Source organism: Phasianus colchicus, chromosome 3 (genome assembly GCF_987193195.1).
Source record: "Phasianus colchicus chromosome 3, bPhaCol1.hap1.1, whole genome shotgun sequence".
In the NCBI taxonomy this organism is placed as follows: domain Eukaryota; kingdom Metazoa; phylum Chordata; class Aves; order Galliformes; family Phasianidae; genus Phasianus; species Phasianus colchicus.
This window is the reverse complement of record NC_143438.1, coordinates 55,468,139-55,612,317: the sequence shown is the minus strand read 5'-3', so window position 1 is coordinate 55,612,317 and position 144,179 is coordinate 55,468,139. Positions and strand designations below refer to the sequence as shown.

The window sequence follows — 144,179 nt, the reverse complement described above, 5'->3', positions numbered from 1 at the left end:
CATGTTAAGGAAGGAAAGAAGGTTTTAAAAAGCTCATGAAAATCTACTGGGAAAATGTGTGTAAATCAAATTCCTTCAGAGAAAAGCACAGCACTATCTCCTCAGGCTGAAAAGCCCAGCTCTTTGCACAGAAGTGCTGCATGTGGGACTTCTGTGCTGACTGCTGTGAGTGAAAGTCCTGTACATTCAGCAGTCAGACAAGGAAATGGCAGCTTGGGAAGCTATCCCTAGGGCTCAGCCTTTTGAGTAATATGGGCTCTGTTTGATGAAAGATATCTGCAACACCACACTGTATCTCAAATGTCTTGATTGCAGTCATTATAAATAACAAATCCAGTGGTTTTTCAGGACACTGAATGGTACCAGTGAAGTCATTCAAATCTGCTGCATCCAGGTAAGTTCCTGTGCTCATCAGAAGTGGCTCAGCATTGCACTCTGCAGGCTCAGAACAAATCCCCACATTTGATTTAAAGCTCCACTTTATCACTACTTACACACAGCCCATCATCTATGTTTTTCTCGTTTTATTTTTTCTCCTAAGGCATTAACAGGGTCTACATTTTATTCCTATCATTGGTATACTTGAATATATCTTCCAGCCAGCACTGCTGCTCAGGCTGCAACTACATTTTCAAAATAGAGAAATCAAGTTTCAAACCAACTGAAGTAAGGACTATAAAAGCATAAGCACTTTTATTTGAGATAATGCATCTCATATGGATTTCGTGTAAAATCAGCTGATTGCTACAAGAGTAAAATGATTCACTGTAAGAGGGAGCAGAGGGAAGCTCGGCTGCTCCGTGCTCTGATTGGCAAGGACATGAATCACAGCCTAGCCTGTCAGCAGCAGTCTATGCAAGCTCAGACAGAAAGGTGCACTTCTTATGCCTGGTGTGGTGTCAAAGGATGTGAGCACTACAAGTCTTACACATGAATGTAAATATTTGAGCTAGGCAGGCAATCAGGGATTCTTGCTTTTGTGATCATTGTGACAGCAACACAGACAGGACACAGAACAGACATCATAGAATCATAGAACCCTTTGAGTTAGAAGGGACTCTTAAAAGTCATCTAGTCCAACTCTGCTGCAATGAGCAGGGGCATTTACACCTAGATCAGGTTGCTCCGAGTTCTGTTAACCCTGACCTTGAATGCATCCAGGGGTGGAGCCTCCACTCTGGGCAACTTGTGCCAGAGCCTCACCAACCTTAATGTGAAAAATTTCTTCCTTATATCCAGACTAAATCTTTTTAGGCTGAACCAATGTCTCCTTGTTCTATCACAAGAGTCTGTCCCCTTCTTTCTTATAACCCGCCTTTAGAAACTGAAAGGCCACCCTCAGGTCTCCCTGGAGCCTTCTCTTCTCCAGACTGAACAGCCTCAGCTCTCTCAGGCTGTCCATGTAGGAGAGGTGTTCCATCCTTTGGATAATTTGTTTGGCTCTCCTCTGGACGCACTCCAACAACTCCCTAAAAGAATGACACCTAAGGGTGCCAGGCTGCAACACTTGTGCTCTGTACACAACCACTTTGGTTTCCAAACATGAGTCTTTTCCTGTTTTCTAAAATATATATATATATATATGTATACATATACACACATACTTTTGGTCTTGCTGTCGTGTCACAGCATAGAGAGAGAGCAGAAGTGTGACACTAGCTCTGTCAACATGATCTCCCTCCAGGGTTGGGTTACTGGTAGGACTGGTGGTGGGGAAGAATTAAGGCACTTGCTGTGAGCCTCCTCCCCACCCTGTGAGCACCCACACACAGCAGGCTGCAGTCACACTTTTCAGCATGTTCCTCAACCTGGCCCCAGTCTTGGCCTTGGCCAGGCAGCCCTTCCTCTGCAAGAGGCTTAAATCTCCATTCCCCATCTTGGGAGCACTTGTGATGCCCTTTCTATACCCAGATTAGAGGACATTGTCGCAGCGCGTATGAGGCCTCACAGATAAGGCTCTGTATGAGCTCCAGCAGCATCCAAACACAACAGCGTGGCTTTCGCGTCAAGCCTGTGGGATCAGAGTTTATTTCCCCAATGCAGGCAGCTTTGCACTGCCTTCCTGTTAATTAAAGTATTGATTACAATACCTCACTGTTTACATGCAAGATTTTGCATGGTCTTGGCCATTCACATGCAAATGAACTTGTAAGCCTTTCTGTGCCCTAAAATCTGCTGATGTCAGTCTTCCAATTCTAACTCCACATTGTAGGACATGTGGCTTTCTATAGCTTAGCTTTGATGCCCCCAAGTCATATTATCTCAGTTCCAAGGTTCATTATGATAAATCTTTTGCTGGTTTTAAATCAAAAACTTTAATTGTACTGTACTTATTCAGCTTGGGTTTTGGCTCCTGAAGGCAGCAGTTTTAATTGCATCATTTGTATAGTGGCCCAATATGTTTTGGTGTGAAAAGTGCATTATCACGTTTAATTTTGTATTATTTTTCCCATATGTTTTAGTTACACTAAAACTTCAGACGAGGAGTGATGAGGCTTTGCCACTGCTCTCTCACTCTCTCTTCAGTGTTTTTTAATGAGCTACAGCCACATTATTTTCTTTTGTTCTCACCGATTGGGGTTTCAGAGAGCTGTTTATTTGTAGGGTAATTCTTGTATTTATGTAGAGCAAGGCATTAGACATTTTTATCCTCTACTTATTAACAAGCCAGATGGTACCGGCTGCTACCCACACAATTCCAATTATCAGATGGCAAACTGAAATATACGTGGGGCAAATTAGAAGATGTATATTAAAGAAGCATCGTGGAGAATTGGCTTCTTGGAGATGTTGATTCACAAAGGAGTCCTAGCAATTAGGATGTGAAAGCCTACTGCTGAATATACAGCACTGGCCTGGGGCAAATGTAGCCTCCAAAATTTAAATACTATCTTTCTCTTTCCCCTCTGGACTAAATACTTTTATTTGAAGTGCAGTTCCATTCTTTCATCCTTTGCATTTTGTGTCCTCTTCAGAGTAAGTTGTAGTTGGTACTACATGCATACTACAAAGGTATTTCAGGAAGATGTAGAAAATCTGAAAATTAACAAGACATCTGTACATAACCTCTCCTAATACACTCTCATGTACGTCAGTGATAGAAATAGTCCTAATTCTGAAATACAGGATCCTGCAAAGTATTGCTATTCCAGGTCTCAAATTGACAGAGAAATTACAGTTTACACATGGAATTTTTTCATACGGAGAACCTCCAGCTTCAGATTTAAATGGAGGTCTGGTCACACTTATTATGTTTGTTTTCATGATCTTCCAAAAACACCTTTATTAAATTCAGAGCCTAGACCTAGTCTTTACAAAACGTGAATCCCTATATCAGTGATATACACATGATAATAACGAAGAATGAATGGCTTAATGAAAGGTTTATGATGTCCAGGAGGCACAACCTCTATAGGAAATATCTATTCCTTTTACCTACTGATTCAAGCTGAAAGCACTAACCCAGACTGAACTGTGGACAAATCAGTGTCTGCAGGTCAGACCAACTAAAGGAATAAGTTACTTAAGCCGATGTAATGACTTTCTTTAAGTCCTTCCTTGCTCATTTGGGATCCTTTGTGGCAAATCATTGATGACCTATCTAAGTGGATTTTACAAAAGTTATAGTTTGAAGCCTTTTGGATTTTGTCTGCTTCTTGTTTATAGTATCCAACCAAGTGAAAACCTTCTCTTTCAACAGATAGTGTCAGGACAACTGGGAAAACACATTCTTCTTGCAGCTCTAGCATCTGCAAACAACAGATTTGAGAAAAGTCTGAAAGCAAACCTGCACGGCTTAAACACAATTTACATTTCAAACAGTTTATTATGTGCAAATAGTGGAAATTCTCACTCCTATTCATGCAGAAGTGAAAGATATATGCAGACATCTGCCTACCATTTGGTCACATAAGTGCATGAATCCACAACCACAAAGGTGCTGGTGCTTCATCCCTCTCACCTTCTACTTTTGAAATTAGAGGACTAATGGTGTTCCTTTCATCTTTCTGTCAGCATTAAGCTTGACCAAAATGTGCACTGGCCATTGGGATGCCCTAAGTGAGATACTAAGTGTAAATTGGTGACAAAACCATTAACAAGGTGTTAGGGCATTTAGACAGGGCTTTTATGCCTCGCCTGTCAGCAACAAAGCAAAAACAAAATTTATTGTCCGGGGCTTGTTCTGTCAACCCTCATTCTAGTGAAAGTGCCTTGTGGCCTTCTTAGTGTTAATGACTCCTCCAAAAGGTTAGGCAAAGCAGAGAGATACACACAATTTTCATAGAGATCCACACAATTTTCATAGAGATTCAGTCTTTTAAATCAACAAGGCCAAAGTTTGATTTGATTTCTTAGAATAGGAAAGCCAACACTGGATGAGATGCTTGAAGATCCCTGACATCCAAATTATTGTCAGGCCTGGATTGCAAAGAAGTGTTTCAATAGCTGAACATCTGTGTACCCACTCACTTATAGTTGCTGTTTCACCCACAAGCAGCTGTGGAGTAGACAGGCAAAATTCTCGACATGGTGATAATTACAGTGTGCATTACAAAAGAGGCATAGTCACAAGAGCATGCAATCAGCTTCCCTCCCCCCACCCCCCCCTTTTTTTTTAAACTCTGGAACAGGGCGACCCTACTAGATCCAAGACTAGTACACATAAAATGGGTTTCTCAGCCAAGATAGAGGAACATTTAGTCAGATCTGAACAAGACTGGAAAAATGACTTCCTGAGAAGGAAACTTTTCCTAAGTCATTTTTTCCAGTCTCATTTTTGTTTCTGCTGTGATGAAGAACTACTCCAGACGTCCAAACTCTTCCAGAGACTGAAATATGATTATCTATACGGATCTGCAATTTGCTTTAATATGTTTTTGTTGCTTACTGCATGTGCCTGTGCTGTCTAAGGAAGCACTAACCATTACATTATCTTTCCTTACAGTTGGGTTAGTGGTGAGTTGAGCTCCTTCGTCACAGCTTGTGATCTTTCCATCTCTTATATTATTCTTTTTTAGCCTCCTGATCATATATTTTATATAAATTATACACTTTATATAAGTATCAGAAGGGAAAAATGTTATTTTACAATAACATTTTTCTCTCACCTGAGGCAAGCAGCCATGCACCACAGAAAGACTATGAAGTGGAGCTTAAATGAGATAATAACATATTTAATTAATGCATAAGCCTTGCATGTTTGTACAGGACTGTTTTTTCCCTACACTCTGTACCTATGAACTCAACTTCTTAATTGTTAGGAGCTGAAAGGCACTTGAGTGTGAAAATAGCGTCTTCCTTGTGTTAATTCTGACACATTAAATTTGTGGTTTAAAGGTCTAGTTTTGGAATTGGAGTGGGCTGGAGTGACATTTTAGGGGCCACACTCTGTCCACACAGCCAGGGAACACAGCCCCACCATAGGGAAACCCAGCAGCCTGGACTGTGGTGGGCCCTTACTGTAAGAGGGCTATACTCTGTTATCACATGGGTTTCTGGTACATAAGTTACAACACAATAAAAACATCAAACAATATATTTTTTTTCTTAGCAGTAGTTCTGTTTGTGCACTTACATGGCACTAGTGGCAGAGAGAACAGAGATCATGTTTACCCACTGCAGGTCTTGTTTTTGCAACTGAATTATTCAGTAACTGCATCTTGTTCATTATGTACACAGGTTCCAAAATTTTACAAATTTTTCTCTTAGGGAAGATACGAGGCACAGCAAGATTTGTCAGGAAAGAAAAAAATGATAGGTCACTCTATGAAAGCAAACCAGCTGTCAAGGTTTTGCTTGTTCCCTTAATAGGTAGCTGTAGAAAAGCTAGTTTGGATAGAATGATTGCAAATCTGGGGTTGTGGCATGGCACTATGTGCACCAGAGGAAAATTAGGGAAAGGCTGATTTAATTTAAAGGAAGAAGTACTTTAAAGGAAAACTCATTGGAAGAAAGGGGAATTGGAGTACAACTGCAGAGTGGTAATGGACAGATAAGAGGAACGGGCTGGGTGTGGACTCAGGAGAACTGGTTCTTACTGAACTTAAATTCAAATTTCTGACATAACCAGTACAGGGGCACACAAGCAACAGGCACCACTGACAATACTTGTCCCCTCTCCCTCCAGTGGGAGACAGACAGAGCTGCACTGCCCAGGTTTGACACAGCTGGTAACACCGAGCTTGTAGGCTGTATAAGCACTTGGCAAAACACCAGCAAAGGTGGTGAAGGGTCTGGAGGGCAAGGTGTACGACAAGCAGTTGAAGTTTGTCCAGCCCAGAGCAGAGGAGCTGAGGGGAGACCTCATGATGACTGCAGCTCCTTGTGGGGAGTGGAGGGCAGTGCTGAGCTCTGCTCCCTGTGATGGCAACAGGGCCCGAGGCGATGGCTGGGAGCTGTGTCAGGGAAGGAGCAGCTGGGGGTTAGGAAAAGGGTCTGCACCAGAGAGAGGTCAGGCCCTGGAAGAGGTTCCTCGGGGTAGTGGTCCTAGCCCCAAGCTGCCACAGAGTTCAAGAAGTGTGCTTGGAAAACACCTTCAGACATAGAGTTTGATTTTGGGTGGTCCTGTGTCAAGCCAAGAGTTGGACTTGATGATCTTTGTGGGTTCCTTCCAATTTGGGATATTCTGTAATTTTCTGTGCTGGTGGGAGCCAAGCATGGTCATGCTGATGACCTTATGGGAGCTGCTCTTGAGACCGTTGCCAAATCAGCTCCTGTTCTTGTACCAAAATGCAACTGCGACCTCTGCGAGCAAGGCCACTGCTGAGTTCTGGTGTGGTGCTTCCTGAAGTTGTGATACAAGAGCACTGCTGCTGTGTGCAGTAGCTGGCATCAAAGCTCCTCTTCCCAGGCCCAATGAAGATGAGCAGGAAGCATCCACACAAATTGGTTCATGCCACTTCTTTAATAATTCATGTATTTTTGCTCTCTTCTATAGTTAATGAACCTCCCCCACTCTTACCCTCATTCTCTCTCCCTCTCCCATTCAGTCAGTTTGTTGTCGTTTCATGTATCTAATCCATCTGTCACTCGATTATAGCTATCGAGCACCTGTTATGGATTTCTAGAGTTTCATTCAAGCTGTTGACAAGTTATTCACAAATTGGCCCTTGTCATACTGTCATCGTGTGGAGTGCACTTTAGTGAATTCTTTTGGGTACACAAAATAATGAACAGAAGACAGCAAGGCCTGTGAATTAAGCAGTTTCACATTCCCAATGTTCAAAGAATCACTAACAGATTGGAAGTTTCTTGTTGGTGATATATTTTTCAAGCCCTTTTCTTAAAATATTTTGTCTTATCCATCCAGCCCCTTTCGCATCAACAATCACAACACAACTTGCTTGAGCTGTCGGGGCAAGCTATGCTGACAATGTGTCTCATTTTCCAAAGCCCATGTTACAGCTGTGACATGCTGATCCCTGCTTCCTCTGCGCAATCCTCGCTGCTGACTGCATTGCACAGCAGGGAGAGCAGAAGGCTGGGTGGCCCTCCTAGGAAGGGAAACAGCTCCTTTCCTCAGAGAGCTGTTTGTTGTATTATGCCCTGGGGTATGTTGAGCAGGATCTGGGTGACAAAGGTGGTTATCTGAGAGTGAAACACCTCTCGAAGGAAGAAGGCTTTTAAGAAAAGTTAAAAGCAGGTTAGACTATGTCTGGAAAATCCTTGTTGTTCCTTCAAAAATCTCAGTACCAGAAGTCATAGAAATTAACAATTTTTCATACAGTTTCCAATTCTGCTTCCACACTGTTGCTATTACTGCTTAGGCTTTTCTTTCTGCACCACACACACCTCTGGGCTTCTGCCTGTGCTCTGCTGCCATTCTCCAAATGCTCTTGACAGTACAGATGGGTTTTGAGTGTGCAGTTAGGCCCCTGAAAGTCATACATTATCAGGATAACATGAGTTAAAAGAGAATTCTACAATATCTTCACAGAGCAATGTGTTGGTGGTAAAGAATAATGCATTTGCAAATAAAGACAAAGTGACTGATCTGTTTTCAGCTACAGAATGAGCTATTTATGTGCAACTTGGCTGGAAATAAGTAAATGTAGTGTATGCTTACTGTATATTTAACTCTATTTTGCATCAATAAACATACGAACATCTTTTCTAGGGAAGTCTGTGAATCCTTTGAGTAGGATTAGAGCTTCAGTGTTTTGATTTTGAAAGGCAGAAACTGAAGTTTAGCTACTGTCTACTCCTGATGGGGTGTTAATAAACCATCAGAAAATTATCTGGCAATTGCAAAGAGGCTAAGCAACTTCTGGTGACACTGTTAGCTTTCTTGCTGTTTAGGATTTCGGCGTTATAGGATATATTTTCCCTTGTGGTTTCCCATGGGTTACAGCCGTGCGGTCATTGCTTCCATAAACCAATAGGTGGCAGGACTCCAAAACAAACGGACAGCGATACGATGGTGCGTCGCATCGGAGCCTGACATGCAATGCGTATATGCCTCAAAAGTATAAGCCACGCTGAAGAGTTAACTCAGGAGGAAGACAAGTTCATTTTCAGCGTTTTTGAACATGTTTATAATTATTCGATATTCAATCTATGAACTGCAGTTCAGATGCTCACAGAAAATAAATACCAACCAAATAAAATGAAGTTTCAGGGGAGTTAGAGGCCGTTTGTAAAGATATTTTGGATTCTGAGGCTGCAGGTAGGCACCCATGTCTTTTAAAGCTTGCAAGAGCCACATTCCTGGAACTACTTAGAAACCTATTTTTTTTACCTACTTATGCTGACATGATGCTAATCACAGTTAGGATTTTCAGTGTGAGTAGGTTATGATAATAAATCCCATTTTTCAAAAACAATTTGTTTCCTTCAAGCAAGATTGTAAGACCACGTTAAGCACCTGAAGAGGCTTCACTGAGAGTTCTAAAACCACATCACAGTGAAAACATCAGTACAATTCAGCAACAACACTTTCCTACATACTGATATTTGAGGTTTTCAAACTATTTTTAATCACTGCTTCAACATTGCAGTAAAGAGCAGCTCTAAATCCTGCCTTAAATGAAGGTCCTGTAAGCCCTGATGCTGGGGTACTGAACTGAGTACCAAAAGATCCCTTTCATCTGTGGCTTACCCATCCAGCAGTGCCCTCAGGATGCTTGAAGCATGCTGATTCCCAGAAAAATAAATTAGAAAAGAAATTCCATTGCTGCTGGATGGAAGGAAAGCCCAATGCCAAGCTATATGATGGCTGAGGGAGCTGGAGAATGAGCTCAGCAGAGGTGGCCCAGAGATGTCAGGCAGAGGTTTTGACAACTGGGGCATGGGCTGCCTAAAGAGCTGCCTTGGCTGCAGTGTCCGCATCCAGCAGAGCTTGCAGCCAAGGAGCTGGAGTGAGGGAAGCCACCTCGACTGGCATAACATCAGTTGCTTGGACACATAAGCCCCATTCTTCAGTCTCATACAGTTGGCTAATTGAGGCAGGTCCCTGCTCAGCTGTTTGCTTTAAAAAGCTGAAAATCTCTTTCTTACGAGCTTAAAACTCCTGTCCAGGGATCCCAAGCTGCGCTCAGGCAAGTTGGTGCTGGAATTCCAGGTTGTACTGCAATCCTCTGCCAAGCAGAGCTGAAAACCATCCCTGTAAATCCCTTCAAATCCTAAATCTTGTTGGATGCAATGAGACTAGGCTTGGGGGGCTTAAATCACTTTTGAAAATGATGTGGGATCCTAAGACACTGATGTATCCTTGAAATAATTTCACCTTGCTCTTAAAATGCTGAAAAGAAATTTCCTTCCAAAGTAGTACTGCTAACTTTGGGAAATTATTTCTGAAGTGTGCATGAATAGAAATTATTCACAGAAAGAAGGGTATCACCATCTGTCTAAATAAATAGGAAGCAAAAAACAGGACCAAAACCATATTTCTGTTTGGGCTTTTCCAGTGAATCATGTTCAAATGAATTGGTCTTCATTGAATTTATTAAGGGGAAAAAAAAAACACAAAAAACCAGAAACACACAAGTAGTATATTCTTTTTGATATTTTTGAACATATAAAAACTACAGATTTTCTAAATGTATAATGAGGATATCTTGGCCCTTATATTTTTGTTATGGGTGTTCCTTCCTACTCTGAGATGATTCATGGAGTGAATAGCTTTCTGAAAAAGAAGAGAATATCCTTTCCAGAAGTAGTTGTTGAAGATCATTGACAGAATTGGATATGTTTGGGTTAGATTCAGGCATTGGTTACATCACTGAAAGGTCAATTATCATACAGTTGAAGTTACTGCATTTCTATAAGATGCAGCTGCTGCAGGGTTGGAGGCTGAGCAAAACACTTTGCTTTACTATTGCTTATTTGCTTGCTTTCTTGAGCAAAAGCAACCTTTCCATGTCTCTACATCTCCTTTGATTTCCTTTCTTCTAAGCAGCTCTCAAATGTTTTAAAACCAGGTGCTTTCCTAAAAATAATTTTTGTTCTTCTTACGTCTGTGTGAGTATCCTATGTGCATTGTCATCTCTAGTATGCCCCAAACTCTCCATCCAAACTTATACCTCTCTTCCCAGTTTTATAGTGCCTATACACCTTGACAATATCACTTTTTCATGCTTTAGAAAAGCTGTCACAGCCAAAGCCATGCTCTCTCTAGCCCACATGCTCCTTTAGCCCACATGTCTCATTAATGCCAACCAGAGCTGCTTCTGGTCAGGAGAATCTGTGAGATGGTTGGTAGTACAAAGCAGGAGGAAGCACTAGAAAGAAAACAATACAAAAAAAAAAAAAAAAAAAAATTGTAGGTATTCTCCTGGTCTGAAAATTTACTCCGTCTTCCCTGTGCATCACCTCTGAGAATATTGGTCTAAGTTGTCTCTTCAGTACAGGCAATTGCGGGGCAGGGGTGGTTTTATTACTGGCAGTTGTGCTCTTTCCTTCTTGACAAGTATAATCTCCTGCCATGTTTTGTTCCATTTGCTTCTCTTATTGCTAAAGAGATGCTCTGTCTCATAAAAGCTGACATGCCCTGAGAAACTATGTGTACCCACTGTTTTACAAAGCCTGAGCATGAGAATCTCTGAAGGCATGAAGTAGATGTTTGATTTTGCACAGAACAAAGGCTTCTAGATTTCTTGTTAGGGAATACCTGTGGGAGAAAAAAAAAAAAAAAAATCCTACTTGCCTTTTGACACGCACTGCAAAATTGCCTGAGTTACTGAGAAATATCTTATGCGTACAAAGAAACGTGCTGTGTCAGGTTGTTTTTTTTTTTTTTCTTTTTCTTTAGGGATTAGCAAAGAGAAAACTTTATTTTTGATACTGTTTCCTCCCTTGAGCCCAGAGAAAAAAACAAAACTCCAGATTCTATCCATGTACAGGTTCTAAAACACGAGTAAATATGTGCATGTGTGGTGTTTATTTTCTAGTTAATGGGCTAACTTTAAAGCTTGCATTAAGTAATTGCTATTGTCTGTGGACTACTTGCTAATAAGTGAAAATAATAAAAATCTTCTTAGTTCTGGTGAACACTGAAATAACAGTTTGCTGTGGTACTTATTTTATTCTCTTTCATTCCACTGCCAACTGCAGACTTAGATGGAGAGGTTCATAATAATGAAAAACATAGCAGCTGAGGAATAGTACTATTTTTTGTGCAGATAGCAGAATGGATCTCTGCTTACAAATATATATGTATGCATATATACAAATGCATGTGCATATACTATTTGAGCAACAATTGTATATATATTATACACATATATACATGTATATATGTATAGATATATATTAATTTCTTTCCTTGATTTATAAATATGCATATATATACATCACTACAGAGATAAATAAAATTATCAGTTGTATCAATTGTAGCATAGTAACTGTAAACAGCTGCACAAGTAGGACCTGAACAGCATGAAAAAATCTTAGCCCTTTTGACTTTGAATGTATGAGCAATACCAAAAACCCACAGGAGAATGATGAATCAGGCTTGTCAGATGAATTTTTGACTCATTAGTAGGCCATGTAAATAAAAATTTGGTGTCATTTATAGCTACCGCATGAAGTTTTTATTCTAACTCAGCTGCATGAGAACACAAGATTAAAATTACTCAGGTAATGGTAAGATTTACTTTCAGCGACTTCTCATATGAAAAATTTGCATTTCTGAATACAACCCTTTGCAAAAGGCTTTTGCTATATGTGTGTGTGTGACCTTTCGGCACAAATAGGGTGAACTGCCATTAAAGGTTTTTTAGGACCTTATTGGTGAGTGCAATTTTTCTTACTTTAATTTTCATGCTACTTTGCTTTTGACTATGCACCAGGGATATTTTCAGATTATTGATGACTGCACCATCTGGTTCTACTCTATTAATACATTATAACAGAGTTTTCAAAACTCTTCCTCCTTCAGTTCAAACCTTTAGGCAACATTTCCATTCCATAGTTATGGCAGGTACTCCAGAGTGAATGACCTTGGTTGTATTACATACGAACAGTATTTGCATGTGTCTTAAGCAGTATTTCTGCCTATACTTTCTTACACTTGGGAATACGGGACTTTGAGGTAAGAGAATGGAGATAGATTTCAAGGTTAATTATCTCATGTTGACAACACATGAATCCATGTGGATTTTGCTGAGTGCAGAAATGTGATGGTTGGAGTTTAGCGGCAATGACATTGTTGTGGTTTCACCCAGCAGGCAGCTCAGTGCCGCACTGTTGTTCACTCAAGAACTGGAAAAAAAAACACAACTAAGTAGAACTTGTGGTTTGAGAGAAAAACTATTTGCTAAGACAGAAAAGCAAGAGAAAATGGAAACAATAACAGTAATAATAATAGCATATACTTACAAAACAAGTGAGGCACAATGCAATTGCTCACCACCCACTGACCGGTTCCCAGCCAGAGCCACAAGCATCAGATCTGGACCCCCTACTCCAGACAACTCCTCACAGTTTTTAAAGTTTTTTCACATGGTGTTATATGGTATGGAATATCCTTTCAGCCATTTTAGATCAGGTGTCCTGGTTCTGTCCCCTCCCACCTCCTTGTGCCCACCTCCAGTCTCTCTCACTGGCAAGGCAGTACAAGAAGCTGAAACATCCTCAGCTCTGTACAGCACCTCTCAGCAACATCTAAAACATCAGTGTGTTATCAACATCATTTTTCTCCCAAAGCCAAAACAAAGCATCATACCAACAACTACAAAGAAAATCAACTCCATCCCAGCTGAAACCAGGACAGACATGATCCAAGGGCATGTCAATTATCTTGCCCAATATAAAAAGCCACAAGTGGAAGTTCACCATTTGATTCATTGGTGGAGCTGGACATGGAGAAATTCTCTTCTGTGTGTGTATGTGGAAGACTTTCTTTTTAGCCTCTAATAGGTTGATCAGAAAGCAGTGTGTAGAGTTTGGCTGCTTGGGTTTTCTTCAAACTCTTTTCCCTGTGGTTTCCAAATGCCATCCTGAGAAAAGGATTCAAATATCACAGTGCTCACTGCTTTTCTTTTAATACTAGCTTTGGCTGACCAACCTGCTTAGTTTTTAAGGTTTTGCTATGTTACATGCTGTTTCCAGTGCTACTATCATTAAAAAAAAAAAAAAAAGTAATTCACAGAATTCATAAGAAACTTGGATAAAACTTTTGGTTATGTAAGTAGACTGCTTCCTTTACTTTTCTTTCAGTGGTAATAATGCAACAGGTGCATTTAACCATAGTTAAATACCACAGTACCATATACTCCTTGGTACTGTGATGTTTTATTGACTTATTTTTCCTGACAATTAGTTCTTGAAAGTAAAAATTTGTTGACATAAAATGTTTTTACAATGTGGTGCTGAGTATTGTGAATGTAAAACCAAAAGCTGTTTAGAGTTAGAGAAAGTGAGTTGCAAATAGTGAATGTTCTGGTTCTGTTGCTATACATATGCTAAAGAGTATTTGAAAAAAAAAAAAAAATACAAGAAAAAATAACCTATTTTGTTTCTGTGAAATTCACGAAGAGAGAAAATGATTAATTAAAATAGTAAATGTGCCATGAACACTTTGCCAGACTGAACTCTGAACAAACAAAAATTGTGCAGCAATATTATGTCACCTGGATATATATGTGTGTAAAGTTATCCAGAGATATAGCTAGCAACCTCTGTAAGAGAGGTGTCAGCAGGACTCGAAACAAGGACATTTCTACTGTGCGAGCTGTAGAATGAAGTCCTTTATCTGGGAACAGGAGAAAGCTTTGCAAACTTTTATGCAGCCACAGTGGAGAAACAGTTGGCTAGAAACCTAGTATGCTGTCTTTGTGTGGGTTACAAACCCCTGACTATAATTCTTATGGAAATTATTTTTATCTCCTTCAGAGGGAAAATGTTTTGGAAACTCCCTGTGGTTTTCTCACACAGTTGGTTCATTGCATGGATTACTCCTGCAGTGTTTTGGGCTCTGACACTCTAAACTGAGCTGTGATTCTATATCTATCTGCATTTCTTTCTTTCACTGCTTTTTTATTTCTCCAACCCACATTTTTCCCCACTGGGAACTAAATTGTTTCATATTTTTCATTTGAAGCTAAGGCTCCTTAAATGACTTCTATTGAGTTTTTCCAAATCAGGTTCCATTAACAGAACAAAAATGAAAACAATTCCTGCTGTGACAAACCTTAAGAAATGGGTTGTGTAATGAAACAAGAGAATGGATGATTGACAGTCAAGAATTCAGTTGGCTTTAGCCCATTTAACACAGCCAGGATGCATATGAAAAAAAAAAAAAAATCAGCAACAAATTGACTTCCCCATCTTTCTCAGCATTATCAAAGTATCAGTTTTATGTACCAAGGTAAATTATAAAATCATGGTTAGGGCCTTTGATATTATATGCTCCTGACAATGAAACAAAAATGGCTAATGTTCTTTCTTGGAGTTTAAATACCAAAATGAACTTCAAAGCTACTATTGCTAGTTTGGTGGTTTCAGACTAGGGCACAATCAATAACAGGGAAGGGAGAAGAATTATAATGGATATTGGGAAAAGCACTAGGAATAGTAGACTACTATTAGTCTAGACTAGTAGACTAGAGTAGACTAGTAGACTAGAGTAGTACCTTTCATAGCAGAATAAGAGAAATGGTAGAGGTGCCCAAGAATTTCTGAAAAAAAAAAAAAAAAAAAAAAAAAGAAAAGAAAAAGCGGCATGGTGCCAGCTGGGCTCTTTAGCTCTGGCTTGCTTCCAGGGTTCAGAACACCAGAGGGGCCCTGCAGAGCCACTTTGGCACATGGCTCCTGTAGCAGCCAGTGCTTTATGTACAGAAGGCTGACAGGTGTTGCTGAAGCACAGCACCTGCACAAGGAGCAATCACTTCCCTGTGCTTCCCTGAACTTGACCTCACAGAACACGTATCATGATGGACTGTGGTGCTAAGGTGAATGAAAGGCTGTTCAGGCTTGTGGAAGTTAGGCAGTTTGGATCACCTCACACAATTCGCTCTGTGACCTCTGGTATCTACGCGAGGCTTTCTATAGCTCCAACAAGTTCTGCATGTCTTCCTTGGATGTTCACCTCCCCAGATCATCTAGGCTGTAAAGCACATGGAGAAACATTAGTTCTGTGAGTTATCAATATAGGTCTACTGCAGACACAGATAGTAAACCTTGATGGACCATGCCTTTAAATGTGAAATGTCGTGTGAAATGGTAAAAACACCTTGTCAGTGTGCTGCTTTTTATATGAATGTGTCAGGAACCTCACTGCAAAATGTTCTGGGGTTCAAAAAATTATCCATTCTAAACAGATCTGAATTCTTAGATTAAAACTTGTGATTTTATGAAAGTCTGCCTTAAATAGACATTTTAAACAAGTGGGTGGCAGTGACTACTAGGTAACTGAAAAGTGTTGTCTGGACTTTATGAAAGTCCATAGCCCTTTAAACTAATATACATAATCTGTTAAAATGACCCACAAAATAGTGTGTAGGATTTTTCAAGGAAGTAGTTGATAATTTTTTTCTAGATAAGAATATAGTACTGCTAGTGGAGATTAGCAGTTGAATAGGAAAGAAATTATATCTGGAAGGGGTGCACAGATTTGTCAGTCCTGAAGGATTCTAGAAAGGGTTCACCATCAGTACTAAAGGTCTGTCCTGAAGCATGTTCTTACGGGATCTCTGGGTATGTAATCATAGGTCCACTTAGCTTTCCTAGGCAGTGAACACTTACTTAAAACGGACACAGAGGTAGGAGGAGAAGAAAGCCTGCAGGATTTCATAGAACAAGGCCTTTTGTTTCGATCTTAGTGTAAGCTATGATCTGCCATGTTTGAAGTGCTGGATCCTAGCATTCAGAGTCAGCCCTTCATTACCTCATAAGTAAGGAAGAGAGAAGTTGTCTGACCTGCACTGAAAATTCCATTTTCTGATTTTTGGTTATTTTATTTTGGAATAAGAAGTGATTTTTTTAAGCCTCATCCTGCATGCTTTTGAATCAAAACATTTTGATCTGGGGAAAGAGGAATGGTGTTGCTATTTGGTGACCTGGTGTAGATTGAACTTGTGTGGTTTTGTTAGAACTCAACATGTTTTGTGTTGATAGCACTTTTGGATAGCTCTGGTCTCAGATAATTGGCCCATAAGGTTTCGATCTTGAAAACAAAAACGTTCATGTCTCTCCTCATACCCCTGGAAATATTACTGCTTTGATGAAAAAATAAGAAAATAGAAGGCCACAGAAGCCTGAACTGCCAGTAGCAGCACATGTTCTTCACAGTCTGGAGGATGCAACCTTAAAGAAAACTGCAGCACTTCTTTCTCAACCACCTATGCTAGCCTGACAGGAGACAGGACCAGTAGTCAAAGGTAGGACTGCAAATTGAAAATATGTGGGAACCACCAACCTAGATTATTAAAATACTTCTCTTTTTCCCTTATATTTGTATATATATACTTTAAATTCAGCCTCAGAACCTTCTAGTTTGATAGCCAAATTCTGTAAGGGAGAAGATTTAAGAGTTTAAGTTAAAGTTTTGTATTAATCTGCGTGTGTAGCCATAAACAATGTATATTTCCATTTACCACTTCTAGTGTTTCTTGGGTCATGCTAGAGAGTGTTACTTCTCTTCAAGCCCTAATATTTCATACATCTCTTTTCCAAGGTTAATTTATATTGCAAGATGGACACATGCAGCCCTTGATTACAACAACAGTGGATTATTCATACAATTGGACTACTACTGTTCTTCTCAGGGAAGTACTCCACAATCCAAATGCGCCATTAAAAACTATTCCATAAATCCCTCTACTGATTGCTCCATTTCACTGCAACAGGTTCCATAAAGAATTCTTTTGTCTTTAATTGCCGTTTAAATTTTTATAACAATACTAATTTTTGTCTGGCAACTGTCCCCACTAGAGTCTTCAACATAAATTATAAGAAAATTAGGAAGTAATTTAAAAGAAAGTCTAACCAAAAGGGAGGAAATCATTGTTCTTATTAGCCCAGTGTCATTCAGCTGGTACTTTGATATACAATACCTGCAGCAAGAATGGAAGCAAAAAGCTTTGTCCCGAGCATATAGTGCCAGGGGAGAAGGTGGTTCTTTTATAAAGGAGGTATGTGGAATCACCTGCATGTTCTGACCTCTGAGCTTTGGCACTGCTTTTGCTGCTTCCTCCTATATTCCCACATATGTATGTTTTACTGTTTGTTTGGGTTTTTGTAGGTTGTGGGGGAACATCCTGTATGCAAGACTTTTCTCTCAAAAACCCAAATTAGTTAGGGTGAAGTGGACTCAAGCTTATTGTTTGGGTCTTAATAATAATCTGGACAGGAGACAGCCACTGAACTGCATGTGTAGAAGTGTTGCTTGGCACTAGAAGCAGAGCAGGACTTGCCTTGAAAACTTCCAAGTCAAACAGGTTTGCAGCTATCTGTCATAAATATCTCCAGGATTAGAGAAGACTGTTTTAGGTATCAGTTTGGGATTCGGGAACCTTGAATTCTAACCAAGTCTTTCTGGAGGATTTCCTAAACCTCACAGCAGATATTTATTTCAACTAATTACAGACAATCTGTTTTGGAAAAAATGAGTATTAGTGCAGGACTGAAATGTAGTAGAAGTCACATCTGAGTGTCTGTGAAATAAGCCCCTTTCTATATCATAAATTTGGTCTCATTATTTTAAAAGGAACCTGAAGTCAAAATCCACAGAAATATAGATTCTGGCAGTCAGCATCTTGTCTTTTTTTTGAGAATTTTCTACAGGTTTTTTTGTGGGTTTTTTTTTTTTTTTCGGCTAATAAATATTAACTTGCTGAATGAAAACAAGGCAAACATAAGAATGCCTCTACTTCAAGTGATTAGAGCAATCAGGCATGTCCTGAAACCATCAGATTGCAGCATAGGATCTACAAAAAGCCCATCCAAAGGAAATGAAGACGTTAGCCTAATCTGCGGTATTACCCACATCACAGTAGCTCTTTAGTAAGGTATCTGGACTGGTATCGAATGCCCTTGCCACAAGTCATTGGGTGTGCCTGCAAAGAAGATCCAAACTGGTACTGTTTTTAAAGTCTCCACTCCACCAAGTGAAATATCATGAAAAAAAAACAGAAAGCCTAAAATACTATTTGTTCTTGAAAAAAGAAAAAAAAAAGGCTATTAGAAATTAACTTTCACACTGCTAATATAAATAAGGAAAGAGATCTAGAATTCCAGAGTAGTGTTTTATTACTCTTGTATTTTTGTGTGCATTTTTCATGGAACGTCTAACAATTATTAAGGATGACAGTTGAATACAACTGCCTAATAATAAATCAGGACTGAATTTTACAGAATCTTTACAAATTTCATCTGATTGTGTATTGTAATACTTAACATGAAATCCTCTCCAGCTGAGATGATTTATAAGCACAAATAACTACTCTGAAGGAAGTGAAGCAATGAAGTTTAATGCAGCACATCTAAGAATACAATTATTTTCTCAGGCAAAAAATTTGAGTGCTTCCTGCTAAAGGAACTAGGAGCTTCTAATCATCATTAGGATAACAGCATACCATATACTACAAGTACAGATAAAATATGCAATCTTGTGACGATTAACTATAATGTTGTGCTTGGGGAATAAATGCTAACATGTCACTGGGGAAAGTCACAAAGAGAAATTTAAAAAAATTAAAGCTTTAAGTTTTGTCCAAAGAAGTCAGCTCCTTTGTTCTTTTTAGTGTTCTCTGTAGCCAGAAATGAACTTTTTAAGTACAGTGTAAGGATTACTCAATTAGAATAAAACATTAGAATCTCCTTTTACTCTCCAAATTTCATCGTGATTCTCCTGTCTTTAATAAACTAAATAGGCACAGAACTATTCTGTGATAAAGGGATTCAAATGTTAATAAAAAGAAATTATGAAATATCTATAAGCTATAGTTCTATGCCATGGTGTATTTAGTTTATTTTGATCAATGGAAGGTGTCTTCACTTTACAAGTACAGTGCTAATAAGCTAAAAGCATTCATTTTTGAGTAGCCAAGGATGGATAAAGACACATTATACCACCAGACAGCAGAATTTCTTCAACGCTCCTTGGCTGATCTGCAAAGTCCATCAACAGAAGTTGCATAGAGGTTGCCTTCTTACCTTTAATACAGATCCTCAATCTCCCTCTTTTAAAAATATCCTGAAAATAACCTTCAACTTCTTTAAAACATAAAGCTTTGGCATTTTGGAGAAACCGTAATGAGCCAATAAACCCAATTTGGAGACTGGTTAGTATCACATAAATTAATTTCCCTGTTAAATGATCAGAGTCACATCCACCTTTTTCACTACCATCTGCCTCACAACAAAGTTGGCACTGTACTCCTTTGAGAGGTGGACTGTAAAAGTGTCGTTTAGAAAAGGCTTATTAACAAAATCCTTCCTAAGTTCCAATTTTCCTGTTCCAGAGTAATGATCACAGACAGCAGATATATACCGTTAGCAGGAAGCACTCAAATGTCCATATGGCGTGAAGAGGAAAAAAAGAAAGCTTAGTAAATAGAATGCGTGTATGGCTCTGTACAAATATTCACCTCCATTTTTTTTTTATTTTTTTTATTTGCCTAGGTATTTGGTCACAATGACTCTGCTAGTTTTCAGTTGTGTCTATGAAATACAGCACCTGACAGCTGGAGTATTCTTGCCTCTGGACCACACAGACCGCATAATCAAGCGTTTTGCTACACCTATAAAATGGCACTGGAACAAGCCACTTCTTCTCAGCTTGCTCTTATTTTTTTCCCCTCTGTCACCATTCTGATATGTGACAGACATCTAAGGTAGCACCCTTGCCTGTCTCATTTCATTCCCCAGCACAGCCAGGTGCTTGCCAACACTTTGAGAGAGTCTGATGGTGGGGAACATGCAGGGAAACAAATGCATGCTCTGACTCTATGCACAAAGTCTTTGCCACTTCCAAAATTCTCATTTCTAAGTTCTTTATTTCCAGGAGCATTCCTAATCATAACAACCCAAAGCTCCAAGAGGGCCTTCCCTAACTGACTGACGGACACTGTTCAGTTTCACTATGGGTAGATGTGGCACATATATCCTCCGGCCCTGAGGAGGAGGTGATGTTCAAGTGTGGATGAGGACTGCAGTTCCTCAGAAGGTGCTATTGGAAAGTGACAGGGGACAGTCACAATGTAACTGCTCTGTGGCAGCAGCAAGATGCTGCTGGATACTCAGGCTCTGGCTGGAAATGCTCCTCTCCTGCTGGGACCTCAGAACACCACCTGCATCAGCAGAGTGAGCTGCACCACTGTTCTCAGGAAGATTCTTTCAGATGATACATGTAGGACAAAGAGCTCCCTGAAACCTGTTTGACTCACAGAATCATATAACTGTCTGAGCTGATGAGAGGTCATCTATTTTTATTTTTCACTCAGAGGGTGGTGATGCACTGGAACAGGTTGCCCAGACAGGTTGTGGATGCCCCATCTCTGGAGGCGTTGAAGGCCAGGCTGGATCTGACTCTGAGCAGAGCCTGGTCTAGTGGTTGGTGGCTCTGTCCATGGCAGGGTTGAAACTAGATGATCTTTGAGGTCCTTCTGCCATTCTGTGATTCTGTGATTCTATGATTCCATGATTGTATGATTCTATTGTTCTATGATTCTACTATTTAGTCCAACCACCCTGCAATGAACAAGGGACACCTGCAGCTACATCAGGTTGCTCAGAACCCCATCCAGCCTGACATCGGGTGTCTCCAGGGAAGAGGCATCCACCACCTCTCTGGGCAACCTGTTCCAGTGCTTCACCACCCTTATTATAAAAAACTTCTTTCTTATATCCAGTCTAAATCTCCCTTATTTTAGTTTGAAACCATTTCCACTTTTTCTATCACAGCAGACCCTTTGTCTGAGTCTGCCCCCTTCTTTCTTATAGACCCCTTTTAGATACTGAAAGGCTGCTCTCAACTCTCCCCAGAGCCTTCTCTTCTCCAGGCTGAACAGCCCCAGCTCTTTCAGATTGTCCTCGTAGGAGAAGTATTCCATCCTTTGGATCATTTTTGTGGCCCTCCTCTGGACACCCTCCAACAGTTCTAAGTCTCTCCTGTACTGAGGACTCCACATCTGGATGCAGTACACTTGGTGAGGTCTCACCAGTGCAGAGCAGTGGGCAGGAACACGTCTCTCAACCTCCTGGCTACGCTTCTTTTTCTGCAGCTCAGAACATGGTTTGCTTTCTAGGCTGCGAGAGCTCACGTCCAGCTTTCCATCCACTGCTCATGTCCAGTTTGCCATCCCCCAAGTCCTTTTCAGCAGGGCTGTGCTTTGTCCTTACGTCTCCCATCTTGCACTGGTAGTGAGGGTTGTCATGACCCCAGTGCAAGACCTTGCACTTGACTTTACTGAACCTCTTGAGGTTCTCCAGAGCCCACTGTTTGAGCCTGTCTAGATCTCTCTGGTTGGCTTGCTTATGCCCTATTTCTCTTGTTTGGGTTTGTCTGCTATTTCCTGTCTGTTCTCTTTCCCTCATCAGTTCAGCAGTTTTAACTTACTCTGTGAGCAATGTGAAGCAAGCTGTCTTTGTGGTTTGTTATGAAAACTAGCTTAGCTTAGGCCTTTTGTTTACCGATTGTTTCAAAGAACAAAAACCTCCGAATGTGGTTTCTAGATTCAGACTTAGAAACATCGTTCTTAATTTTTTTTTTTTTTTTTTTTTACATGTTGTGGGTGAAGAGACATAGATACTAAGATGTTCTTTTTATTTAGAAGCCTGTAGTGAAGATAGCAAACTTCTAATTCAGTTAGGGTCCATGACACTGTGCTCCCCTCCTGCCTCAACATCTTCCTTCAGACTGGGAGTTATTCCCAAGGCCTTGCTCATGTGGACAGTGAGGTGCCAAAGACTACTCAGGACTGATGACAATCAAGGTTTCTCTGAGACAGATAATGACCACAACACCATTTCAAACTGAGCATTTAAAGAAATGATAGCAGATACCTGTTTCAACAGTGCCAGTTGATCATGTGCTAAATATTATGATTGTGAGTCAATCATATTACCCCAAAAATAGTGAGTAGCTCAAGAGTCCCTCGAGCTCTTTTGCATGGCAGCATGTTGCACAACAGGATTTCCCCTTGAGTAGGGATGCCTCCCACAGTTACACCTATGCAGAGAGCTCTTGCACCTTGATGTCAGGTTGCCTTGCCTATACTGATCCTCAGTAAATAACTATTCATTTTAAGCTTTGCTAAGGTAATATCTTAGATTGATTGTGCACAACTAATCCTTTAGACATAAACTGTTGATCAAGTCTGGGACTAGAAGTGAATTCAGCCACACTGAGGCTCCTTACTTCCGTGGTTCAAGGAGTTTAGGTAGCAAGGGTGTCAATGCTGAGCCTCATTACTCAATAGAAGGGCCTCCCTTTTGTATCTGTTTAATCCTATTCTCTATGCTGTAAATAATCAAGTGTATTCAGCCATTGTGAATCTTGTTAAATTGCTGTCTTCTTTGTTAAATCACTATATTAAATTATATAAATAAATATAATCCCTGCTTCTCTGTAATGAGTGAAGGATATGCTATAGTGTAATTTCCATCCAAGACAGGGCCTTTGATTTCCTTTTGCCAGTAATGGGGAAAAAAAGAAAAAGAAAAAAAGAAAACAACAACAAAAAACAATAAAATGCAGTGACTAGAGAAATATGTTATATGTTTTTCCATGTAAAGAACGTGAGTAAGAAGTTGAATATTCAAGTTTAAGCACATAAATGAGTTTTTCAATTTTGTATAGAAGAACAAGAACAGAATGTTGCCAGTGTCATTTATTTTGCAGTGAATGACACTGTCTCTTCCTGGGCTGAGATGCCTCTGGGCCACAAGCACTCAGACAAGGAAACAGTACTAACATAATGTACAATTATCATGCTACATTGCTCTTGTTCACTAAATCTCCTTCAGTTCTACCTTATACAACATAGCCAGCAGCTTTTGTTTATTTTCAAGAATAAGCCTTATCTTCTCCAAATTCTTACATCATCCATATTTTTTTTCTCCTTATCATTAACCATAAATTCTGATGTAGAAACAGAATTTTTTTCTTGGACTATGATGACCCCTCCATTTAAAAAAAACGGGGTGGGGGGAAGGAGAGGGAAGTTAAGGTAGAAATAATGGAATCTATCTCTTTTTTACTAGAAACGTCAAGTTCTGTAGTTTTTTTTTAATTTTTTTTTCTTCCCTCGTTATATGTGCTTCCACTCATTTGTTTCTTATAGCTGCTATAAGGATTGGGTTTTAAGAAATTGTTTTCTGTGAATCTAGCTAGCAACTTCAGACATTTTGGGCAATAGAACAAGCATCAATAGTTGCAAGAGTCAAACTTCTCTTTGAAGACATTTTTAAAACCATGCCATATATTCTGTTTTTCATCCACAAAATGGAATCCAAGTTACCTGAATGTGAATTAAAATTAGTAAACTACATGATTATGAAGATCAAAAGCTAGATTGCAGAATTATGAATACTTTCAGATTTCTTCCCAAAAGTAGAAAGAATTGAAGACTTTCTCTCCTTTGAAATTATTCCTGCCAGTAGAACATCTAGAACAATTAAGATATTACAGTTTTTATTATCTTTTCTCAATGTGTTCATAATCCCCAAAGTACATGTAGTTGCAGTATGGTAATACTAATATTAGGTAATAATAACAATAACAAAAATGCATTTTCCAGGGTTTTGTGGCTCATTTTGGGTATATGAAACATTCTGGCAATGCTTTATAAGTACTGCTTGCCTTGTCCTTCTTTCTTTTTTTTTTTTTTTAACATTCTACAGAAATACTGCCTATATTTCATCCCTTTTGCAGGCTTAGATCCACTTCACTGTTAATTAAAGCAAAAGCAGTATTTACACTGTACGTTAAAACACCTATCAGTGTATCTGAGGTCTCAGCTTATCAGGTGAGTATTAATCTGGTCAATTTTCCAACATGTATATGATCACAGAAAAAAACAGAAGCCTGCTAGTCTTTTGTACAAATAAGATTATGTACACAAGACACGTTTTCATTATCACTGAAGAGCTGGAAAAGTGCTCAGGCAGCAGAGCTGGCATGCACTGTGGGTGTGAAGTGCAGAGATCATCAGCATGGGCCTCACACAAGCATCGCTTTTCAGGTATTCATGAAGCAAGCAGGGAAGAAATAAATGTTACCATTATTTTCTGTTAACTGCATGTTGAATGGCATTAAGTGTTTCAGCACTTGTGATCTCTTATCTCTGCGTGAAGCCTCATCCCAGGCCTCATCCCCTGTATGAAAGTGATAGGTTGTTTTGGTGTGATGCATCTGGACTTTGGGCATGGTTAGTGGGGATGGTGGGGATGGGTTGACAGTAGGACTAGATGATTTTCGTGGTCTTTTCCAATCTTTATGTTTCTGCAATTCATATAAGGCTATTTTAACATGATACTGGTGTACCACACTGGAAAAGATTGCTGATTTTAACATAAAAAGTTTTTTGTTGACTTCCTTAAAAAACAAATCTAAACCTTTGAAATATCATCACTGTTTCTGTATACACTTTTGGCGCAAATACAGAGCTGATTTTAGGGTAAATTATTTGGTATTCCACAGACAGAAATGAGTGTTGTCACTCCATATTTTCAGCTGAATGGACAGAAATCTTCAAAGCTGCAGAAGCTACATAATTATATTTAAGATGACATTATGCTTGGGGTGCAGTCTTGCTCTAGAACAACGAGAGATCTTGCAAGGTTTATTAGCCTGACCAGAGCACCATGTAAAATGTGGCTCTGCTACCTCTTATTTTGCTCTAAGCACATCCAGACATGATACACCCTGGATAAGTACATTTTGAAATGCAATTGTGAACAAAAAATACTTATCTGAAAGAAAAACAAAAACAAAAACAATTTAAGTAATTTTAACACAGTCAAGTGCTGCAGCACCAGCCATCAAGGTCTAAGGGTACATTTTGGAGCCCTTTGGATGCTCTCTCTGAATAAACTGTAATATCGAAGTAGGTCTGCGTAAGTCTCTTCTTTGGAGGTAATAATCTCAAAGAATCTAAGAGCTCTAAGAGCTTTTTCTTTTTTTTTTTTTTTTTTTTCAGGTGTGAAAGCTAGTATTTTTTTCAGAACAGAAACGAGAAGAACATACTTTTATATCAGACCTCTCTCAGACCGTTGGACTGGGTGATTTTTTTCTCCTTGTCTTCAGTTTCAGCTGTGTTTCTGACCTGCTCTGCTCAGACACCAATCTATCTCCTCACCCATATTTCCTATGCTGGCTCCAGATACTCTGTCTTCCTTTTTGTCTGCCCTTTCTTTCACTTAGGTATCCTCCCTCAGAGGAGGGTGTGCCCTGGGGTTTCTGACAAAGATGTTATCTCCAGGAAGAAGAGGAAGAAGAGAAATGTGTTGTAGGCAGGCCAAAACACTTCCTTTCTCTTCTGACATGTAGAAATATACTAATGCAAAATGTAGCTGACCAGCTGTACCATCACAGTACACACCAGCACACCTCAGAGCCTCCTTCTCAGCTGTAGTGGAGGACAAATGGACTTAAAAGAACTGTGAGGCAGGCTTTAAAAGCAAAAGATAACTCCAATCCAAGCATCAAACATATGTGCTCTAAAGTGCTGATTCCTGGGCTATGTGTATGCCAGGCCCTGCAGGACTTTAAGCTGTCCACTCAATATGCATGTGGGTCTTAAAAGGCCCTATGCAAGACACCCTGGTGCAGAAGACAAGAAGGTGTGTGCCACATTCAGCATTTTGGTGGTGCCTGCTCAGTATTTTGATTCGCCATTTAAGAAGTCTGTGAGCAGGGCCTGGATTACACCAGAGACGCAAAACACCAAAATGGAGTGCTCATAACTTCAACCCAAAGCAAGCAATTTTCAAACCTGATCAGAAACCACCTCAGTTTTTCTGAAAATTAGGACATGGTCTTAAGAACTAACAGCAGTCTTCCATGGAAAGAGATCTCATCTGTATAAAAGTTATGTTTGATCTGGTCAATTTAACGTGGAACAAGTCCATGAAAATCTTCAGAGTAAATTGTGGGACTGGACATTTTTTCTATGCCTTGACTACAACAAAGCTATCCAGGATAGAAGGCTATGTACCTGCCCCAGTATAGAAGTGGGCTTGGACTTATCATTCCTTTTAGGACAAGAGGTAATGGCTTCAAGTTGTTCCAGTGGAGATTCAGGTTGGATATTAGGAAAAATTTCTTCTCAGAAAGAGCGGTGAGACATTGGAACAGGCTACCCAAGGAGAGTGATAGTCACCATCACTGGAGGTGTTCAAGAGCCATGGAAATGTAGCACTGTAGTGGGCATGGTGGTGATGTGCTGGCGGCTGGACTAGATGACCTCAGTGGTCTTTTACAGTGTTAATGATTCTACTCCTGGTACAGGTAGGCCCTAAGAGGCAGCACTAAATGCCATAGGACAGTCCTAAGCAGGAAAAGCATAAAGAAAGCAAAAAAAGTTAAAGTTGACAGAAGAGCAACGTGTAAACTGTTAGCAATCTGCATGCTCTTATCAATATATATTTTTTTAATAGAACTAAAGTTAGAGAGACACAAAATGTATCAACAATATTAGTCTGTAGATGAACGTAAAGTGTCAATGACTTCAGGAAAGGAGTTGCTCAGATACTGTCACCTCAGAAAAAAAATAAAGCTTATTTAGTTAAGAGGTGAAGACAGTGGGGTTTTTTGTGTGCATAGGGTGATACAAACTATTTCAGTATTCTAAAATCCTGTTTCCCTTAGTTTATTCAAGGTTTTATTGCCTTGAGAAGTTTCAGTGGTTTGTTTATAAATACCTGATTTTCTGTTTTTATTTTTTTTTGAGGTGAAAGCTTGCATTTTGGGAAAAGGGAAAGAAATCAGACCAAGGGCAACAGGACAGCCACCCTAACAGTTCTGACAAGCTGGGTCTGCTGTACAGCTTTGTGAAGCATTCAGAAGGTTACCATCTCTGAAGACAGATGAAGTACACAGGGAAAGAAATACAGTGGGGATAAAAGTAGGGAAGGGAGTTAGTTATGTTTCTGATCCTTTAGGGATTTTCTTGTCTGGGGCCTATTTTTGATGGTGGTGATGAGTTTTTTTTTCTTCTTATTTTGTTTGACTTCTTGATGTAGCTCCAGCTAGAAAGAGGCAGCCTTCACCATTGCTCATTTCAAGCCATCTGCTCTTTCCAAAGATGTTTTTCGAAGCAAAGTCAGAAGTACAGACTGAGAAAAACTGACAGACACTGCAATCTATCATTGTGCTGCTTTTCAGGGAAATGCTATACTGAGTGACAGCTAGTCCATCTTTGTTTTGGCAGTTGTGTGAAAGTTTGTAAGTGGGATCTTTTTATGTCAGTATTTTTTAAAGTAGCCTTAAGAAGATTATCTATACCAGCAGACCAGCATGGTTATCATCCTGACATGAATTTGAGAAAAGAATGATAGGTGTTTTCTATTTTTGACTGAAAAAAATGACCCATGAGAATGCAGGAGTGATCTGCTCTAAAAAAATGAAGAGGAGAAACTGGAAAGATGATATAAATATGCCAATAAACTTGTATATTTTTTTTTTAATTTGTCCAGATGGTTCGACAGTCTGTAGTGTTTGTGATTCTAGGAGCTAGTATCCTTCTTGGATTGCATATTCTTGTTTTTTTTTAGGTGATGAAGAATTTTATTTATTTAATTAGCTATGGAACTTGGAAATTCATGAAGTATTTTTATTTGACCCTGATCAGAATTTATTCTACTTGGATAGGAGAAGCTGTACAAGATCATGTGCTTTGCAGTTGCTTCAGCTAGGACATATGGACATACTAATACATAAACCCTTTGCATTAATGAAGTGGTGGGAAAGGTATTGCTGACCTCTTACTTGTCTCTCTGAAAAAGCATGACACCCTTGTAGCTGCTCAAGGCATCTGCTGCATCCCAGCAATCCACCTTCAGCAAGGGCCGAGATTCTTAGTAAAATACACTGTATTTGGCTTTTTTGCACTGAGAAGAGAAACATTCTGTCAGTTCTGCAAGCTTCTATAGTTAATTCAGTGACAGTATCTTTTCCAGAATATATTGCCATTACATATGCATGTGATAAGAAATATTATTGTTTATCGGTTAAGTGTTCCTTTCTGATACTGATAGAGATATCCTGGATTGAACTGCTAGGTAGCATAAATGTGCTGCTTAGATGTTACAGTGGTAGGGAACTTAAATATCTAGAAAGATCCCTGCTAAATGATATGCTCTGCAGATAAACCCCTGCCAAATTCTATTCAAACAGCAAAGAGATAATGTGAATATGACTCTAATGAAGGAAGGCTAGAGTTGCCATAATGCATGCAGGTGCAATTGCTCCAAATATCTCTTAAAATCCATTTTCCTGCCAGTGCTCGTTCTTCCTTTAAACAGAAGTTAATACTCTGCTGACATTACTAAACTCCATCATGCTCATTATCTCAGACTAGCATTTAGATCAGGTTTTTGGAGGTGAAAGACCAATTCATTAACTCTATTGTGCCACTCAATGACTTCCCGCAGAGAGATCATAAGTCAGATGGTGGGTGCCACTGCTGGAAGATAAAAGACAGCTATAAAGTAGGAAGACAACTGGTATAATTTTGGGGGAAAAAAAAGATAAAAATATCAGTTACTCTATAGCCTTTAATTTCTTTTCATAGTTCAGGTCTTAAGTACATTATTAGATTTTTGTGCAATTGAGAGATTTTTGTTGAGAGTTTCAGATAGGGAATGGAAGAGATTATTGGTTGGGTAACTCTTTCTGACTTAAAGAAAAGAAATAATACAGCATCAAATAATAGAACAAATAATAAAGAACAAGTAACACAGCAATTTCTCTAAAGATTAGTTAAAAATAAGAATTGCAAAGCCATATATGTTGAAATACCCATATGTAATAATCTGACTTGGCTTAAGGGGACAAAAAACTATTTGGAAAATGATCACTTTGTAAAAATTGAAATGTTATGAAACTGTTCAAACTTCTGTTAAAGAAAACATCTGATGTGATTTGTTTTGTTTTTTTTAAAAAAAAAAATTGATTAAAAAGAAAGCCAACAATCAGATAAAATACTGTTTCCTGAAAGTAAAGTAATTGTTCATTTTGCAAAGACCTCTAGGATAAAGGCTTTTCTTTTCTTTAAAACTTTTTTTTGTGAAAAAGCAGATTCCTACTTCTACTGGTTACTAGCTGAACATGAAGAATTCACAACTTGCAAGTGGAAAATAAACAATTAAAAGTACTTTTTATGTCAGTATGAGCAGTTTGCAACTGCTTAACTTGAAGAAGCAGAGTCTCCCAAGGAAGCTCTTTCTTTGTTAGAGAGCTTCAGTGCTTCATTTCAGGTACCCTGTACCTACTGTGCAACAAAACCTTGGATGGTAATTTTTGTGATTCATTTCTCCTTAGCTGTAAAAAGCACAGGGTCAGGGAAGGACTTTTAACAATACCAAATCATAGGGAATCTATAGGCTTCAAAGCACAAAGAACAAAAGCTAGAATATAGAATCCTTAGAGTTGGAAGAGACCATTAAAGGTCGTCTAGTCCAACTCCCCTGCAATGAACAGGGACATCCACAGCTAGATCAATTTGCTCAGGGCCCCATCCACCCTCACCTTGACTGTCTCTAGAGAGAGGGCTTCCACTGCATCCCTGAGCAACCTGTTCCAGTGCCTCACCAGCCTTAATGTGAAAAATTTCTTCTTTATATCCAGCCTAAATCTCCTGTTTCAGTTTAAACCATTGTCCGCTTGTCTTATCACAGCAGACCCGGCTAAAGAGTCTGTTCCCTTCCTTCTTATAGCTCCCCTTTAGAGACTGAAAGGCCATTATCAGGTCATTTTGGAGCCTTCTACTCTCCAGGTTGAACAGCTCCAGCTCTCTCAGCTTGTCCTCATAGGATAGGTGTTCCCTCCCTTGGATCATTTGTGTAGTCCTCCTCTGGACACACTCCAACAGCTCTATTTCTCTCCTGTAGTGGTAGTGGGGGTTGTCATGACCCTGGTGCAAGATATTGCACTTTGCTTATTTGAACCTCATGATGTTCTCCTGGGCCTACTGCTTGAGCCTGTCTAGGTCTCTCTGGATGGCATCTGGTCCCTCAGGCATGTGGACCGCACCCCACAGCTTGGTGTCATCAGAAAACTTGCTAAGTATGCACTCAACCCCAGTGTTGGTGTCATTGATGAAGATATTAAAGAATATTGGTCCCAGCACTGATGCCTGGGGGATACCACTTGTCACTGATCTCCATCCAGACATGGAGCCATTGACCACCACTCTGGATTTGTTCCTGCAACCAGTTCTTCATCCATCACCCATCAAATCCATATCTATCCAATTTAGAGAGAAGGGTTTTGTGGGTATCATGTCAATAGCCTAACTGAAGTTCAGATAGATGACATCAGTGGCTCTTCCCTTGTCCCTTGATGTATTTACACCATCACAGAAGGCTACTAAGTTGGTCAAGCAGGATCTGCCCTTGGTGAAGCCATGCTGGTTCTCTTGTATCACCTCCTTATCTTCCATGTGCCTTAGCATAATTTCCAGGAGGATCTACTCCATCATCTTCCCCAGCACAGAGATGAGACTGATCGGTCGGTAGTTCCCAGGGACATCCTTTTTTATCCTTCTTAAAAATGGGTGTGATGTTGCCTCTTTTCCAGTCACCAAGGATTTTGCCTGACTGCCAAGACTTTTCAAATATCATTGATAGTGGCTTGGCAACTAAATCAGCCAATTCCCTCAGGGCTCTGGGATGTTTCTCTTCAGGACCTGTAGACTTGCGGATGTTCAGGTTCCTCAGGTGGTCATGAACCTGATCTTCATTTACAGTGGGAGAATCTTGAGATATTAAAAACTGGGACTTGGGAATCTTAATTTCTCACAGTTTCACATCTATTCTAATCCTCTTAATACTAATAATACTAATATAATACTTAATACTTAATACTAATAAATCTTATTTTTCCCCACTGATTCCTTTATATTCATATTCATTAGGATGAACAAAAAGAAGTGCAGTTCTCAAACTACAGATGAAAGAACAAATAAATTTTCCTTTATTACAGGCTGGTTTGGAAACAGCTACCTTTCCCTCTTTGCCCTGTATCCACTTTATTCTTATCTTAAGTGAGAATCCCCATCGGGTTTTCTTTAAAAATGAAAGACACACATGAAAGAGGACACAGAATAAGAAAATGCTATATATATATCCATCTCTCTATTATTCATACTGCTAGTTATTGATAAATTTGGTTTCTCTTACTCTGTTATCCTGCTCTGTTTTTCTTCTGGATTGAGGCAGTCTCCACAAAAGCCTTCATTACTTACCTCACATTTTATTTCTTATTCTTCCCCTCCTCACTCTCTGCAATTGTAGGCTGTGGGTGTTTGCAGTATTTGCTTTCTATTTGCAGACTGGTTGAACTTTTTTCATCAAGTAGCAGCTATGTAACTGGAGACCAAAGAGTCACTTTATATAAAGATCACTGAGAATCATAAACCATTTTCTTCCTGACCTTTTCTACCAAAACATTAGCTTCTGAGTCAGCCTGCTTTGAAGCTACAGAAGCACTACATATTGTGTTGTTGATTTCTGACTTCAAGCAATTCTTTTCTTCCTTTTTCTCTTATTTTTCTTATTTTTAGCATCTGAAGGCTGAAATTTTACAAGATGCTACTTCTCTCCTTTTTTTTTTTTTTTTTTTTTTAAATGGGAACAAATGTTAGCACATCAAAAGCTCATTGCTTTTAGTGTGTGTCACTTGCGATCACTAAAAAGAATATTTTTTTATTGAATCATAAACCATGGGCACTACTAAAAATACTTTTCACAGAAGTTCTGGGATCAGTCATTTAAAAAATCTTATATACTGAAGTGAGGAACTGAAGATGAACATTAACCCAAAGGTGAAGCGTTATGCAACTAAAACATAATTCTTCTATGCAGTCTGTCTATGCTTTTTTATATAGACTGAGCATTTTTAGCATAATTTATATACCATTTTTAATGTAGAAACTGTACAAGTGCATACACATTTACTTGAATGGCTCAATTCCTCTGTCTTTCTCTTTTTACATGTCAGTCATAAATCTTCCAGATGTAAAGGTCTTTCTGCAGCAATATGATTCTCTCAGACAAATGTAAAATTGTTGTTCGTTTGCAAGGTGCATTGTTTCGAATTTCTAGGCAAATGATTCATACTGTATTTCTGGTATTCAGTTAGTAGAAGATGGGAGGTGTGTGTTATCACAATAGACTCATCTAGTAAATATAGATAAAGGCCACAGCAGCTCCCCTGCCATCTTAGCTGTGCTGCTATATGAATTCACATTCAGTGTAACTAGATAGCTATCTCACAACCACATAGCTATGGCTGCAGACAGAGTCAGTCTCTTGTCAGGATAGAGAATTGCAAGTCATATATAGCCTACACCACAAAATATCCATTACGAGTTAGTAGGACTCCTATTTTCTGTGACAATGAAGAATTCCTTGTCCTGCCACCAGGCCAGAGATGTTCACTAAGGTGTTCAGTGGTGCTCTCTGAATTTAATGAACATCCAGGAGCAGTAGAGTAAGCAGAGACTTCAATAAATTTGGCAGGAACAGAGAGTATAGATCTTCCAGAATTTTGTTCTATTTGCCAGTCATCAGGTTAGAGTGTAACACAATAAATAAAGATGGAATATATTAAACATTTAAAACAGGGCAGCTAAATTGCCACCTAGTGGTCTTCTAATGTATTATCTATGGCATGCTGCTCTGGGTGAGAAAACATTCATATACGTTTTCTTCTGTCAGAACCTCGGTATTGTTGCTCACTGTCCCCTTCTCCATAGCATTAACAATATGAAGGGATGGCTGTACATAATTCCTGAGCCAACTCAAGACATCAGTGCTGGAACTTCGGGGATGTTGGGGAAGACAATTTAACAAAAAGGAAATCTCCAGGGCAATCAGCCAGTCAGAATTTATGATAAAAAATGCTGTTGGGTAAAAGCCAATTACATATTATCTCTATTTCAAGTTATTTTTTGCTTTTTAACTAAAATAAAAAAATAAAAATAAAAATAAAAATAAAAGTGTTTTGATATAAAAGGAAATAGGTTTTCTTGGAATCAGTAAATGAGTAAATACTTAGAATTTTTGTCTTCTTAAGGCTCAGCCTCCTCTAGTGTAGGAAGCCCTTTGCCCTCTTGGGTATTCTCCCACCTTCCAGTCTCACCCTGCCTGAACCATATGTTCATCTGCATGTGCTGTTTACACAGAGCCGTGCAGATAGGAAACAACCAAGGAACACAAGTTGAGCAATAAGTTTTGCAGTTCTACTTTTCTGATTTGTCTTGTAAGTCTGCTCAGAAGCTACTACAAGAGACTAAAAAAGTATTTCAACATTATGAACTGCAACAAGCAAAATTTTTAGTGATTAATGCATTTTCAATCATTTCACCAGTAATCTGCTTGGGATTCAGTGGGCTGTGTGCTGACAAAGATGATGCTCACAGGAGGTGGAGGCCTGCAGCGGGGGCTGCAGGCTGTATCTCTTGGTGAACTCACCAGTTGTTTCAGAAATAAGTCAGAGATAAGTCAGTCCGCAGCAGTAGAATCCAAATGATTCATCTTCCTCCTCCACTGTCACCTGTTGGGATTCAGTGTAATTAGTGGCTAAAGAGGAAACATTAGCCCAGGGAGACAAGCTGTGGACCAAGGACTGCACATTCACTATGGTAGTTTAAGGTGTCACGTGACTGAGGAATTGTGTTAGGGATGCTGCAAAATCCTAAAGCTTGACCCTAACCAAAATATGTTCCCTTGAAGATCACTGGCTCCTCTGTTAAGGTATTGGTATTTTCCATATCTGTCAAAATGAGCTGAAAACCCATTAACCATAGGCCATCACTTCCCTTATCAGTCAGTTGCAGAAGAGAAAACAGGGGTTGGGCAAGGGATAGGACTTGAGTAGTGTAGGGAAACTCTTCAGCTATAGCCTGAACTGATGATTGAGCACCCAGTGAAAGGGTTTGGATGGCTCAGGAAGGACAGGTGCAAAAAATTTACTTATGCTTCTCACCTGAGCAGAAGGGGTAGATCCTGGATCCACACTCCCCCTAGCCTCATTTAAGGGCTATCTTGGGGAAACAGAATGTCTTTTGGATGAAGACTCCTTCCTAAGAAGGAGTGTTCCACAACTTGAGATCCTTATCGCCAGCTGGGTGAGTCAGCCTTTTCTCTGTATATGGCTATTGGTATTCTCAAAAATGCTTTGCCTGGTATTATAAAGACCTTGTCAGAAGCTGTTTTGCTGATTCATAGGAAGGACAGGTAGTAATAAATGTATTAAATTGATTAAAGGATCAATGCTTTCCTAAGCTTCAGATTTTATGACTGAAAAACAATTCACTGTGTGTAATACAGTATATGGTTCTGTTTTGTCCCGTTATCCTTTGATATCATCCTGGTTGACTTTAGCCTGTTCTAAGATACAGTCTGATCTCTGAAAGCCAGTTCACTCCCAAATGCACTTTCAGTGATTTGGGTTGTAGGAAGCATACAATAAAAAGTGAAATGTCAACACCGAGCAACTGCAGGTTTAACCATGATACCTGTTGTCAGTAAAATTACTGAGGGACAAGATGCCAGATAATGCAAGGAGCACCTCTGAAAAATAAACTTCCTGTTCCCCAGAAGTTGGTAAGCCACAAAATGTCATGTAGAAAGCAATTGCTCTCCAGAATTGTAATGTGTGACATGAATTTGTTTTCCCCAATCTGTTCCTCAACTCATCAGTGTTAATTAGCAATGATATTGACTATTGGATTTACTATAAAGTTAACCTAATGTTGTTCTGCTCTTCCACAACAGTAGCCTATTTGTTTTTCAGGTCCTGTTCAGATTGCCATGCCAAATGGCAGCTGTGTCACTCTGGAGGACATGCCTTCAATTTCTGGGGCCTCACGTGTGTAGTAGATAGCACAGAATGCTTTCAAATATATCTCTCAGAAGCTTCTGCTGATGTGTGCAGATAGGAAGTTCTGGATCCTTTTGTCTTGTTCCCATAAATAGTGTTCCGGATTTTTTAGACCATGCTGAATGGATCATTCATTATATCTGTACTTTATATATACACTTACATAAACACCAAATGTTTCTAGAAGGAAGAAAGTGTAGTCCAATGTTACTGTGCTAGCCTTCAATAAGAGAAATAACTATCCAATTGCCATGTGTAGGGTCTGCGTGGCACTTTGAGGGTGTAGAGGGCTTGCTGGTACTGGTTCTGAAATGTTTCATTGTCTCAGCCTTCTCTTCATGGCAGTGTGACTACATTCAGAGCAGTCAGAATGAACTTGTCTCCCCACAGAAAATAACCAAACAGACAAAGATAATGCAAGTGATACTCATAACTGAACAAGTGTTTTGTGGGGAAAGTTATCTGCATGGACCATTCTGGAAAAGAGCTGCCTTAGGACTTAAGTACAGGCAGGCACATAGAAATGGAGTTAGCTTTCTTATCTAATTAGCACATCTTATGTTAATTGCCAAAACTGAGCTTCTACAGAAATTTCTTTGAAAGATCTTAAAGGCATGCAAACATTTCGAAATAATAAAGCAGCCATGACCTGAAATAAGATCTTTGTTTAAACATAGAATGCTTTTCAGACAAAGGGATGTAAAAGCTGATACAACTGGAGTGTTGTTTTGTTTTGTCTTCAGTAACTTTCAGTACAAGTTGTTTGTGGGAAGAAGCACATTTGACCTTTAACAAGCAGGAATTGTTATTTGTTTTTATTAATTTTTACTATTTTATTCCTCCAGGAATAAAAGTAACTGAAATCAGTTCCCCCTATGTTTATTTAAATGGAGCTGGTATTTATGATGAGCCTCCAGTCAGCTCTGTCATGTTCAAACGAATGTTCTGAATTATTGTTTTTCACCCGATTTCACAATCAGCCCTTTGCAACCCACAAAACTGTCACTAGCAATCTGACTAAAGGCAAAAAAACTCTTTAATGTCTAAATCGGTTTATACTGGATAATCTTAACACCTTTCAGCAGCAGTAGTATTTAAATACAGCTGAAGAAGAACAAAATAGTGTGTCTGAATTTTAAAGAAGCTTTGTGTATCTGTTATTCTTTCTTTCTTCCTGGAATCTTATAAGTAATAAGTGTGACACTTGCACTCTTTTTTTTTTTCCCCCATGTCTTGCTTAAAATTTTGCCTTCTCTTGAGTGTAAAGGTTAGTATGTTTTAAGACTGATAGTTTTTACATAGGAAAGTGGCCATGTTAAGAAGTTGTAAAACTATACATAAATATTGAGTTTAAAAAAAAAACTTGGGTCAAGGAAACTTAGTAATGTATCTATCAAGTATACCTCTATTGTCCTGTTGCTGGAGAGTACAAATCCTTGTCTTTTGGAACATCATAGGAATAAAATGGCCACAGACAGCATCCTTACTTGCAGCTTGAGGTTCATTTCCAGTCACCAATTCGTATACTTGTTCTTTCCTTTTCTATGACCCCCTCCTCCTTCCCAGTTCTCAAAGAAAGTAATCAGAGGTTGTGGATGCCCCATCTTTAGAGGTATTCAAGGCCAGGCTGGATGTGGCTCTGGGCAGCCTGGTCTAGTGGTTGGTGACCCTGCCCATGGCATAGGGGTTGAAACTAGATGATCATTGCAGTCCTTCTCAACCCAGCCCATTCTATGATCAGGGAGATGGGATTAGGGAAGACAAGTTATCTATTTCCATTCTTCATTCAATTATTTTCAATTTTTTTTTCATCTGTTTTCTATGAAAGTGGAAACCTTTACCAGAGCACCATCTAGGCAAAATCTTCCCACGTGTTTATACGTTGGGATGTTTTTTTTTTCTCTGCGAACATGCTAAATAAAGATGAAGAAAGATTCATAGCATCTCTGCTTATGTAAACGTACCAGGTATTCAAAGCACTAATAACGTTAAATAAATAAAATTTAAGTCCCTATATTTTCCAGCTGTTAGTTGTGTCTTGCGATCCGACCTGGTATGCGAGCTGTTCACCAGCAGAGGGCATTGTGCGCATCGGGGAAAAGCAGATCGCAAAAGCAGTCTCGAGAGAAGGGAAAATTCTTCAGACCTTCTTAGGGCATTGCAAATTTTAAGAAATTAAGCAGAAGCTTAATACAAACTGAAATTTTCCAAGCAAAGGAGCTGACATATTTCCCAAGCACTTCCTCATATCTGTAGCTCCTGCACTGGGAAAAACAGTAATTTTTCTGTTGTAAATAATGAGTGAAACTCTGCTATTAGAACTGAAATTGTTTTCACTTCTGAGCATATGAATCTGAACAAAAGCTATGTTTTTTAACCCATTCATTGGACAGTTTTTGTTTTCATTTCTCCTACTCTTAGCTGACACTTCCCTTAGTGAGCCATATTCTCCCTGTGTCTATATGGATTTTGTTTTGTTAGCACCAAACAGCACTGATTTCCAGCAGCTAAGGTGGTAGCTTTGAATTACATTAGTCAAAAAGATCAGGCAGAGCAGGGAGTACATCTGCCACTGGGAAAAAAAATAAAATAAAAAAGTGCCACAGAGAAATAAATATTTCTTGCTTTCATTTTACAGGCATGCTGTCTCCTACAAGAATCTTCAATATTATTGTTATTAATATTACTCATTACTAAGACCTTAACAGGTAGACTGTGATTGGATCAATCTTGGAATTTTTTTTTTTTTAAACTAAGACTGAGGTTTTTAATAACACTTCTAATAATCCCTTGACTTCAAACATGAAAGCAACATTCTCATGGGCGGAGAAAATCATGTCATCTTGCCTTTTCATCTTTACACTTGGAAAGAAGTTCTCTTACAAATGCTTTTCTGCCAAATAATATCTTGCATTTCTTAGTATGTTGACATTTCTCTTCTGGAGGGTTTTCAGGTCCTCAGAGAAAGCAGTACAAGAGGAGAGTCCAAGCACTAATATATTAATGCATAATTCTGTATTACCAAATCTAATATACATTTAACTGCAACATTAATTTAAGTGGAACATTCTTTTTAAAAACGTACATGAAGTAAAACAATATTTTCAGTTCAACCTTGCAGGAAAAAATAGAATACCTATATTTCTGAAATGTGTTAAAGCTTGCCAAATGAACTGCATAATATAATACATTTCTTCCTAAGAAAATACTCAACTATCATTTAAAAACTGTTTCATCAACTTGAGTAAGGCAAGAAAGAAGCTAACGTGCACATGAGTCATTGAACAGTGAGAACTAAAAATACTTATTCAGTGGACTGCATTATTTACATAAGAATGTAAAGAATACTGCAGTCATTTATCAGTTTATTACATAAAGGATTCCAGCTCTTTAAGCTTGTTGATGTGTACCTAACATTAAATCTCAAAATGAACATAGCACAATACTTATTTGCCTGGTTGTAAGATCAGCATGTGCAGTGATTAAATCTATTGCTTGGATATTGCAATTCATATGGGTGATTTTTCAAGGTGATTCCCAGAATGCCATTATCGAGAAAGGTGTTTTCACTTGCCTGTTCATCCATGTGGCCTTGCTTCCTAATGTGAATACTTCTGTAGCAAGTCAATAGTTTACTGTAAGGTGTATATTGGGAATCTATCTCACATTTGGAAGTTTACATTTAATTCCAGTCCTAAAATTATTTTGTTACTACTTTCTTACTTTTGCTTCAAAGGACCATATGAAAAATGTCTTTCCAATAAGAAGTGCCCAGATATGTGCATATAGGTGGCGATCATAATTTACCTTTTTATTCCTTCTGCTTGCTTCAGAACTCAGTAAAATACTTAAATGAGAAAAGTCCTTGTCCAGCTAAACCTAAAATGATATTAACTTTCAGCACTGAGACAAATGAAAATGTACTTTGAGTTTAAGCTGACTAATGTCTAGTGACTTCTATGCACCAAGTCAGTAACTGAGAGCTCTTCTCAAAGCCTACCTACAGATATGAGCCCTCTGCAGTCGCACTCTTGATGTAAAAGCATCTGTGAATATTTAAACTGAGGTCTGAAAACAAGCAAAGCTTGTGCTTCATCTTGCAAGGAAGAGATGATGGGAGGCCTTAAAAATACTTTATATCTCCTATTACCTTTATGACACCTCTTTCATTTTTTCTGGAAGTCAACTACATATCACAAATACCTTGTAGCCCAGTTGGCATTCAAAAAAGTTAATTAGCCTCATGCTTCTTAAGTAAAAACTTCTGCATCAATTATACATGTGAACAAATATGTATGAAATAAATTTGCATCTATATACTAACTAGCAAGAAACATAGCGGAAAAACCATGCCCTGTAGCCAAAGGTTGGCCTTCCACAAAAGCTTTGAGTAGTTATTGTTACTACATCATTCACAAGTCTGTGATTTATGAGTGTTTTTCTTGGTGGGAAGTGCTTTTTTTCCACACCTCTGTTTCTTTGTGATAAGCAATAGATACAGGAGAGTTGCTAGAAGCCAACCCAGCCTATAGTAAAGCCTGGACAAAAGAAATGTTGAGGGTAATCCACGTGGAGAGAACTACACTAACACCAGAGCTACTGACAATAGAAGGAACTGCTGAGTCCATGGCAGCAGCTGGAGGGAGTCTAGGAGATGAAGAGAAATGAGTCTTTAAGTTTGATCTGCAGAGATCTGCCTCTGCATCACTTGGAATGAACTCCTTTAATGAAGCTTGCCACTTTATTAACATTTGAACTATTCTTAAGGCACTCTATCAAGATATGAAAGTTGGCTTTAGCTCCTTTATGTGGGTACTAGAAATCTTGTAGCGAAAAACTTCTCCCATGAGTAATGAGGATAAGGATAATAGCATTTCTTTACCTCAGTGCGCTGATTGTGAGAATAAATTAGATGTTCAGATACTACAGCAATGCATCCTAGTTTAATCCTAGATCAAAAAGAATTTTGAAAACAAACAGTATTCCATTTTTTTTAGACAATAATGATACAAAAATTTCTTTTCAATAAAGCCCCAGAAATGCTAAGAGCAATTAAAGGGAAAGACTTGAGTTGAGAGCAGAATGGCTAAAGAGGATGCTATTAAATTAATAAGTGATTTACACTGCACAGTTCTGCAGCCAGAGAAGTGACTACCAGCATGCTCAGATTGGTCTCTTCAAAATGCCTGGAGCAAGGCTCTAAGTTGAAATGTGATTATGTAAAAATAGCACTTCCTACTCAGCAGATCTGTTCTCATGTGCTTTAGTGGGGAGAAAAAAAATATCACTATGTTTTCACTGCTGAGACACCCTGTCTCTAGGGGAAGAAAGTAGATTATAGTCTAGTTTATGCAACTTCATCAAAATCACAATTTTAAAGCTATAATGTACCTAGGCAAAAGCCATCATTTCAAAATTGTGTCCTTTGAAATCAGACCTGCATAACCTCATTACCTCAAGCTGAATGGAAATAAATGAAATGAAAGGAAATAAATCCTTCAGACTGAAAAATCATGATTGGACTACTTCCAGCTTCCTGTCATCGCCCAAACTAATCAAGCTATTTTCACCCCCAGGTGGAAAATGAAAAGAAAGTGAGAGATAATGATTATTCTTTTTTAAATATTTGGCAGGTAGACTCAGAGCATGGAGCCCATATAAGTTTCAAGAGGTTACATGAGGACTACAGAAGGCTAATAGCATGATAACAGCTGCTAGCACAGGGATGTAAGCAATGCAAACATCAGATTCATGCAGTTTGGCCAGCTTGTTGCCAAGGATGTCAGACTCCTGAGTGATGGAGAGAGCTTCGCCACAATCAACACTGTCTCCAGCTTCCAAAGAGTTGGTATTCCACAACAAAATGTTCCTCTATCTGTCTTTCAAAATAAGTTTTATTTAGCAGCATAATTGTTTTGTTTTTCCAGAGGAGGAGGAGGCTGTTTTTTTTTTTAAAAAAAAAGGGGAGGGGGGGGAGGAGTGGGAAGTGCTATTCTTAACACTATAGAGTGTATACCTAGAATCTATCCAGTGATTCAAAAGGATACTTTAATCACTTTTGTCCATTACATACTCATTAGAGGTGAGTGTATTTACATGTTTAATATTCAACTAATCTGCAAAAACTTCTTTGATCATAGACATGACATTTGTCCTCAAAGCTGTACCAAAAATCTCATCTCTAGATAACCTAATGTGTGAAGGGACAAATTTGTTTTCAAGTCCCTTATGGAATGCCTTCCACTTTTTTCACTTCAAAATAAAACCTACCTAACAAGTGATCCTCCTCTCCTGAACATTATCTTTAAATATAAAAAAAAAAAAAAAAATCATACCAAAATCCTTCCCTTAGGGTTTTGCCTGACATTTCTCTTAGAACATATCTGAGGAGGAAAACTAATGGCATTATGTTATAAACATAATCCTTTTCTAAAGGAGCAGAAACGTCTATGCATTTCTCCTTCCCATCTGTAATACAAATCATTCCAGTGGACCTAATAACTCTGAATCACATCAGCTAAAAGCCTGGAGCTTTAGACTCAGAAGCTTGGTCTACTCTATCGTACTTATTGCAAATGGTCAAACACTAGGGAACTACATAAATTTGGAGAAAAAAAAAACCAAACACACTTTTAGGGTTGGATAGAAGCCATTTCAGCAATGGACATTTTGCAATATGCTCTGGACTGAGGTCTGTTACATTAGATTTAGATATGACAAATTAGTATTAAAAACAAACAAACAAACAATAGGCTTTTTTTTGGTCTTATTGTATTATAACAGAATGAATGTTTTCCAAGCAACAAACAAGCTGGCAATTATTATCTTCTTCTACCAAAAAAAAATTTCTCATGTCTCTACAAAAAAAAGCTTTTTTCCAAAATAAAAATCCACCTGAGGTTTAAAAAAAAAAAGGGGGGGGGGGGGGGCAGGGGGGAAGTGAGAGAAACCCTGTATTGCAATTCCTTTATGTATTTAGAGAGTAGCATTTGCTTTGAACCCCCTGACTGCATCTTGGAGACCTTTCAAGCATGGTCTGTGTGTTTACTGAGGAAGCACTGAGTAGTCCTTACAGTACCAGACATACTATCATTAGAGGGTTAAGACCTCTGGCAAATGAGGTATGTTGTCAGTAATGTATCTGGAGTCAGTACTGTCAGCAAAGCATTTCTTTACAGCCCTAAAATTGAAGTACTCTGATAGAGCAAACCTTAAGCAAACCTTAGAGCTGCAGTAAGATTCTCAGGTCCTGTCAGAATTGCTCTAGTTTTTTTTTTTGCAAGTTGCTCCTTAGAGTTCCCACTGCAGGCAGCTCTCACATATACCTGAGTAGACTGGGGTCTGCATGTCAGCAGTATGCCTCATCAGGGTCTTGAAGGAATAACTCATTTTGCACAGTCATTGTTGTGGTGGGAGAAGAAAATGTACTGACTTTTGGGGTTTTTTTTGCCTTTAGTCAGAAGACTCATATTCTTTGCAAAACGTGTTTTTTTTTTTTTTTCTACCTGGGACAAATTTGTAGAAACAGATTTACTGAGAAGAATTCTGACACTTTCCTGGCAGTGATGCTTAGTGAAAGCAGCTAAATTTTGCTGTAGATGAAATTTGTAAAAACTCATGAAAACAGCTTTGGACTCATCCCCTAAAGACAAGTCTAAACAGAAATGTAAGGATTATAATTTTTTTTTATTTAGTTCAGGCAATGTGTTCAGTATACACTCCTTACAGTTTAATAGTAAAATAAACTTATAAATATAATAAATTAAATAGTAAATTAAATCTTCTTTTCACAGAAAAAGAATGACTTTAACTGTTGACTCTAATTTTTACCTTTCATAGAATCATAAAATAGTTTGGGTTAGAAGGGATCTTAAAGAACGTCTGTGTGTTGTGGACAGGGACACCTCCCATTCTATAGGGTTGTTTATGGCTCCGTCCAAACTGGCTTTGAACACCTTCAGTAATGAGACATCCAAAGCTTCTCTCAGCAACCTGTGTCAGTTCCTCACCAATCTCTGAGTAAAAAATTTATTCCTAAAGTATAATCTAAATCTACTGTGCTTTAGCTTGAAACCATTCCCCCTTGTCCTATCACAACACTTCTCTGTTCAACTTCTCTGAAAGCTCCTTTTAGGTATCGGAAAGCCACAATGAGGTCTCCTCAGAGCTTTCTCTTCTCCAAGCAAAACAACCCAGATCCATCAGCCTGTCTCTGTTGAAGAGATGCTCCACCCCTTTGATTATCTTTGTGGCCCTACTCTGGACCCATTCCAACAGCTCCATGCCCTTTCTGTGCTGGAGGGCCCTGATCTGGATGCATTGTTTGAGATGGACCTCACAAGTGCAGAGTGAGGATGGACAATTACCATTCCTAGCCCTGTTGGCCACCCCTTTTCTGATGCAGCTCAGGATATATTTGGCCTTCTGGACTGCACAAACACACTGCTGGTTTGCATCCAGCTTTTTGTCCACCTTTGCCTCTGCAGGGCAGCTCTCAATCCTTCCATCACTCAGTTTGAATTGATGTATGAGGTTTTAAAATTGCCTGAACAGGATAGCTGTCATGTGATTTTGTCAGGAGACAGTTTTGCTTTTAGTGTTTTCATGTTGAAGTATTCTCCAAAATCTGGTAAGAATGGACAAAAATGGCAGATATGCCTGTTTTCCTCAATTCCCCTGAAACAGGTAAAAAGAGGGTCAAGAGTAAAGCTAAGGGCTCTCACGCTGTGTGTCATGAGCTACAGATCATTCTCTACCACCATTGGTAAAAATGAAGGCTCATGGTACAAAAACTATTAGAAGAAATCAACAATATTTGGGTCTCTCTAGAGTAGCAGAAAACTCTATGCTAAGAGGAGATCTAGGCATGGTACAAGCTGGTCATTTTTGCTATATAGTCAAACTTTTGTTTTTGTTTCAGTGAGTGCTCCAGTTTCAGAGAAAGTTCACAGGCAATTTTCATCGAATGAAGCAGCACATCAGGGAGTTCAGGCTGTCATATCTGACAAAACTCACTTTCAGTGCAATGATTTTCATGTACTCTGTCTCCTAAATGAACTTTGGATGCCTGTCATTTAATTTCTTCATGGTATAATCAGTTAAAAGCTGCTTCAGATGACAACTTAATGAAGGCTGATCTTGTGAAAACAGAACTGAACAAGGTGACAAGAAATTAGAATACTATTCTTGGTTTCCTGTATTTTTTCTAATTCTGAGAAATTTGTTTAACCTTGCCGATCCTCACTGTACTTTCTATAAAGTATGGATAATGATACATGCCTATTCTACAGAGACCTGGGAAGATAATTATTTTTACATTGAAAAGCTGTGGGAATGAGAAGTATCATTACTTCTCTCCTATTTAATTGTATTAAAATTATCCTTCAACTTCTATTAGAATTTTTGGCATTAAACATAACAGAAGTGGATAGAAGTAATGAATGCCATGGTCCTTTATTTTCTCTATGGATGAAGGTGTTTGCATATGAGAGATGACTGGCAGATCTAGGACCTTTTAGAAATGCAGACCGTAACTTCTGTTGAATAGAGGAAGAATCTCTACCAAATTCATATAACCTTTTAAGTTTATGTTCTTCCCAGACAGTTTTGGGAGCTTTTGGTCTTTGCTAGCATTATGGCGCTGCTCTGGTATTTACACTGTGAAGAAAAGTCATCTAAAAATAGGCTAAAGGAATCAGTCCCCCTAGCGTTAATGTCCCAGTTGGAAGAATAACAGCAGTAGGATGCCAACTAAACACAAATCTCTCTGCAGCGTTTTAATAAACTTTCCTTACTATTGTGCTGACATAAAATAAGATATTTCAAAGGTGGTTTTTTTTTTTTGTTTGTTTATTATGATTCAATTTTAAGATCTATCCAAGGTTTCACTGAAAATTAGTAACAATTGTGACTAATGTGACACATCTTCCTCGTTCCTTTGTGCTAAAGACCATGTTTCTCAAAGCAATTCTCATAAAATTAGAAGACATGTCCGCATAAAGATTACCACACTGACATCAGAAGGTCAGAAGCCATTTGATCTGTTAAAAGACAGCACTGATAGCTGAGATACATGGGTGAGATGCAATAATAAAAATATATAATGATGTCCCTGACTTCAAGAATTGAAGTGTTACTGACCTTTGCAATATCACCACCTTTGGGTGTTACTGGCTTCTACTTTAACAAAAATAAATTGTGTGTAAGAAGAACCCTTTAAATGTCATTACACATTAGCCATAAAGAAAAGTGTTTACCAGAGTTCATTTTCATGTATATTTATGAGTTTTGATGTCTTCAAATGCAGTGCTGTTGAGCAAGCTGGTTTAAAATTTTGGAATTTCAAACTGGTAATAAGTCAAATTTTATCATAGCATCCTTGGAAAGTAAATAGTATGCCTTCCTAAGAAGGCAATTAGCATTACTTGATTGCTAGGTCTTCACCTTTCCATGTTGAATGAGAAGTGTGCTTCATCTATAAATGTCTGTAAACATTACAATCCCTGCAGCTCAGAGTCACAAATCCACGTGCTTATTAAAGCCTGGGTTCTCAATATGATTCTGTTTTGAAATCTAGATTCAGACTGAGATATATGGTTTTGCTCCTCTGAAACAGCTGAACTGGTTAAGCAAATACACACAAACACTACAATCATGTACTTGGTTTCTGTTGCAGAAATTCTAATGCTTGAAGGGAATCAGTAAATGATTTAAACAGAGGTTCTGTTAGATTGTTCTTACATCTTAATCACCAGGAGAAAGAAGAGCTACTGTTATTTTCTCTAATGTTTCTTCCTAGCTACAGGCTAGAAAGTCAGAATAAAGGAAGGTAATGCATTGACTTTATTAATGTCAATGGTAATAAAGATAGTAGCAAAGGAAAAGCCACAAAAAGCCTTGGGGTCACTTAGCTAGGTGATCATGTAACAGCAGCACACTGGTACAACACAAAGAATTGAAGCCACCCTGAAAGTCAAGGTCTAGAGGGCCCAGAAGTTTTATACAATAAATTTCACGGAAATTATTAAGGATCTGGGATAAAGCTGAATTGAGCAATGTCTAAAGCTGCTTCTGTGCAGTAACAGAAAAGAAGAAAATGTAAGCTGGAATTCAAAAGAAAGCATAAAAATTGTTTAGAATTGCTTTTAGATCTTCATGATACATCTTTCATTGTGAATTACTAAAATCTGTTTCTACAAAATAAGATACTTCTACCATTTCCTCTTCACAGCTGAGGTTCAGGAAATAACTGCAATTCCTCAATCACTTTTATTTATTTATTTGTAATAAAAAATATTCCTAAATCATCCTTCAAAGAAACTGGTGACATTTTGGAAGGTAGAAGACTATCATAAAATATATGAATGCAGTAGCCTTCAAATAAATATATTTTGATGTTAGAAGATGTGTTTGAATAAAGCAGAGTGTAATTAAATAGCCTCAGTTGTGTAGGTTTTGGGGGGGATGGTTGACTTTGTTCTTTCATTAATTTTGTTTAGCTATTTTTCATACATGTGTATAGTTTCACTTTTAATCATAGAGTCATAGAATGGTTTGGGTTTAAAGGGACCTCAAGGATCATCAATCTCCAACCCACTTCCTACAGGCAGGGCCACCAATCTCCCCGTTTAATACTAGACCAGGCTGCGCAGGGCCCCATCCAGCCTGGCCTTGAACGCTTCAGGGATGGGGCATCCACAGCCTCTCTGGGCAGCCTGTTCCAGCACCTCACCACTCTCATAGTAAAGAACTTCCCCCAGTATCCAACCTAAATCTTCCCTCCCTCAACTTAAAACCATTTCCGCTTGTCCTCCCATTATCTACCCTTGTAAAGAGTTGAGTCCCCTCCTGTTTGTAGGCTCCCTTTAGGTACTGGAAGGCTGCAGTGAGATCACCTTGCAGAATTAATACAGATGTATATGAAAGAACTACATGAACAAAATTAGATCCCAAATCATTTTGCTTGCCATTATATTTTTAGCTACATGCTTATTTATACACTGGTTAGTTTCTAGCGTTTTCTAGTACTTTAGAGACCTGAAACCATCTGGCTGCTTTTCTTCTAGGCCTTTATTATTAACTCTGTATTCATTACAGGTTCAGTTTGCTATTATATTCCAAAAATAAAAGTGGTTTTATTCAGGTGAATTAAAACATATGGAGGAAAAGTATGTTACTTTTTATAGAAAGGAAAGTTCTTGAGCTTCATTCCCAGTTCTGCAGCATAAGCCTTCTAGAGAACAAGAGTGATAAGTCAGGAGGCCTCTGCAGTTACCAACTTCTTAGAAGGCAATATGAAACCAAGAACAAACATCATTCATTGATTATAGTTAAGTTAATGATGATTCAATTTAAGTTTTTGTGTTTACTGCCACAGGTAGATTTCTTTGTAATCTACAGTATGCTTTTAGTTCTGTTTTTTCAATATGTGATATGTGAAGGACTAAAGCACCTAAAAAAAAATAGCTATATACAGACCTTAAAAAGGAAGAGACAACAGAAATAATTAGCGGGCTTTCTCTAATATCAACATGTTGTTGCCTATACCTTGTAAAATATTTTTACACAAATGTAGATTCTGACTGAATATATCTTAGAAAAAGCAAAACAAACAAACAAACAAGCAAAAAACAAAAAGACCAGCAAGGGAGTTTTTAAAAGCACATTTCTTGGGGAAGGAAAAAGAGGCCTGAACTATGCTTGCCTTTTTTCTTGCTTCAATAGCAGAGAAGTAAGTGATAGAGAAGCAAACTTAGCACATAAAATAAATAATTATATCTTTAGTATATTGAAATTTCAATTGTTTAAGGATCAGATTCTGCAATTGCTACTATGTGTAGCATAATACTAATGGAATACTTTTATACTGTTCTCAAGCCATACGGAAGACTCTCTTGCAACTGAAAAGCTCAATGCACAGAATTAGAAGTATTATGTAGGCATAACCTTAGCCTAAGATTAGTCCCTTTCATTCCAGGCTGCTCTTTTATTCGATGAGAAGTTCCAGACTTTAGCAGATGGATTCTCACACTATCCAAAAAGCCAATCAAGCAAATCTTCCTCTCTCAAACCTGTGGTTTTTCCAATGAAGTTTTTCTTTTCATGTAACTGTATGAAAAGTTAAAGAGGGATTTAAGGACCTTCAATCCTTATGAAGACTTATAATTGTTTTATTGCCAAATATTTGATTATTTAGTTTTTAACTCCTTTGGTAGAAAATTGAGAACTGTCAGGAATCAGGATGGAACATGATTTAAAGGGTGGAGACTTAACATGCTCATTCAGACCTTCTGGAGTACAAAATGTTCATTCCTGTTACTACATGTAAGAATGAATTGGCTTCAACAGGATCTTTCACTAGCTAGCATCTTTCCCTTATTGCATACAGCTTAACTCAAGACTCAGCACAAACACAGGTTTGCTTTGTCCTTGTCTTGCACATTAAGATCCATGTGTTAGGCCAAATGAAACAAATGAAAAAAAAAAAAATAAATCACAAATTTACTTGTTATCACAGAAGATCATATGAAACAATCAGATTTTTGTTTGATGGACCTTTAACATGACTAAGCAGTACAATGTTAATCTGGTTAATATACGTTGCACTAACATATTTAATGAAAAGTGTTGCCTGCCAAATTAAAATGTGGAAGAGTTCTATTTGGCTGTGAAAGCTTTGAAAAGCATAGTATCAGGGCTGAGTGCACCAACTGGCCTTGGCAGGCCTGATGAGCCCCACCAGGGACCTCCACTCACAGTTCTGTCCATGGCGCCAGGGGATCTATTTAAACTCAGGTTGCTCTATCCTACCACCTCCATTTCTGTATTGTTATTTGGATTCCCTGGCTTCACCTTGGCTCTGACTTGTTGCTTTGCTTTTATCTTGTGATTGCTGGGTTGCTTATAGTAGTGTTAGAGATGAAACTAGAGATGTGGATTTTTTGACGTATTAACAGTATGCAGACAGCTTTTCTCATTTTTCCTACTTTAAAATATAAGAAACAGATACCTAATGGATACTCATAAGTGAATGGTAGGACTTGAAAGACTCTTAAATTATTGCATGTAGGTCGGTTGATTATCCATGGAATTATATATGTTCCATATTTAATAAAATCAGGCAAAAATACAGGAAAACTCCCAGCATCTGTTAATTTCAGAATAAAATTCAGCTATTAGTTAAGATGCAAAATATAGTAACTTCCTTCTAACTGACTCATTTAAGTGAAGCTCATAGACTATTTGGCTTCAAAGTATTAGTCATGATGGCATATAATTTTCTCAGTTTGAAGTGTTGTATGGCTTGTAAAAAAATAGCATCATAAATTTAGCAAAACACCCTCTTGATTTAAGCAAAGAATCACAAAAAAAGTCTGTTGTTGACTCACTGACACAGCTAGATTAAAATCAACATATTTTCTTGGGCTTGCAGTTTGCAATCCATGAATAGGACAGAGGTGACACTTTCTGCTGAAACATTCATATTGTGTTGTACTAATATACTTCTGAGACAAGTTACAAAATGCTAAAGGAATGCTGAAGGAAGATGCATCTTTTCCCATTAGGGTCATGGGAAAAAAAAATAGTAACTAAAGTAGGTGTTCATAATTTTTTTCTTAAATGGCTAAAAGATCCCCATTTGTAAAATATCTACTGATGAGACATAGGACAAACACTAGTCTTAGTAACAATTTCTTTTACTTTTATTTTTTAACATTCGATTGTGTAACTGGATGTTATAGCGTGTCAACCGTTGTCTGTATCACTGTGCTATGTTTATGAACAAAATTATCAGCGATTCCAAGCCACTGGAACCCTTCCATTATTATGATCTCAAATTTGTTCCTAACAGAAGAAGATGAAGGCATGGGCAGTAAATTAGAAAAGTAATTTGAAAGAAGTTCATATAGTAAGTAGATCATAAGAGACATATCTTGAGGCCAATGGCAACAGATTCCAATTCATTTCAGACATTTTCATTTTTCAGTTAAAAAATATGCATATTTCCAGCTTGTGCTTTCAATGTTTAAAAATATGAACTGAGCATAACTTATGTTCTGGCAGCTGAAATAATACCCCTGGCTATGAGCCATCCTTTGCCAACACCCAGTAGCACTCCCAACATGACTGCTCCAGAACCTGAGAATACTAACACCAGCCTAGTAGAGGACTCCATGACAAGTGAAGAAAAAACATCTTGCACTCTCCCATCCAGATGTATCATTTTGGGTAAATATCACTGCTATTCCTGCTTACTCACGGCTGTTTAAAAAAAAAAAAAAAAAAAAGTTGTGATGGCTTACATAAAGCATGAGATTTGGGATGCATGGTAGATTTCAGACATCCCAAATAAATGTATGTGACTCAAGACCCAGTACATTTTTTTTTTTTTGGAACTGATTCTGTTTGCCTTAGAGGAGCACAATCACAATCCACAGAATGTGTAAGTGTTCAAAAACTTAATGCAATTTATGTCTGAGAAGAGTGTACTTCAGAATCTGCATCCATGATAGTCTGTTTTTTAGAAAAAGTATATACCTTTGGGACACATTTTTCTGATCTTAAATATGATCAACATACAACTACTTGTATCTAAGACTTACCCTGGGTTTGTGTATCCAAACTGCAGCAGGCGAAAGATGAAGAGACACTACAACTTGCAAAATTATATCTCACCAGTCTTACAAGTAAAATCTATCAAGTTTCATCTGCAAATGTGGCACCCTACAAATGTGACTAAACCACTTCCAGAGCCAGGTCAACCAAGAAAGCAGTATAGCTGCATTCCTGCTTCAGAGGACATCAACAGCCTACAGAGCCAACCTGATGTTTTCCTAGGTGTGTAACTGGAGGTTACAATGTGACATGCAGCTAGGCAGTCAGACAATTCCATTATAGCCTTACTGTCAGCAGGTTGGTGCTGCTTATGCAGATGAACAGACTCAACTTGGCTTTGGCACTTCATGGGAGCTTCCTGGGAACTGGAGCACAACTTACTATAAATCATCGGAAACGGCATGGTAGCTGTTGTGATATATATATGAGAGCAACAAAAAAAAAAAAACAACAAAAGGGACACTGCAATATCTAGGAGAAAAGAAATAATACCTGATACATTTTAAAAGTACAATGAGCAGGCCAAACGTTTGAGGTAAAATGAACTGTTTTTCAGAAGTGATTTAATTACTTTTCCTTCTGTGCTATTTGTAATTTTCTCAAGAGTGCAGTATTTTTATCTCTGAGACAGTATATTAATGTGGGAATATTGTCAGTGTAGCTAAGATTTTTCTTTTAGGAGCATCTTAAAAATTAACATATCTATCCAAACTGCTAAAAGAGAGATTACCCCATCGTTAACTAACCACACCTGAATGAGTGAGGTGGATCTAGACCTTGTGACAACTGCCGACCTCTCTTCAAGCACTTAGGCATAGTGTACCCATAACGTATATAAGGGATGTACCTTTGTTCTGTTGGGGGTGCACATTAAAAAAGGAAATATTCCCTGGGCATCTGGGGCCATATTAAAGAATGCCTGCTTCTTAATAGCCACATTTGTCTTAAGGAGTTTTACTTGGGTCGAGGTTTGTCTGGCAACAGGAAGACCAAATGTTTGAGACAGGAGAAAGGCACTACAGGTCTTCTGCATTTCAGAGCACTCTTCCTGAAGCAGGCTATGTGACAACACATGATACTTTCTGAGGTATGTGCTCACTGTATCTTCTCAGAAATAATATGTACTATAGAGAACAGAGGACAATATCTGAAAAGTGTAACTGCTACTTATACAACTGTGTGCTCCACAACTGTAAAATGATCAATCAAGGCTTGTCAAGAATGAAAATCCACAAAAATAAAAGTAGTAAGGCAATGAAATAAAATAATAGAGGAAAAAAAATAAGAGCTCAATGCACATACTCTTTTAAAGCTTGAATATCAGGATAAGGCACATGAAAAGAGACATAGGAGAGCAACTGTAGTTTTAAAATGCTTGATAATTAAAGCTGAAACAAAAAGCAGAGTAAGATCAGATTGAAGGAAGGAAGGAAGTCTAGCAAGGTTGGGGAAACTTGAGAAAAAATAGTTACATGTAAAACAAATAAGAAACAGGATGTTGCACTTCATAAATTACACAAAGTTAAAAGATTTAAACATAAAAAATATAACAGCTTTCAGTGTAGTTCATGGTATAAAGACACTGTTTATTTTGTGGAGTAGAAGCAAAACAGCAACTTCTGATCTGCAGATCAATCTAAATGTTCCATTAAGCATGAAGTCAGAAATAAATGAACCCTTCTTATCCTACTGGCTGCTGTTGGTGAAGCTATTTGTTCAGAGTTCCTCAGCTGCAACATTTTCAGTTTCTAATGGCTGTGCTACATCAGCGTAATAAAAGAAATAGAGACTGCAACTACCATTAGGTAAAAACGGTGGTCCTGCAATCATTTTAAAGACACTTTTTTTTTCAGCTTCACTGGTGTAATAGCACATGATAGATGTTTTCAATCAGCTAAAAGACGAAAGAAACAAAAACATTCAATTTTCAAGAGTTGGTAATGCTGTAACTTTCATAATTATTTCATTCAATTGACCACTAACAATTGAAGTTATTTGACAGAATAGAAAATCTTAACATTTCTCTTGTTTAAAAATAACTTTCATTTTTTGTCTCTTTTTTGTTTAAATTATGTTGTGAAACAATATAAAATCATGTCACTCAAGTCAGTTTCAGCCAAATACATAGAGGGTATCCAGGGATAAAGCTTTAAACAGAAATACAGCTTTATAGAACAGGTTATCTGGCTACGTTCCCGTAGTATCTTAAATGAAACTCATATTTCATGTTCATTCTTTTATTACCCTTTTGGGGATACTTTTATGTGTGTTTTTCAGAACACATGATGACCCAACAGTAACTACATCCTGTTTTATTTTTCTTATTTAAGCCTATGCCCTTCATAAAGTATTAGTTGAAATCTCAGGCACAAGTAACTTTTCATTAGAAAGATATTTTAATTGTTTAGTTTTCAAGGCCACAATCAATTACTTCTTCCAACAGTAAATATCCATAGTTAAAAATGTTCTGGGATTTGTTTCTATCTTTGTATTCTATGTCTTTTTCACTCATCTAGAAGAAAAGAAGGTAGATTTAGGATAGATATAAGGAATAAATTTTTTAGAGTGGGGGTGGTGAGGCAATGGAATAGGTTACGTAGTGTTGTGGTTGATGCCCCCATCCTGGAGACTTTCAAGGTGAGGCTGGATCAGGCCCTGGGGTCAACCTGATCTAGCTGTGGTGTCCCTGTTCATTGCAGGGGAGTTGGACAAGACGGTCCTCAGAGGTCCCTTCCAATTCTGAGGATTCTATGATTCTAAAAGCAAATGTAAATGTAAAAGCTAGAATGAAAAATCACTCTTTCAAAACGATAATGATGTGTAAGCTTTCAACATTGTCTAAAAATCTGTGTCAAGTACATGCATCATAATGTGAAATAACTGAATGGAAACATAGCTTAGATGTAGGTTTGGTTTTTTTTAAATATCCTTCTCCTTATATAGCCTTTCCATAGCTAAGCAAGGGAAGAAAGAAATCCTTAATTGGTATGGATAATACTTAAGAAATGCAACAGAACATTATAATGTTATAACTTTATTGAAATTTGAATGTATTGCAGAACATCAAAAATATTTTGAATATTTTTACAAACTTCAGCTTGACAGGCCATTTTTGTTATTGAATATCTCTGAAAATAACATTTCAAGAAAAAATAAACACTTTTATATACTTCTTCAGGCACATGAAAGTATTTAAAAACAATTATGCAGAACCATGGAACATACAACTGAAACTGACTCAAGGCAAGCCACATTACATGTAATGATATATAAATGATTCTTATGACTTGAAATGTGCACAAAAATAAAAGCATTGTGAACTACACATTATTTGTTACTTTCATGCCAACAGGATTACATTCAAGGGATGCTATTTGCATCATTCTATTTTTAAGCTGTTGTCATTTTTACGAAGGCCAGCATGTAAAAGAGAAACTTTTTTTTCTGTGGAAATGCAGAATTCAGTATACCTAACTACTCAATACATATGGCAATCCTTATTTGGAATAGTTTCCATTCTCAGTTGCTATGTATATCTGATTTTCATTTCAGTGTAGTAGCAGCTACATTTCTGTATTTAACCTTAATGATTACTAGTGGAAAATTTCAAATTTATCTATAAAAATGGAAGTCTGAAGCACATATATTTCTACTAGACATGAAAATGCTTTAACCTTTGCCAGCAGCATTGAATGAAGACAGTCATTCACCTAGTTCATATTTTATTTGTATGATCACACACGCACAAAAAAAAACCCAGAATATCAAATCCTGAAAGAATAAGCAATACTTGAATTTGCACAAAAAGTAAAAACAACAAATAAACACACAAAAAAACAGCCCAATCCACTTCCAATGATTATTGAAGTTTGAGGGGCATGTTATCTTAAACAACCCATGTTTAAATAAAAGTGAAGGGATTTTCTTAAATTAAGAAGTGCTTTACATAGGTTTTGAACTCAGTTAATTTATACAGAACTTTGACAGGGCCTGTCATATAATACTTAAGCTGACATATATTTTTAGGAATATTAACTTACAGTCGAATGAAAAGAAAGGATGTCCAGTTTATGCACATCTCAAAACTTAAAATGATGTGACAATAAATACAATTTGCATCCAGATTCAAGTTATATACTGCAACAGAAAATATGTGCCTTACTTCTGTTTTGAAGATGGGTGACAGGAGTTAGTAGAATCATATGTGCTTGAAAATATGGATATAGAATATTCTGAACATATAATGATATAGAATATACAGAATATAACTGAATATATAGAATGTTCAGTTAGGCTTGAATACTGAATCTTTTTTTGAACTTTGAGAGAGCAGAATGACCTTCTTAATCCAATGTTTATGCCCACTGTAAATGGAAAGAAAACAAAATCAGTTCATGCCACGATAATTTGCGAGAAAAAAAAGTTATCAGAAAAATTCTTTAAAATCAAATGAACAAAATATAACCATAACTTGTCCTGAATGAATATTAAGTGCACTTTGTCTGACAAGTAAGATATCGGTTATACAGAAGGAGATCTAGGAAGATGATGAAAAGGAACGAAAAGCAGGAAATCTTCATGCACAATAGGCAAGAGCCCATCAGTTTCAGCAGTTACAACATGGCTATTTGACCAACTAAAAAAAGGCATTATTATTTGTCATTCTTAGCAGAAACTCTCCCCAGTATATGTGTCCAATCACCTCCACCTTAAACTGTTGCCACCTACAACCACTATAGCATGCATCAGCACTCCTCCCCTCCCCCCCCATGTGACATTCATTCCTGGCTGCTTACCAGCTATGTTTTTATGTAATTCATTTCTCGGGGCTTTCATTTAGAAATCCTGTTCCACCAGCACTCAAACTTTGGCTAAAACTCAAACTCTTATGCCTCTCAGCTGCATTTTGCAATGCTTAAACCACTCCAGATTAAAATGTTTTAAATGTCACCGAGTTACCGAAGTTGCTACTTTAATTGTAGCGTCTGTACAGGTTTTTATATCTAGTAGCCTTAAATCTCTACAAACTGTATATTCTCTGTATGTTCACTGGCACATCCGAGCTGGATGCCCTTTTCCCTGAGGAGAGCAGTACCACTTTCCCACTCAGGAGGCCATTCCCAAGCGGGATCTGAGGAGGTCACTCTCCCTCTGGGCTTGTCACAGCAAGGTCAAAACCCCCTGAATTAGCAGCCTCGGAAAAAGTGGAACAATGTCAGGCGGCCATCACTCATTTTGTGCACTTTTACAAACATCAGGCCTAACAAGTTGCGCGTCCCTTGCCCTCCCTGCGGGGCCGGCCGCTCCAGGACCGCCTCCCCACCCCCCCGCCCTCAGCGCTGTTCCTCCGCGTTGAGAAGCGTGGCTGCCTCCGGCCCTCGGCCGCAGCGCGGACAGCGGTGACAGCAGCGCTACGACCCCGACCCGACACCGGCCGGTCTGTAGAAGGCCGTCGGGCGCTACGGTGAGTATCCCCACATCCCCTAGCGACCGATGACGACAGCCGTTAAACGCCTTCCTCCTATTGGCTTTCGCACACGCAGAGCGTGACCAATCAGAAAGCGAAGCGCTACTGCTTCCCCCTCCCCCTTTAAAGCCGGCGCCGCTGTGCGGAGGAGGCTAGGCTGCCTGAGACGGCGGCGTCACGTGACCTTCTGTTTACATCCTCTCAGCTGTTGGGGCCCCTCCTCCCCTTGCGGCGCCTTACACCAACACAAACAGCGGCGGCAGCCGGCCGAGCCCTTCGCTGCGTGGCCCGCCGGCCTCTCCTCGTTTCGTGGGCGGTCGCGCGAGCGGCTGAAGCGCTCCTCCGCTTTCCTTCTGCCCCGAGAGGGGTGCCTGCCGCACACCGGGTGAGTGCCCCGCGCAAGGGAGGAGGGGGCAGCGGCGACGGGGCTCCCCGTGGTTGTGCTGCGGGGCCGCTGTGGCCGAGCCGGGACGGTTTGGGGTGAGGGAGCAACGCAGTACCCCCCCGTCCGCGACTGCGGCTCCCATTGTCCGTTGGCACGCAGGCGCGTGGGGGTTGGGGCGGGGGGGGGGGGGGAAGAGGTTGTTTTCGCGTAGCCGGGACGGGCCCAGGGCTCGCTGGCGCCTGTAGGGGTTGGGAGAGCGCCGTTCCCCCCTCCCCGCCGCCCCCTCTCGCCTGTGAGGTGCGTGATCTGCGGCCCGAGACGGGGCGGGGGGGGAACCGCAGGTGTGTGGGGCTGAGCGGGACGGGGCGAAGGCCGCGGCTGAGAGGAGCGCCGTCCCCGCGCTCCGGCTCCTCCTCGCTGTGTTTTCCTTTTGTTTGGGTGAAGGGGAGAAACGCGTTGTTTACGTAAATAAAGCGTGTCACGCGCGGCGACGTCGCTTTTCGACCCGCGAGCTCCGGCGGGCCGGGAGCAAAGGTAACGGAGCCGCTCCCCGCCTGCGCCGCTCCCGGCTCTGTTTACATCGCTCTCCTCTCGGGCGGGGGGAGGAGCGGGACCTCGCGGCGGGCGGCCGCCCCCCTTTGCTGCTATCTTCGCCGAGAAGGCGGCTCGGGACACGTCCCCCTGCCGCCGGGTTTGCCTCCTCCCCTCGTCCCGCCGCCCTCTGCCACGGCGCGGCCGTGCAGGGAAAGCGGAGGGAGGGATCTTGGCATCTATCTGATACGCAGTTAGTAGCCGAGGCCTGCTTTGTGCAGTCCAGACTTCGAAAGGAGAAAGGGAAAAACGAAACATCCTGTGGTGAGAACAAGCACCTCGGGTGGTGAGCTGGATTCATTCTGAGGGAGGAAAACATTTTTGGGGGGTCTGCGTGAGGGAAGAGTGGATCTTCTGCGGTGTGCTGGTGTCTGTGTCCTAGCAGTACTCAGTAGGATCTGCGCAGCTGCTGTCCTTAGCAGGTGTTCTTTCTGTTTGACAGGTCAAAGTTAAGCGCAGTTGAGCTGCGCGCTTAAGCAAGGAAGTAAGGCTGCTTCTGGAAATGAGCAGTAAACTTTTCACGCGCACAGAGAGGATGCTCAGATGAGGGCAGTCAGCACTTGAACATAGTAATAAAGATACCAGTTTTTGTTCCTGCACTCTGTGTAATGAAGTACTTTCCTAGATGGAAAAATCTATGCTTTAAGTTAGTAGATAACAAGAGTGTATTGGGAGAGTACCTTTGTAACTGTAATTCACTATTCTTGCAAAGGAATGATAATATGTGATACTTGCCAGCCCCCCCCCCCCCCAACTCATATTTTATTCTGGGCCCTAAGTAGACCATTTCTGGAATGTGTCAAGCTGTATAAATCGAGCTGCTTTCAGCAGAACTCCTGCCTCATTTGTTGGAGAAGTTTGAGAGGTGTTTTGGGTGTGTAGGTGGACAAATGAGTCAAAGATCTATCAGTGTCTTAACTGACATTGGGTAATAAAGATCATGTAACACTAGGAACATAAGTTAGTTAACTATGTTCAGAAAGCCATGAGAGCTTCAGATGGAGATGGGCATATAGCCAGATGTGTTTGACAACAGTGAATGTGCCTCAGAAATGCAAGGAGAAACAATTAGATGTTGTTGGGAGCTCTGCAGTGAAGAGTGTGTCATGAAATTGCAGAAATGGATGAGGTAATTCTGAACTTGCACTCAGAACAGCCAAATGTTATCTCTGGATTTGTGCAGGTTAAGGCTCTTTTTCCCTGTATTGTCACAGATCTTCACAGCAAACTCTTAATCTTTCTTTCTCTTAATTGGCTTTATCAGTGGATTTTTTCATCCAACCTCAAACTTCTTTTATGTTGTTACTGTGACTTGCTCTAGATATTTTGCTCTAGTCTGTTAAAAATTTGAAATACTAGATTTATTAGTTAAGTCTTGCCATTTTTATAGCCCTGATCTTGCCAAATTGGTCATTTTTATTCCTTAGTCTTTTGTTTCCTTGTTGATGATTACCCCAAGCTGCAGCTGCTCCTTTTGTAGAGGCTTCTGCCTCCCAAGAGTCTAATAATAGGACCTAACTACCAAACACGCATTGTAGTTCTCCATGCTTGTTCTGGGCTGCACCAGAGCAGCCGTTTCTTTGGTGAGCTATTGCTTTAAAATATTGTGAATTCTGAAGCCTAAAGTTAAACTTAGCATAGATATTGATGGAGGTGAAAGTCTCTAAAGGGCATGTTGCCTGTAGTAACTCTTCTAGATAAACTTCAAAGAACAGTAATACAGGGGCCAAATTTCAAGTTCCTATTGCGAAATATGATTGGTAATGCATTTTTTTCTTCCAGATGTACTTCCAAAATTCAACATAGGCAAGTTTCTGAAAGGCTGCGTAGAAAAACATTTATGCCAGTAGTTTTAAGACTCCAATGTGTTTACAAACACATTGAAAGTAATTCTGAAACTGATGAGAATGTTCAATGCATGCTGAAGAACAGCTGAGAACACAGTTGTTTTTGGAAGAGAAACATCTTTACTTGTAACTGTTCATTTCATATGTTATTCTCCTTGTCAGTAGGGGTTTCACAGATCTACTGTTTTACCCTATAGAACAGAAGAATAGAGCTTGCAAACAGTTTTCTCTAGGTGATCATTAGTTATTTCTGTGTAAGTGGCTTGAAATCTACTGCACTTGGTAGTCTTAGATGCAAGCATAATTGATTATTATCTACCTTATTTTACCCACTTAAAATGTAAATTCAGAGGTGGGAAGAAAGCTTGCCAGTGTTTTGTGGATGAACAGTTAGAAGTGTGACTTGCCTAAAGGGACTCTAGAGGTCTTCTAGTAGAGTCAGAAGATGGCCAAGTAGATCAGTATACCTCATCTTTTCTAAGCAAGGATGTGGGTTTTTTCTAAAGGAGAACTCTTTTAATGTGTCTGCTTCGTAGAAGTATCCCATTTCTTCCCTATTCTTCTATGGAGTTCTAAACAGTGAAGTAGTTTATGTGAAATAATATCAATACAATTATGTTAAAACACCTGGAAATAGCTCCTGTGCTACAATTCTTTTGGGGCTTATTTGTGTGTTCAGTATATTATTTAGAGGCTTCAGGCCTGTTGAATGTGAGCTGTTAAAGCAGTTGCTGCTACTGCATTTAAAAAAATTGGTCTGGACTTCCTGAGCCTTGACGAAAGGTCAGAATTTGTAGCAGTTCAGGATGTTAAATATCTTATCCCTCTGCCAGGGGTTGAACAATTTGTTGGCTTCCATTCAGAACAGTAGTGTTAGTTTTCTTTCCCTTTTGTCCTTCTGGTACATGATGCCAACTGGTTTCAGAGTTAGCTTGCTACTGCAAAGTTGGCAGTGATGTTAACTTGCGACAAGGAGCCTGAAATCCCTACAACTATGTTTTGGATTCTTAAAAATCTCAGCAGCAAGTTGTATACCACTTCTGAAGAGAAGCTTGTTGAAAATCTTGAAAGTAACAAGCAAAAGTGAACTGAAAGTGAAGGTACCTTTATCTGGATTAACCACTATATTATGACTGCAATAGATAGGTGATTTATCAAGGGTTGTTATCAGTCCTTTAAATTGATACATGAAAATATAAGTCATCCCTCATTGTGAGGAGGAAGGCAGTATTTTAGAAGTAATCATAAGGCAGTTAAAAAAAAAAAACAAAACCAAAACACCAACACCCTGCAGCCCCAGAATAGTTCAGAGGTGACATCAGGAAGTCACCATGGTAACTCTGCATGTTCTGGTGTGTTCTCTAGTGGGGGAGTTCTGGGTAGGGGAGGTGGCCATGGACAGGGAATAAGCTGCTGCAGTTAGAAGGCTGCCTTGGGACAGAGAGCTTGGAGCCCACTACTTAGAAATACATCTAATGAAAGCTAATCTTGGAGTTCATTTTTGCTTTGTGTAGTATTTAGTGAAGAAAGGAGGTTAAAGTTTAGTTCAAAATGGAGTATGTTATGTTGTAGGAGTTGCAGGAAGTTTGAGGTATTTGGAGTGTTGTTTAAGTGACTTTATTGAAGGTTATAGTTCCTTAAGCATTAACCTGTGCTCCAAGTTTTCTAAAGGTAGTATTTGCGCAGAGTAATGCTGCAAACCAGATGCTTAATTTGATTTGCAGTGTTTCTGGAGAACAAATGGAATTACAGTTTTAAAGTGAGGTTATAGAACTGAACTTGGTCATAGAGAGCAAGTAGTTTGTTAGCAAAATGGAATGCCTGAAAGCTTGTAATGAAAATAGTTTCATGTTGCAGATATGGAAAGATACTTACCCTTTAGCAGCTTTAAATAGATGTTTAGTATCGTTATTTGAGTTGTCAGCAAGAAGCTTTTAGGTATGACAGCGTCTCCTGAAGGCCTGCATTTTCCTGAAATTCCAGGAAAAAGGGGGAAGGCGGGGGCAAGGGGAAGAAAAAGTAATAAGAGGATAAATCCAGGTAGCCTTGCTGTTAGGCATGCTTTATTGAAGCTTGTTTTTACATATTTTTATTTTTATTTATATGCACACACATAAAATACACGTGCACACCCAAGAATCCAGTTGTATGGCAGTCTACTAACTATATTTGGTCCTATTCACAGAACATGGAGTGCCTCTGGGTTCTTTATTTAGGTCTCTCTTCTTGCAAAGCCTTTGGTCTATGACACCTTAGAGTACATGCCTGATTCCTTTTCCAGACCCAACTGTCGTGTTCCTTTTGAAGGATACATCTCTGTATGCAGTTGGAGTTTTTTTTAGGGGTCTTAAATCACACTGCAAGGACAGGAATCGTACAGAAGAGGTATCCATTGTTACTTAACACTGGCCATTGCAGTGTCATAGACCGAGTAGCCCATAGTTAGCAGGAGCATCTGAAATAATACTGGAGGTCTGTGTTTAAGCACCTGAATCACATCTCAAGTATCAACAGTTTGTTGGTTTTGCAAAAACTTTTATTTGTATAATTTCTAAATAGCATTGTTTTTTAATTCTGTGAATAAGGACTTTTTCTTCCATATATATATATATTTTTTTTAACAACTGGCTCATTATTGTCTTTAATGATAGGTGCATATTTTGAATGGTGAATTAAGCAATTGTGAAAACTGTTCAGGTTAAGTAACAGCAACTTAGTGATTGCAGGTAGTGTTCCAGCAGGTGGCATCTGACTGTCAATGGGAAGCTTTTTTAGCTGTTGTCTACAACTATTAATATAGATTTATAGATGAGAGGAACAGTTGAATCAGGGTTTTAACATATATAATAGTAGCTTAAGATGTAATGAGAGGTGGTATGCAGTAGTACGGTAGATACTGAATACGTGCATCTGAATGAATGTTACTATTCTAAATGTCTGTGTTAGTACAAATCTTAAAGCAGAACAAACAGCATTTAAAATCAACTTCTGTCTTCAGGAGTGAAAGGGATCTAAATTTCAAAGAGAATGTCTCAGAGATGACCTTCATTATTTATTCATATCTTTTTATTTTAAAAGTAACAGAAAAGCAGCTTCTCGAAGATGAGCTAAGTGCATCGATATATCTTTTCCTTATGTTGAATGATGAAATCATTGGAACTTCTAATGGTAATAGTCAACTGGTAGGTTACACACAGATTGACATGTCTGTGGTATCCCTATTTCAAATGTAAAGCTTGGTTCCTATAAACAGTTGTTTTAACATTGAAAGAAGAATTAGGATTGTGGTTGGGAGAAAATGAGAAGTGGTTACTATTGTGAGAATTTGTGTTATTTCTGTGCTAATATTTTCAGCAGATATTCAGGAATCACCACGTGTTTTTCTTGACAAATGTTTGAATGCAGGGTGTTGGAGCTGCTGTCTTGGTAGTGATATTTTCAACATGACTTTTTAGTTGTAGGTACAGCTAAAATGTATGGAAATGTAAATTGCTGAAAGAGAGAACGCCTTAATCTACCAATGAAAGCAGCAAAGCAAAAGGTTAATATTCTTGCAGTGCTAATACCTTCAATTAGTCAGGAATGCTATTACTTCTATCAGGTTATCAGTATCACTGAAGGAATTGATTTATTTCGGAAAACCTTGGGGCCCATAGTTTTCTTGTTAGCTCTCGTTGTTGATATTCGATTCTGGCAGGTGGGATTTGCTGGCTCTTCTGCTGCAGCATGTGACTGCTGTTTATTTTCAAAACTGTCCTCCTCTTTACCCTTTTGAGAATGAAATGTGGTTCTGTTTTCATTCAGTGTAGTCACTTACTGTCTATTTTCTTAAGCATTGCTGTGTTCTTCTACAAACTCTAAATTTGGTGTTATCGCGGTCAGGTCAGTGAAACTGGAAGGAGGAGACAGACCAGTTGCTGAGTCTTTTTTAATAACTTCTGTGGAGCTGACAGTTTGCAGCATTACAAATCCCATAGGCTTTAAATCTCTTATTTACCTCAGTTAATTATAACCAAGACTCATTTCTGCCGAGTTTTGAGATTCTAAGATGTGTACTGGAGTAGCGGAGTTCTCAGGAAAGTCAGTGTAGGATTTAGCTTGGGTAAACTGGGGTTGTTCATGATGCAACTAAGGCAGATTATGTGACTGTAGCAGCCTCTTGTGTTGTATCTGTAAACTACACCTCTGTCAGGTGAAACCCCTGTGCTTATGTCTGTAACAATTTGACTGGGTAGGATTATGGAGATGAACGTGTCCCAGTGTAGCTGCTACATCAAACAGTAAAAAGTTCTGAACTTTCTTATCTTGGTAAAATATTTGTGCAAATATCTTGAAACGGTCACTGAAGCATTTCTGAAAGCTCCAAACCCTTCTCTAGATTGCACCTGCTATTAGTCCCATAGGTAAATTCTAACTTTGGAGCCATGTTTTCAATAGTACTTAATTCTTATCTGGAGACAAAATAAAACTATAATTCATAATCATTTTCAAGTTAAAAATGTGCTTATGTGTGTTGGCTCTTAAGGAAGTGCTGTGGGGATTTTTGTTCAAAGTTTATAATGTTTAAGAGCTATGAAAATCAGGCGTGCCTGAAGTTGTTGAGAGATCAGAAGTAGGTCAGAATATTTGTAAAAGACAGGTAATTATTTGTAGAATGTTTAAAAGTACTGACTACTTAATGAGCTTTATTTGCAGTTTGGGTCACTGTCAACTTGGTCAAGTTTGAATTCTTAGTTGTTCACATTTTTGTGAACTTGTGTTTTAATTTTGTGATCTTAGCTGTAGAAGCTTGTCAGTATCTTAGGCTATGTGGATTAAAACAGTAGTATAATAGGATTGCAAAACAACAATACAACAAAGAAGTTGTAAAACGATTCCAATTGTCCGCTTCTCCCTTGTCAGTTGCCTTCAAAAGAATGCTCTAAGCCTTGACTGCTGTAAATGAATGTCAACACCATTGTAAAAGCATTTCTGTGCTCTTATAAGGAATTGGTAAGTACAAGAAATACTTGAGTAAGTGAAAAAGAAACAATTTTGTAGCTATCTTAAAAAAAAAAAAAAAAAAAAAAAACAAACACACAAAATCTTAAAATTAACCAAACATGGAATGTAGCTAATTAGGGATTCTTTTTAGGGTGTGATTTAGAAAGCAAACAGAAATCAGTTTCTTCTAAATTTATGCAAGCTTTTAAAATATGTTGGAACTCAGATGAAAAGTGTAGTGTCACCCTATTTCAGAAAGCAGTTGCAGGTTTTTACTGGATGTAGGTACCTGTTATTAAGCTATATTTTCTTCTGAAACAGTTGCCTTAGTCATTGAGAGGTGTTTTTGTTGTGTGTTTTTTTTTTTTTTGCAAGAGAGCTTTAATCCTGATTCAGTTGTTTGTGGCAGTAAGGAAAGAGTATTATCTTCAGATATAAAATATAATTAGGCATTGATCATGTGTGTTTTGCCATGTTCAGTGGCTTTAAGGATTCGGATGTTAAAGAGGGCAAGACATCTGCCATCATCAAAACAGAATAGGATTTGATTTGTCTGCTGGTGATGCCATCTTTTTAAGAAAACTAAAGTGAGTAGACTTGGGCAGATTACATCTGTGAATGTTAGAATAACATTTGAATTGCCACTTTCAGACAAGAAGCCTTCAGACATTATTTGCAATTAAAGTTTCTGAATTCAGTCTAGGTAAGTTAGGGACTGGATATGTCTGTCACTTGAGCCTTAATTTTAGGCACCCATGGCCAGAAGTGAACATGTATTCTCAGACGGCAGCCCTGAGCTCATGCATACATAAATATGTAGTTGCCCATGCATGTTAACGCTGGCAGAAAACATAGCTCTAGTGCAAGTACAGGCAGCACCAGCTGCTTTACCCTGTTGCTGTTTCTGGATGGTTAGGCTGAATGCTAGTGGGAAATGCATGCATGCACTCATACACTGTGGATCGATCAGTTACTGGGGTTAGGCACTTGTTCTGCCTATAATGGGCCATTGGGTCTGCTTATTCTCTGTTGTCTCTTTGTATGCACACACCTATCAGGAGACCTCTACCTGTGATGCCTGAGGTTCTCTAATACTGGGCTCAGACCATTCCCTCCAGCAACTGACTCCTTCAGATACCTTGCTCAGATACTGACCCCTACCCATGGTCCCTAGGTGGCCTCACATGCCTGTGGGCCAGTCCAGTTTGGTGCTGCTTGTGACCTGACCTGCATATGCTCACCCCCTTCTTTGCTGAAACCAGGGATCACACTGTTTCCTATGACCCTTTGCCACATGGGCTCCAATTGCTGCTGTTGAGACTTCGTACGTGCAGAATAGAGCCATATACTCAGAAGGAGTTAGGAAAAAGTGAGAAGAGAGGACAGACAGTGGTGGCTGGGGGGAGTACAGCTAGACACACTGACAGCAACCTGCTCACACGTGACCTGTCCCTTCTATCACTTAGCTCTCTGTATTTCCCATGCTTGTTCCTCCCCAACCCCTTTAAATCCTCCTTGTTCCTTCCCTAAATATTCCACAACAGGTGTGGTACAATCCCCACGTGCTGTTCCCATCTCCCTCAATAAATGTGAGGCCCTGTAAGCAGTATCACCTCTCTATCTTTAAGGTGCCATAGAGATGCCCAGTGATGGATGAGATGGAGCAGTCAGTGGCTCTTGGTGGAGCCCTGGGAGGAACTGCAGCAGGCTGGTTGGGCTCCCCTGCCTGCTGGTGTGCCTGTCCCTTTGTGTAGTAAATATATTTTTATCACATAACCTGACAGGATTAACTTTGATAGGTACTGTCAAATAATTGGTATAATTATTTGCAAGTATAGTTAAAAATATATGATAGAAGTGGCTACTGGGCCATATAGGGGTGAATTAAAGTGATACTGTTACAGAAACCATACTCCATCTCCCAGTGTGCTTTTGTTCTTGTTTGTGGCTTTGTGCTTTAAATGGGAACAGGGAGAATGCTAGAACAATCACATGAAACTTTGTGAAACAGTCTTTTGTAATGGACTTTGATGACAGTACCAGTGCTCTAATTTTAGTTCGTAAAATAAGGAGCTGAATTTTGTTTTGTTTTCCTGGATGGCTCTTGCATTTGCATAGGGACTTTTTTTTTTGGTAGATTTACAATATACATGTAGTTCATACTTTGTAGATCTTGAACGTTGCAGTAAATCAGTGATTTAATAAGAACCACATGGGGTAGTTGATCTCCATATAAAGTAGGCATTAGACATCTTAAAAAAAAACATAGGTTTGTTATGGACAAGGTTGAGCCTTTAAGTAATTGCTATTGACATGTGAATAAGCATGCATATGAACCAGTTGTGTTTCAAAAAGAGTTTGGTGCTTCTGGAAGCTGGTAGTAGTGAAATACTGATGATGAAAGGCAGGATGCAAGAGTAGGCCATGCTCATACATGCCTCCTGAAGATTACAGGCCCAAGTAATAAAGTAGCTGCTTAAAATATGCTGCTGTATTGTACTGCACCATTCTAAGAATCTAATAAACAGGATCAAGACTTGAAATTCTTTATGCAGTGTCTTATGGAGGGGTACATAATAAAACTTGACATTCTTAGGCTGTGGAAGTAAACATTTTGATAGTATAGTACTGAGTTGTTTATGGGGTTGTTATTGCATGCTATTGTGATGCATTCAGAATTATATTTGAAGACCACAAAATACAAATGTTTTGTAGTATGCTTCAAGTTGAATTGCTGATTTTTATGATTATTTTTGAGAGTGCTGTAAATACATAGCTTTGAGATGAGGTTTCAAGTGTCAGGAATGTAACCATCTTCTATTTTTACTCTTGACCTCATTTCTATTTTCTTTTGCTAAAGGCAACAGGCCTATGTTGTTCTGTTGCTGCTGGAAGTGAGTTATTTAAATAACTTGAAATGTTTATGCACAATAGCTTTTGAACTTTAGCACTAGCTGAAATAGTGAATTTTCAGTCATAAGCCACATTTGTCCTAGTGAAAATTATATGAACTGTGACTTGATCCACTTAAGACTGTAGATGCAGCAACTGCATCTGTGTTAAAAGTTCAGGAGATTGTTTCCGTTTGTGTACTAAACCTGCTTTGTATTTTAAAATATGTACACCCCTCTCCTTCTGCATTCGACTGCTTTAAAGAGATAAAGGAGTATCACTTTACTTTATGGTGTCTGGTTTGCTACCTTCTGGTCATCACCACAAACTAAATTTAAACCATTTTCTTTCATGAAGAGAAATGCTTGTTTTTAAAACACTTAATGTTTGACTGTTTCAGCTTCTGTAAGCCTGTTTACAAGGAGTATTCTCTGTTAAATTTTGTTGAGCAGAGCTGTTTATTGTGCTGATGAGTTTTGCAGCCTGGCCTTTCTGTAACTTGCTAATTTCTGTAATGGCAGTTTCTCTTTTGGGAAAAAAAAAAAACAAACAGGTGCAAATACAAACTCAAGGACTGTCAGACACCTGTATACATTGAGAATGCATGTCCATCTTCTGATGTCCCCTGATGATTTAGTCTTGCTGGTGAAGAAGCCAACATTATCTGATACCTGCTGTTTCTGTGGGTCTGTTTGATTCTCCGGAGTGTCTGTATGATACAAAGCAATAGTCTTTCAGTTTTTACTTGATCGACTTTAAAATAGTTGTAACCTGGGAGCTGTAGGCACACTTCCCAGGAGCTGAGCCCTTCAGAGAGGTTGCACTAGAAGAGAATTGTTGCTGGGTTGTTTCAAGGACTCTGCTGGATGGAAGGATCAGGGCTTTTCTCTATCACACTGGGGCACTGAGTTAAGCTGACATCTCCTTGTTTGAGATACTTCTCTGGGACTTCGACTGGTCACTGGGGGATCTTAAGCTCCACAGAGATGAGATCACTTTATGCAACATCATGCAAACAGCAGGATCAAGCCATAGCTAACATTCCCTCATTATGCATGTAACTAATCTGTATTTTGTTAGATGTTATATGACTGTAACAACTGATGTATAGCTGACTGCTAATGATAAGTGTCAGAGTAGCAAATTTGTTTTGATGACATGCTACTTATCCATATATTGTGAAAAAGTGTGTCATGCTGTTCTAGTCCATTACTAGGCAAGTGAGACAGCTTTCTTGTCTTTCTGCAGGATATAATTAAGAAAGGTCATCCAGGGGCCTGGAGGATATTCTAGGATGTGAAAACAGGAGCCAGGTCTCTAACCATAGTGACAACTCATAAACAGCCTGAAATAGAGAGCACAGTTGAGGGCTACCTCTCTGAGGATATAGAGCTACTTTAGTACTCTTCTGGTACAGGTCTACACCTTCAGATTTCAGGAATTAGCCTGCACTTGGGAATTCACCCCAGGACTACAGTCTACATTGTTGAATTTCTCAGGTGGAAACACTGAATTCATTTCTTTCAAAGTAGGCATTCAGAAGAAGTTTGTGGTGTCACAGCTGGGAAACTGATTTAAGAAGAAACTTCTGAAGCCTGAGGTGGGTTCTTTTTTGTCATCTAGTTTTTAAGCAGTAAAGAGAACTGAGTTGGGTTATGGTGGTAAACTGCAAATTCAAAGTTACACTCAGGAAGTATTTGGATTTTTCTTTATTTTTCTGAATTTTCAAGTCTTAATCAGCAAATTTGAATACAGGCCCGGCATATAGAACTTGTGTGTAGAAAATGCTTATTTTCACATTCAGTCTTGTAATTGTTCGAAGAAGGTAGATCAAATTTCAGGTGAGGAACTAAGCCAGTTTAGAAGAAAACAGTGAAAAAAGAAGTGTCCCAGCTTAGAGAAGGGAGAGAAATTTTGAGGTGGAAAATCACCAAATTCAATTTTTTTAAAATTTTAATTAAAAAGAAGTTTGCAGGAGCTGAAAACAAATTATGAAAGTTAAGAGGGGGGAAAAAAAGGGAAAGAAATCCACTGAATGTATAGGAGAGATGATCCAAAAATTATACCATCTTGTGTAACTCTGAAGATGGAAGCAACTTTACCATGAAATCCACACTGATGTCTTTATCACTGCTCATACATCCGTGGAGCCATGAGCCTCAGTGGATCTTCTGAACACACCAGATATCGTATACAGTACTGCACATTTTTTTCAGGTGACTGGAGAAGAAGGAAGAAAGTGAAAGTAAGGGCACACCTGGAAACTTGCATAAACATCAGTTGAAGGCCTGATCAGGAGGATCAGGGTTTAAGCTTACATCGGAGTTGACAAACGTTGTCTGCTCAAGTAGGTCAATGCAATTCAGGATAAGTCAGTAGTCATAGTTGTTTACATTCATTTGGCTTAGCTTTAATCCTGTGGCCTGTTCCTTTTTCCATTGCTATATTGCAAAGAACCTTGAAGTATGCTGTGAATGGTGTATTAAATTGGAGGACTAAACATACTTGTTTTTATATTTGTTGAACTTGAAAAGCTTCTTGAAATGATCTACATGGACAGCAGGTTAGGAGGGAATACTCTTGAGAGAGATCAGTCTACCAGATTAAAAAAAAATTAGTGGTGTTTCTAATAGTTTCCCTTAAGTCACCAACAGTACCCTAAAAACAGTAATTTTCTTCCTTTCTAACCTATTTAAAATGAGAAAACAATAGCTGTGGAAGAGGGCAGTTCAATTAGCAGTTATTCTTCCCAGAACATCTAGACTTTGTTGCTTCTAGTTGTGCTTCAACAAGAAGACATGAGTACAGAAGTTCCAAAACATGTATGAAGACTTCAGTCTTTGTATCCAGCTGTCTATTCTGGCTTTTTTTTTGAGTCATTTATTACAGTTGCTTCCAGCACACAGTTCATATTTTGGTTTTCACCAGTCTTTGCATGATGAAGGAAGCAGTGTTGTAATTTCTCTGTGGTTTGGAGTTGAATTGCCCCTTCTTATGGTACTTCTACAATACTTGATAGAACAGAGGAAGATAAATGGAAAATGGAATCCTTTGCTCGTAGAGAGTCATTGGAGAGGACAAGAACAGGCAAAATATGATCACATTCACTATCAGTTTTCTCACTACTTTAACTGACGCTAGTAGAAGCAGATTTAATACTTGGTTGGTTGCCCAGCAATTTTTAAGCATCTGCTGATGAGATTAAAGTTGCTAACTTCTGCCATGAGGAAACAAACTGTAAAATGGACTACATTTTTTTTTTTCAGTCCCTTGTGTCATGTCTGGTTAGTTTTCTCCTCTTGCAGGGGAAACACTTTTCAGGAAACTTAACAGCTGGTTCCTGCATCTAATTTTACTAATAGTTTGTGGTTTCATGGAATCATAGAATCTCTAAGGTTGGAAAAGACCCACAGGATCATCCAGTCCAACCGTTCACCCATCACCAATGGTTCTCGCTAAACCATGTCCCTCAACACAACATCCAAACGTTCCTTGAACACCTCCAGGGTCGGTGACTCCACTACCTTTCTGGGCAGCCCATTCCAGCGCCCGACCACCCTTTCAGAGAAGTAGTATTTCCTAACATCCTGAACCTTCCCTGGCACAGCTTGAAGCCATTCCCTCTAGTCCTATCGCTAGTCACATGAGAGAAGAGGCTGACCCCCAGCTCACTACAACCTCCCTTCAGGTAGTTATAGAGAGCAATAAGGTCTCCCCTGAGCCTTCTCTTCTCCAGACTGAACAATCCCAGCTCCCTCAGCCGCTCCTCGTAAGACCTGTGCTCCAGACCCCTCACCAGCTTTGTTGCCCTTCTCTGAACACGCTCCAGGGCCTCAATATCTTTCTTACAGCGAGCGGCCCAGAACTGGACACAGTACTCAAGGTGCGGCCTCACCAGTGCTGAGTGCAGAGGGACAATTACTTCCCTGTTCCTGCTGGTCACACTACTTCTGATACAAGCCAGGATGCTATTGGCCTTCTTGGCCACCTGGGCACACTGACTCATGCTCAGTCTAGCATCAATCAACACCCCCAGGTTCATTTCCTCTACGCAGTCTTCCAGCCACTCTGCCCCAAGCCTGTAGCGTTGCCTGGGGTTATTGTGGCCAAAGTGCAGGACCCAGCATTTGGTCTTGTTGGATCTCATTCCATTAGCTTCAGCCCAGCTTTCCAGTCTATCCAGATCCCTCTGTAGGGCCTTACTACCCTCAGGCAGATTGACACTTCCAGCCACTTGGTGTCATTTGTTTTTATGTCTTCTGTGTGCTGTTCCCCAGAGAAGAGGGAAGGCTCATCAGGAAACTTTGCATGTCCCCTTTGAACTGTAAGGGATGCAGTCCAAATTCAGTGTGATGAGGGAATTTCAGAGTCGATGTGTTAATGACAGTAGGATTTTCTCAGAATGCTTTAGTTCTGAGGAGCAGACTTAAACTATGGATAACAACCTCTATAATACTTTGTTTTGGTTTTCATCCTTTGGGACTGGGTAACAGTCAAGGTGGACTAAAGGACGTGTGGCTATTACAAAATGCTATAGATTTGATATTGTATGGATCTGAAAAAGGCAAGATTTTGTCTATCAAATTTACTGAATAACTTTGCTATGTGGTATTCAGTCTAAGACCAGTGTGTGGGCTTTACTGACCTGAGGAATTAACTTAAAATATAAATTCACTTATAAAGCTTCTGAAACGTGCAGAATTTGATTAAGAGCTGGCAAATAAAACTTGACAAAGCTTGTACCAGTTACTGACTTCTCAGATAGGAGTGTATGGCATGTAAAATAATTAAAATATGCTCAAGTTATGGTTAAAATAAACTTGCCAATGTTTCTTAGATTCACATAGCCCAAGAACAGGTGTTCAATTAATGTGACAGTATTTGTTTTGTGTTTTTTAATAAAAAACATGACCCTTGCCCCCAGAAAACAACAACAACAAAAAACCCAAACAATTAACCAAACTAGAAAATACTTAAGATAAGGAATTCCAGTAAAATTGATTACAGGCAAGTTAGATGCATGTCGGAGGTATTGCTCAGCAGTTATGTGATCTTTTGCAGAAACTGAAAACTGTTGACCTTTCATTTTTATTGCAGGTATGAGAATTGTTAAGGTAAACTTGTAGAAATTTTTAAATAATGTGGAATAAGAAATAGATTTTTAATTAGTTTTAATCAGTGAATGAACTTAAAACTTCACTGTCATTCTGATTGTTTAACTTCTTTTGGATACTGTATTTCAGGGATTTCTAAGGCTAAAGTTAATGACTGCATTTCATTAATTTTAGGCAGCTTTCTCTTCTATGATTTGTATATCTCTGTGTAAAATAGTAATTCGAATGTTAGTTATGCTCTGCATCTGCAGATGTTGCAATTTAGGTATCTGTAAGCTCCACAGATTGCTTTCTATAAGCTTTGCAGAGTACAGCTACATAGACTGCTTTTACCAGGTCATGTTCTACTGTGCTTATTTTGATCCTCGATCAGCTGACAAAAGCACAGCACTTGAACTTTTTTTTTCCTCCTAGTGTCTACCAAAGTAACTTGTGGGATGGTTTCTTTTCCGTATTTAAAAAATAGAAAACGTGACTGCGTGTGTCTCTTGCTTCTGTTGGAAGCAAGTAATTTGACTTTCATAAGGAAAAAAGCTTATAAACAAGCATTGAAAGGAAGTATTTATGCCTTAACAGGGTATTTCTGTACAGCACAATAATTCATTTTTCATGAAAAGATCATGATTTGGTGTGTTTTCAATGCATGTCATCACTTGAAAGAGTGGTGCCACTGTAGTAACTAACTTTCATTGTTGGGTAATCCCAAGAACATAAATAGACAATTCCTAAATAAATTAAATGTATTACTATAGTGACTATCTTGACATTAGCGAATGTTTTTGGTGGCTAAGTAATTTCATGTGAAACAGGAGATATCATCTCATAGAAGCTATAAGGCTTTATTTTAAGTTGAGAAAAAGGGCTTTTTTTCTTCAGAGCGGTTTTGTTTTGCTTGGTCACCAGTGGAATATAGAGTTGGTGAAGTTCTCCATCTGCTGGCATGAGGCAGTGAATGCATTCTGCAGGTTACCTGAAAGTGATGTTTCTTAACTTTAGCAGCTGCATTAATCTTTAAATATAACAATCAAATTTTTGCCTTTAGTTAAAAATCTTCTGAACTGCATCTCTCAGGGCAATCAAGAATCTCTTAGAGTGAAGGGATGGCAAGAGCTGTTGTTTTAGTAGCTATTAATTTTAACTAGTTACACTGATTTTTGGATGGAATAAAGTTGATTTTCCTCATGGTAGCTCATTTGCTGCTGCTTTGTGGGTTGATGATACTGTTGATGACACTGTCTTAGCTGTTGCTGAGCAGTGCTTATAGAGAGACAAGATCTTCCCTGTTGCTCACACTGCCCTGCTAGTGAGAAGCTGGGAGAAGACTCAGCTAGGACAGCCTACCCAGACTTGTCAAACAAGTATATATCTAATACCATATGGTGTCATGCTCAGTACAGATGGCTTTTACAAAACAGGAATTTGCTGGATTGTGTTGGAGTAATTTCTGATAAAAGGTTACATTTGCTTCAAAAATCCTGGAAGGGAACTGCTAGGTCATGGCCTGAACCAGTGAATGAGCACCTGGTGAAGGGGTGTGGCCACCTCAGTGCACAGGTGCAAGCAATTCATCTGTGTACTGGAAGGGGTGGAACTGGGGTCCACCCCTCCCTGACCTAATTTAAGGGTTGGTAGGTGAGGGAAATGCCTCTGGAGATTGCTTCCCTCTGGCAGTTTTCAGCAAGCCCTTGCCTTTGGAACTGAGTAGGCTGTTTTTTTTTAGACAAGGTTTATTATCAATACCTTTCACGAATCCTTCTGTAACTGGTTGGAGACAATTTAATTCCTCTACTTGCCTGATACACTTATGTTCTTCTTTATGTGTTTTGATGTACTACTTGTCATTATACCTTTGGAATGATACTTTTGGAGATAGGCAAGTCTACCTTTTATATTGAAATACAGTATTTTTCTTCTTCTTGAGAAAAGTCTCCCAAATATTGGGAGAAACAACTCGTGTTCAGACTTAAGTTGTATATTTTATTTGATGTATTGTTCAACAAATAAAACTAGGTAAAGGAAAGGAGGGAAGTAAACTGGCAGAAGGACTAAGGTTCTTTTTTTTGTTATTTTGGTTAAGATGGCATTGTAAGTAATATTAGTAACTAGCTCTCTTTGGGTAAGCTATTCATCCAGAACTGGTAGATAAAAGTCATGTTTTTCTTTCCAGTATCCAGTTCCTATTTTGCTGATAATTTACGTGACAAATCCGGATTTGTTAACATTTTGAATTTGAGAATTCAATGGTTAATGTCATAACTGTGGATAAAATACCATTCTGAAAGAGTTACTTTGAAGTGAGTGTTCTACGCTCACTTCAGTTCATAAAACTTTCTGGTCACTTAAAATCTGGCAAGCTAATAAAGCGTTTTAGGTACTGAAATAGATAAAGAAATGGTACTGGTTTAGTTCCTTTAGATTCATTTGGAGGATTTCGGTGTGGTTCCCAGTTGCTGAATCCAGAACAGTGCAGTTTTCTACACTTGCATTCTGGTTCAGCACACAAGTGAATATCTGAAATGCATCTCACGGTTATTACCAACTGCCTGGCTTTGTCTTCCACTACACGTTTGGTTTTTGAGCATGTTAGCTCGGTTTCTTTAAAATTCAACTAAGTTTGTGTATGCTTCATCTGCTGTTTGGTATTTAGTTCTCCAAACTTTTCCAGAGCTAGTCCAAAGCTGGTTGGCCCCACAAATGCAATAATGGGTGAGAGTCTCTTAGTGCTTTGTTTTTGTAGTCTGTATAAACTCTTGTGCTGTAGTGCTTGCTATTGTAGAGGGACAGTGAAATATTAAAGTTAAGCTGAAAAACATTGGATTGTGTTGACACGAATCTGAAGGGCAGATGTTTTTTGACCAAGTATGATGTCCAGACTGTAATAGTTTTTGAAGTGATCCAGTGCAAACAGTGTTTCATCACCCTCTAATAACTGTTGATTTATTTCTCTAAAAACTCAAGTTACATAAATTTATCTTTTTTTTTTTTCCCTTAGGATTCATTTGTGATGTACTTTTGAAAGAACAACGAAGGATCTATTACATACTAAATGCTTTTGGGAAAACTCTCCTCCTGATGTATTTTGCAAACTAATTGAATCACCATAGAAATTCAGCATGGGAGGAGCTGTGAGTGCTGGAGAAGACAATGATGACTTAATTGATAACTTGAAAGAAGCTCAGTATATCCGCACTGAGAGTGTGGAGCAAGCCTTCAGAGCAATTGATCGTGGTGATTATTATCTGGAAGGATACAGGGACAATGCTTACAAAGACTTGGCCTGGAAGCATGGAAATATACACTTATCAGCACCTTGCATTTATTCTGAAGTCATGGAAGCTCTGAAGCTTCAGCCTGGATTATCTTTTCTAAATCTGGGTAGCGGAACCGGGTATTTGAGTACAATGGTGGGATTAATATTAGGTAACTTTGAAAATATTTATTTCAATACATTGCCACTGCATATTATTAGAAGATTATACAAGTCTTGTAGAACTTCACTTATTTAAAAGTAATAATAATGATACACATAAAACTGGATTTTTGTTGTATGTTTTTTACAATATTGTATGTTATCTACAAGCTGTAGATAAACTGATATCTATAGATGCTTCTGTCCACTGGTATTTCACAGAGTGTTTTGGAGGAAGTTCATGCTTGTCTTTCTGTAGCATAGAATTTTAATATGAGAGGAAACAGCTTTTCATTGCTCAGAAGGGAAAAGTGTAGAGGAATCTGAGGGCTAAAGTTCTAGTTTGCATGTGTACCATATTTATGCCATTTATGGAAGAAATATAAATTATGTTGGCTCATGACTCGTGAAGAAACTTAAATGAAAACTTAAGTCTCCATCAGTGTGCAAGCCACCTATCTTTAGAAGAAAAAAGGCTTTAATTTTCTAACCTCAATATGATACTTAGAATAGAAAGCATTTATGCTAGAAAGTATGTTTTTATTTCACATATGAATTTCATTATATAACTACTTATTTTAGTACATAGTTCTTTTAGGTGAATTTTTAGTGACTATTAAACAAATGTTATTTGTTGAAGAAAGCCTTCTAGTAGGTCGGGCATTTTGCTGCGTGTGTTGATAGACACACAAATCTGAAATGTGAGGAGCTGGTTTGATTTCAGTTTTCATCATTCATTCTCACTTAAAAAAGAAATTGTCCCTAATACATACGTAACAAACTTCATTTGTTGGCATCTCTGGCAGTGTATTTTGTACCTGTTAATAAATTCAGTGGCAAAGGTACTGTTCTCTTGTAGAAATAGAAATTATGTTCATTCACATGTAAAAATCTAAACTGAAGATATCTGCTTTGGAAGGTGTTTCTGTTTAATATAAGTTGTTGTTATGAGTGAAGTTTCTGTGCTAAGAGTAACTGTGTAATAGTATTCATTTCCCTGCTCTGTGTAAAGCTGTGTTCTTTCAATATTCTTTCTGAACTGTGATGTTCAAGAAATTGAATTATGTATATTGCACTTGTATTCATGTTCTTGACCTATTTTGAATGGCTTTTGGTTACCTGGTGAGTGTTCCTTTACTAGACCCTATCAAGCAAAGTTCTTGTCTTTCAGAATATTATATGTGGAATTTAAAAAAAAAATAATCAAAAAGAGAAAAGACTTGTCTTTGAGTATTGGATGGGCTGACAGCCCCCTAAGGAACGCAGTTAAGCTACAGCTGTTCCTCATTTCCAACTCAAGTACTGATATATCCTTAGTAGTGCTGAGGAGCGTGGAGCACAGTAGCTGTTCAGCTACATTCAGAAGCAAGGCTTCCCGTGTTTCCATAGTACTTCATTTTCTTATTTTCTGCTTCCATTGATAAGATCACTAATTATGTATAGTAATTCTTCCTTGTTTTAGTGTTTGTTTTAAACCATGGAGTAAAGGAGTAGAAACAGAAATATGCTTCTGATAAATACATATGTTGCTCCAAAAGTAATACATCCTACTTATTTCCATGGAAACTACAACAGATACAAAGAGCACAATCAAGCTATTTGATAGAGCAGATACTCAGCTGCAAAACACTGTTTTTCAGTATGGTCACCACCATTAGCTATACATTTTTGCCAGTGATGAGCAAGGGTTTGCATGCAGTGCTCTCAAAATCTGCACCAACAGCGATGACCTGTGACACTGCTGAAATGCACCACATGCTACCTCACTGTGCTCGCATCTGCTGTTTGGTCTCCATAAACATTCAGCAAGTATCAGTGAATGTCAGTGGGAGCCATTTTTCCCACATGATGGAATTCAGTGATGCACCTTTGCTTCATATGCACTTCCATGTCAGACTGTCCGTCTGCTGCCATCCATCTCACAGCAACAAGGTAGAGCATTGGTGGGAAGGTTCAGTCTCTGACATACCACTAATATCTGCCTCTGTCATTGTGGGCCAACATAATAAAATGGGAGGTGTTACTTTTGGAGCTGACCTCATGTATGTATATTTAAAAGCCCACCTGTTTTTAAATAAGTTTCAGTATGCAGTGTGAATAGTAACAGGGAACCATGTGTTCTTTGACAGTAGGTGGGCATCTTCCAATTTGACAATGTAGTGGGTATGTTTTTGCCATGCTGTCAGCATCAAAATGAGATTAAATTAGCAAGTGATCTGAAAGTGGTATACACTATACTGCTAAGTATAGTGATGTGTGGAAAAGAAAAATTCTTAATAGCATTGACAGTTAATCTAATCTATTCAAATACATAGTTCAAACTAGATGGTGGAATTAAGTTGAATTCCACTGGAAAAGATCAGTCTGGAGAGTAACAGAAAAGTTGATTTCTAGTTTTTAAAATGAGTGACTTCTTGGCGTCTGCAAATTTATTAATGAAAGAATAGATCTTATATTTCTGTTCAAATTATGGTAATATGGTATATTGCAACATGACAGTATGTTGCATTCGCAGATTTGAGACTGTCGGGGCATTTACAGTTCCTTAGTTCTTTTTTTTCTTTAAAATTGAGTATTGTAAGAACTGAATTGGGACAGGAGACATCAATGCGTTTTTTACTTTATGAGACTAAAGGAATGGCAGTTTTAATAGAAGAAAGCATGTGTTGGATGCTGCTGTGTTATTACAGAACTGCACCTATGCTGGTTAGGAATGTGGTAGGTCATTATTGTGCAAGGGACCATTAAATGGTCTGCGCCTGTGCTGATTAGTAATGTGGTAGGTTATTATTGTGCAAAGGAGCATTAAGTAAACACCACAAAAGATACCATAAGAGGAATGCTTCTCTTAACATGATCGGTGATAAATTTAAATACGTGACTGTCAACAGGAGGTACATGCTTTCACAAGTTGAAAGATCTTTCTACATCTTGGCTGGCATTTGAGAGGTCTCACGAGCAGAGCATATAGCTTGGTTTTATTTTATCTGATATGTTGTGTTATGTTGAGAACTGTCATTAATAATCACTTTTCTTAAGAAAACTATTTCTTTGGAATAACAACTTTGAGCTAAATACTTAAGCAAGGTTTAGAATTATAGATTATATAAATCTTTTTTTTCTAATAATATTGATAATTGCCTTCTTTTCTTTCTCTTCTCTCTCCTTTTTTCCAGTTGTGTTCCAGTGACTAAAATGTCTGGGTTATTGACTATATATTAAACGTAGAAACATAACAGTGAATGTGACTGATTCAGATACTTTCCTGATGTAGAAAATAGTCATAATACTGTCTCGTGATTTCTTCTTGTTCCTGAAAAATAGCTTTAACTTCTAGCACACAAATTAACTTGGAAATGCACTCGGGTTTGATTGCAGGATCAATCAGTGTTGCAGCTGTAGTGGTATTGTGATGAACAAACATAATGTGGCCAATTGCCATGTTCTAGGTGGAAGTTAAATGCTATCTGAGTAAAACAGGAGCAGACTTCTGCAAAATAGAAGAACAGATGTAATTGTGGGAATATAATACAAAATCTCTGAATTGTCAGAAACTGAGAAAACATTTCAAAATTTAAAGAACACAAAACAAACTAAATCATAATGTGAGATTGTTGTCTTCCAATTAATGATTTAATAATAAAATTGAATTTTATATATAAAAATAAATATATAAATATATTAAATATATAAATAAAATAATAATAATAAAAAATGATTTGTTGAAAAGGAAGTTGTTCAGACTGTAGTAAGTCAAGATTTTCTGCATCCTTGTGATGAAAAATTAGTTACACATAACTGTTTTGCTGCAATTCTATTGCTGTTCTTTGTATTTTTTTTTCCATCCTTTGACCTTTTACCTTGTTTTGTTTCTTTTTAACCATCCATAATGCAGATACAAAAATATCTTTGCCTAGTGTATTTGAAGACTTCAGTGTTTATGTGATGTTAGTACTTTCACAGACAAAAGTACAGTATTGTTCTATGTGATTGAGCTGTGACTAAAGACACTGCTGTTTTTATTTACAGGACCTTTTGGGATAAATCATGGAATAGAGCTTCATTCAGATGTGGTAGAATATGCCAAGGAAAAATTGGAGAGCTTCATAAAATATAGTGATAGCTTTGATAAGTAAGTATCTCATTTGTCTGGTTCACTTTGCAGCAACTTTTTATTTTAACTGACCACATCGTTGCTCATAAACTTAGAGGAGTAGAAGAATTGCATCACACATGGTAAATAGTATTTGTTACTGCAACATAAAACTTCCAGTTTGTCAGTCTAGTTCACGAGGTAAGTTAAGGCTTAGGAAAGAAGGCTTTGAAGTGTGACAGTATATTCGCTGTGTAATACTTAACAAAATTGATCTTGCTGCATTTTAGGAATGTGTGTACGTGCACACGTGTATATACTACATGTACATGCATATATACATGATGGGTACTATGTCTTTTACAGGGTAATTTGTATCTGTTAAGTCAGTTCTTATTACATAACTTGACATCTTTCAGCACACAGTTAACTTCTGATTTGCAACTGTTGATCTCAATACCTGATTGTATTTGTTTATTACCTGAAGAGGTGGACTTAACAGTCTTCATCTGTGCTCAGGCGCCATCTGCTCTTCCTGATTTATCTCAGGTTTATAAGGCTTTGAATCTTACTGGTTTGACATCCTAAACCATTTTTTTCGCTAGTTTATAAGTTGTCCATAAGAATGCAGAACTTGGGCATCTCTGCCCTTTCAAAATGGAAAGCTGTTCTAGCTAGGTCTATTCTGTGTAAAAACTCTTCATGGGCAGCAATTTCTCTAGCAGTAATTGAAAGGTAGCTGCTGGAAATTCAGAAAAACGTTTTGAACTGTAGGCAGAGCATAAGAGTTGCATGTCCTTATCCATCTTCTCTTGCTCAAAGGGGAGTAGAGAAAATTCTTTTTATCCTCTTGCCTTTGTAATGTCTTAAGAACTGCTGTGCATTTGATTTTCTTAGTTGGACTCCGTCTAGTTTTACTTACACCAAATTTCTAGAACTTTCATCTGACAGCAGATCATCCTTTTTCTGCTTTAATATAAAAGAATGCTCTTCTACTTGAAATAGAATCATCCTAGAGCTAGCTGTAATTAATTGTATTCAATTCTGTACTTCTAGTATTAACTAGATTATTGTAGTTATTCAGTTGGAAGAATGTTGGAGGGACACAGAACTAAAACTGTGTCATGTTTTAGTATGTATATATTACTACCATTGTCTCAAATTTAATACAGACTTTTACTGTTAGCTGGTATTAATACAGAAGTGAGATCTGTGGTCACTTACGATCATTATTAATACTACATTAATTGCTCTATTAAGAAAGATGCAACTGCCTACTAATGAATTCCTGTGTGTACCTCTATTCCTGTATATGTATTCTAACATACAGAGGGTTGACTTGGACTGAAAAGTCTTGCAGGTTTGGTAGTTAATACTTTTGCATACATAGATGAGGAGAAATTGAATTGGAGGGGAAAACAAAGAAGTACGTTGTTGTTAAACAAAATCAATCTGATTTATTAATGTGAATAAATACCAGAAATGCATGATTTGTATTTAAAAATTTGCAAGAACTGGGGGAAAAGAACTAATCCCAGTGTTGCTAAATTTGGCATAACTGAATATGTGCACGTGTACTGTTTGAAGGAAGGAAGGGAGTATGTGTAATATGAGATGTAAGTATTCTCAAAGCAGAAGAAATGTATTTTCTGCTAATTCAGAGATCAGCTCTGGAGACAATATTCTAAATTATGTGTTATGTACACTAATAGCTAAATTGGTTTTTAGTTATATAGTGTTAGATAGAGGAGGAGGAGAAAAAGATTAGTGAAATATAATTTATACTTTTACTAATTTACGTGTACATCATGTACATCAAAAGGCATATGCTTTTTAATAATCTACAACAGAAAAAATACAAAGCACTGGCTATGGAAGCATCCTCTTCACCAACCTAACAAACGTTTGAAATTTTTCTTATATGAATCTACTTGGCAATGATTGAACTGCTGTTGATTGATTGCTTGAGTTTTGGATTTAGTGGAAGGCTTTGTAACTCCTTGTCTGTATAGTTCATTACTGTTAACTGTGTATTTTAATATAGTTACTGAAGCTGGCATGTTTTTTCTCTGATTGACTGGCTCATTTATGTTTATATATAATATTTTCTGTATATATTTATATCAAATATATGTAGACGTATATAAGTATGTCTTCACTTTTAGTCTGCCTCTTAAAGTAATGCGCTCTAGGTCAGTAAAGCTAGTTTTGATTATTATTTCAGGAAATTTTTCCTGAATTTTGGCTTGTAAAAGAAATATACTTACCGAAAGTTGTGTGGACTTCTGCTTCTGAACTTAACTATTGATTTGATTTGCTCAGTACATGGAGGAAAGATCTTCTGTCAAAAAGAACTCCTAAGGTGTGCAGTGTCTGCCTACTGTTGAACACTGGTGTATACCTAGAAGACATACATACTGTTTGAAATCTGATTTTGTCTGTCAGACTGGTATGAATGAGGCTGATTGTCTCAGTGGATGTGTGCATGTTTTGAGGAAAAATATCTTACACTTGTGATCAGCTTCTAAGGAGGCTCATGGGGTATAGAAGGAGCACAGAGAAAACATGAATTGAGTTCTGCAGATGGGAATTCTGCAAAACCTTCTTCCTTTCCTGTGTTCTTCAGTGGATAATATTCTCCAGTCCAATCTGAATATTTGAAGCAGTCTCTTTCTGAAAAAAAAGTAAAGGGGCTTTGACCTTAAATGTAGATCTTTCAAAATCTTCAGCTTGGATCCTAAATAAATGCTTTAATTTTATTTGTGGAGTTCTTCCATTTGAAGCAGTAGACCTTTATCTTTGCATCTGACTTGCAATGTGGAGCTGGGTTATGATAATTTACTTTTTCCTTTCCTGATGAAACAAGATGTTTTGATGCCACTTTTCGGGGGGAATGATACAGCATTGTGTGATATAATAATGCTTTTTTATGGTTCCTGATAAAAATGTTGTTGAAATGTAATTGTGTTTTTTTTTAATGGTTGGGGTAGGTACTTGATTAAAGTCTGGTAGTAATGTAAAAGTAATGAGGTAATAAAGAATCTGAGATACTCTTTGTTTAAAGGGCAGTTTATCCTTTGACCAGTTGTCTGTTGAACTGTTCATAGAGGAAAAGCTTTTTGTACAGTTGTTTCAGAAAGACAGATAATTTCAGTGAGCATTTGTATCTGTATCCATATCCCACCAATCTATTAAAAATACTTTTTGTCTGAATTGAGCTGGAATAGTTTCTTGTGAGAGGTAAAATACTGCCTTGGTTTTATTTGGTATATATTTTCTAGTAGAAATTAAGGAGATTTGCCATCATCTGGAAGTATTGTTATGGTTGAGGTGCAAAAGATTTTAGGTGTAGATTAAACGAAGTACTCTTGAGTTGGAAGTACATGTATGACTCTCTTTTGTACTTAAAACCTTGAGGAGGGAATGCATGCCATTTAAGGGGAAAAAAAAAAATCCTTAAGAAGGCTATCTGAAACACATTGTGCAAGTACCAGGCCCCACTTCACCTGTTTTTATTGAAGGGGAATGTGTTGTCTTTTCTGCTCCCAGTCAACTTCTAGACCTAGAATATCCAGCTTGGAGAGAGAGCCACAGGGCAAAGCTAGGTTGCCCATCTTCTAGCACCCTACCAAAAACCAAACCTGGGTAAGCTGAAGTCCCTGATGTCAAAGAATCACCAAACCTTCTCAAGATCAAAAGAAACCACTTCAATGGTAAGTTGCAAGAACCCTAGTACTACTTCTGGTATAACTGTTATGGGTTAAACTTCTTTCTGAAGTCATGTAAGAAAATTATTGGCGCTGAAAAATAGCTTAATCTTCCAACAAAGTGTTTATTTGTCTCTGTTGAAATTCAGGGCTCCTGGTTGAACACTGCAAGCTCACTTTCATAAAAGCAGAGTTGAAGTTGAAAGCTCCTTGTGTATGTTCAAAGAAAAACTGCATTCTTTCCTGTTCAGCTAGATAATGATAGCAGTAAAAAATCTGTGCAGGAAAAGCCACCTGTCTCAAACCCACTTGTGGCCTTGTCAGTTTATATTTTACTTTTAACTTGTTCTTAGATTTGGTTAGTGGAAGCACTGTGCTTTTTTTATTGCTCTAGCTAGAAAAACATATGACAGTAAGAAGTTCAGAGGGATTCTTTGATGCTGGAAGTTAACATTTTCGAAAAGAAAATCTGCTTTTGAAACGTCTCTTTTTCAGTTAGAGGTATTAAAGAGAAGTAATATACATAAACATCCAAAACTGGCAGTTGAGTTTACTGCTTGCTTGAAAGAAAACAAAACTGTTTTGAAAGTGTTTGAGAGTTGGAGCAATATGTATTCTTGCTGTGTCTAAGCACATACAAAATCTTTTAGAAATAAGACAAATTCTGTGGTGGACACTACCTTAGGAAATCTCCAGTTGCTGCAAGTTTTGATAGTATTTAGAGCATTTGTTACATTAAAGTAGTTGGAAAAAACAGCAATGGATTGTTGCTACCAAATCAAATCTGTAGCTTCACAAAAACTCTCAGTATACAATATGACAATCTTAAAGCTATAAAACTAACTTGTCTGCTTCAGTAAAAAAAAAAAATTCATATGTTTCAGTGAAGCTGATGGCTATTAGAAATTATAAACAAGCAAAGGTAGCTGAAGGTGCCCAATAGAAGCACAAAAGCAGTTTTATTCTAAAGCTGAAATAACAAACAGAAGTGAAGCTGGAATGCATTTTCCACTGGCCTACAACATTACCTGGTTGACAGAAATGATCAGGAAAAAACTATTGCATAGAAATTTTGTCAGCACTACTTCTGGCTATTTTTCTAATCCTAATAAAATTACCGTTATTGTAATTGTATGTAAAAGACTTAAAAGCTGTTACTGTAGCATTAACAACTGCTTTGTTCTAAAAGTTTTCATACTTTTGTTTTTGTTTATTCTAATGTTCACAGAGTACGTGCATTAGAGAATACGTTTATACACGAGCCAGACTTGTTAAGAGCTTTAATAAATATATAAATAAGGCAGAATGAAAATAGAGAAAAATACAAAAAAAAAAAAAAGGAAAAAAACTTGCTCTCTTGTCATTCTGTTGTTCCATTTTTAATAACTGTTCTTTTAATATCTAATGTAGTTCTTAGTGATAGGATCCTTAATGAACATCACCACCAGGACAGAATATGGGAAATATTTATTGAGAAATGCGAAAATTTATTCCTATACTCTGCAGTATATGAGAAGCACCTTTAAATCTGGTTGTTATTTGATCTAGAGTACTTTGCAGTAAAATAAGATGAAAAATGCTAACAAGCTATTTTGTGAATGTTGTGCATTGCTGTGGCATGGTATACAAAAAGTCATGTTTCACCTTCACCTATAGTTTTCAAAGAATATAAGACATCAGTTTAAAAAATGAAATGGATTAAATGATCTGGAAGTTTCTTGAAGGTTTCTTTCTGGCTTTAGGTATACTCGGAGTAAGATTAGTAAATTATGAATTTGTTTTATATAGAAAAAGCCCTGAGAGTACTATATTTTTAATATAAATGAATATGAGTTGGAACTTCCTAGATTATTTGTAGCTCTTCATTCTCTGAGGATAATCACAGGAATACTTATTTTTCAGTTTCTATAGATGTGTTTTAAAATAAAAGGACGGTTTTTGTGATGGTGAAAGTGGTTTAGAAGATCCTTACCCATCCTAAGGCATCTTTCAGCTGAAAATAATAGATTTAGGGGAAGTTTCATTTAAAGTTAACTTTGTGTGCTCTTCTTTTGATTCCCTACTGTTGGTGGATACGTTTTAAAACAAATTTTCCATGGAAAAATTGTTCTAATGTAGTATCAGCATAATTCAAATGGCTTGCTGTAACAAGTTGGCAGTCTTCTCATTGAAGTTGAACAGTAGTTCTTTGTGCTGTAAGTTTATTTGTTTTGATCCCCTTGCCCCTTCACCAGCAATAAAAATATGCATTATAGTTTATTTTATTTTTCCCTTTTTGTACCTGCTGAGAGGGTTACTGTGTATTTTATTTTATTAAAGACCCTTTTGGACTGTTAGAGGGGAGCAGCTTGATGACACTTGTCCCCTTTTGTATGGGTTTGAGTTGATTGAACACAAGGAAATGATTGTGGATGGCAAACCAGCATCCTAAATTTATACTGAAAGGGTTTTTTCTTTCTGTAACGACTGAGCACCAAGCTGAGATGGAAGTGCAGTAAAACAGGCAGAAGTGTATTATTAGGTGGTATCCTTGTATGAATTTTAGTGGTTAAGGAGAAGTGTAAAATGTAGCTGGAGAGATGCTGACTTTAAGAACTGTTTTTTTCTCTGCGCAAAAGACAAGTGTCAGCAGTTCAAGTAGTTCCCAAGTATTTTTTTATAAGTATCTTACAACACATTTCACTGTTCCCTTTAAACACGAATCTGTGGATTTTAAAAGTTGCTTTTTATTCAAAGTATGTGATTTTATGCTCAATTTTATTAAACTTTTTCCTTTCTAAGGAATCAAGTACATCTCCTACTTAAAACACAACTCCTTACCTCTAGTTTGATCTTGAAGAGATGTCAGGAGTAATAATGCACTACATCCATGAAGACTGCATAGGCAGGAGAGCTTAGCTCTTGAGGGATGCTGTACATCCTCAGAGCTGGAAGTAATTGGAAGTTAGATTGTCTGGGTAGGTTATATGGTAGGAGCTACCAATGAATTACCTTGGAAAAAAAACTTACTAGGATTACTAGTATTTACATATTTTGTTACCACATGAATACTAGATTGGTGGATATGGATACAAGAGCAAATAATTTCAATCTTAGTTCTTTGCTAAAAAATGTTTTGTTTTGTTTTTTTTTTAATGGAAGCTCATTTTATCCCGATAATAGTGTTTCTTTGTGTTGATAACTGTGGCGATTCTTAAAAGAATGCGTGTAGTAATAAACTATTCCTTACTTATTTTCTTAATGTGCTGTGGTGAAGACAAAAACACTCTTTAAATCTTACAGGTAAATTTTTGATACTTACCTGAAAGAAAAGTTCTGTGCCTGTAACAAATTTGTAAAACTTTAGTGCTGGGGGGGATGGACATGAAATGCCTATCCTTGAGGGACAAGGGAGAAAAGGACAGAATCAGGTCAACACACTTCAGGTCCTTGAAACTACTTTATTGTCTTGGTCCACTACTAAACAAGTTCTGTATGAAATTAAGTTTATTCTATAGCAGATGTTCATTCATACACAGGAACACAGTTGCCGTGTTGTCTGTACTAGAAACTCTTAATTTCTTTTCTTTTGGCTGTTTTCTTGTAAGCAAAATACAGATTCCACAAACTGAAGAACTGGATGTGATTCAAACATCTATATGTTGTTCTAGTTCTTTAGTCTCAGTTTTTGGGTTTTTTGCTTCTAATCTATGGGAAAAAAAATCATGTCTTCCAGATATAACTGTGTTGCCACCCTGGCTACTTAACCATGATCAACAAAATGTAAATAACACTTGCTGTTTCTTAAGTTGTTTTCATAGTTCCATTTCAAATTGGTGACTAAATGAAATATTACTCCTCCTTGATTGGTAGCTTATGTGTTTGCCAGTACTGCATGTTAAGGCACTAAACCATTTCTTTTCAACAAAGTCATTACTATAATAAAAATAACTTAGTGTAACACAGAAGGAAGTTGAGTATCTGATCTGTTTTCATATCCTGGAGGTAATGGTATTGAAATTACCTCATTGGATGTAGTATCATGTGGGACTGATGGAATTTCGATTTGAGATTAAGTTCCATTGTAAAACAATGTGATTGATGCTGTTTTCTTACTTTAAAACTAACAAGCTTATTATACTGTTGGTAGAAACTATTTCCTTTTATTTGCTAAAACTCGTGTTAAACTTTAAGATCGTTACCTGCTTGGATGGTGGGGAGGCTTATACTTCAGTGAAGTAGAACTTAACCTTGCTCATTTTGGAAATGGATTGGGAAAGTCAGTGATAGAAATTCTATAAATTACATTTTAGTTTAGATTACATAGGTACCACAAAATGATACATTTATTTATCAGTTTCCAAATTCTGCGATGTGCGTATTGTTTTGTGATAACAGAGTGAGTTAAAGATTCAGGGGGGTGAGGAAGGAGTCTTCGTTTCTTCAGTGATGAAGGTTTACTTGGAATGCAGAGGAAGAACTGAGTTCTGTTGTTTTATAACTTAACTAAATTTGAGAATTCCATAATGCTCTAAATATGAACCCCATATGCATTTTTATTTTTTGTGTTTTGACACTGTTCATGTCATAAAACACAAAGCAGGTAATTCTGCAGATAGCTTGAATGAACAGCACTGGCTTTTGAACTCAAGTATTACTTTGACTAGATACAGCTTAAAATCTTGTCCACCTGTTTACTCCTGCCTTTATATAGCCTTCTGGGTAGAAGGATGTGTATGGCAGTTCTGGAACTATATTATATAAATGGGCAACCAGCATACTACTGTAGGTGTTATTGCATTGCCATGTGAGCTGAGTCCCTTGTTTTCCATCTGAACTAAAAAGATGTCTTTCTGAATTGCATGTACTTTAGTTAGGACTACTGTGAGTAATCATCTTTCAGGAAGCTCTTACTTTTGACAAATAGGTTTTAAACTGGCTGGAGCTATTGGAATGAAGAAAGTCATTTTTGACGTAGTAGGCCTAACCACTCTCTCTCTGTCTTGGTAATAAGCCTCATGTCTCCACAAATTTGTACTAGTGTAGTCCAGCCTTAGTTTAATGCACCAAAAGGCAGACATAGTGCTTAGCCTGTCTTGATTCTTACAGGTGTAATGGGAAACTTACTCATTGTCATTCTTGTGTACTTTTGACTGTAAGCTGTGGAGCTAAATGAGAAATTCTTTCCAGTTTTTACTATATTTGTAGGTCTCTATATGTAGTGTATATTTTGTCTGGGAAATGTTTTGTGTTTCTTTGTCTTGTCTTTGCTTTCTTGGGAATTTTGTGTTTCTGTTTTAAGAGGATGTGATCGGTTGCTTCCAGTAGAAGCATTTTGGGAATATCTGGTAGTAAGATTTTGGAGGAGCATTTTGTGTAGCAGTGTCATGAAAGTTGTCAGGTTATGCAACATCAGTCTGTCTTCTGTTGTTCTAAGTATATAACTTAGAGCCAGTGACTATATTGCTATCTAACATGGCATTTCAGAGGAGTGCCCTATTCCTCACCTCTGGTTTTTATTGTACTTTTGAAGCCCACAAAGGTACTTTGCTTAAATTTTCAAGTTAAATCAGTGTGATGGTGCTTTACTTCATCTTTATTTCCGACAATCTGAAATTAAAACTATATGTTGAGCTGTCTGACTTTTTGCTAAATGTTGAAAAATATATGATTCCCCCATGCACTTAAGAGATCATTTCACTGATCAGTGCTTTGGGTTTCATTTTCTTCTGAGCATTTAACCTTGCCTAATGTATTTGTAGATATTTCTCTTTTTTTTTAAAAATTACTTCATCTACTCAGTTCATTTTTGCTGTCTGCTTGTGTGCAGTTGGCTGCACTCCCCACCTGCCACCTTCCTTTTTTTTTTCTTTTTAATCTGTCAGTATTGATTGTAGCGTTCACTTCTTCCATTGATCTTGGATGAGGAAACAACAGCATGGACTGTCAGCCACATTGAGCACATAAGGCAGTTGCAGTAGTTAGTTGGTAAGGGATTCTGGAGTCTGTATTTGACTAGTCAAAGAAAGTATTGAATTATTTTCAAGGTCATGCACCCTGTTTTGAAAACAGAGTGCTTCAAGCAAAAACATAGCTTAATAGAAGACTAATTTGTGAATCGTAGGGTTGATAGGAGAGTCAACTAAGCCTTATAGGCAGTGAGATGTGCGAGGCTTCAGTGTAACTGAGATGATTATTTGCATGTTGTCAGGTGTTGTATTGGGATTACTTACTGAAAGCCAAATCAAAATAATTTTTGAGTGTAAGCTGTAAAGCTTATAAAATGGATCTATGCATTCAAATAAGTATTTAGAAAGAACACGTTACTCCTTCTGAGATGAAGTTGAGAGGCATTAAATTCGGTACTGCCGGATGACACTCATGAACTACTTCTGTAACAACAGAGTGTTAGGTTTTAAAATTTTTCCAAGAAAACCATAAATCCTTTCTGTGAGCAACTGTGTAACATTGCTTCTTGAAATGAGGGGGGAGAAGGAGGTTATTGACTGAATGTTGTTGGTGTGTGTGCTAGGAGGGGGGGGTTGTGTGTTTTTCACTGTTTTGTAGTACAAGATATGAATTACGTTATAATGGCATGAACATTTTTATACAGAGACTTGCTGCAAAGATGTGTAAAATGTCAGAAAATATCTCTGTAATGGAGAACATATGCAGCTTTGGCAATAAAGCTCTACAGTGTGCACCTTTTGCTATTTTATGCAGTGTCAGGAGAACTTAGACTTTGCAACTTCTGCTTTATACTTAAGTCCACTTAAAAACAGTTATGTGACTTTCATTTGCTGAAGAAAATTAGAACAGATGTTTCTCAGAATTAATCTCTTTTTTTTTTCCTTGCTTTGTGTGTGATCAAAACTTTTCCATTGAATTTTATTTTTGAGAAAAACAGATTGTTCTCAAAATGGAAAGTGGGGGATGGAGAGGAAAATGATTCTTAAAATAGCCTATTTTTCTCTTTTAAAAGTGAGAGGAAAGGTATTGGGAATTGGACTGTTTAAACATTTACACAATGTATAATTGTAGATTATACAATGTATAATCTAAGTATTCCGTAAGTGTTGATTAACATCTGTCTGTCTTAAAGGAACTTGACTGTATGCCTTGTCCAGAGAAACATTACAAGACTGATTGCTTACTGTTAAGAAGCCTGGTGTTTCTTTCAGGCTTTTTTGTTTTTATGTGATGCACTCGCTAACTTTTAAAAAATTATTTGATCTGTTGAGCAGAAACAGCACATTGTTTTCTGTTTAGTATTGTTGTGTTTAATGCCGATTGTTAAAATGTGTGCTAAACTTTCTTTTCTTTACGTAAGGGAAGATACTAAAATATTTTTGTTCTTACCTGGACTGGCTTTTCTTAAGAAAGCTGATTTTATTTTGAAATGTCTCCTCTTTTTGTTTTCTTCTCCTCAGATTTGAGTTCTGTGAACCTGCCTTTGTGGTTGGTAACTGTTTGGAAATAGCTTCAGACAGTCATCAGTATGACCGGATTTACTGTGGAGCTGGAGTCCAGAAAGACCATGAAAACTACATGAAAATTTTATTGAAAGTCGGAGGCATTTTAGTAATGCCTATAGAAGATCAGGTGACTTAATGACAATTTCCCCTTGCTATCATATAGTATATGAGAAATATATAATTTAAGAAATATTTTAACATGTATAGTTGACTAAGTTGAATGTTGACTGTTGTCTTTACTCAGTGTATTACTGCAATTCAGCAGGTGTCTTTGCAATGCAGTCTTGAAATTGTTTTCCTTTAAATGGTGGGAAACGGTCAATATCCTGTTTATCTGTGATAAAACTGTTTTGTCTTCAGTGAAGTTAGTACTCCATTCTTAAATATTTTAAGTATACTATGCTAGTCCTAGTACTGCCTTGAAATCCTTGCCACATATGTTCAGTTAATACTTTAACACAACATAAAACATTCTCTGAAAAAGGAGAATTGATTTTATGTTTATAATTAATGGTGGGAGAAATGAAAAAGAGTGAAGGAAAAGACTTACTTTCAGCAATTTTCAGTGTTGCTTTTTTGTGTTAGATTAGACTTTTTCCAGACAGGTGTATTATTTTAATAATACTTCACACTGTTATCGCTTTTCATCCTTAGATCTCAAAAGGCTTTACAAAGGTAAGTATTATTCTCCCCGTTTTGCTAATAGAGAACCAGGGAACAAAAAACTGATTTGCGTGGATGTTCTCTTGAATGTAGATACCTACTAAATTATTTGCTTGTAAGCTTGCTAGTTACCTTCCAAAAATAACTATGTCTTTTACTTTCTCAGAATATCCAAGTGATTTAAATGTGGTCTATGTCAATAAGTCATTTAAATACTAGAGAAAGTATTTATGGACTAAGATACTATCAATTGAGATTGATTGCATTCATCTCAAAGGTAGTCTAGATTTGAAAGCAAAATTAAAATGATAGTTAGCACTAGAAACTGTAAGATATAAGGAGAGGCTAAAAGATCTGGGTTCCTCTAACCTGGAATGAAGGGAAAAAAAAAACATGGGGGAAAAAAAACAACAAAAACCAGTCAAAGGGAAAACACTTGGCTACAGAGCATCTTATTATCTGATTCCTTGGGCATTTATGTGGTAGGCAGGAGTCAATTTTTGCAGATGCACAGGAAAAACGTTGCAGTTGTAGTAACAGTATTCTGCCTTGGTAGAGGGAAAACAGTTTTTCATAATGAGTTGAATACTGCGTAATGAGGTAAACACTCCAGCACTTTGCTGGAAAGATTGTGGAGATTTTTTTTTTGTAACTTCATCAGAAAAAAAACTTCTGAGTTGCTTGACCTAACTTTGGAAAAATGGGAGGAGGAAGCACAAAACTTACTTTAGGACTTTATTTTCCAGTTGCATCTTTCTCCACTGCAGAATAGTCGTCTTCAGTACTCCAGTGACAGAAAAATATTTATAGGAGTATGGAAGTGCTGGCTATTTAGAGAACAACCTCTTACAAGTTAATTTTGAAGTAAATCAAAATTTCACTGTTTGAACATCAGTCTGAACAGTATCGAGTATGACAAAACTGTAACCACTGATTGTTGTTGTTGTTGTTCTTATGCAGCTAACACAAATCTTGAGGACGGGACAGAACACATGGGAAAGTAAAAATATCCTTGCTGTTTCATTTGCCCCGCTAGTGCAACCAAACAGAAATGACAATGGCAAACATGATACTGTGGGACTGCGTAAGTATCACTTGTACTGGCTCCCTTTAGTTAGGTGGGTTCTAATAGTGCTTGCTAGTGTTACTCTAGAAGTGGAGAGGCTATCCTTTGCATATGCGTGACGGAATAGGAACATGAAACTTCACATAGTGGCAGCTCAATGATAGTTTGTGCTGCTGGCTATGCTGTATTGCTACACAGTCAATATCTCAGAGTAAAATGGTGCATTGTTTCCAGCTTACTTTACCAGACTTCTTTTCCTTTTGGATTCAGTTTCTTTTCTAATGAGATACATCTAACATACTGAGCTAATACTAGATTTATCAAAAGTACTGATGTTCAGACAATCTCGCAGAGGAAAAAAAAATTCCTCTTTTCTCTCTCCCCTCTGGAAATGGAAGGAACTGGTTTACACTGAAGCTGTGGTACTGCAAAAGGTTAATAGCTGAGTTGTCCTTATTTCTGAAGCTGATAAGATAATTCTCACTGTCTTTAGTAGTCACTTATGTAGGATTTCTAGTCTCAAAACTTTTCAGTTAGATTAGGAAGGGCATTTAGAAAGTCTCTGAAAGCACAGGTGTTGCTGAGATAAGATGATAGCATGTTGAGTTAAAAAAAAAAAAAAAAAAGGCTGGGAAAGGTACAGAGATGAAAATTTCTGCTACCACAGAAAAGCTTGGAGTAGTATTACATAGGGCTTCAGTGGCACCCAGGAATTTAAATAAAGCCAGCAAAGAAACTAGACAATAACAGTTTTCTCCTGCTTTGTTCTGTTAATGTAAGACCAATGTGGACTAATTCTCCTGTGCTATTTACATGCCTCTTGCTTCTATGCACAGTTTTAAATGCAAAACAGATATAAGCCATTCAGTAGTCTAGGATGCCATATCAGATTGCATCGCTTGTAACTACTGATCTGACTATTAATTTTGAGGGTATATGTGAACTTGCAAAGAATGATTCCTTACTAAAAATCATAGAAGCATAGAATGGTTTGGGTTAAAAGGGTCTTTACGATCATCTAGTTTCAATCCCTCCGCTATAGGCAGGGGACACCTCCCTCTAGACCAGGTTGCTCAAAGTCCCATCCAATCTGGCCTTGAATGCTTCCAGGGAGGGGGCATCCACAGCCTTTCTGGGCAACCTGTTCCAGTGTCTCACCACTCTTACAGTGAAGGATTTCTTCCCAGTGTCTGCTGTAAATCTACCCTATTCCAGTTTAAAACCATTTCCCCTTGTCCCATTGCCACATGCCCCCTTCAGGTACTAGAAGGCTGCTGTAAGGTCTCCACGGGGCCTTCTCTTGTCTAGGCTGAAAAGCCTCAGCTCTCTCAGCCCCTCCTCAGGGGGAAAGTGTGTTAGCCCTCTGATCATCTTTGCAGGTCCTCCTCTGGACCTGCTCCAGCAACTCCATGTCCTTCTTGTCATGCAAGCTCCAGAACTAGATGCAGTACTTCAGGTGGGGCATCATAAAATCAGAGTAGAGGGGCAGAATCATCTTCCTTGACCCTGCTGATCACACTTCTCTTGATGCAGTGCAGGATACAGTTGGCCTTCTGGGCTGCAAGTACACATTGCCAGCTCACGTTGAATCTTTAATCATTGACACTCCCAAATTCTTCTCCTCATGGCTGCTCTCAAGCCATTTTCTGCCCAGCCTTATCTGTGCTTGAGATTGCCCCAAACCAGGTGCAGGACCTTGCACTTAGCCTTGTTGAACTTCATGAGATTGGTGTGGACTCAACTTTTAAGCCTGCTGAGGAACCATCTCTTCTCACTGGCGTGTCAGCTGCATCACTCAGCTTGGTGTTGTCTGCAAACTTGCTGGGTGTGTACTTGATTCTACTGTCTATGTTGCCTATAGAGATGTTAAATAACACCAGTTCAAAACTAATCCTTGAGGAACGTCACTGGTTTCCACTTGGACATTGAGCCATTGACCAGAACTCTGAGTGCAAACATCAAGTCAATTCCCTTATCCAGTGAGTGGTCCATCCTTCAAATACATTTTTCTCCAATTTGGCAACCAGGATGTCATGCAAGACAGTGTCAAATGCTTTGCACAAGCCGAGGTAGATGACATCAGTTGATCTTCCTTTATGCAATGGTGCTGTGACTCCATCATGAAAGGCCACCAAGCTTATCAGGCTTGACTTGCCCTTAGTGAAGCCATGTTGGTTACCAACATTCACCTTGTCTATTTTTTCTTTGTGCTTTAGTAGGGCCTTTAGGAGGACCTACTCCATGGTCTTGCCAGGCTCAGAGGTGAGTCTAACTGGCCTGTAGTTCCCTGAATCTATTTTTTTTTCCCTTCTTGAAAATGGGGGTTATGTTTCCCCTTTTGCAGTCAGTGAGATCTTCACCAGACTGTTATGATCTTTCAAATGTGATGGATGGCAACTTCATCTGCCAGTTCCCTCAGAATCCATGGATGGGTCTTATTGGATCCCCTGGACTTGTGGACTTGGAACATGTGATCTTGTAAGAGATCAAGTTAAGAATTTTAGATTTCTCTATTACCATTCTCATATTACAGTTTAAAACAGTACAGACCAGTAGCATTTGGAAGTGAGCTGCACTACAGTAGAGATGTTTCTTATAAGTAGCTTAAAAGAATACTCTTAAAATGACTGTTCAGTTTGAAGAGGAAGAAAGAAATAGCATACAAATATGCTACTACCTTGCCACTACTATCCAATTATAAATGCATTAGGAAATTGAAGTTGCCCTGTGAAACGAAATCGCAAGGTAATGCTTCTTTTCTCCGCTTATGTTGTCTTTTTACTGTTGGCTACAACTGCAATCAGTGTTGCCAGTATTAAGCTTTTTTTTTGGTCTCAGAGTTTAACAACTAGCATGGAGTTTAAGTCAGTGAAAAAAAATATTTAGTTGAAAATTCATTGAGTGTTTTTAATCTGGATATGTATTGGCAATGTTTTTATAAAATTTATTTCCTCATTATGCATTATGCTCTTTTCCTCCTTTGCAGTAGTATCCATAAATTTTACACTATTTTATGTAGGATCAAAAATGAGAAAGTTGAACAAGCAACAGGTTTGGCTGATGTAGAATCATAGAATCGCCAATATTTCCCACTAAACCATGTCCCTCAGTACAACATCTAAATGTCTGCTGAACACCTCTGGAAATGGTGAATTTACCAGTCTGTTTCAGAACCTCACCACTCTTGGAAAAGTATTTCCTAACATCCAACATGAGTCTCCCTGGAGAAACTTGAGGCTACCCATGAGCTTCCTCTTCTTCAGACTGAACAATCCCAATGCCCTCAGCCATGCCTGATAAGGCTTGTGCTGCAGACCTCTCCCCATCTTCATTGCCCTTCCTCTGAACACACTCCATGACCTCAGTGTCCTTCTTGTAGTGAGGGGCCAAAAACTAAACGCAGTACTCAAGGTGCAGCCTCAACAGGGCTGAGTAGAAAGGAATGATTACTTCCTTGCTCCTACTGGCAACACTATTTCTGATACAAGTCAGGATGCCATTGGCCTTCTTGGCCACCTGGGCACACTGCTGGTTTGTGTTCAGCTGAGCGTCAACCAATACTCCTGGGCCCGTTTCCTCTACGTTGTTTTTCAGCCACTCTGCCCCAAGCCTGTCGGGTTGCTTGGGGTTGTTGTGATCAAAGTACAGGACCCGGTGCTTGATCTTATTCAACTTTATCCCACTGGCATCAGCCCAGCTATCCAACCTGTCCAAATCCCTCTCTAGGGCCTTGGTATCCCCAGGCAGATAGATGCTTCCTTCCATTTAGTGTCATCTGCAAACTTACTGAGATTTCACTCAATGCCCTCATCCAGGTCACCAGTAAAGATACTGAACAGAATATGCCCCAGTACTGACCCCTGGGGAACACCACTTGTGACTGGTTGCCAACTGGATGTGATTCCATCTATCACCACGCTCTGGGCCTGGCCATCCAGCCAGTTCTGTACCTTTTATTGTTTAGTTCGCCTTGGAATTATTTGGTAATAGGTCATACTGGATATGTTATCCAACAGCCCAGCAATGCTTAATCATCATCTACTTATTGCAAAATATGAGGCTTTTGATTTTTTGTGACTTTTTTTTTGTTCGGAAACTTTGTTGCCTTTTCTGCTGCAAAGATAAGGGTGGCTTACTTGGTCAGCTGTGATCTTGACATCATGATCATTTTGGTTTAGCAGGCAGAAGTATTTTGTGTAGAAGAGAAAAGGAAGAAAAGCACTTGCCTAAACCAGTGTGACATGGTAGACGAAATGTACCAAACAGCAGGAGGTGGTAGGAGCCATAGGTCCCAAGGCATGCCATATTTGAAGTGTGCTGTCTAAAATCAGTTTTTAAATAGTTAATATTTTCTGCTTTTCTTGCACATCTGTCCAAAGATCTCTTAGTAGCTGTAACTGTGTATTTTCTCTAAAAGAGTAATCATATTTCAGAAGCCATCTTCAGTCCAAATCTGACTATGTCTGGAGTAGGAGATGTTTTTCAGTAGAGAATATGCTACAGGGTCTGTCAGAAACCCTCAATCTTCTCATTTCATTTGTATATTGCATCATGTACTAAAATTTCATTTGTTCTTAAACACGAATTGCACTGTCTTGCAACTAATGTTTTTGTTAGAGGGAAATTTTGCTTAATAACTTTCTCTCTTTCCTTTTAGCTCCGTGTGCTGTTAGGAATCTTCAGGACCTCGCTCGAATATATATCAGACGCACCCTTAGAAACTTCATAAATGAGGAGATGAAAGCTAAAGGCATTGCTCAGAAGGCTCCCCCTAAACGAAAACGCAGGCGATGTCGTAGACGCAGGATTAACACCTACGTGTTTGTTGGTAATCAGCTCATTCCTCAGCCTCTAGATAGCGAAGAAGATGAAAGAATGGAAGATGATAACAAAGAGGAGGAGGATAAAGATCACAGTGAGGCCTTGAAGCCAGAAGAGCCTCCTCGAAATCTATTGAGAGAGAAAATTATGAGTCTACCATTACCTGAATCTTTAAAAGCATACTTGACCTATTACAGAGAGAAGTAACTTGTTTTAAGTAGAAGTAATGCCTACTGATAGTTCCTTTATTCTTGAAAATGTAGCATTTATTAAGAAATAGGTGGACAAATTATTATTAGTCTTTCATCAAGACTGAAGTACAGCGATAAATCATAACTTATCTTTGCTACAAGGAAGACTTGCATTCAACAGTAAAATCCCTTTTTAAAAATCTATTTTTCTTTAAATTTTGAAAATGCTGTTTTAACTCTGATAGAAATATATATTCCATTATGCAGCACTAATCAATATTTTGCATGGTATGTCTTTTTGATCCCTAACAGATTTGTATTGATAAAAGGATGAGTGAAATTTTATATCTGCTAAATAATTGTTAAACACGTGCATCCGACTTGAGCAGTTTGTCTGTATTTATTATTAGGGAACATTTTAAACATGCAGACACTTATCCTCTAATGTCAGTACCAGACCCTTTAAAAAGTTAATTTTACTATGGCTTTGTTGCAATCATTATTACTATGTTGGTATAAATGTATTCCAACAACACAAGTGCAATAAATGTATACAGACACTGAATTAGCTGGCTTTAATGAAATATGAAAGTGCAAGTTCTGAAATGTCAGGTGACCCTACTACTTCTGCATTTGTACTTTGCCAAAAGATCTTGAGAAAAGTAACAGCTTATCCCAGAGCCTTAAAGAAACATCATATTGAATGAAAAGGAAAGCAATGCTTACTTCAGCTCTGCTTATACTTAACTCCATTGTATGCTTTCAGTATTTTAACTAGAGGCACTTCCTCACTTGTGAGATGTTTAGGACAGTACTTTTTGTTTATTTCTGCAGCTCATGGCATTGAGACATAATGTTTTGTAATACAAGATTGTACTTTAGATTTGTCATCTGTATTTACTGCTTTTAAGTAGAGGTAGAACTTCAACAAAATTTAGTTTGTATTGCTTATTGAAATAGTTATTATAGTAAAAGTTAGAATTTGTTTGGCAAATGCACTTTAGTAAGTAGGTTTTATACTTAACATGCATCTCCAAGAAGGTAGACTTGTGCTAGCCTGTATTTTGTTTCTGAGCATGGCTCTTAGCACAAAACTATTCATAAAATCGTATGCATCTTTTGGAAACCTATGAGTAGCAGTGCAGCTGTGGGGATCCACAATAGTGCTGATTTAAATTGTTTTACAATTTTTCCTCTTCTAGTTGTGAAGTTACTTGCAGTTCTTATTTTTTTTTAACTTTGTTCTTAACATCTTAATTTCATAATTCTTTGTTGTAATGTAACCATGAGGCAAAACTCTGTTTATTAAGAACTTGACATGATGTGCATTAAAAGCCACAGTCATTGGAACAATCTGCCTGGACCCAGTGAAAAACATTCCTTATGAAGAAATATCCTGCACAATACATTTTTAATACTGATAATTTTATGTGTGAGATAACAGACAATATAACCAACTTTTCTAAAACAGTAAAGTTCCTAGTCCAAGTATTTATAACCAGCCAAATGTTAATTTGAACTAACAGTCCAGTATTGACTTCCAGATACATAAGCTGAGAAAGAAGATGCATAACTCTACGACAGTGACCCTTTATTGTGCATTTCATGCTGCAGTCCCTGGTTGGTGTTTTTTTTTTTAAGGTACATGATAGTAATATTTAAATGGAACTTCCTGAAGGCCTGTTGTACCAGCATGTGGAGTTATTTTCCGCAATATATTTACAGTATAAGTAAACAATGCTATTTGAAATAAATACTCTGACTTCATTCTAAAGACAGGAAGAACTACTAAGAAATAATTTTCCAAAATAATGATACTAATAAAGTAGTTGTAATGCTTCAGCTATAAGAATTGAGTGTAATCTTGTTTTAAGTAGGTTATTTTAGATGGAGTTTAAATCATCTGAAGTTTGAGATGGTTTTTCTCTCTCCTTTTCTTGGAATATACATCAATAAACTCAAGAAATTGAGATTATTGAATATCACTTATATACTTTAAGGACTCTATACAGGATGCTTTTGGAGAATAAACTTGTGCATTCTTTCACTCCTGTGTACTTGGAAAAATGGACAACGGATGATTTGTCATGATTATTCAGTATGTAAGTCTTTTTGCATTCACTGAAAGAGAATGTTTCTTCTGTGTTTTTATATGTGGATTTATTTTACACTCTTGAATTTATATTTACATAAAAAGGTAGAAATGCAAAATGTAATAAAACTTAATTTTTGCCATCTCACTTGATGGGGACGTTGTTGCAATAAAATGGTTTTTCTGGTGGTTTCTGCTTGCTTGAATTCCTGTGTTTCTGCGGAAGTATTAAGCTATTCGGAATTTCAGGTATCAGTTTGTTCATAATTGGGACACTGATTTCGTAATAAAGGTGATCATTGAGTCTCAGAAATATTGGAAGAATAGTACTTGCTACATTTTGAATTTTTGTAGAGTTTGGAAGATGAGATATTATTCTTGACACAGAAGAACTATTCGGGGCCCAACAGTACTTCTGAAGCACTTATGTAAAGAGTTTGTTTTCTCTGGGAGAGCCCAGAAGCTATGCTTCAGCTGTGTACTCAAGAATGGTTTTACTCTGATTTCTAAGTATTGAGATTGGTTTAACCTGAGCAGAGCTAATAGGTCAAAATAAATAAGAGACTTTGAGGTAAGAATAACAAGGGTGTCAAACAGATTGCAAGTCCTTACTGAAGCTCTATCTTGATGTGGCCTAATGTTGTTAGCAAAGAGAATAAATGTGGGTAGGCTAACCTGACTAGCAGTGCTGTAGTTATAATCACTGTAAGAAAGGATGTAATGAATTGGAATTTGGGGGTTTTAAACTCCTTGGTCTGGAGGAGGTATTGTGACCAACACAATGTTTTTGAAGACCTGAAGTTATTAATCCCATGTGTAGATAAGACAACAAAGCCATATCAAAAATATCAAAAATTTGGGAATCTGTTACATTTAAATGAATTAGAAAAAAACTTTGTTCAACTGGATACTGTCTCTTTTGTTTGTTTAGGTGCTGGCAACTTAATCTGTTTTTTTTTTTTTTTTTTTTTTTTGTGTGTGTGTGTGTGTGTGTGTGTGTGTGTGTGTGTGTGTGTGTATTTTGTTTGTTTAACATACCCATCTACCTTTCCTCTAAACTGCTTTAGTAGTGCATATGTACTGGTCAGTTTCAAAACAAATAGGGAATTTTAAACGAATGTGCTCCGTGCTGGAGAAAAAGCACTGAAGTGTTTCTTCTCCTTCCTTCACGCGTTCACTAGCAACTGTGATGAATATTGACAAAGGAGAGGAAACAAAGCAGTGTATTAGTGCATGCTAAATATTTCTTCCTTTTTTTTTTTTTTACCCTGAGTGTTTACTTTCATTTTTCAGGCCTTTTCCTCCTAAATGGAAAAGAATTCATGAGTTTCCTGATGTAAGACAATACAGAGCTATTGTGCTGCTTACTTGAGTGGCCTGCCTCAAACATGTTTAGCTACCTGTGTATGTTCGCCTCACACTTAGAAATATTCCTTGCAGACAAATAAACAGACTTTTGTTTCTTTCAGACATCCTTTGGAGGTCTTGCAATAGTATATTCTGTTTGAACAGACTTCTGTATACTTTGGTTTAGTTTCCATTCGTGTCGAGTCTCTAAAAATCAGGACAAAAAAACAATAAATGAAAATATCTCAGGATCCTTACTTTAGACTCCTACTTCTGGAATTGTATTAGTAAATTTCAGATTTTACTACAGTTTTCTCTGAAATCTATAAAGGAAATTGTGTAGCTCTTGTGCACAAAATGATTTTCAGGTACAGTACCACCTGTATGTCCACAACAAGGACTTTTTCTGTACTCTCATGTAAACCAACATGACTGAAGTTGTTTTTACTGAAGCTTTCACTTGATTCCTTATCCAGATCTAGAGGCTCACTAATCTCTAGTTATCAGAGTGCAGTAGATAGTTTTCCATCTTTGGAAGATGGAAAGAAGACAGAGCAGTTGAAAGTGCACGTGTTACAATTTTAATTGGGTTTTATAAAAGTTCTTTTGGAGTGATGCTCAGCTGCCATTTGTTTCCATCTTAAATCCACGGTTTCAAACTGCTCTATTAGGGTAATGCTGAATCTGAAGTATCTGCAGTCATTCAGAGGTGAAATTTGTTGATACTGCTGTTGTCTTGTTCTACCAGGATCTGCATGGAGCTGTGTGCATTTGCAGCTTTCTTCATTGTTCTGCAGCTGTAACTAGTACTCAGACTCACCCGTATGTGGCACCCTGCATTTCAGATTGTACTTCTGTTACCCTGAGGAGCAATTTTGTCCAGTTCATGAACTGATGCCTGGGGGGGTGTGCATACTTGGGGTCCACACCCCACATGTAGGTCCCATCTTGCTATCCCAAACTTGCTTCCCAGAGTTCTGCTAATATTTCTGCCAGCACTACTTTGCTGCAGCATTGCATTATGATCCTAAATACCTTATCATAGTTAGAAGTGTGAAAACAAGCTTGACTATCACCTTGACTCCTGGGCTGTTATTATTTTGTATTCTGGGACAGGAGCAGGGATTAAGGATTAAAGGAGGGAAAGATTTTATAGGGAGAAGTAATTGGAAGATGACAATAACAACTGATCAGTTTGTATATTCATATTAATTATACATCTTTTCACATCTGTACTGTCAAAGATCTTTGTTAGCGAGAAAAGCAGATCTTGCTCATCACTTACTCTGATCACTTTAAGTATTTGTTAAAACTTTCAAAATGGAATTACCTTTATCTTTGCCATCAGTTTGTTTCTCTCTACTAAATGACAGTATGTAAATAGGATTTACACGTTGAAATCAGTAAGAGCAAACTTTGCAGTATTTTTGTACTTTTTGCTCTAAATTTATAACACTGGATTTCAATAACCTGATAATAGTAATGACCTTTAGCTTGATCCTACAAAACTAAATTCAGTATTTATAATAGTTGTTTTAATTTGTTGTCTTACCCCCCAAAAATTGTTTCCTACAAAATGTGGAGTGTAATATATCCCTTAAAATTAAAAATGCTTTCTCATCTTGCTGTGGAATTGCATCAAGAATTTGTGCTTATTAAATTCTACCAGAAGAGGGCAGTATTGCATTATAGAAGATGTGGTGTGCTGACTACTAGAAGAGGCAGATAAAAAAAAAAAAAAAAAAAAAACAAAACAACTTATATAATGAAACGTTTCTGAGCTAACTCGCTTAGATATATAGCTGGGAGAAGCGTAATCATTCTAAGTGATTACTTTTATGGTTTTCTAAATACTTGTCTGAGATGACTGTTTCAGAAGCTTAGTATAATAAATTTCTTTTGGGGTGCAATTTAATGTTGTTTGAGATCTTTCCAGAGTTTCTGATGTAGTTATAGCCTTTCATTCATAGAAATGTAGGGTATCACACTGTAGAAGCAATGTAATTTAAGTATTAGATGTCTTCCTTTGCCCGTCATCTTGAGTTTCATTCCCATGCTTACTTCAAAACTGTACATGAAAAACATATGGCTTTGTAGAAAACTGCTGTAATCCATCCCTGTGCCTGACTTAGCAGTCTTCTGCATTATCTACGCATGCTGTACCTAGCTGCTACTAGGACTGCTGATCATCTGCTTTGAAGAGTAGTGTGCAGTGCAGATGCATTAACCCAGCACCTATTGTTATGAACTGTAAGAGAGGCAAACAGACATGAAATGAATGCATATTAAGTGTTCCGAAGCATTTGGTATTAAAGCCTGGCCACAGTGGTACATTTCCCAGAGACAGCAACATAAGTGATGGAGGAAAGGGGGGACACCTTGGAGCACAGTGTGCTACCAAAGGCTTGCAGCAAGAACTTTTTCCAGTCTAGTTCCTTGAGGTATACTAAAAGCAGGCCTCAGTCCTACCTTCAGTGTTTGTATCAACAGCCACAGTGGCTGTCTGAGCCTCTGGATTATGCAAGTTTTGCTGTCCTGAGAGTCCTACCAGTGTCCTGGCAATTGCTGATTTACTTCTGAAATTTGGAATTAATATAAAATACTGGCCAAAAAAGCAAGTGTATTATTTAAAGCTTGAGACAAACAGATCTGTCATACTGTTTCCACAGTGTGATCTCAGCATTGCTAATGAAGCCAGTGCTGAGATGAGCATTGGCAACAATCTTAATCAGACACAGTTTCAAATTGTCTTGAAAATAAGACACGTATCTAAACTGCAGTAGTAGTAGTAGCAGGAAGAGATGAATGCTGAACCTTTCAAGGCCGGATTAAGACTTTGCATAGATGCAAAGCTTAGCAGTATGTATTTACTTAGTACACTATTGAATAGAGGAACTGGAAAAGCTTTAGAAATACAAATAAAGATTTCTTTTTCTTGTTGGAGTAAAGCCTGTAGTTTGGCTGCAGCAAAATCATGGAATCACAGAATGGCCTGGGTTGAAAAGAACTTCACAGATCATCTACAATCAATTCTAACTGCTAGACCATGTGGGAATGCATTTAAGCTGCTTTCTGGCCAAAGATTGTATGTTGTATGACATGGGAAAGGTGACAAGATGCATCTCCCATGGAAATTCTCTACTTCTTTGTTCCACAGCTCTTCTATTTCATTCTTTCTAAAATAACGATTCTGTGAGTATCTTCTGGAAAGCATCATCATCCCAAATACCTCTAACTGGTGACTTCTTCTGTACCTAGACATTGGGATTTTTAAGATTTTCTTTAACTCTTTTTTTTTTTTTTTTTTTAATAATGTGGCATGCTTTATTTTGTAGACTTTATTTTGTAGACTCATAGAGTGGTTTGTGTTGGAAGGGACCTTAAAGATCATCTTGTTCCAAACTCCTGCTTGTAGGCAGGGCCCCATCCAACCTGGCCTCCAGGGATGGATCATCCACAGTTTCTCTGGGCAACATGTTCCAGAGAAGCACTCTGATCATTTTTGTGTCCTCCTCTGGGCCTGATCCAACAGAACCATCTTTCTTGTGCGGAGGGCCTGAGACCTGGATGCAGTACTCCAGATGAAGCCCTCACAAGGGCAGAGCAGAGGGATGCAGTTCTCCCTCTGCTGGCCACCCCACTTTTGATGCAGCCTAGGGTACAGCTGGCCTTCCAGGCTGAAAGCACACATTGCTGGCTGATATCAAGCTTCTCACCTACCAGTATCCCAAGTCACAGAATTGTAGGGGTTGGAAGGGACCTCCAGAGATCATCGAGTCCAACCCCCCTGCCAAAGCAGGTTCCCTACACCAGGTAAGTCCTTCTCCTCAGGGCTGCTATCGATCTACTCTCAGCCCAGCCTGTATCTGTGCGTGGGAGTGCCCCATCGCAGGTGCAGGACTTTGTATTTGGCCTAGCTAAACCACATGATGTTTACCCAAGCCTGCCTCTCAAGGTCCCTATAGATGGCAGCCCTTCTCTCCTACGTGTTGACTGCACTACGGAGCTTGGTGCTATCAGCAAACTTGCTGAGAGTGCTCTCAATCCCACTGTCCGTATCATACCAACAAAGATGTTAAACGTTTCCAATCCCAGTGCTGACCTTCTGAGGAACATCACTCATTGCAGGTATCCGCCTGGACGTTGAGCTGTTGGCCACAACATCCAGCTATTCAGCCAATTCTTTATTCACCAAGGGGTGCATCCATCAAACCCACGCCTTTCCAATTTAGAGACAATGATGGCACGTGGGACAGTGTAAAGTGCTTTGCACAAGTCCAGGAAGGTGAACCTATATCAGAAATTAGATTTCAAAATTGATCACTATTTGTTATTTGTTTGCTCATTTGTTTTTCAGGGTTATTTTTTTGTGTGTGTGTGCTTAAAGAAGAGGAAACTGACATTTTGGGGAGTGTTAGATGTGTTCCTAATCTGAGATTAGTAACAAAGCCTGATATATATACTTTTTTCCTCTAAGCGTAATATTTTATTTTACTGCTATTCGAACTCCTATGTTAATGTCTTTTTTTTTCTTTTTTTTTTCTTTTTTTTTTTCTTTTCTTTTCTTTTTTTTTTTTTTTTTTTTTTTTTTCCTGCTGTGCTGGTAGCAGTTGTCATTGGACAGATTCAATTCTGTCACAGTAACCTTGTCTGTTTTATCTACCACTGATCTTTTGACTTGTATCTAGTCCATGGACTCCTGTGGTCATAATTGCAAAGCACTGATTGTCTAAGATGGTGGAAGAATGTCTGCTCTAGGAAATGGTTGGAGATGAAAGATGGAATGTCAGTGAATATTGTATTTAAGAGATTCTTTTCAGGCAAATAAAAATTAAAGAAACAAGGGGACCTGCAAATCACATAGGATAAGGCCCATAAAAGTGTTCTATTTCTAGCTGCCACTAGGCACTTAAACTAGAAGTTTGAATGTTCATATCTCCTTTACTCAACTGCTGCTTCTGACCCCTGCAGCTTGCAATGCTGTTTAACGTAAGGTAGATGTCCTCTCACTGAATGAGAATGAATGGTGCATTTCCAGAAGGGAAGAGGTACTGATACAAGTCCTCTATCAAAATCATGATAACAAAGGTTTTGAATAAAAGTTATCTATGCAGAGAGAATTTGTGGAAATGAATAACAGCTATCTTTTCCTCTCTTTGGCTTCCATATTTGTGTCTAATTAATTGTGTTCGTTCATATGTCATCATTCTGCCTGCTATGAATTTCACGCTGAGATACTTAAGTCATCTGAGAAGCATGGCTTTAGCAGCATAGCAGGACAGCAGGTCTCTTTTATGTATTTAACTCTTTTGAAAAACAACCAACCAACCAAAGAAAGCAAACTAACAACATGGTATTTTCCACCATGGAGCAAAATGTGTATTTGTTTGCATATGCTTTATGTTAGATTAATGTCTTCTTTTTTTTTTCCCCAACGATTATAGCTTTCATAAGTCAGTTGCCTTAAATGATGCAACCTTGCTTTGCTGCCAAATTCCTTGGAGATTTCAAAATCAATATAAAAAGGGATGATTGAAAACGCTATTGATAGTGGTCACAAACAGTAATGGCAAGGATAACAGTTATGCTTATTTGGCAATTTTTTGTTGTCAAAACAATTTCCTAATTAATGCTTAGGGATACAGTAAAGAACAGACAACAAAATCATTAAACAAAATATCTTAACAGTAAACATCTTACTGTGTTATTCTCTGAAAAAAGATGTTCTAGAGATGTTAGCTCCTTAAATTAATAGAAATTCCTGTCTTGGATTTTACTTATAGCATCTGTGCACTAACAGTTGCAAATGAAACTGATACATCTTGATAAAGAGCAGCTGTCTACTGAGGAGCAACCTGTGAAAAAGATGAAATCCTTATTTCATTGAAATCAATAGGAGTTATCCTATTATTTTTTATAAAGGTTTTCACTACTGTTAAAATCCTTCTGTTTCTGAAGAGCTTATAGCATAAGACAAAGAAGAAATTAAGTGTGTAGGAAAGGAATATAGTATTAAAGTAGTGTCTAACCAGTTTCTTGTTATACATTTCTTCCTTGAAATAATTTGTTCAAATTTAAAGCAAGGCCTTTTCTGGATTGGTTTGAAGTCTGTGACATGGAACATTCATGAGGGCTAAGCTAGGGTATGAGCTGAGCAGATGAAGCAGAAAATGTAACAAGCACAAAGGAGAGACTGGGTTTGTTCTGCTAGTAGGAGAAGGTGGAAGGGAAAGGAGCTAACAAACAGCAGTGAAAGAGAAAATGCAAAATAATATTGGCAATGTTGTATATCAAGGAAGAGTAAGCTGCTGATTTTTGCTTGGGAACCTCCGAGATTTTTTAAGTTTCTAAAGCTCTACCTTTTGGTTCTGGTAGGTTGATTTTCAACATCCAATTATTAAATATTTTATTTTAACACCTTCAAATGAGCAAACAAAGGCCATAATCAGCTGTCTAAGCTGCCTAAGGGGAGTAGGAGGAATGGAAAGACAAAGGTTAGGCTGAGACATCTCTAAACGTAGTTCAGTGGGAAGGAAGGCACATGGAGACACAGGAGAGAGGAAGGAAAAGTGATGGGTACTGAGCTGAGCAGGGGCAGACCACAGAATAAGAAACAGTTCTGGCTGAAAACAGATAAAAGATAGGAGACACACAGAGATGGGAGGGGAGCGGTAGAGAGGAAAGGATAGTGGTTGCCTCTAACGATGATTTGGGATGAACTCATTGGCAGCCACAAGGTGCTGATGCGACCTCCAACTTCTGCTCAACGTGGGGTCTCACAGCCCTTCTCCAGCCAGAGCTCTCCATGGACATCACTTCTCACACCAGCACAGCATGTTTCCTCCAGCAGGGCAGGGAAAACTTGCTCCTGTGGTAATTCGGTACTTCAGTGACTGAGGAAAGGATGAGCAGATGTTTGTGCAATTTTTAAATGATAAAATTGTAGCACAGGCATCTTCTGGGTGAGTGCTTAGGACTTTCTGTCTCAGTAAAGATGAATGGTAGGGCTAAAACACTTCTCCTGGAGGGGCTGAGACAGCTGGGGCTCTTCAGCCTGGAGAAGAGGAGGTGCAGGGAGATCTCACTGGTATCTATAGATACGTGAAGAGAGAGTTCAATGAAGAAAGAGCCAGGCTCTTTTCAGTGGTGCCCAGTGCCAGGACAAGAGGCAATGCATGCAATGTGGAACAAAGGAGGTTCCCTCAGAGCACTTATGTGCTGTGCACGTGATGGAGCACTGGCACAGGCTGCCCAGAGGCTGTGTGTGGGATCTGCTCCCTCTTCAGCAGCTGCCTGGACATGGGCCTGGACCCCTGCTCTGGTGTCTCTGCTGCAGCGGGGGTTGGGCCTGATGGACCCAGAGGGCAGTACCAGCCTCAGCCTTTCTGTAATTCAGTGACTGTATGAGATAATCTATTCCTAAGACTGTAAAGTTTCACACTCACCTGGCCCCAGATTTAGGGTAGATAGTAATGCCAAGTATTTTACGTACCTTTATATTTGCAGTTAAACAAAAGGCTGATGAGGATGGGGAATATCACTGTGGTATAAGGCCCCACAGGAGGCTCTGAATGAATACAGACCCTCTACACTGTGACCTATGGGAGCAATAGTGATTTCTTCTAAAGATGCTATTCTGCTTCCAGCAAAATGCAAAGCTGAAAACAAAGAGCTTGTCTGCAGTTTTTTATTCTTAAGGCTTTAGAGTGGTGCCTGGCAATTGGAAAACCTACACTTTATAGACAACATTCAAAAACTAAAGAATGCTGTGTGTGGCTAGTGCTAGAATAAGCCCTTTAGTGGATCTAGCCATAAGTTTCCATTTGTTCCAGTGGACCTGAGGAAATACCTTTCTTAGTAATAGAGATATGAGAAAGCTGTGGAGAATGCAATGCTTCTTCAGTGGTCTGTAGATGACCATACATGCCATTACTCCAAGCCTCATTGTACTCACTGAGAAAACAAACTTCTTGTCACTGAACCTTTTTGGAAAATGCTTCTATGAAAAGCACTGCTTCTCTGTTGCTTTTTAAAATGATACCTCACATAGGTGCATCTGAATTCTGGTCACGGCAAGTCAAGTCAGGAAGCTGTTTTCTGCTGAGTTTTATACTGTTGAGAAGAAGCTGGAAAGATGGCAATGAAAGACAGAAGGAGAAGCAAGAGAAAAAGAGAGAGGTTGCCTGCCCAGACTGTGGGGAATTTGATATTGTTTTATACTGAATAGCTTCTTTCTGTTTGCATCCATCCTAAGGTTGATGTTCCCACTGTGGAGCTGTGGGAGTGCAGCATATTTGGAAACACTTCTCTTGCATGAAGCAGTGCTGTTAGGCATCTGTAACATTTGTGCTGTTGCCCTCTAGGCATGCTTGCGACCTGGGTTGCCAATCCTAGCTTTCATTCCTTTCCAGGGAGGAAGAAGCTCTCCCTACACTTCTCCTGAATTCTACCTTGCCCTCTTGGGTTTGAGTTGAGCTTCAGGGTCAGACCACAGGTGTCTGCCTTAGGTTGCAAGAGTCTGAGTAGCAAAGAGATCTGGAGGGGCACTGGGAAGGGGCAAAACTGTCACAGTGCATAAGCAAAATGTCAAAATATTTCAATTTCAGGAAATATCAAAGGTGAAAGTGCAGCTGCCCCAGTGAGTCTAGTGCTGGCAGGACCTTCAGGCAAAATACAAGTCAGCAGCAGGACAGAACATTTTCTGCTTAAATAAGAAGTGCTCATTTCCCACTCCATGCCATTACATCACATCCTGCTCAGGTGTTCTGGATGAATAAAAAGGCTGCTGGATACTGTGGTAATGCCATTATTATAAAATATCTCCAAACTTATGAAGCCTGACTTGTATCTGAAGGTTTAGGCTGTGCTGGTTCTCCTGGCAGCTAACTAGGATTTTTGTCTGTTCACAAGATAACACTTCTGCACTGTAGTTCTTAAAGCAAACTCCACTGCACAGCCAGTAATGACAGATGTTTTTCAGCTTGATTACTTCTACTGTCATTTAGTTATGGTTCCTACATATAATTTTTGCTCTCCTTATATTTGTACATCAGAAGGGGATGTTTAGAAATGCTTGCCTTGTAGGAGAGCAAATGAACAAGGAATGTAATGATTACGGCAGCATGGGATTATCAAATGACTGTTATTTCAGAGGATGTGTTTGTACGTGATTATCCTGCCACCTCCCTGAGAACAACTTAAATCAAAATTAGTTTGATTGTAACTGATTAAAACTGCTGTGGGCACACACTCTCTGTTTGCTTGTCCATTTCTGTGCATATGGGTTGGGTGATCTGAGTTGGATGCTGTGCTGGGTTACCTTCAGTAAAGAGTTATGAGGGTATTGAGAACTTCATAATCACTGCTTTTGTCCTTTTAGCCTCAATGGCAATCTGCCTGTTGCTTCTTTTTTTAGGAGCCTGGGAAGCAAGCAGCAGTTGATTAAATGGGTGAACAATGGATGGCTGAAAATTACATGGGAATGAAAGAGCTTTGAGTTGAATTTGACCACAAATCAATTAATCTCCTGAAATACAGCCTATTACTTAAAGCTGTTAAGCAGACAGTTTTATAGCCACAATGCTGTGTGTTGTTCCTTCAGATTTTCTTTCTTGAAGCTCAGGTCAATGAAAATTTCACCTCAGATCACCCGTTTATTTCTCCTAGAGAAGAAAAGAGCAATTTACAGCCACAGCACCCATGTAGAGCTGAACAGTGGAGGTTTTAGTAAAAAAGCGAAAGCATCTTTATTTTATACTGAAATGAAATGATGAATTTGATGGTATCAAAATCATTTATTTTGTTGTTTGTACTTAGTCACTAATCATACATACACGGGGACCCCAGATGTGAAGGCTACTGCAAAGTCCATGCACCAGCTTACAGCTGAAGGCCAGATCCTGTCAGTGACTCCATGCAAGAGCTTCTCTCATGAAAGCCAGCGAGGTTCTACCTACAGGTTACCTGTCTCCTGAACAGTGTGGCTTCTCCAATTGGAGTCAGAGATCAGGTGAGGTGCTGCCTGCAGGTGAAAGAAATGTGGAACTGTATAGAAAGCTGGTGAAATAGCAATGGAAAGATATTGTGATATTATGCTATAATATCAGAAGCTACTACAGAAGAGAGAGAGTGAAAAGCCCGTAGAGAAAATCACTGAAATGCTCTTTTGTTTCTCAGTGAATGCATTTTGCAACTTTGGTTTACTTCATTTATTTTTTATTATTGTCAAAATGTTGTTAAGGACCATCAGTGTCCCACTGCAAGTTCTATGTCCTGTATAATTTACATACAAATTTTATTTTCAGAAATTGTATCATTTGAATGGACACCAGCTTCTTCCATGCTGCTGCCCACAGGGAATCCACATGGTTTCATCACAGTGGTTTCCTTTGCCACTGGTGCTGAGTAAATAATGATTGTTTTACACAGCACTCATATGGGATATTAAAAGAGAATTAAGACCACGCACTGCATGCAAGTTGGAATATGCCTAGAAAATAAATTAAAATCTCTGTGTTATTTTAAAGTATTTAAATTAATTTAATGATAACAGAGGTTTGCAATATATTATAAGCAATACCTTGCTCTCCTACCGTGTACCATTTTTCAAACCTGAAAAAAAGATTCAAGTGATAAAAGAGCTCTGCTCTGTAACAGATCTGCTTATTTAACATAAGAAAAAGATTGCCCAGTGCTGCAAATGTACCTGCAAGCACACTAGGGAAAGGGCTGTATGCGCTTAATTGGTCCTGTTTGCTTTATTTATTAATTCAATCTACAGCCTTATTCTGTCAAAGTGCACAGAAGTGGGGCTGTTTAAACATAAGCCAAATAAAGCAAATGCAGAACTGCATCTGTTTGAAATCTTGTGCTGTATCTTCAATAATAACCTGGTTATAACCCATGGATGACATGGCATTAAAGTCCTTCAAAGAGCATGCATTGTCTTGTCAACTTGAAGTGTAAAAAATACAAAATTTTCCACTACTTTGAATTGATCAGAAGATCAGAGATTAAAAAAAATCATGGTAATAAGTGTAGTTATTGTATGTGCAAACAGACTTCTGGCTAACAAAGAGTCTTGGTGGATTCAGCTGAATGCTCTGTTATGAGCATACTGATATGTTGTGCAATTCTCTGGTGAATTTGTAGGAGTGTGTATATAAAATATAAATAACAACTACAGAAAGAGTAAGAAAAAATAGGTGCAGTACTCAGTTATCATTTGAATATATGTGATACTTTCTCAGACAAAATTTTAAATACTTCTTTTTTTCCTGCTTACTACTTTTATGTATCGTATGATGTATTTCTCTGACTTGAATTGTATCAAATCTATATTTGATCTATTTATGACTTTTTTTTTTTTTTTTTTTTTTTTTTTTTTGCAGGTGAAGAAATGAAGAGTTCCTGTAAAAAGATCTATTCCTGTAAAAAAAAAAAAATTGCAAATATTATTTGCAATAATATGCAAATAAATAAATAAATAAATAAATAAATAAATAAATAAATAAATAAATAAATGGTAAACTGAAAGAATAAGGTTAGTCAAAAGGTACTTTTCCCTTTTGAAGAAATAATTTCTGCTTTGTCAAGAGCAAAATAGGATTTTACCTGTGATTTTGCAGCTCTCATTCTGGCTGTTAACCGGTGCATTTTATCAGATCAAAAGAATTTCATTTCTCCTTAGTGGAAAAAATGATCACATGCAGCTTTGTTTATCATGTCTTGGATGATATGCCCAGAGCTGCTATCTACTGTGATTATTCTTTTCTTTTTTTGTGTTTTTGTTGCTCTTTGATCTGGAAACTCCATTTCAGTTTGGACAAAAAAGAGGGTTTTCGTTGTTGTTTGTTTTGTAAGATGCTTATAGAAGCACTCAGTTGTAGAAATATGGGCATGCAACTGATCCAACACCTGGTTTCATGAATGAAAGGTCTGCAGTTCTCATCTACCTCTCTCTCCACCAGATATCTTGTTGAAAACTGCCACTTGTTGATAGCCACTAAGGAAGAATTATTTTTGGTGTATTAATCATGTCTAATTATGGACCTCACAGTAGCTGAGCCAATCTGAAGTGACTTTAGTTGACATACAGTCATGACCACATTCAAGTTGCTTTTGTGCTGGACAGTTTCTAGACACTGCAATAGCATCTTTCAGAACAAAGCTTTTATAATCTCTAAAGTTGCCAGGGTTCTAAGAGCATTTGGACACCACTTTCAGACATGGAGTTTATTTTTTGGGTTGTGCTATGTGGAGCCCTGGGTTGGACTCAGTGATCTTTGTGGGTCCTTTCCAGCTCAGGATATTCCATGGTTTTGTGATTCAGAAACAAAGGAAGTGTGGATGGTGTTTATCCAGCCTAAAATCTTTGAGGTTTGGAGTTTGTCATAAACTTTGCTGGTGTCTTTCTTATGTTTTCAAAATTGAAAGGAAGAAGTAAAGAAGAAATGACAAGTAGGGATACCAGATGTTCCAATTTGAGATCCTTCAGGAAGATTAAGTGATATTGGTATCTAATAATTTTTTGGAAGGGCATGCCAAAAAAGTGGAACATTCCTACACTTTAAATCTGCATTTTGGAGTGTGGTATCATGACAATGTAATTTTGCTTCGATGTAATGTTTGTTGTCCTGGGCTGTGTGAGAGCTTGTCAAATATATTTCAGGAGTAACAGGCATTTTTGGCAAATGTGTGCAGAAGCCAGTCACCTCTGTGCTTAAAACTTAAGTACGTGTCTGTTTACATCTTATTTTATAGCCTCAGTGATACAGTTTGCCAGATGAGAAGTTTGATCTCCCCTCCAGCACTTCACCCCAATGTCAAGAAGTTCTGCAAGTATCACAGAATCACAAAATAGTAGAGGTTGGAGGGCTTCTCTGGAAATCATAGAGTCCAACTCCCTGCTAAAGCTGGTTCCCTACAATAGGTCAGGAAAGCATCCAGATGGATGTTGGTGTTCAGAGAAGACGACTCTACAACCTGGGCTGTCATTTCTAGTGCTCCTTCACACTGACAGTAAATACGTTTTTCTTCATGTTTGTATGGAACTTCCTGTGTTCCAGTTTGTGCCTGTTGCCTTTGTCCTGTTACCGGGCACCACTGAAAAGTGCCTATCCCCATCCATTCGACTCCTGTCCTTTAGATATTTATAAGAATTGATTAGATCTCCCATCAGCCACCTCCAGGCTGAACAGTCACAGGCCTTCCTCATAAGGGGGATAGATGCTCCAGGCCTCTCATCACCTTTGTGGCCCTTTGCAGTATTCTAGAATTCCCCATGGGAGCCCAGGACTAGAATTCAGGCTTAAACTTGACAAATGGTTTTAGTGAATGAATACAGCACGTTTTAAAGCATTCTTCTCTTCTTTTTAAAATGTTTTGTCTTTGTAAAGAATATTTTTGGTAAGTAATAGCCTAGGCTTTAACATAATTGTCACTCAGACTTATTCTACATTGCAATTCCTAAGTGACTCATGCTCTTGACTTTCCCATCCATGCCTGTAAGATAGTGAGATCCATGCAAAATGAATATACTGGTTAAATTTCCACTCACGAAAATCTAGTCATAAAGATTTAATGCTATTTCAGCCACTAGGAATGTACTGAACCCACTGCATACATGTAAATCTAAGTTTATAGAAAGACTGCCTGAATCAGTAATTATAAGTCAAATAGAAGGTCTAACTATATGAAAACATTTCAGAAAATTTCAAATATACCTCCAGCATGCAAAGTGGCCCTATATGCTTTCCAGATATTGGATGCTTTTGAGCTTGAAAACCTCTACAAGGTATAAAGCAAAGCATCAAGGAAAAATAGAGGATTGTTCCAGAATAATTTCTGATTAACTATTTTCTGCTTTCCAGTTTGTCTTGTTTAGACAAATTCCTTTCAAAGGTCTCTGTGTCTCTAAGAAATATATCATGTATTTATTTATTTATTTATTTTCCCTTGGCTGTCATTTATTTTCTATTAAAAAAAAAGAAGAAAAAAACCCCAAAGATTATGGCTGTAGGATTCATCCTTTCCACAGCCAATGAGGGCTGACTGCTGATTGCTTCCTTTGAGGAGCCCTGAAAACAGTCATTTCACTTACTGCAGTTGTAGCAGTAATAAACTGCTCACAGCTGACGCTTGGGCTGTGCAGCCTGTGATTCATGAAGAACACAGAATATAATCCCAGCATACGCCGAAACACCACTTTGAAAAGAATTTAATGACACATTTCTTTTGCAATATTCAGACAGAAAAGACTCAAGTAAAATAAGTGAGGAGAGATGGATGGCAGGGGAATATCAGGACTTCACAAGATAATGTGTTCGGTACAGAAAGGAAAATATTTTAGCAAAACTTTCTGATTTAACTGCACTTGTGAGACAATATATTACCTTTTCACACACTCTTTGTTTTATGTATGTTTGTGTTCCACAAAATTAAACCGAGAACAGATTTTATTGTACAGAATAGAGAGAAGTGCAGTTTATTTTCATTTTTATGTACTTCATTGGAAATTACGTAAAGAATATTATTTCAGAGCATTATTCAAAAATTGTCATTTACCATGCTCACTGGTAGTGATCTATGCAACGATAAACTTCTCAGCCCCTGGATATCAATGTTATGCGGTTATGAGTTCACTAGGAAGTAAATTCCTTTATCATTCTTTTGCTTTGTTATCGAGTAAAGATTTTTACAAATTTGAAGACAGGTCCATTGAATATTTAAATAACAAATGTTTTCTGAATAATGTATATAGTCTTTTGAGGAAACTGAACTACTGTAAGAAGAGAGAAAACTTTGTGTATCAGGCTATTACACAGTTTCTAGTTATTGCTAGTTTGGTTATCTCATCTGTCTATTTGTTTTCTTTTATGTTTCTGGTCTGGTTGTGGCTCAATCCTATACTGGTTGTGCTTGCAGTCTGAGCCTTTGTGACATACTGATTGAACTCAGTAGATCAGGTTGGCGGTTGGTCTCTGGAGGTCCTTCCCAACGTAGATGATTCTATGAACATACAGAACTTTCCATTTCTCATTTCTCAGGTGCCTTCCAGCCTTCATTAATGACTGACCATCCACTCAAACAAATAGGTAATGACCATCTGTAGTGAAAATACTAAGTCATGGCTTGAAGCAGTGATCGAGAACCTGGTGGAAGGCAGGGTCAACCCAGGGAGCTCAGGTGCATGCAATCCAATGGATCCTGGCTTCACCCCTTCCTAGACCTCATTTAAGGGTTGGCAGTGGAGGCAAGGGTGTCTTGCTGGAGACTCTTGTGTACTTGAGGCTTTCTAAGGGTAAGCAGCTTCTTTTCTTTGTTCCTATGTCCACAGCTTCTGTATTTGTGCTTGTCCTCACTGCAGCTTAGGACTTTACTACCCTGCTCTTATTGCTGTGCTTAACTTTGCTATATAGCACTACACTATTTATGAACCCCTCTTCCTCTGCAAAACAGAAATAAAGTGATTTAGCTTTAAGTTCTCTTATAGGAATGGACTGCTCAGCGGAGGCTGCTGGTGCTGCTGTGTTGGCCACAGGCTCACTGAAGCACCAGGGCTGGTGGTGCAGATTCTCGTGGTCAAGATTTCTGAGCGTATAAAACAAGTATCAATAGAAGTTGTTTGCTTGTTTGTTTGTTTTTTAAGTTTATGAGGAATGATGTTAAAAGTTGACAGCTAATAGTAAGAAAAAAAAAAAGGAATATACAACTATCAGAAGGGTATGCCTCCAAATTTCAATTTGGTCTCTAGTTTGTTAAGTATTTCCAGAATAAGGCTTCCTTTTTCCATTGGAAAAAAATGCAAGTTTTTTTAGGTATGCACCTTTCACTTAATGTTGATCAAACCAGATTTAGTATAAACATAGATCCCATTAGAACATGTTACTGCAGTGTTTTTAATGCCTAATAATTCATTCCAGCTCTAAGTAAAAGTGCAGCCTACAGGATACTTAATGGCAAATTTTTGTAGGGTTTGTAGGAAGCAGTTGTCTCTAAATTCCATTGTGTTTTTTTGTTTGTTTGTTTTTTTTTCCCACAAGAAATTACATTGATATTTTATGTGGTTTATCTGGAGAGGCTGGCATTTCTAAGGACTGTAATGCTTACTATTTTCTATTTATTCATGTCTTATACTTCATGGGTACTATGAAACTAAGTTTTCAGTTAAACACATTTTACACTGTGACAAACGGGACTTAAAGTTACAGTAAAAGCAAAGGAAGACCACTCAGAAGACACAGTGGTTTTCTTCCTTTGACTTCTTTTCTTAAAAGAGTACGCCCCAAGGCCCATTGAATCAGTGCTGGTCTGTGTAAAAATGTCTTGTATTTCAAAATGCTTTTTTCAAGATATACTTTCTTATAACATTTGAAATGGGGACTCTCTTCTTACTGGCCTCACTATTGTTCCAGTAATATTCGGCCAGTCAAAACTCAGTGCACTCTTTATTCTTTTTCCATATTCCTTGTAACATGTTGATGATCTTTTTAGAGCCCAGTGCAGATTTTGGAAGAGCAAATATAATGTCATTGTCTTCAAGAGGGTATATCAAAGTGAAAATGACTGCTTAGCATGCACGTGCAACCTCAAGGGCCAAATCAGATCCTGTGCATTCTACAGGAGAGGTGCACGATCAGTCTTGCAGGTTCACACTTTTAGAATGGACCAATCCATCAGTTTTGTAGGGAAGGGACATAAGGAAGACATAACATAGATGGAGGACATAACACAGATGCTTTAAATTTAAATAGAGAATTTTGCTTGAAGTTCTCTTGGATTGAAGCCTGTAATTTTAGTGACTATTAGTGTAGATAGTAATTTGTGTGTTTTAGTCTAACAGTGGGAAAGATTTAATGGTAGAAACCTTTAAAGACTGAAGGCTCAACTTTCCCATGAAAGGGGAACTCAGGAAAGTTTTGTCTTAATGAGCAAGCCTGAAATAATATATTTCACTGCAATTAGAAAATAATAAGTTTCAGGAAGCAAGTATTGCATCTTTTAAAAAAAGAAGAAAAAAATTATCCGTTCTTCGAACGTAAGAGAAAGGAGTCAGGGATGTCAGGGGGAAATTCTTTACGGAGAGAGTGGTGAGGTACTGGAACAGGCTGCCCAGGGAGGTTGTGGATGCCCCGTCCCTGGAGGTGTTCAAAGCCAGATTGGATGGGGCCCTGGGCAGTCTGGTCTAGCATTAGGTGGAATGGTTGGTGGCCCTGCATGTGGCAGGGGGGTTGGAGATTCATGATCCTTGAGGTCCCTTCCAACCCTGCCAATTCTGTGTGATTCTGTGTGAGTCAAAAGCTGTGGGTCTGTGTGAAAGTAGCACTGCAAGCAATAATTATCTTAATTGTTAACAGCCATTCAGAAGCTGAGTTACTGGACTGAATGGATGAATATGAACAAGGAACTCAAAAGCAGATTTGCAAAGCTTGAGTGTGTATTTTTTCTCAGATTATTTAGAGAGACCTCGTACATTTATTTTGAAAGAGATAGAAAGTAACATCACACACCTAGCAAAGAATACCTCCTGCATTTTTGACAGTGACAATGACAGAACATTTGGATTCTACGATGCAAGAAATTGTTTTATTTCTTGTCCATTTTGGGGGGAAATTTTTCATTCAGTGGAGAAGAAAAAATTGCTTTTTCTTTCAACTTGAATTAAAAAAAAAAAAAAAGATAGGACTCAGCAGCTGGTTTTGAAATCACTTTTCTTGAATAACTCTATGCAAGATATAGTTTCCTGATGGTGTTTAAAATTTACTGCCAAGAGAAAGAGGGGGGAAGAAAAAAAAAAGGCACTTAGGATGCAGGTCTATATGATGATTCAAACTGAAACTTTGCCAGAGACTCGCAGTGCCATACAGGATCCTAAATAAGAATTTCTTATGTTTTTTCCTCATTTTCTTAAAAGTAGCTTCCTACTAGTTAATAGGATGCTACAAAAATGTTGGCAGTTTCTGGGGGACTCTTATATCTTTCTCTTTTTAATTTTTTGACAGCAACCATGATTATTACTTCACAACCTACTAACATTTAAGGTGCGAAAGAGAAAAGCCCTGCATGTGACAGCAGGCAGTGTCTCCAGAACATTTGGCAATCAAAAGTTGAGGTCTCCCCTGGACATCTCCTGGCTGACTGAGCTGCAGTAGACTGCAGAGCAAACTAAAGATGTCTCTTGCCCTGAATGTCAGTCTGGGAAAGGAAAGATGTTGCTGGTCACCTTTGGCAATGAGACTGATGTCTGCCAAGGATCTAGAGAAGATAAAGTATTAAATCACTACAATAAGAATCATCTGAGGAGCTGCTGGAGCCTGTGAAACACTGAGCAGGTGCCTTATGTCAATGAATAATACTATCCAGGAACTAAGAGTTCCACTGTCTGGTTCCTGCAAGGTGTACAGATGTTAGCTGCTGGCACCAGCATAATTCCTATGGAATTACATCCTTCCAACTTTTCTGATAATTAGTTGGAGGCAGCATGCTATCAAATTAAATAGTAGAAAGACTAATTGGATTACTTCAGCAAAATTTGCTCTGCATGTAGTCAGTGAGATGGAAATAGACTCCACTGTTCTTTTTATTTTAAATTATTTGACCAGTTTGGGACTGCATTGCAATTTGCAGTGCAGAAGAGCAAGGTAGAGTGCATTTATCTAATTTAGACATAATTTTTGCTTCTCTCCAGACGTTCTTTAATACACTTTCTGGCATGTACTTGTCATAATTTCAACCGCTTTTCCTTTCTGCAACTCTTGCAAATGCTGCTAATGGTAATTCTTGCTCCTTTTTATTCATGAAATTCAACATCATACAGGAGAGCACAGCTTATCCCCTGACTTACTTAAATTGTCTCATTACATTTGTGGTCTCAAGTAGGATTAGCAGCATTAGTCTATAAGGTTCTTTGCAGTGTTGCAGAGACCTAAAAATGCATATTATGCAGATTACCCAACTGATAAGAATTTGATTTTTTTGTTCATTAGGGTATTAAATGGGATACTTAACTCTGTATCAATGCAGAACACATTTTAATAGAGCACTTTTAACATTTGCTTAGTTTATTCTTTTCCTGTCTCTACTTAGCTATTACTATCCATGTGAGATATCTTGTGGTCTGTTACACTACACTCAGGGCCTACACAGTTTCATCTCTGAGTTCTTTTCATCAGTCAAAAGGCTGAGACAGAAAATAAAGGTAGTCTTTAAATATCTACATAAAAATAAGTGCAACTTCTATATGAATATGTGATAATGCAAAACCATGGCTTTTATGTACATATTTTGAAATTCTTGAAGTGACTAAGCTTGTTTTATACCATTGTAAGAATCTTCCAAGTAAAGGCTGATAATATTTGCTTAATTATATTTTAGGACATAGTATCACTGATCATATTACATGCTTTTATGCAATAATGGCAAAAGAAGAAGAATTAGGAGCCTTCCAATGTTCCAGATTCTCATTATCTAAATACGAAACATGTCCTGGTGAACCCAGCTGCATCGTGCTGCTGGGTATCAAAAAGAATCAAATGTAGAAAGAGTTGTCTGAAAAACAAAAATATTAAGAAATGATTAAAAAATAAATGAATCCAGGCTTATTCTATTGCTTTCATTTTATTTAAGTCAGGTCAAGAGAAATTTGAGTCTGATATCTTGAATAAGATAGGATAAATAAATAACAGCATGGAAACAACATTTATAGAAAGCTTCAGGAAGAAGTAGAAAAAAGATTTTGAGACTGGGCTGAACATGTAGGAGAGAGTAATGGTTTCAGAAGACAGTCAACTTAAACAGGAATATGACAAGCCAACATGGTAGGTTCCTGTTATATCCAGTGTGATAAAAAAAGAAATGAAAATTTATGAGAAAGTTTAAAAAATATAACTTTGATGAGAAAAACAGGGTAGGCTGAATGGAAGCATTTGTGTACTGGAGACAGGACAGAGAATATGAAAAACAAGTATCTAATAGCAGAAAGGCATGGTAAGTTTGTATAAACAGAGGCCACAAACATAGTGTTTGTGGTTACACATTTAAAATTTAGTTCAGAAATTACAGAAATAAAAGTGAGAAAATACAGCCTGAGGAGGTCTATATAATCTGATAGAACAACCTATGGTCTGCACTTGACTTGGTTTGCACTCAGAGTTGTACTTGCTGCGGTCGCTGCCACCAATGTTCCAGCACTGCAGTCGTGTCCTGAGCCACTGGAACTCTGCTGACTCATGAAGGGAAAACAGCTTTTTGTGATGTGGAAAATACGCTTTCAGGTATTCAATGATGAGTACCTATCAGAACTGCTGAATTTGAAACAAACAGGTACATTATCTCGGAGAAAAAGGTCTGCGTCCCTGCTGTGCTTTTTATGCTTTCAAAGCTTCAAGCATAGGAAGCACTGTGTTTTTACTGTTCCAAAAGAGCATCTTCAGTATTATAGTTATTATTGGCAATTTGTTCAGGTATGGCTGAAGCCACAAAACTCTTCATTCTACTTCACTCATCCAGCTGAAACTCAGTCTTTTTCTTCCTTTCTCATTACGAGTTTGAAATCATTTTCTTTAATTGAAAACAGCAAGAACGCTGTTAAACTTTAATTCCACGTGGTGTCATTGTAATTAGTGAAAAGAAGTGCCATTACAAATGCTTAAACCCTTTTGCCTAAGTTGTGCTGGTGTGGATAATTCAAATAAATGGCTCTTGCTTGCACTCCCATACATTTCAGATTTGTTTTTATCAGTTATTTTTCTTATTTTCTAAAGATTTCAGATATCTCTATTGTAGTCTCCAAATTTAAAGCTTTCTGCTATTACTTAAAACAAATAAGGATGTTTGTTTTGTTTTCTGCTATTTCTCTTTACATTTCTGGCTAAAATTTTTCTTGTCTGTTATTTGGAAAAATAGTGCTAAACTCCTGCACGTGATGTATCCCCCTGCTCTCTGTTGAGGTGCCATGAAAAAAATGCATCTTTAATGTGTCATCATAAGAGCAGCAAAGGCTCTGTTCTGCAGATGAAGGGAGTTTTCTGTTTGTAGAAGGTCTTTCAGTTTGTGTGTGTTTCCTCTTTAGCTTCATTATCACATCAAAACTGAGAGGATGAAAACATGCAGCAGACAGAGTATCACTGTTCTTTTCATGAGCAGCTTGCAAGGTTGAAGCAGAGCTTATTTGCACCCTTTAACCAAATAAAGCAGTGCAAGTAGCATTAGGGCTGCTTTGGAGGCAGAATCTCTTTTCCCCTCAGGGAGGGGAGGACTTGCACTTTTTTTGTGGGTTCAGATATATCTCAACAGATGCTGTGGGGGGCCCCATACCTGAAAGCACTCAAGATCAGGTTGCATGGGGTCCTGGGCAGCATGATTTGGTGGGTGGCAGCCCTGCCCATGGCAGGAGGTTGGAAAGGGATGATCCTTGATGTTCCTTCTGACTCAAGCCGCTCTCTTTCTATGAAGTGGGAGACCAGGAGGTCTGGGGCAGGAGGAAGCTGAGGGAGTTCGAGCCCCTCTGGCCCTCTTGCCCAGGTGGTGGTGCAGCTTGGCAGGAGAGGAGCTGCCTCAGGGCAAAACCAAGACTTTGGCCATCTCAGCTAGAAACGCAGCATTGAGCTGACCCAGGGAATGTGAGGACACATTTTTCTGGAAAGACCCCGTGTCTTTCTGGCAGCCATCCATCAGACACGGTTTGTAGAGCGTGCACTTTAAACAATGCTTGTTTATTTCCAGAGTAAGGGAGATAGACTGACATCTGATCCGCTCACTGCCTGGCAGACCTGACCGTAAGTTGCTCTCACTGCACTCATTCTGGGCTCTGTATTAGCCCCCAAGGCTGAAACCAGGTCCTTGTTTTGGATATTTAGTTGCTCTAGTACCAAAGCTCTGGTCAGTGAGGTTGCTCTGGCATTTACCTACTGCCTCTTCTGATACAAAGCAAAATGTGTTACTTCACGTAATTGCCTTACTTCTGGCGTGAACTGCATGTACTTTTTTTTTCTCTTTCTCAGATAAGAGTCTAAATCAGCATTGTTATAAAGAGTGTCATCATTTACAATCCTCCAACCTACAATTAGCTTGATAATTTTTTACTATTGTGTGGAATTGAATTGATGGCAGTTGCAAATTCTTACGACGTTATGAAAGAGAGGGGAAGCAATACTGCGCAGAAAAGCTTCACTTCCAAGGAGATATTATTTTAGCACTCAGAAGACATCAGGACTTCTTTAATTCCTTGCATGTGTGTTTGTATTTGAAACAACAGATGTATAATGGAGTATTGAGAGAGTTTAGGAATGATTCATTATCATCCCTGACTTTCCAGTGTAGATACACTTAATTTAATCTTACATAAGTCTCAATTTTCATAGCCTTATTTTGTTTCTATTCTGTGCCAGATGGATAATTTGTATCATATAATATGGCTTTATTTTCATAAATTGAAGCGCTTTGAAGTTTCTTTGTTTGCAAAAGCACTTCTCAGGGGCCAAGCCTTTCCTTGTCCCAAATAACCCAGTACCATTCCCTCCACCTGCTCATTCTGAGCTCCATAAATGCACACTGCTGCACCGAGGCGCAGGAGAGCTCCTGTCAGCAGTAATTGCTGACCTGCCACAGTTCCCGTCAGTGATCAATAGATATGGCTTTGCTGCACAGCAACAGTGGGGGGAAATTGCAGAACCCACTGAGAATTTGTTCTCAACGTGCAAACCTGGCTGATGGCCTTCAACAGTAACAGATGTCGGGTAGTGACAGGCACCCTGGGGCAGCTTTAAAGTACTGCTGGAACTTGACTGGGCAAAAAGGAACACAAGCAAATTACTCAGTGCATTCTAACAAATCACATCAAAGGAGGGAAAAAGCCTGAGCAAAAGAAAATTACTACTTTCATTTTCTTTCTTATCTTCTGCTTTGACACAGTATGTGCGCTGCCTTAGCAGTGCTATCAACCATGGTACTAATGAGCTGTTCAGCTGCATGAAGTGATGAGGCTTTTATGGGATTGGCCAAGGGGGCTGTGTCACAAGATAAACTGGAATGATTAGGAAGAAGATGTATCCCTGTGAGTGCATTAGCAAATTTTCTTAGTTCTGCATACATAGATTCTCAGGAGTGAATCACAGAATCCCAGAATTGTAGGAGTTGGAAGAGACCTCTAGAGATTATCTAGTCCAACCTACTGCTAGATCCAATTCCCTACAGCAGGTCACACAAGAAAGCATCCAGACAGGTATTGAATATGTTCAGAGAAGGAGATTTCACAAAAACTCTGGGCAGCCTGTTCCAGTGCTCCATCATTCTCACAGTAATGAAGTTATTCAAATGTATTTGCTAAGGTTTTAGCTATATGAATTCAATCCAATGCAGAAAAGTAAATTAAATATGACATCTTTTTGTTCCTTTTTTAAGTTGATCCTGCAGACATACAATATTTAGTGTATCAGAAGTACCATAGAGGTATGAAAGAATGGTTTGGATTGGAAGAGACTTCAAAGAAAATCTAGTTCCATGGGCAGGGTTCAAATGCTACATGAGTCTGCCCAGGGCCCCATCCAACCTGGCCTTGAACACCCCTGGGGATGGAGCAGCCACAACTTCTCTGGGCAACATGTGCCAGTATCTTGCTACATTCTCAGTGAAAAAAATCCCTCTATTTTAGTTTGAAAACATTTCCCCTTGTCTTATTACTATCTACGTGCACAAAAATTTGATTTCTTTTCTGTTTATAATCTCCCTTTAAATATGAATGTCCATTTGTTTCCAGAAAACAAACAAACAAACCACTTCAAGTTCAGTGAGTCAAAAAGTATAGGAGTATTTTCAGAAATACTGTTTCCAAAATAGAGTGTTGTTACTGTCCCTCTTTTTTTTTTTTTTTTTTTTCAGTGCTTTGAAAGGGATTGTTACTATTTCACCAAATACAAAGAATTACCAAAATGTTACACAAGTACACCTTCAGTTTCTCTTATCTTTGAAATATAAAGCTCTGAGGTAGCTTATGCTTATGCATAATCTATGCACATGTCTGATATGTGAAGGGTCTCATTACAAACAATGGAATTAGAGCCATGCTTCAGAGAAATGCTTTGTTTTGGCAGCAAATAACAAAGAGGTCTGGAGAGGATGAATGATGATGCAGTCCTCTATGTGTGCTTTTGCCCTTACCTGGGGAGTAAGAGCCCATCTCTTAACTGTAGCTTTCCTACTAGAAGTTTAAAATGGAGTTATATGCTTCCCCCAAAGATCCTCATGGATGGGTTTAGGACATGCAGAGATTGCAACTGTCCTGGGCATGGAGTGATATATGCAGTGAGTAAAACAAAGAAGGTTTTTTGTTCAGAACAAATGTTATCAGCTGCATTGCTGCAGTACCTACTCCGTGCTTGTACCTGCTTGCTCTGCTCTTGTTGCTGAGATGTCTGGCTGGGCTGAACTGTGGGGAGGAAAGCTGGTAGATATCGAGGAGAATCTGAACAGACAATGTGGTGTGAGTTAGTCATGCGTGCTACTCTGCTGTCTCCTAAAAGCTCCCATAAATTGAATCCAATCTCACTCTTCAGCAAAGATTTTTTTTTTGCCTGATTTGTATTAATACTTCTATTATAGCTCTTCTCATATCTTCAAGCACAAAGTTATAAGAGACAGTCAGAGCTGGCCTTACATAGCTGCTGCAAGCCCTCTCCTACAAGACAGAACTCACAGTTTGTGTTCCTAGATCACTTAGCAGGAGGTAGCCATTTTAGATGATTAGAAAGTCAAGATGTCCAATAGTGCAACCATAATAGACCTAATGTAGTTATGAATTTGCTGATTTGAGTAGTTATGAGGTATGCTGTGAAGCAAACATCTATGAGTAAGGAATATACTAATAGTGTTTTAATAAAATGTACTCTCTTATGTTCAGTATTTTGTTTATGGGCCCATAAATACAGATTTTCATAAATATATATGCATACATATATATACACATATATCTGTCTAATATCAGTTTATTAGTTGTTATTAGTCTAATTTAAGCATCATTGTTAGTCTGTATCTAATTACTGCAGAACAGCAAAGAAGACTATCAGAGTACTTACAGAAAAAAAAAAATAAAAAATCACAGTAATGTTATTAAAGCTGTAGCAAACACACTAAATTTCCACTCCTTTTCTGCAGTAATAATCACTCTTTCCCTGCTCTGTGGGCTCTGAAAGTCAGAGTCTTCAGTCTGGCGTTTGGTGTATGGGGTGTTAGGGCATGTTGCCAACATCTGGAGTTTCTCCATCAGGAGGAATATGAAGTTCATGTTGCTGATTTTCTCTCCCAGGATCCACTGGTCATTCGTATGTTTGCTGTGTGCATTTGCATCCTTTTCTCTTCCACTGTTCTGGGGGCTAGCTGGGCATCAGCTGGGAGGTGGTGAGCAATTGCTTGTGCATCACTCATTATATACATATATATATTTCATAATTATTATCCTTCGCTTTTTCTCTATCTTAGTAACTATTTTTATCTGAACCCAGGAGTTCTATTTTTCCTTTTTTTTCTCTTTTTTTTTTTTTTTTTTTTTCCAATTCTCTCCTTCATTCCACAAGTAAAATAAATCTCCCAGAAAGTCCAGAGAACCACATATGTGGCAGTACAGAAGCCTTGCAAATGCAGCATAAGAATTTGGATTAATTATAAAGTGCTTTATTATTTTGGGGGTGAAAAGACAGTTTTTCCCAAAGAATTTTGCAATACATGGCAAGAATATTGTGTTCCTATCTAGATGCTTTAACGCAGGGAAAGCTGTACTTTAGCTTCCTGCACCCCACCACACATACACCCTTTGATAAACTTTAGCTTCTAAAACTCTCTGGAGGTGCTTCCCACAGTAATTGGGACCATTAGTCCTTGACTTCCTGGGCTAATTACCAGCACAATTGAAATGTTGTCCTCTGAAGAATTGGAGCTTGAACAGGTTAAAGGCTGCAGGCACATATGGGTAGAAATAAAGGTGAAGTGAAAAGATAAGTCAAGACTATTTCTCATGGCTGTTTTTTGTATTTTATTCTCTATCTTAATGTGCAAGCTGCATTTGCTTCTAAAGGAACTGTGTACTTTAACAGGCTCCTAAATCTTAATTTCAGTTCAGACAAGTAGAAAAAAGATGTCTGCACCTTGACTACATTCTTACTTTAATTGTGTGCTTCCTATGTATAGGTCTTAACCAGAAATCAATTCTGTCTACATTTTAGTCTGAAGGATGCATTGTTTTCAACTTCCAGTATTTACTATCACTAGTTTTGGCTGTTTCCAAACTGAACAACTTTTTCCAAGTTTGATCAACATTAAAATTTTAACAATGAGATGAAAAGCCACGAGAGTTGCCAATGCACTGTAACATCATTTGTTTTTAAATTCTCTTATGTCCAGTTTTGAAGTCAGTCTACGATATTTTGTTTGTAAAGATAGGGAATAATGAGGGAGGAGAGAAAGATGTAAAATATATCTCTCTAGTACCTCGTTTGACCTTAAAGTGTAACATGAGCATTAAAATTTTATAGATAAATCCTTGAGGTCATACTAGCATGTAGAAAGCATTTGTTTCCATGCTTCGAGTTGGCAAGTTCACTCAATTTGCAACTTGGAATAAAGTGCATGCTGAAGTGCTGATAAATGCAAGAAAAACAACTTACTGTCCCAGGTCTGGAATTCTGCTCTGAATTGTTAGTTGTGGTTTGCATACGAGGTACTTAGTAATGAGTTTCCAAAAGCAATTTTGAAGAAGAGATCACCACATTGCCTCATGTTTCAGATAAATTACAGTCATGCAGATAAGTCAAAATGATTCTATGAGGAAAAATGTAAATAAGTGTGTCTCTAGGGCAAAATTGCAGCAATATTTGCATTCCTTTAATAAGAGCGTGAGACGGGAATGTACAGTGCGCAATATGTTTTCTCTAGATAAGTTTGCTGGGCTGTATGGTGTTGTTGTCTCTGGGGACTGAATGTTAGGGCAAGCTTTTGGTCACTGAAGAGTGCATTTAGCAGAACTGCTTTAGGACTATTGGCTGTTTTCTGCATTTTATCATTACAGCATTTGGAGTAGGCCTTGCATTGCTCTGTGAGGGATGGAAAATGGAGGCAATCTCAGTCCTGTTATGCAGAGTATCTGAGCTTTTCTTTATGCACCGTGTGAGCAATGAAAGGGGAGCTGAGAATTAGCTTTAAGCCTGCTGCTTAGGCTGGCAAAAATTCTTTGCAAGAATATGTTCTTTGTAAATGAAGAGGCTAAGCTCTTCCAACCTTCTCTCCTTTTTTGCTAATGGCCTTCTTCCAACTTTTGGTTATCTTCAATCAGAACAATTTTGAACAGCCATCAGGCTCTCTCTGGAGGAAAGGATCACTACTGAATGATCTACTGAATGCTGAAATTGGGAATGTATATAGATTTGTAATCATTTGCACTGTACTCACAAATTGACCTGCGCAAATTCCTTTATTATAGCTGAAGCAAACTATTTCACTTTTCTATGTAGAGAAAATGTTATGTTTAACAAAATGTGGGTTGAATCAATGGTAAAGAGCACTTAGGTTCTGTCACTACTTATATTCTAGGTGGCAGAAAAGTAGGACTCTTTTTCCCTATATAGTTTCTCTAGGAAATGGTTTTTCAACAGAGTAGTTTTAGTTTTGTCTTGAGATGTGGTTCAGGATGAACAAAATTACAACGACGGAGCAATCACTAAGGGGAAAGAAGGGAAGAGATATCTGCAGGCAGAAAACACCAAGTCAACTGAACACCTTATTGTGAGAAAGGTCTTAGTGTATTCCCAGAGCTGCAAGACATGGTCTGGGAGTGAAAGTTCAGGGAATATTTTAAAGATCAGGAAACCCTGAGAAACCAGGAATGATTTGAAAAGATGAGGGTTACAGCTATGTGCCTGTCCCTGTGAGCCTCTCTGTCAGATAGGAGGGGACTTATTTAACATACGTGAGAAATGAAAAGAGGAACTGATTTAGAAATTTCTGCTGGAATGATATGTAGGAATATATATTTCTTAAGATGGAAATTTTGTTTGAAAATATTGAATATTTTTCCTCTAAGGGAATAGAAACAAAGATTTTCCTGCCTTGTACTTCCTCTGTGCTGAATATATTAACTCTGTGCCTCTTCTGTGGCTTGCCTGGGGAGATAAGCAGGAAGTATAAGAGTTACTCACAGGCTCTGGGGCAAAAGACTTCAGTTTCACTTCCCAGGAAAATGACAGTGAAAAAGTGAAAATTACAAAAATCTTTCAAGGTGAGCATTGAGTCATGTTGCCTGTGGAAAACAGATGTTCCTGAAAAATTCGGTATGTTATTCGGTATGCAGTATGTTATGAAGGTTTGAATTTTGCTGCCCTCGACTCTTTTTGGATTAAAAAACAACAACACAACAACAAAAATCCAGTCTGAACCAAATCAAACCCTCCACCAAAAAATCATCATTTCATTTCAGAAAAAAATGAGATCAAACCTTGTCATATTGCTTCATGACAATAGTATTTTAATATCTGACATAATAGAATGCATCTTTTCAAAAGCCAGTTCACCAGCTCACCTGAAAAAATGTGTCAGAAAATATATTTGGCATTGTACTGTATATGCTTAGGAGCATTTCAGTTTTCTTGGTAAGAAATTACAACTGTGCATTTTGAAAGCGAGTTGAAATTGCCTAGAAATCCTTTTGTCTAGTTCTGTTCTGGTTTGTTTTGTTTTTCTCCCTTTTCAGTTTTATGAAGTTTTTAGTTTGACATTTGTTTTTCTGCGTAGATTCTTTACAGTAATTGCAAACTTGAGAAGTGCCAGAACCAATGCTTCTATTCTACCAGTTCATATAAAAGTTTCTTGTTAATGTATATCTTTTTATTAGTGTGGATAGATTGTGTCACAAATGGTTCGCTACCTGCTGAGACTTCAACAGTTTTTAACAAAACAAATAATTGTATTTACAGGCAAGCTGAGAGACTGCTCAGCAGAAATAATAAAAGTCTTTTATCTAACTCACTTGAACAGACTGTAATTGGCTATTGGGCTGGAATTCTGAATGAGGTTGCAAATTGACTGTAAATTATGAGCATCATAATTTTTCCAGTTCATCTCTTCTGTGTCATAATTCTGCCTGTTACCCTCTGTGATTTATTACCGAGCTCTATCAAAAGGAGAAAGAAATTAGAAAACAAGTGTATGCGTGTGTGCCTGCTTGTGAGACTAAATTCTTGTGAAATACTGGACCTGATTGCTGGGTTCATAAAAAGCAAGGGAAGAAAATGGGAAGAACCAGACTGAGAAATCTCTTGGGCTGAGTTAAAGATGGGGAAATTGTTCACTGGTTTCCATCACGGACAGAACAAACTCAAACTTAACTAACCTTAAGGTAAGAAAAATTACCTTATTTTCTTATAGTTAAAAATATAAATACTAATTAGATAGTAGTGTATTGTAAGACAGCCTTTAAAAGAAAACCTTTCCTTTACTTTCTCACAGGCTCAGTTTTACGCCTTTGCTCCAAACTGCCAGCTCCCCACACCAAGTGATACAGCAGCAGGTAAGTAATGTGGGCTTGGGCCTCTCCATAACATTTCCTCTCTGTACTCTCCCCTTCTCATATATTTTCATTGCTCACTCCAATATGATCTTCTCCATGGGCTGTGGGACAATCTCTGTTCCAGAGCCTCTTCCCCATCCTTATTCTCTGGTGCTTGCACTGCTGTTTCTCATGTTTTTCCTCTTGTACAACATTCTGCCCTTTCTTATGTTTTCCCATACATGCCATTCATGTTGCTAATGGCCAGCAGTGGTGTGCTGACAAATTTTTAAGTTTTCTTGGACATACAAAGATCTGTGAAGAAATTGGACATTTAACAACAAAAAAATTCTGATCTCCTTTCTCTGTCCTACTCTAACAATGATTGAAAACATCATTTTGAGGATCTTTTCATCCTTCAAAAGACCATAAAAACAAAAACCAGGTCTGTGCTATTGCTCTGTAACTACAGTTCAGTTTTCTTCCAGTAGCACAGTGTGAAAAAGCCATAAAAGTATACAGTATCTTTCCTTCTCTGTTCATTTTAAGGTTTTCTTTGGTATATTAATGGCAATTGTATAAACATAATTTTACCCATGTCTTTCATTTCAGAAATAATTCTTTATAAAGTAATTACTAATAAGAGAGTATTTCTGGTGAATGTGAATTTAGGTTTTCCCAAGGTGCCTTTACTGAAAACATGTTATTGATCACTGAAGCTAAATTAGGAAAATTCATCAAGTCTTTTGGAAACTGTTTTCTGTTTAAGAGACAAATATTTTTTAAAATTCAAATATTTAAGAGTAAAATGTGTGTGAGTCTTTTAAAGCTATCACTGCACCTTACTCTTGACAGACCTTTATTTTTGTGTAGATCATAGAATCATAGAAACATTTGAGATAGATACTTGCTGTTTATGAACTTCTGAGAGGCTCTCTGAATACTCAGCATTATGCTTCTGACTCAACTGTGCTTTCAAACTCTTCCTTGCAGAAGGGCTGAGGAACCTCTCATCACACAGAGAGATATATATTGTATAAACTCTGTGAAGAGAAGACATAATCTATATGTACATACTTTTTTTGAAAAACTTGAAAAGAAATGTTTATCAAAAAGAACTTGATTTTGGGATGCCAGATATTCCTTTCTCATCCAATAGGTTGTATTAGCATGGCTGCAGGAAACTGTATCTTTGTAGAAAAGGAACATTTATCGCTTCAGAAGGAATGAAAAGACTACATCTTTGAAACATTTGTTTTCTACACTGATCTGTAAGACAAACTCAATCTCTAGAAAATTTCAGAACAATTAATTTGCATGGAAAACACCTATCTCACAGAAGGGAAAAGGTGTTGTCCTGACTTTTGCTGGGACAGAGTTAATTTACTTCTCGGTAGCTGGTATGGTACTGTATTTAGATTTATGATGAGAATAATTTTGATAACAGATGAATCTTTAGCTGTTACTGATCAGTGCTTACACAAAGTCAAAGACTTCTCCGCTTCTCTTGCTGCCCTGTCACTGAGGAACTGGGAGTACACAAGGAGGTAGGATGGGATGGAACCAGGACAGCTGATTCACAGTGGCCAAAGGGATATCTCATACCATATGGCATGATGCTGAACAGTAAAACTGAGGAGAGTTGGATGGGGGAGCTGCTGCTGCTTGAGGACTGACTGGGCACACCTCACTGTGTGGGGTGCATGGCTGTGTGGTGCTGAGCTACTTGCTAGGTTAAACCACAACTGCTGTAATTTACGTTTAATATTCTTTCTAAGCATGTTATATTTTAGAAAACTGTTATTTTAAATGATACTAGAGGACTTTCTAAACACATAACAGAAAAATGAGGTTAAAAAGTCCTACCCCAAACAATGAAACAAAAATGGTATGTGGTAGGACGATATATAAACCTTTTCAGGTGAACTTCTTATGCTGGATGACTTCAAGTTGACAGAAGGAAAAACCCTCCTAGGAAATAGTTCTGACCTATTCCTGGTTGTCTGCTTTAGGGTGTGATGAATTGCATGCTAAAAGGAATGTAGTCACACCGCAGATTCTAAGTGAAGCCTTGGGTGACTGGCTCAGATTTAAATGTTTGTACAGTAATACTGGGAAAGAGAAGTCCCATTCTTCTTACTTTTTTTCATCTTAGTGCATGATGGGAAAATTTGATTGGTATGTGATACTGAGGGCAGCTGTCGAAAATACCATGTTTTGAGGCATAAATACCTTGATTCTATCATCAGTAATAGTCAGCAAACTGCAAATAGAATTAGAAACTTGCAGAGAATGCCTGCGTTCCTTCAGTCACCTTCAGGGGTATGATCTTACTTATAACCTTGGAAAGAGGAATAATTTAATGATATATTTCTGCTTGACTGATTTAATATTCTGACTTTAAAAGAATGAGTATCATGCTGATGTTCTTGAGGCTGTTGTTCAGATTCTATTTTACATTCTTTCATAGCACTTGTAAGTACCACACATTTATTTATAAAAAATATGTGGAAGAAATGAAAAAGCTACTTTACCACTTTGAACCAATGGGAATCCTAAGTACAGACAGTTTTGCTGTTCTCCAGGTCCCACAGCAAGTCTATCTCAGCTGAGGAGATTTGAATTTATCTCTCCCAAGTCCTTGCCTAATGCTTTAATTAAACCAATGCTTTTTCTCTGTAGTGGTTGTTGATAGAAAAACTCATCTGTATCAAGTACAAGTAAGTGATAGGCATGAAAACAGATCCTGTTCCTTCTGTCAGGTATCTGGTGTGGGATTGAACTGTGAAGTGTGACCTAGAGAATCCCTTTCCACCTTTCCTATAGGCCTCATTTACGCACAGAAAGGCCACAATGAGGTCTCCCTAAAGCCTTTTATTTTCCAGGTTGAACAACCTCAACTCCCTCAGCCTGTCTTCATAGGAGAGGTGCTTCAACCCTCTGATAATCTTCAAGTCCTTTTTCTGGGCCCACTCCAACAGCTCCATATCTTTCTTATGCTGGCAGCCCCAGGCCTGGATGTAGTACTTGATGGGGCCCCAAAAGAGCAGAGTGGAGGGGGGACAGTCACCTTCTTCTCCCTGCTGGCCACCTCTCTTTTGATGCACAAAAAATCTTCTTATAGAAGACCTTGGTTTGCTATCTTAGATACATGATCCAGAGCTGCTGGAGCATCTGATAAAGCTTTTGGATCTTGGACATGCTCTCAGTTCTATGGCCCATATAAAAGCATTCAGGTAACTCAGTTTACATCAGGCTTGTCAGTGCTGTGCTACAGACACAATAAAATGTTTTAGGAGGCTGACTGGTGCATGATAAGTGTTGATATATTTATCTTATTTGTCTGACAGCCCAAGGTAATACAGCACTGAAATGAATATTTCCTCTGGTTCAGAGTTACAGTTTTAGTCTCACAGCATCTCTTTGTGCTGTTTATGCAGGGAGCTGTTTCTGCAGGAAAATGGGAGGCTAAATCCCAAGCAGCTTTGTGGCAAAGAGTAAAGAACAAAGGCCTGTTTATGTGATTAGTCAGATACTAAATCACAGAATCATAGCATTGTTAGAGTTGGAAGGGACATTTAAAGCCATCTAGTCCAACTCTTCTGCAATGAATAGGGACACCTACAGCTAGATCAGGTCTCTCAGAGCCCCATTCAGCCTGACCTTGAGTGCCTCCAGGGATGGGGCATTCACATCTCTGAGCAACCTGTTCCATTGCATCACCACTCCTATTGTAAAAAACTTCTTCATATCCAGTCATTCTTCCCTTTTTATTTTGAAACCATTTCCTCTTGTCCTATTATCACATACCCTTCTTTCTTGTAGCCTCCCTTTAGATACCAGAAGGCTGCTATCATGTCACCTTGAAGCCTTATCCAGTCTGAACAGCCTCAGCTGTCTTTGTGGGGGAGGTGTTCCAACTCTTGATCATTTTTGTGGCCCTCCTCTGGATGCAATCCAACAGCTCTGTGTCTCTCCTGTACTGCAGACTCCACATCTGGATGCAGTACTCCAAGTGAGCTCTCACAAGTGCAGAGTAGAAGGGCAGAATCACCTTCCTCGCCCTATTGGCATGCTTCTTTTGGTGGAGCCCAGGATGTGTTTGGTTTCTGGGCTGCAAGGAATAAATATCACCATCCCTCTAAGCAAAGACTAAGATCATAAAAATAAGAGACAAAGTAGTGCATAGTCATATTTATGAATGGAAAGACATCTCAGAAATCCCCTTCTAGATCTGTGACAGAAACAGGCGTTAACCAAAACATTTCTACCTATTTTGAACGCACTTTTAATTATTTTCTCTTAATCTGGCAGATTCAAGATTAAACACTCAGCCTCTGCTACAGATTTTTTCCACTCTTCAGCTGAGTTCTTTAATTTTTAGATCAGATATTTGACTAAAACAGAAGATGGCACTTTCAGGCCTTCCTTCCTATGAAACTGCTTAATTGCATACAGAGCTGTGTATTATCTGGGCACATGACTATGGGCCCTTGGCATCTTAGAGATGCATCCTGCTCCATCTCTTTCTGGCCCCATGAGCATCTGAATGGTTTACAAAAGGCTAAACACTTCAGCTGAGAGCCTGGGAGGGATGTGCATTGGACAAGTACTGCAGCACTTGTTCCTGAGCACAGTCAAATTCTTAACCCCTCACTCTCTTCCAGTCTGGCCAGTAAAAAGATCACCTACTGAAAGTTCACTTTAAGAAACTAATATATTGCCTATAAGTTGTAGCATCTATGGAGAAGAAGAAAAAAAAAAAGGTTTCATTCATGGGAGAAAGAAAGGAAGTTAAAAACAAAGAACCACCCAGCTCTAATTCTTACGCACACAAGCAAGTCCATGATTTTCACAGTGATGACTTGTGAGTAAGATCCAGTCCCACAATTAACAGTCTTGCAGAATTGGGTTTTAAATCAATGGTTATCCTTTTCCAACAGCCAGGCACCCTGAGGAGTGAGAAAGCACATCCTCTGAGGACAAATGGATAAGAGTTGATATATTTATTTCTATGCAAAAACAAACACTTTAATTTGTGTTTGTAGTGAAAAAATTGTGCTGTCTAATGTAAAACAAACTTGTTCATTAATGCTGTATTCTATCAATAACACTATCTGCTAAGTAAGAAGTTCTGTTCCTTCTAATTTCAGTGCTCCCAACCTATAGCTCTCTTTTCTCATTATTTTTTTGTTTCCTAGTAACTATTAGTATTAGAATTTATTGTCAAAATTAAAATAGGGTAAACTCTTTAATAAGATTAATTATGAGATTATGCAATTTTCATGAATTTGCTGCTGCTAATACCTGAAAAAAATAGTGTATTAAATATAGTATGTTTCTTTCTTTTTGTTTGCTTGTTTGTTTATACTTCTGTGTTTAAGACAGAATCTCAGGAAATAATCATATGTATGGGTTTTGTCATAGCAAAGGATTTCTAAGATCGTGCTTGGTTTCCTCTTTTTGGAGAAGATAGATGATTACAAAGGACTCAGTGCTCTAAGGCAAATTGCATTGTGTATGTTCTAATTACAGTCCTGAAATCAAGTTGAGGAGCTGAAAAACACGGCTAAATAGCCAATAAACTTAAAGCTGAGGATAAAAACTGAAAAGGAGTGGTGAACTAACAGGTGCTAGGGGTTGTTTTCCAACACTCCCTTCAATTTCAGCATAGCTTGTTGCTCCTGTCTTGTGACTGAGCATGTTTGTGAGAGCTGATTTTGCTACGTTTGCTTACTGTTATGTTCTTATTTATGTACTTGGTTTCACTTATAGGTTGGAAATGTGCAGATACACTGCATGGAATTGCTCAAAGACCACTGAGAAAATAATCAGGGACATTAAGCATTCTTATTTGATACACTTACTCTGCAAGTAGCTCAGTGGCAACTGAAATGCCTCTTGAAAGAAAAATTTAAATTTTGCATAGAAACCACTAAAATTGCTCTCATTCCTAGCAATTCAAGAAACTGTGAACCCAGCAGGCTCAAATCTCTCATGTCCTGCTTCAAAATGTGTCTTCTGTCTTTACTGCTAGCACAAGGTAGCAGAAGGGGCATGAACGCTGACCATGGAAAAAAGTAAATGTACTGAAAACCTATGGATATGGCAGGCTGCAAGGCAGGCACATGTGATGTAACTTTGAACTATTTTCAGGGGAAAAAGTTAAGAGAATTAATTATTATGAATTGTTGGATAGAATTTAGGATCCCAAGGTCATTAGGAATTTTCTAGGCAACATTCTAACGAGGCGAATTTTTACTAACAGGCAATTTTTGAAAACTTCCGCTTTTTCTCTCTCTAATGTGGATTTTGACTCTTTTTTCTTCCTTTTTTCCTTCTGATCTTTGTCATATGGAGTTGTTTCTACATTCTTATCCCATTCAAACACATTCACCCATTTTCTACCAAAGTCCCGGATTTTGGGTGTCTTTACTTTGTGTCTTCTTTATTTGTTGGTTTGCGTTCCCTTAGTATCTAGAGAAGCTTTACCTTCGGTTGCTGTCTTTAGCTTCCACAACCAGGCCTCCCTACTAAATCAGTCCTTGCTGCCTCTTCTGCTATGCTGGGTAGAAGAGTTGGACTTTCTGCCATCTACTACCTGCTAGGTGAGAGGTCATAAGGATTTGATGCCTGAAAACCAATTCAGCTGTTAGTCAGAAATTCTCTTAAGAGAACTGTGGTAAAAAAAACTTGTTGCAATGTTATTCTTGCATTCTCCAGGTCATTGTTTGCATTGCTCATTTCCCACCCACGTGTTGGTGAGGCATTGGTACGCAATGGAGAAGATCATGAACCAAATGTTCATGGTCTCATTGGCAAATATTTGTTGTTTGTCTATTTGTTTTGTGAGGAGATTTTTATTTATTGGATAGTTGAGTTGAGACTCTTCTTGGTTAGCAGGTAATTTTTTTACTTTTCTTTAAGTTACAATTAGCCACATCGGGTAAAAAGTAGAATAATTTTGGAGCTATTAGTCTTTAAAAAAAAAGCAATTTATTTTTATGAAAATACAGACAGTGGCTTGCAATACATGTTAATTACTGTTTGCTTACTGCTCTGAAAGACTCTCATCTCCCTTAATCGTTATCCATTTCTATGTCAGATATCTGATTATCTGAATGAGGATTAACTTCAAAAATTTTTTTTTTTAGTTTATGAAGTTTACTTAGATTTACACTGAGTGTTCTGATAAATATCAAGGTTTTTCTCCTTTTTTTCCAACAAATTCCTTATGGCTTTTTCCCATATTACACTCTGAGTTAGACTGTGAATAAATCATCTGTTTAGTGTTTTTTTTTTTTCTTTTTTCTTAAAATAACTGCATGTTCTAATTTGCTAGATCACTCTTGATATAATGATGCTCAATTTGGGTTTCCAGTACTACTCCCTGTTTCCAAACCAATAGGAATTGATAGGTAGAGCTGTCATTAACCAGGTTTACAGCCTTTATATAAAAAGAAATTGTGAACAATATTTTCTAATAAAATTACGCCCCATTTGTTTCCCTTCCATTCTGTAGTTTCTGCCTTATTATTAACAGGAATGCAGTCACTTTCCCTGCTGGTAATCATTGTTGCTTTTTAAGTCACAAGTTTAAAAGTTTACAATTTTTCTTTAGCAGTGTCAGAAATGTTGGGAAAGCTGGTGGATTTTTTTCTACAGGTTGCTGTCAAACAGCACATGTTCCTGCATGGGGTGACTGTCAGCTTAAGACTTCAAATTTGTTTGAAAATTTTCAGCATTGTCATTTCTGTGACTGACCTCTTTCAAAGGAAGTAAGAGAAATGAACATGAGGCTATCCAGCTAAGCAATAGTCTTTTTACTGTCATTTTTCATCCTTCATGCCCTGTTCATGTGTCTAGCAGTACCTGCTCTGGTCCTTAGTTTTGAAAGTATTTCAAATACTGTTTTATTCTATCTTCCAACATTGCAACCCCAGTGGGACAAAAATGCCTTTCAGGCTTTCACATAGAAGATGTCTGTGAATGAGGCAGTTGGTATAAACTGTTTGTGTGTTGAACAAATGTCATTTTTCCCTTTTCAAATCCAAGAGCACCACCTGTAACGTGCCTAATTGCTCTGAATTTCAGTTTTTAGACCCTTTGGCAGAGTATCTACTATGAAACTTGTTTTCATGAGCTAAGGCAACTCTGTTATATAGTGCCATATGTGCAAGTTGGTAGAGAATAAACACTTTCTCAGGAGCTAGAGAGAAAAATGTTACTCCAAGTGAAAGGAGTGAGTTTAGAAGAGTCAAATGGGATACATATTCTATTTCCATTTCAGAAGATTAATATCGTTTTTTTTTTTTTTTTTTTTTTCCCTTTTCTGTTTTTTAGGTGGCTCAATACATTGTTTATCTGTTACAGAACACTAAATGAATTTTATGAATTACTGCGCTTCATTTAAAAATGACTCTGTCACCGAATCAGTTCTAGTTTCTAACTCTATCTTATTAAAGGATTTACCAATTTTAGACATCCAAGAATTTAGATTACACTGTATGATTAAAGTTATCTGGCTGCCAATACTTGGATGAATTTACTGGTTTTACAATTCTTGAGATAAAGGTATATCTAAATTATGGTAGAGCTGACAAGTTTTAATGTTTTAATGTATTATCAAGAGAACATTTTAAGTATTGTTAAAGAAACTATAAGCTTTTCATGCATTAAGATGATCACATTATAGGGAAGATAAGTAAAATACATAAATAAGGATTGATACCTTGATATTGCTAGGAAAAATGTAAAGTCTAGTAGCTACTATGATCCCTAGAACAAGTAGTCTCCTAGGTTAATTAAGTGTTTTGCAAATGTAGATGAAATCTGTGCAGCATTTGCATATCAGGTTTTTTATCTTTTTTATCTTTCCTTAACAACAATAACAACTCTGTAAAGTATCTTGAACATGAGCCTACTGAAACATATACAAGCCCCATTAAGAATGCCTGGAATTATATTCATTCTATTAATGATATATTTCTCTCTGTTTCCTGCTGATGTGTTCTTTAGCTTCTAATTATCACTCTTTCTTAAGACTTTTCACTTTAAAATTTGCAGATATGAAGTTCTGAACTGGACCAAATATTTCAAAGATCTTTGTGAAAAGGAAGGCTCTATGGAGCTCCAAAGCTGTCAAAAACAGTAGAATAACTTGATCAATGTGCTTCATTTTCATTTGGGTAATATTTTTTAATATGTATGAAGAGTTAGAGCAAAGTTATAGAGTGCAGAATTTTCTTTTCTTCTCTCTCTTCTTGATTCACTGGCAACAAAAATGTTCACAGCCTTTACAATATTCCTCTTGACTTATGTGGACTTCACAAGCCTACTTGGTCTTCTATTATTAATTAAATTGTGAGACCTGGACGTGAAAAATTTACTAAGACTGTCTTTAATTGCTACTGTCTGAGTTGTGGTTTTTGCAAAGAAATGTTTTCACCTCTTGTTTCACATAATTAATCAAGTAATCAAATTAACATTAATTGAAGGATTAAGACTACTGAAACTTAGAATAATTTAGCTACCTACCATGGCGAAAACACTTAGCAAATTCAGACTTGGTCACGTATCCCTGTAAATTTTGTGGGCAGTTCCTAAACTCTTTTATTCAGGTAGAAAAAGCAGGGGTTTCTGCTCGAAAGATACACGTATGAATGTTTGAATGAATGCTTCTAGGAGCCCAGGAATGCTTACTTTTCAGATTTCTCCATTGACATTACAGTGTTGAGATAGTAGGCAAGCTCAGTTGCTTTCTATCAGGATATCACAGATGATGGCTTTTGTTAATAATTAACACTGGGATGCTAGGTGATTTTTTTTTTCTTAATTTCTACAGGATTTAGGTTTTTTTGTTTGTTTGTTTGTTTTTTTTCTTTTGGACCTGAAAGCAAGTAAATGGCATAAGCATAAGCCCTGTGCTTTGCCCAGACTAATGTTCTTTGCAAACAAGAAGAGCTATTGCAGCTAAATTGTTTCTATTACATTCATCAGGTTCACCTAGAACTAAAGTCTTCTTCCACAGGGCTCCAGCCTGTGCTGTGCAGATAAGATCTTTGTTTTCCTTCCTGAATTAACCCTTGTGCTCAGAGCACAGTTCAACCTGTTTTTTATATTGCCTGTTTCTTTCCTCAGTTGTTTGCTTTTTCCTTCATTTCTGTTTCTCTCTGCCTCCTAAGGAAATGACAAATCAGAAACAGTTGAGTGGCCAAGTGTATCTGAAATAAAACAAGCTGATGCATATGGCATGGTTCGGTGGATGGAGCATTTCATGCTGCGTCAGAAAAAACTCCTTTCTCTGCCACTCATTTATTTACTTATTTATTTATTTTTCAGCACTGGACAAGATATTTTATTTTAATTTAGGCAGCAGTGAGACAGAAACAATGCTATAAGCTTTTTGTTGAATAGTTTGACATCCAGGTTTGTAACATGCTATATGAGATTGACTTACCTTTTACTAATTATGGGAGGAGAACTGAGAACGTCTGTTTATGTGCAGCTGGCATAAATCAGAAAGAACATTAAGAAAATAATCCTTTTTTAGGAACCACTTACCTATGGACTTTGATCTGTAATACAACTTGTCATCTTTTCAGATTCTCTCCCAAAAAACATTTTAAAATACATGATAGATGAGCATGGAAGCCCTGAGAGTGCAGAACCTATTCATGTCCTGTTTTCTCCTGTAAGAAGGGAAGTCCCATAAGAGATATATCCTCTGCATGACAAAATTGCAGAAAAGGGCCAACACTTGTGCATCTTCAGTATTAATCAGTTCTGCTGATTCCAACTTTGGAATCAATCTTGCAGACTCAAGGTAGTGTGATGCAAAAACCTCTAGGTGACTCTGCTGGACAGTGATGGTCTGATCAAGTTTATTGGGCCTGTCCCTGCACCTACTAGGCTGCATCTGAGCTGGTGTGTGCAGAGATACTTGTGCTCTGGCCTAGCAGTCCTGCTAAGAGAGGTATGATGTTGTCTGCAGGCTACTAGTGTGCATACATAAGGGCTAGGGGACAGCAGCAGTTTGGGGATTGTGCTGGCAAGCACTGTGTTAGCATAGTGCTGCACCTGATCTGATGAATCTAACTGGATTGAAGCACCTGAGCTTGTTTTGTTCTGCCACCAGGGCTGCAGGCAATGAAGCTGCTACATAAAAGGCTATCATCTGCAGCTGCTTTGAAGTACTGTCACAGTAATTTTGTCACTGAGGGTGCCAGCAGAACCTAAGTTTTTTTTATCTTGTAGTTTATTTTTTAGTGGCTGGATGCTTATCTTGAGGAACAAAATGAGAAAACAGTAGGTAAGGGCAAGGTTTGGGCAAAAAGTTCTTCATTTTCTCTATTTTTAACCAAGAAGAATAATCTCTCTAAAGAAATGTATGATAAAACCTGCTAAAATATTATACTGGTGAAGAACAGTGTTTGAAAGAAAAAAAGCATTAATTATCTTTGGAACAGATGGACACCAACAAGACTGCAAAACCAGTGAGTTTATTGAGTTTGTGATTACGCTGTCTCATAGAACTCATAATTGCTGCAAATAATGAGTGCTGGACATCAAATACATTCATGTTATTAAAAACTTCTGTGCTGATTAGAATAGATCCTGACTCAGAAATAATCTGGATATGTTAACTTCTAATGCTATACATTGATTCTTCTGATAATATACTTCAAAAGGTGATTCAGAAAGTTGAAGTCTGATAAGTCAAAGAATGTGAAATGAAGCAGTTGCCTGTTGTGTGTTAGCCTGTGAAATGATAGCACTTGATGATTGAAAAATACTTCCTTGCAGACTTCCAGTGAAAAGGAAGTGAAAGCTCTGTACTCAGAGTTGAAGCACAGCAGTGTAATTTGGGCTATGATCCATATGTATTGTTGTGAAGGTGTTGGAGTGAAATAAAGGCACTGAATGTTCTCATTTGAATTCCCTTGATTGATGAACAGGCAAACGTTTGTCTGAGTAAAGGATGGTATCAGAAAAGAAAGGCAATAAAGCATCAGATCTTTTTCAGCTGAGCCATTCTTTTATCTTGTAGATTGTTATCAGAAAGGAATGAGGTCATACATTAGAAATGCATTTTTTTTTCCCTTTGTTCTACAAGAGATATTAGCGGGTATAAAAACGAGGTGTGTTTTTTTGTTGTTGTTTTTTTTTTTTTTTTCCTGTCTCTTTTGGTGGTTATTAGGAGGCATTCATTTTATTGGAGGCCTTTTCTTTCTGATAGTACCTGGCTTTGGACCTTAACTGTTCTGGTGCAATTCATTTTTTAGGTTTGCATGAACAAAGGATTTAAGGTTTTCTTACTGAGTCCTGCTCTTTCTTGAGCAAAAGCAGCAATTGGTGTTTTGTCTTAGTGATAGCTGCTCTCAAAGCAGTAAGAGGGCTTAGAAAGGATATATCCCCCAAGCTGCTTGCTACTACTGCAAGAGTGAGATGTCTCTGGCCACCTGCATGCCACTAGGCCAGGATTGAATATTGCCCTTGAAAAATCAGACTATTAGTCTTATGCTCTTGGGTAGCTTCTGGGAGAAATTATGGTTACTCTTCTGGTGTCCTTTAGATTTCGTTACTCAGGTTCTGTCAGAGCTCCGAAGTGCTGTTTCTATGGCTGTGTTTGAGGTTATCACTGTTGGCTCAGTCCTGGTTTAGAGAAGAGCAAGCATGTCCTGCCCTGTCTGTGCACTTGCACAGAGATGTCTGTAATCAATGAGTTGTCAAAAGTGTTCTGAGGTGTCCGTATGAATGAGTATACATAAAAAAAAAAAAGAGAGATTATCTATGAAGAGGATGATAATTAACTGTAGTATAACAGCACTTACCTGAACAATCTATGTGTATTTTTAACTTTGTCTTTTTTTTTAATACAAAGTATAATAATTTATATGAAATAAATTTCATGAACTTTATATCTTTTTTCCTTTATATATTTCATTATGTTCCAACCTATCAGTTATCATTTATCTATACAGAAAGTTGAACTGAAATGTGTAAGCACGCAATCATTTAGATACTTCTAAAAAATTAAGTACACCCAAAATGTTAAACAATGTTTCATCTTAATGTAGTTATGCAAGACAGCTTGTTGAGAGACTTCAATTTAGCAATTCACATCTCCATTACTAAAACTTATAAGGTTATATTTACTCTGATAATTGTTTCCTGGATTTCAAAGAACTTTAGAACTGATAATTTTTCTTTTGTTTTAAGCAAAAATCACAAATAAACTCCTTTAGAAAATCTATGAACCAGTTTCCAAATTTCTTAGAGAAACAGATGATTGTAAATCCATAGGGGTACTATGGAAATAGACACAAAGAACAGGGTCCATGAAAAACTCTTCTCTTTAGTCTGCTTCTATTGTAGATACTGCTTTAGGCCCCTAAAGTGTTTTGAGGATGAAGTTAGGAATTTAG

The 144,179-nt window shown here is 38.1% G+C and overlaps 1 protein-coding gene across 7 annotated transcripts; it reads left to right on the top strand.

The window, feature by feature from the left end:
- The first annotated feature begins 56,680 nt into the window (after positions 1 to 56,680).
- PCMTD1 (protein-L-isoaspartate (D-aspartate) O-methyltransferase domain containing 1) lies at positions 56,681 to 100,802 on the top strand. Of its 7 annotated transcripts, none has more exons than XM_031612931.2 (8): positions 56,681 to 56,955; positions 68,801 to 68,868; positions 69,485 to 69,615; positions 75,375 to 75,802; positions 79,821 to 79,923; positions 91,001 to 91,172; positions 92,669 to 92,792; positions 97,432 to 100,801. In XM_031612931.2, exons 4-8 carry the CDS (start codon positions 75,496 to 75,498, stop codon positions 97,800 to 97,802), a joined length of 1,077 nt encoding a protein of 358 aa, XP_031468791.1. In that variant the 5' UTR covers positions 56,681 to 56,955; positions 68,801 to 68,868; positions 69,485 to 69,615; positions 75,375 to 75,495; the 3' UTR covers positions 97,803 to 100,801. The 7 variants fall into 7 exon arrangements, with proteins under 7 accessions (XP_031468791.1, XP_031468792.1, XP_031468790.1 ...); XM_090137579.1 differs by lacking the exon at positions 56,681 to 56,955 and adding an exon at positions 57,139 to 57,252; XM_031612932.2 differs by lacking the exon at positions 69,485 to 69,615.
- The last annotated feature ends 43,377 nt before the right edge of the window (positions 100,803 to 144,179 follow it).

Coding starts and splice junctions, on each gene's coding strand:
- PCMTD1 (XM_031612932.2), top strand. CDS start 75,496: ATGGGAGGAGCTGTGAGTGCTGGAGAAGACAATGATGACTTAATTGAT. Junction 79,924..91,000: donor TATAGTGATAGCTTTGATAA/GTAAGTATCTCA, acceptor TCTTCTCCTCAG/ATTTGAGTTCTGTGAACCTG. Junction 92,793..97,431: donor ACATGATACTGTGGGACTGC/GTAAGTATCACT, acceptor CTTTCCTTTTAG/CTCCGTGTGCTGTTAGGAAT.